Source organism: Triturus cristatus, chromosome 6 (genome assembly GCF_964204655.1).
Source record: "Triturus cristatus chromosome 6, aTriCri1.1, whole genome shotgun sequence".
Taxonomy (NCBI): domain Eukaryota; kingdom Metazoa; phylum Chordata; class Amphibia; order Caudata; family Salamandridae; genus Triturus; species Triturus cristatus.
This window is the reverse complement of record NC_140589.1, coordinates 471,903,754-472,047,932: the sequence shown is the minus strand read 5'-3', so window position 1 is coordinate 472,047,932 and position 144,179 is coordinate 471,903,754. Positions and strand designations below refer to the sequence as shown.

Below are 144,179 nucleotides of genomic sequence, written 5' to 3'. Positions count from 1 at the left end.
ACAAACCCTGCAGCCTTTTAAGCGCCACAAGCGAGAAGTAATTTTGCATTATGCTCTGTTCATCTCAAGGTTACTGATACCAAACGCTGGTTCATCGCACAGCAAATCCCAAGGGTGGTGGCTTCACATCAGCAGGAATCCTTAGTACAGAATATAATTCTATCTCCCACTGGAGAGGAGGCCCCTGCAGCGCCGAAAAGCTAACCTAATGCAGATTTTTTCAAGAGCGTATGTTGAAAAAGTCTAAAAAAGACGCGGGAGACCGCAAGGACACACGCTGGCTCCTCTGCAAACTTTGCGAGGTTTTGTAATGAAGGTCAGCTGCAGAAGGGGCTATGGCACATGAAATGACGCGACACTTATCCGAAAAAAACACACATCGATGTCGGTTCAGGGGCAGAAGATTAATTAGTGTTTTTTTCTTTAACTTCTGTGAGTACTTCTTTTGTGGGGCCCAGCTCAACTACAACCCCGCTGCTCTCTGTTGAAAAAGTTAGTAATTAGGAGTGGGCATAACTTGCATAATTCCATGTAGCACAATCAATCACAATCGCCTACAAATTCCGCAAGATTATTCAGAATTAAGCGCAATGCGTCGTGCACATTGTGTCAGAAAAAAGACAGCGGTGAGGCTGTTCGCACTCAAAAGCAGAATGAATGGTATGTCGTGGTGTGCAAGCGTGTATCAATTTTATTTCCCTAGGCCTTCTTCCACAGCCTAGCCATCCTCGTATGTTTCTTGTTCCATATGCCCTATCCAACCAAATCCACCCATTCTTCTCCATCTGACGTCACACTTTTAAAACAAATATTTTTTTATTTCTTTTTTAGTTTCCTCTTCTCCTTTGTGTTTATTTTACATTTGTGTTCCTCAGTTGGTCAGTCGGTTGTTTTGTGCTCGTCCCACCCAAGCACTAGCTATAGAGCGCCATCATGTCTCGCACCCCCTGTGGCTGATGGCGGCACAAGGGGATGATGCCCTGCCATATTTTTTAGCAAGGCAGGGGAGATGGCGCTAGTTTTTTTAGCACAGGACCACCTTCCCTCATTCTGGCAGCAAGTGGCAGGCCCAGCTAGGGCTACAGCGAAGCGGAACAAATGCTAGTGTGGCGCGGCACCCAGCAACAAGTGACACACAGCTGTTCTGACGAGATTGACATAAGCAGCACCTACTGGACCATGTGGTAGTGGAAGTGGCAAGTCTAGGTAAGTGATGTTTTGTAAAATGTGTCTTAATATTATGTTTATTGATATTTAATAACTTTCAGGCAGCATTACATCACAATCACAGAGTAAGCTATTGTGGCATATATATATATTACCTACTGGCGGTCGCCAGTAGGTAGTTATAGTTAGGACCCTGTTTCCATAGGAAATCTGCAACATTCTATTTGGAATAACTTTGGCACCGGTCGACGAATCCTCGCGAAATTTTCAAAATAGGTGGGGCGCTACGCTCCGCTCCTACCCTGAAAGTCTCGGGGGGATTCGTCAAGCAGGGGCCGAGAAAAAAGGGGGGTCCCAAAACGCGTTTTCCCCATGCATTTTTCCATAGGACCTTTAGACACAGCTACAGCCCGAACGGCTGAACAGAATTACTTGAAATTTGGCAGAGAGGTAGCCATAAGGTCAAGGAAGTGCCTTTTGCAGGTCTGGTGTAAATCTGTTCAGTATTTCCTGAGAAAATAGCATTTAAAAGCATATATATATGTGGGCGGAGCCTAACCACACATCTCATCCTGAGATCTGATTGGCTGTCAGCACTTCATCCAAGAAGTGTTGGCAGCCATCTTGGGACCAATATACATGATAGCACCTCATTAAAAAGCATTGCAGTTAATAGAAGGTTTTAAGACTTTAGTTACATTATAAATCATTTGTTGATGGTACCATACTCATTTTAGGAATTGTGGTATGTTCTAAGGTGATTTCACCATGTGAAAAAGCCTTCTGCTGGGATATCATGATTGAGAGAAAAATATTTTCTCATGCTTTTACCACAGAGGTTTGGAAGGTGATCTATAGGCTAAACTGAGAGCTTATTTTCTGTAAATTCACATTATCTTTCTCAGTCATGTGAGAATGAAGTCTGACATTCTCAGTAAAACATGTACAGCCAACAAGGGCAGAGACTGTCAGTTGATTCCTTTGTGTTCTACTGCAGCTTCCCAGAGTGTTCCAAAGAACTACTAGAGCGCTAACAGTCCTACTTATGACAAACGTATGGCACACCTGAAGCCATCTTGCTTGGATTAAAGTGGTAACTCTTAAAACATTTAATTTAAAAAGGACCCAAATGAGGGGGTTCATTTTTCCATAAAAAGTATGATTAGTGCTGCAGAAAGAAAAATTAGGTCACATTTTGAGTGACTTCTCAAATCCTCTTCTATTTCATTAAAAAATTCTGACATGCAGACTGAAACATGCACTTTCAATACCAGCAGCAGTTTTCCCTGGTGAGCAGGAGCTTTACTACAGTGATCTAATGAGCAAAAAGAGTGCTAACATTCTGAATTTATGGCAAATGTGTGACATATCTGAATGCCTTCTTGATGGAATCAAAGTAAAAAACTGAAAGTATTTCCTACTGAGGAGACTGCAGTAAATAAGGAAATTAGGAAACTTCATAACAAATAAGTCGCCCAAGATGGCCACCAGAGACAAAAGAGCCCAAATGTAGCCCAAATATCACCCAGATGTAGCCCAAGTATAGCCCAATGACAGAATGTCCCAGAATGTTCTTAAAAACAACTAGAGCGCTTACTGTCTTCATTATGACAAAAGTATGGCACACCTGAAGCCATCTTGATTGGAATAAACTGGTAACACTTAAAACATTTAATTTAAAAAGGAACACAATGAGGAGGTTCATTTTGCCATAGAAATTATGATTAATGCTGAAGAAAGAAAATGAGGGCACATTTTGAGTGACTTCTCAAATCCTCTTCTATTTCATTAAAACATTCTGACATGCAGACTGAAACATGCACTTTTAATACCAGGAGCAGACTTCCATGGTGCAGTAGTTTTACTACAGTGATCTAATGAGCAACTAGAGTGCTAACATTCAGAATTTATGGCAAATGTGTGACATATCTGGATACCTTCATGATGGAATCAAAGTAAAAAACTGAAAGCATTTCCTACTGAGGAGACTGCAGTACATGAGGAAATTAGGAAACTTCATAACAAATAAATCTCCCAAGATGGCCACCGGAGACAAAAGAGACCAAATGTAGCCCAAAATCACCCAGATGTAGCCCAAATATAGCCCAATGACAGAAGTGTGCAAAACACTTATTATTTTGTGTTTTTGCAGTGTTATATAGTGCAGACTTGTCAGGTATTGGAGTGCTTTACATGAGCATTGGTTACATCACACAAGAACAAATTCATTTTGGTTGTAGACATGGGGAGACTAAGTGATTTGACCAGAATCACAGAATGTCGAGCTGAAGCAGAAACTTCAACCTGGTTCCCCAGTTGCAAAGTCTGCAGTTCTGGAAGTAACACCACATCCTCTCCCCTAAGTGCAACATTTAATCAAGTGGTCAACTGGATAAAAAAACATAAAGATAACAAATAATTTAAAAGTGCTTTGTCGCTATTTGAAAACTCAGAAAATATGTCCTTATTTTAGTCTTTTAGAGCACTAACCATAATTTTGATGCCAATAAGACCCTCTCATATATGTAATTTCTAAAGGAAATGCTCTAGGTATTACAGTTTTGATTACATCAAGATGATGTCAGGCGTTCCACACTTTTGTAATAAATATAGAATGTTAGCAATCTAGTTCATTAGGATACTGTTGAGAGGCAGAGGCCAGGGGCACGGACTCTGAAAATTGAAGGCAGGTAGGAGGGTGCAAAGGCAACAATTTAACCACACTGAGCAGGCAGGAAGGGCCATGGAAGCACAACAGACTATGGAGGGCAGTGGAAAGGGGGGCAGGGGCAACAAACCAACAATACAGGACTTGCAAGAGAGGCTGTTGGAGGGAAGATCTATTACGGGTCAAGGAAGCTAGGGGCGGTCCCCAGATCCCTGGGAGCCACCACAGAACTGAGCAGGAGAGTGAGTCAGGGACAAAAGGGGCACCTTAATTTGAGCCGGGGTGCCTAGGAACGCTTGCTCCAAAAATGAAAAAAACAGACATATGAGACATGGAATTGGAGGCAGAATACAATGGCAGTTTAATGAGAAGATGCAACTTCAAAGAAACCGCAGAATAGAGACATAAAGTACAAAATACAGAATCCAGATAATCATACAGCTGTCATAATATTCTCTGTATCTCAATTAATGTACTGACAGAGAGAGAGAGAAAACACATCTATAAATGCATCATGAGAAACAAGTTACACCAAGGAAAATGTTACCTAGGAACACTCACGTTTACTCTTAGAGCAAGCATTCCTGCAATTACAATACAAAATCTTTTAAATGCAAAAGTAAAGAGAACAATGGTTAAACATAACATGACATTTCATATAGGTAAAATAGAGTAAGATACTTCAAGCAAAGCAGAGCAAGACATTTTAAGCAAAGGAAGACAAGAGCTCCCAGCTCTTGGGGAAAACCTGCACTGCCTGTTAACCTACATACAGACGGCGAGGTAGTCCGTCGATATCTGTGGGTGCTCCCTTTTTATATCATTTTGTGGGCTCCTTTGCACGCTACATCTACCTACGTATGCTACCCAAAAGCTTCGTCTGCAGATTTTACCAGACATTTCGTCATTTACCCACTTAATGCTGACAATGGACTGGGTGAAAAGGTCAGTCTCTCAGGCCAATCGCTTATCGTAAGTTCCATAGAGCAAGCAGAAAATAATGGGTATTGTACGGGAATTCAATATATTCATGTATAAAATCTCCTCAGTTCTCCTAACTTGACGCTCTGCGGTTGCCACTTCCTTAAAAGCGGGAAACCTGCCCAGGAAGCAAGTACCAGTCCAGGATGCAGCCTACTGTATGTCGACAGCTTCAGGGGGATGTTGAACTTTGATACCGAGCACGGAGCACTCGGGTAGGGTGGGGGCTACTAGTTTGGATCAGAAGGCCTCGCAGACCTGCCTTCAGACTGCTATACACTAAAATTGCAGAGCTATGGTCAATTTAACAAAGAGGCCTACATATTGAACAGAAGGGCCTACACAGGGGTTTTATGCTGGCTGAGTGGTAAGGATGTCTCAGGATAATTATATAGCAACACAGGACCCTCTGGTCAATTTAATACGGCCTACAAATGCAGCTGGCAGGGCAAGGACAAGGGTCTCATACTTCAGGTGTGGACAGAACGGGCCAGGGGCCCCCTGTGATACAAAATCTACCCTCCTTCAAGGCTGTGGCAATGTAATAGACCATTGTGGGCAGAAGGAAGAGGCAATGGTAGTACAACCATACATGCCAACAGACCCGATTCAGCCAGGAAACGTCCAATGTTTTTAAGCTCAAATGGGCTTTATTTGATCTGTCTCCTGTCTACAATATCCTCTTTTTCAATGTAACTCAAAGGGGAAAATCAATACCCCAGTTTTTTTTCAAAATCTCCCTCTTACCAAGTTCAAAATGTTCGCAAGTATGGTACATTGGATCATGGAAGGAAATGGGATAGGGACATGGACTTGGATAACAGAGGACAGGAGGGACATGGAGAGGTGCACCAAACTGACCCTGCAGGGCAGGCATCAGGGTTTGCAGCAGCACAATACACCACACAGGGCATGCAGGACGGGAGTGCAGCACAAAAATCCATAGAAAGCAAGAGGGAGGGGACAGGACCATGCACATGGAAAACAGAGAACAGAGGGGCAAGAGGCAATGGTAGCTAGCTGACCATAATGGACAGACAGGAGAGAAAGCTGCAGCATAACAGACCATAAAGGGCAGGAGGGACGGATCAGGGGCATTACAATGGAACAGACAAGCCAGGAGGGAGGGAGTAGGGCTGGGGGCAAGGGGGCAGGGCAGGAGCAGCAAGATAGCCATGGAGGTCAGGCAGGATGGGCACTAGAAGCAAGACACACCATGAAGAGCAACAGTGAGACTGTGATGGCATACACACAGACCATGGAGGGAAGGTGGGAGGGGGTCAGGGGCAGCTAACTGACCACACAGGGAAGGTGGGAGGGGCCATGGCAGCACAGAAGACCATGCATGGCAAGTGGGAGGGTTAGTGGCAGCACAATGGCTATGATGGGCAAGAAGGAGGGTGGAGGGGCATGCACAAAGGACGATGGAGGATAGAAGGGAGGGTCAGGACCTGTGCACAGACAAGAAAGTTCAGGGGAAGGGACCTCACAACAGACCACACGGGGCAGGCAGGAGGAGCAGTTGCAGCACAACAGACCAGGGAGGGCAGAAGGGTGTGGCAGTACAATGGACCATGTAGGACAGGAGGAAGAGGATAGGGGCATGGCATGTGGACAGGCAGGGTGGAGGTGGCAGGGACAGGTTACAGTCATCTGACAATGCTAGGCAGGTGGGAGGGGAGTGTCAGCTCAACAGAACACTCAGAGTAGATAGGAGTGGCAGGTCCATGGGACATGGTGGGCAAAAAGGATGGAGCAGGGGCATGCACAAAGACATCGGAGGGCAGGGGGAAGGAGAATAGGGGCAGCAAGCTAAGCACAGAGTTTAAGCAGGAGGTCAATGATGGGGCATAGAATTGGGCAATGGAGGGCAGGAGGAGTGGACTGGTACATCATACTAAATTGAGGGCAGTGGCAGCACATCAGACCATGCATGGCAGGAGGGAGGAGGCTAGTCCATGGATTCACACAACAGAGGATAGGGAGGAAGGGGATGGGGCAGCAAGCTAACTGTTCAGAGAAGGCGGGTATTAGGAACTTTATTGTTTTTAAAACATTGTGTCTGTGCGAACTACTTAAAATATGAACAAGTATGCAGCATAATCTCACTTTTATTCAGGAAGAAGAGGACGTTTGTGACTGTGACTCCGGGCTCACTTGGCAGAAACACCCCCTGACCCTCCACCCCCTATCGCAAAATGTAATGCCCGTGAAAAGGGTAGGTGAACACAGTGTTATATAGAACATAGTCCTGAGAGCACGATTGAAAATGAAAACTAGATATAGTGTATGGTATAAACTATGCACCAAAAAGTGTGAAATAAGATGAACCGGGCGTGAAATATAATATGCAATACATTGTGCGCAATGACAGATTCATTGGAGAGCGCGAGATAGCACAGGCACTAGCGTGTGCTATGCGATATGCGCCTTGGAGTGTAATATGCACAGGGCAGTGTTGTGTAACCTAACTAGTCTCTAAAGTTGTAATATAAAATATGTGCTGGGGAGTGTAACGTTGCATATGCACTGTGACAAAGATATGGATCCCAGATTGTAATATGTATGGCATAGCACTGTGCGTTATAACATAGGCATCGAGAAAGGCACGTTAGATGGGGCAATATAACCCGTGCAAAGACAAGTGTGGCATGACATATTCACGGGGTGGTGTTACAGTGCACATGGGCTAGAGAGTGTCATAGCATATGCACTAGCTAGTGGAATACAACACAGAGGTGTGTGGCACTCGGCAGGCAATGGTGGGTGTAACACAGCATTGGGCTCTGTCAGGAGCACGCTGTGACTCTCAAGTGATGTTCGTCCCCTTTCCAGAGAGTAAAACAAAAAGTATTACACATCCGGCAGTGGATGTGTGTTTTATTAACCGTGAGGGGGGTTTCTTGCATAGTTTTGGTCGAATTTTTGTCGAATCCCCTTTGAATGGCTTGGTGTGCATGTGTATTAAATGTGCCCGTCAATAGCTACCCATGTTTGTATAAATAAACGACAAGGGTGTCTACCAGGATTAGGCACGGTAGGGCATCAGACATGTCAGAGCTTCACTAGTGGTGTAAATACATTCCACGTGGATTCATTGCATGCATAGTCGCCTTTTAATGAATATCACGCAAATCGTCATGGTGATAGGTACGTACGGTTTGTCCAGCATGTCCTAGGTGTGTCTATAAATATATTTTTTTTAAAAATAATAAAAAACAGTGGCCGGCCCTGGGGATTGGGGTCAAAAAAATATAATTAGGAGACTGGCCCTGGGGGATGGGGTCATCAGGGCCAATAAATTAGAATAAGAAGGGGAACCAAACAGCCCCCCTTCTTAAAAAACTAAAATAAATAAAAGACTGGCATCGTGCCGGAGGCCATGCCCCCTCCGTGCAGCACTCTGCAAACGCGCCCCCAACAGGCATCTCCAGTATGCGCCAGGGAGCTGCGCTGCAGCCAGGTGTTCTGAGGCCAAGCCCCTTTTTACACCTCTCTGCAACGCAGCTTTGTGGCGCTTACTGGAGGTACCTAGTGGTCTAGTTTGACCCTAGGGACCCTTAGGATTCAAGGGGACTTAATCTCTCAACTTAGAACAGCCACAGGGCGCGTTTACACAGTGGTGAAGGGAGGGGACGGGGCCTGAGGTGACGTGTGCAAACACGCACTATGGCACGTTTTAAATTGGGGATATAATTTCCCTTCAATACTGAGGGCCCCTGGGGCTAACTAGCCCACCAAGTGCTTCCAGTAAGCGCCACTGAGCTGCATTGCAGAGAGGTGGTCCAGGCCGTGCCACTTTTTACACCTCTCTGCAACGCAGCTCTGTGGCACTTACTGGAGGTACCTAGTGGGCTAGTTGGACCCTAGGGACCCTCAGGATTCAAATGAACTTAATCTCCCAACTAAAAATGGACACAGGGCGTGTTTACACAGTGGTGAATGGAGGGGACGGGGCCTGAGTTAACGTGTGCAAAAACGCCCTGTGGCCTGTTTTAAGAGGTAGTTTTAATCCCCATGCCCTATTATATACTAGGGGCTTACAGAGGAGGTCATGCTAATCACAGGGGGACCCCAACGCATAATGTTCCCTAGTGTATGTAGGTGTTTTCACTGTATTCTAAGTGTCTTTTAACATAGCACTGGCTCTAGGACTGGTTAGTCAGACTCAGTTACCACCAGTATCCGTCTGAAAAAGTTGAGGGTACAGGATGATTTTGCAACAAGGCTTCTTTCTGCTCTTCTTTTTGTTCTTTCTGCACGTTATCCTTCTTCCTGCACTTATCTTCGTATTTGAGGACTTCTGTTGCTTCTTTCTGCACTTCTTTTGTTTCTTTCTGTGCATTTTTTCTTCTTTCTTCACATGTCCTATCTCTGTAGGCATAGTTAGAAATTAGCATTTAAAAAACCTTTGAAATTCACAGAAAAAACCATAGGTTTCAGGCACGTTATAGTTAGGAATTAGCATTTAAAAAACCTCAGAAATTCACTGAAAAAACCATAGGTTTCAGGGGTGTTATAGTTAGCTGGACTTTTCACTTGTACAAAACCATTGAAATTCCCCCGTTATTGTTAGTTCAGCTAACTATAACTCGCGCGCCCGCAATGCACTGCTGATGACGTCACATATTACATCACTCATGACATGGTCAGTGACATCACTCATGACATCACTGATGACATCACTGATGACATCTCAAATGACATCACTGATTACATCACTGATGACATCATCCTTGTGATAGAGTGGCAGACCTCCTCTCACCCTAATATAACCTTTGATACACACATTCAAAAATAGAGACTAAAATTTTCAAAACAATGGACATACCAATACCAGTTACAACAACCTCTTCAGTAATTCTAAGATCCACATACACATCCACTCATTCACCAACAGTCCTATACAGTCACTCATACATGTACTCACTCATCATATGTACTCATACACCTATACATCCTGTTACACAATGCCACTCATCCATAGAGTTACTCACACACATAGTCACTCATGCTAATAAAGAATCAAACATACATTTACTTGCATATACAGTTATACACACACCACCATACTTACTTCTACTGAAACTTACACATACTTAGTCTTCTAAACAATCACTTAAAGAAACACATACTTATTCATACAGGAACTCTTTCAATCTCTCACTCTCACATATACTCACATATATACACCAATAGTCACATATACTAGTTTAAAACATATGTAGTTACTCATAAAGACACTATTGAGACAGTCATTCACTCACTAACACACCCATACACACACTCATCCACCCATACAGTCCTGCACACATGCTGTGTTCAACCCATACAAACAGTGAGTCACTCATTCATGCACCTATGCACTACGTAATACCCCCCACCGAACCATGCAGACACTCAGACTGATACTCAAAAAACCAACTAATAACCTATATAGACACCCATGTAGCTACTCACCAACCCATGCAGCCACTTATACACAAAGTGAGAGACTGATACAGATATTTACATATTTAAACATTACTCACTAAGCCATGTATTCACTATAATACACTTAATCAGTCAGTTACACAATCAATTTTTCAAAAACAAATCATCCATTTAGACACTTATATACCCATTTATTCTTCCATCGACCTTGAGATATACATATATAAAACATATTTAATTTTCAGAAAAACACACATTCACTGGATGATGTCATCAGTGATGTCATCAGTGATGTCATTTGAGATGTCATCAGTGATGTCATGAGTGATGTCACTGACCATGTCATGAGTGATGTAATATGTGACGTCATCAGCAGTGCATTGCGGGCGCGCGAGTTATAGTTAGCTGAACTAACTATAACGGGGGAATTTCAATGGTTTTGTACAAGTGAAAAGTCCAGCTAACTATAACACCCCTGAAACCTATGGTTTTTTCAGTGAATTTCTGAGGTTTTTTAAATGCTAATTCCTAACTATAACGTGCCTGAAACCTATGGTTTTTTCTGTGAATACATAGATAGATAGATAGATAGATAGATAGATAGATAGATAGATAGATAGATAGATAGATAGATAGATAGATAGATAGATAGATAGATAGATAGATAGATAGATAGATAGATAGATAGATGTATTTATATTTTATATTTAGTTTAATCCAGGTGTCAAGGACAACCCGTTTCAGCTCCAGAGCCTTTCTCAAGTAGGTGCCCAATGGACTCGCCATGTCATTTACTGCAGTTCATAGACATGAAAACAATACTTATACCATCTCATTATTAATTGCAAAATTAAAACTGTGTTTTATAATAAAAAGTACAAATATATGTGTGTTCTGAAATGAAATTTAATTGTGAAAGGGTGCAGATCAAACACAAATGATTATAAATTAGTTGTTGAACAGACGCTCTTGATTGTCATGAACTTAGACCGAGTCTACCGCCCTAAAAATGTATCACTAACTACTCATAAACCTGAGTTTTTGCTAAATATTCAAGCCCCAGAATTTATTGCATGTGTATCCATCAAATACAGACTTCAGATTAGGTGTTGAGAAAAAACACTCTCAATTAGCATGAGCTTTAGACACAAACTACATATGTGCATTATGTTTTCATCTAGTACAAGAAGTGCTCCAGGCTCCTGAGGAAGACCATCCAGTTGAGGGGAAGGAAGGGCTGCTGGAAACATTGTTAAATCACTTTCCTTTCTCAATGAAAACTATTGCATCCTCTCAACCATTCAATTGTTCAAAGAAAAGGTGTGGTGCCCAGCACCCACTTGCTAACAATGAACACAATTCTTCCTGTCCCATTGAGCCCATAAATTATACTCTATGTTTGCATGTGCCACATTTCGTCTATAGTTTCTGTGTAACTCACTACTTTCATGGCTTCCATTATTGTACATCTTTAATTAACCGTGCGTCCAAGCCAACTACTATTTGACACCTAACCAGTCCATTGCCAAACATAAACCCAACCAAAGGTCTATTGTTTAGCTTACCTTACCCTACACGCTTGTTTACTTGTCTGAAGCAGTGGAATAAAATAATGTGTAGAGCATTATTTTGGATGGAGAGTGTAGTGTGGAACTCAGTCTGGAGTCATACCGACGTTGGGACTAAGGAGGGAGTAGGAAGGAGAGGGCCATTGGAATTTATGATGGCACACCTGCTGTGCTAAATAACACATAGCATATGCAGCCCCTCCAGTAGGTCTCCATTAATGTTGCAAGTTATAGTCAAGTAAATTGTTCAGCATTAATTTCATGTGCCATATTCATCAATAGCAATATATATTTATATTGGGTAGCTCATTCATTAATTAACACACATTAAGTGTGTGTTGCAGGTGTAACCACGTAAAATAATTTTAACTATTTATACTTTTTTGTCAAAAAATAATAATCTATTTTTGATTAAGGATGTGATCATGGATTAATTCATACAGTGCACTGCTACTGCATTATGAGGAGTATGTATGGGAAAAAAACATTGCCCTCTGGCCAAGAGTAATAAAAAAATTCCAGTGGACCCAGGGGAACTTCAATGTTGTTTCTACTGTTCGATGCATTGAGTACTACAATTCATGTCTTCCTTTAACTTTTATTTGGATCCTCTAGCTGCTCCTGCTGGAGGACCTGTCCTGGAGGCCCACTCCTCACAGAACCCAGTCGCTCAGCTGTGCCTCCTCAAAATGGACACAACTCCAGTGAATTACCATGACCCGGTGGTGCACAGGGAGGAAGAGGAGGCAACCATCATGGCCTCAACCCGAAGGGATATTTGCAAAAAATTACCACTACCACAGGCAGTTGAGATCCCCTGCCACCAGCCACCCCCTCAACTACTACCATCACCAGGGATTCAGCCCTCCTCCAGCAAAATGTGCATGACCTTTAGGAGATAAAGCATGGCCAGCAGGACCGTTTGTCTCAGGTGGAGATTGTAGAGTCATAAGGTGGGAAAGGCCTGTTGTGGGTGGGGAGGGTGAGAAGGACAGTTGGGAACAATTTTTGTTGTGGGGGAGTTGGGGTTTGTGTGAGGGATAGGCCTGATGTGGGACATGAGTATGGGTTTGTTTATTATCATGAACATCTGCCTTTGCATTACTGGTTAGAGTAGCATGGTTAAAGAGGAAATGCAACAACGCATCTGTTCCATCGCAAACCAATTGTCCCACTGTGTCCTCCACATTCAAGTTTTTAATATTTATCCACCTGATCCCCCTTTTAATTTAGTACTTTACTTCCCTCCTCTAGTCCAGAGCCTATCCCTGCAAACAGTGTGGTAAAACAGAATATGAGTGACCATTCACACCCTTACTTGAAAATAAAGGAGAAAAATTCTTTATTGTATAGTTGGTAATTAAAACAAACACAATATTCCAATACATAAGATACATTGTATCCACATTATAAGCTTGCAAATATCCCCGTTTCTTTGACATAAAAATAAAATAAAAGTTAGTATAAAGAGCTGATACACCACCGTTTTTGTTCAATATATTAAAATTGGATTCAATATTTCTATTTACAATGTTATAACTATTAAAAGACAGGGAGGGTCTACTAAACGATGTTATGACTAGTATCACTGTGTCATAAATTTCTAATAACAGATTAACATTTTTATCAATAGGCAGATTAGTTGTGGGTCCTTTGAGTCCAGACTTTATAGTATAGCGGATCTGCAGGTGCGGATACCTCTTTCATTAAACTGTCTCCTCAACAGATGACGGCAGTAGGAACCTAAAGCTGGGCAAATACATATTAGATGTCTGAAGTCCTGTATTGGTAACCCACATAGACTGCATGATTTTGAGCCCTTGAACTTCCAGCTAGGAAGGTCGGCATTGGAGGGCAACTTCCCCATACGCAGTTCTAGGAACTTGGTTTTTAGATAAGGGGAAAAGGCAAGGCCCAGGTATGCCGCTGGCTCAGGCTTAGTGTAAGTATGTAATACCATCCATACGTGAGCTCATTGACTTAACCCCACCCTTACTTGCCATGCTAAGCAGCACCCACCCTGCCATCAAACAATCAATCAGGGGTTGATAAGTGCGCTACTCACCCATAAGGGTCTCAAGGCACTGGGGGGGAGGTGCAACTCTGGTTCAGCCAAAGAGCCAGGTCTTGAGGCTCCTACTGAAGGTGTGCAGGGTGCCATCTGTGTCAGTAATAATTGATCACTACTTACTGACGCTGTCCTACCCTCTGTTACTAGTAACCGCTAATGGGGTCCGTCAACACAGCAACAAATACTAATCCTGGCTTCCCAAGAGATTCTTACCTGTGTCACACGGCCGAAAGGGACAATGTCTACATAGCTAAGTTAGCATGAGCCCAGCAACCATGATGCTGCTTTTGCGCGCGTTACTACATGGCTTTGTTTTTGCAAGACTGTCTATGCCTTTCACATGAGAACCGTCTGCTTGGTTCGACTCTGCCTGTTCCTGAAGTTTAGTCCGAACACTGTGTGTAAGGTCCATAAACAATGCCCCTTGTTATTCTGTTCTGGTCAGTACCTAGCACCTAGACAAAACATGCTAACACAGCTGCTGCTGGAAACTCGTGCTTCGATATTATGGGGATCCATGTTTAGGTAAAACACACTTGGAGAGAGAGTTTTCCAGTGAGAAGAGCCATGTGGTTCCTATGCTGTAGACATACCATATAGACACTAAGGTATGGGGTATGCTGACAAAGCCCAGAGATCTTCTATTATATAATAAAGTTTCTTCTTACCAATGGGAGGGTGGTTAGGCCATATAGTCCTTTTATCCACGGTCTTTATATGATTACATCTCCCTTCATGATATATGGCCTTGCTGCAATGCTCACTGTTTTAGGTTTGTGCATTTTGCTGCTGGTTGTGTTTTAGAGCACGATAGTTAAAATAAACATTTTAAACTATATTCGTGTTTCGTCAGTTCTTGTTGTGGACATGTACGAGTGAGTGTGCGAAAAGGTGTGTCTTGTTACCGCGATTCCTGAGAGATCCGGAAGTGTTGTGTTCTGGGGTGTCTAATCATTTACTTCTTCATGAGTGAGTAGGGGAGCGAGTGAGACACTATAGCTAGTAGGTCATGGATTCATGGGCACTAAGGTGGTGGGTAGGCTTAGCCTCTATACACTGAGGTCCCATATTCCTGCAACGTGGCTCCACCAACGTTTGGTCTGGTAAATATTCACGAGACCCCTGAGTAGTGCTTGTGTGTATCCACAATACCCTCTCACCAGTTTCCAGAGATGTCTATGGTGTGAGGGCTTAGCCTCCTATATGTGATGTTTATAGGTTTTTCAAGCTTGGATTTTAAAAGGTTCTTCTTTCTATGTTGGCTCACTTTTGTGCTACCATTCATTAGTTCTTTATACAACTCTTCTTATGGCTGTCACTATTGCGGCGCAGAACCGCGCTGCATTCACAGCTTATTTGTCTCAGCATGGAGTCCCTAATGGAGGGGCTGAATTTACTTTTGTAGTTGAGGTGGGTGGATGCAGCATAACGCTTTGAGGTTTTCTATTCCTGGGTTACCTTTCCAGCAGTGGATTTGAATGATAATTTGTTTCACGAATATACTGCCTCCGCTGTCCCGCGGGATTATCACCCTTATTGACTACTTGAAGTTCTGTTGACAGCTTGGCAGCACACCATATGGTTTAATGGCACCCTTTCGCACCCTGTTTCTGTGGTCCATTTAGACCCCTTTTCAGTTGATGGGGCCACGTGGCCCATTTTGGCTGGGTTTACACCACATCCAAAGTATCTTCCTGTTCCAGTCTTAGAGTTAAGACAATTGCATACATCGTTGATACATGTTTATAGGGCTGTAATACAGTTTATGTCATGTAATGCTTAGGTGGCTCTGCCTGGAGCTGCTGCACACCCACCGGGACATGGTGGTGGTGTTGTTATTAGTCCCATCATGATTAATTCAGTGATGGGTAAACGTATTTTGAATAGGGATGATTTCCCTTACTGGCTTGCAGAAACATTTAAGCAACTCAAAGCTGTTTTTCCACGTATTACGCCTGTGGAGAAACACAGGATCCTTACTATGAGTTTACCTCTGAATTACTCAATACCAATTTGGCTGTTTTCAGCCCCTGGTGGAAAGTGTTTGCATCAATATATTCGCTGTGCTTTGGCACCCCCTCCATGACGTTCTTCCGTCCATACTTAAAAAGGCTCAAGATCAACACGGGGCTGAGGATGCCCTCGAGTTGGGAATGAGATTGGTGGGGGTGTTCTCTATTGTTTCTGATATGATCCTTGCTAATGTCAAAGGGGAAGTAGTTAGCTTACAGGTGAATCAGCGCCTAGAGGTGGTTGCTGACATGGATAAGCAACATGATTTGCCTAAGGTGATTGCTAAAGTATATAAATCCTTGGGGCGCAATAATCTGGGTATTAACCCGCTGTATGCGTCGGACGGCCCCTAGCCGTCCGACGTCACAGTGGGCGTGTGCGGAGGACGGCCGGGCGCCGTCCAAACTCCACCCACTCATTAATTCATCCGCACCGCGGTGGAATTCGCGCCGCGGTCAATGGGTTAAACCTTTTACACAAACACAACAAGAAGACCCAACCTGACAAGGCTGTGCATCCAGTCTTTCCTAAAAAGACTTGGAATAGAAATCAGCGGCAGCAACAGCAGAAGCAAGGTTTGCTTGCTGGTTCACCGACACCTGACACCTGACACTTCTGAACGTAGACATGATTTGCTCGACCCCTCAAAAATTAAGACACCGTAGAGGTTTCAAGTTTCTGATCTTCGCTCTCCTCATTCATTACAGGATCCGTCAGATTCGCAGTTCAGTGGTGGGGAGCGCCAGGAACACAGACAAGGCGAGACCACTCAGCAAAGATGTGATCCGCCACGCTAGTTTGACGTGAAAGCCAAACCAGAGGGATTGCCTCCTTTTAATGCCCCGTTTCAAAAGAAGAAAGTTGCCACTTTGACAGCAAAGTATGCCTCAGACGGTGAGAACCCTGCTCCTTGATTGGAGATGGGTGGTGACACTCCTCGACAGCACGACGGAAGTTACCATAGTGTGGGATGCACTCCATCCATGTCTGGAGGTGAGAGCAACTGATATGTTCATCACAGGTGAAACAGCAGATATATGAGTTGCACCCACTGATAGGCTTTATGAGATAACAAATTGAGGGTGATATTAAACATACAATTAAGGGAATCGTTTGGTACCACCTTACCTTGTCCTATGACATTTTGTTGGCGGAGACAGATTGGCCTCCTCCATTTGTTTTGTCTTCTTCCTGAGGGGAAGATGTTATTCTCCCTAGTTTTTCCGGTTACGTCTCTGAAGAGGCGAAACAAGCTTATGTTGTAGAATGGGCTTTGGCCCTTGTGCCGGCTGTGTATGGAAATCAGGTGGGCTGGGATAATGATTTGCTGGCACATGAAATACCTTTACGTTCTATGCCACAGCCGCAGGCTCAATATCCGATCAGACATGAAGTGAAAGCATCCATAAATTAAATTTTGACCCAGTTGGAATATCAGGGTGTCATTGAACCCTGTGTTTCATACATGAAAAATCCTTTTTCCGATATCGAAACCGGATGGTTCATATCATATAGTTTTGGATTACATACATTTAAACAGTCACGTTCGTACATTCGCAGTATAGAACACACACAGCTCTGCGTTAGTGAGTAATATTGTTTGTAAAAAATACAAAACAACACTGGATATTTCCAATGGATTTTATAGTCACAATTTAGCTCCTGGTAGCCGTGATTTGACCCCAATCAGAAGCGATTTATGCATTTGCCTATGGGATATAAGAACAGTTCCGGGGCTTTTGCTGCATGTGTTGTGTTTCAATTACAGAACATTGACCCTGACGCGTTCTCATATATTGATGACAAATTGATCCCAAATCTTGTGTGAGTAGATCACATACTTCTCTCTTTTGCTGACTTGGGATACGAAATTAATTTTGCCAAGTCACACATTGCCTGTTTGGCGGTTCTCTTTTTGGGCTTTGAGCTCAATAGTGAAGGTTGGAGGTTGGCCCTCCACTTTCTGGAGGAATGTGCACATTTGCGGCCACCGTCTGGATTGAAAACATTACAATCTTTGCCGGGATTTTTGAATTTCGGGAGGAATTCCTTTCCCGATTATGCCCAGCGTAGCAAACCGCTTTATGCATTGATACAATTCTCTTTTTCATCTGCCTGCTGGCTCCCGGAACATACCTGGATTCTTTGGTCTTTGCAGTCTGATCTGCTTGCGACTAACTTCTTGTGAATACGTGATAATTCTACAAACTTGTTCATAAGAATTGTGCCAGGGACAGTAGGTTTCACTTATTTGAAATTCAATGAGGTGACACAGTACCAATCGGATACAAATCACATCTGTACACAGCAGCGGAAATGCAGTTTTCACAGTTGAAAAAAGTTTGACAGCGGACCAGATGGCGATTCTGAAACAACCCTCTGTGGCGCAGGGTAAATGCATTCTTATGGTCTCGCCAGTCCCTACCCTGAAAGCAGTGACTAAGGCGAGTGTACCGAATTCTAAAGCTTTGCATCCCTGTTGGATACAATGGGCGAGTTCTTTGACATTGACTGATGTCACTTTTATCTTTGATCCCTCATTGCAGACACAGGAGTTTTTACAATATGAACATGTCCATCCTCCTCCGTTGTCGTTGCTTCCTTTGGATCAGTACAAATGTATCATCTATACCGACGGATCTGCTCAACCAGGAGTCGGGTCAAAGCATGCTTATTTAGCGGCTTACACTATTGTGTCTGGTACAATGGTAAATGGTGAATTTAAGTCTTCTATAGTTCATACGCAGGTACTAGGAGACTGTACGGCTCAATTGGCGGAGCTGTGTGCTTTGATTTTAGATCTAGATTTCACAGATCCTGATGTAACCACTCTTGTTGTGTGCGATTCCTTCTACTGTGTATAGGCTTTTAATGACAACTTATTCGTTTGGTCTCAGAATGATTATCGAGACTCTAAAGGCAGCACAATTAAGCAAAAAATGCTTTGGGTTCGAGTGGTGGAACTTAAAGAACATTTGCCGCTCTCACTGGTTATTCATACTCTTGCCCATCAGTGTGTGTGAACACATCCTGTTGGTAATTCTTTGGCTGATGGGGCAGCCAAATCTGCAGTAGCCACATGTTTAGTAGCAGCAGTTACTAGGTCCATGACTATGATTGATAATGATATTCTTGTGGCGATAGCTGCTACGAAGGGTGGTTTAGATTTCTCACAAGGTGTCCCTTTAATTATTCTTATCATTTGTCACCTGAGCATGCCCCGTTTGCTACAATGCTGTCTGTTGGGGATTGGCTGATTCCCAACGAGGACCACAGACTTTCTTTGATCATAGGCACACACAAAAGCATGGCATCTGCACATGCATGAGTTTCTGAGACTGTTTCTATTTTACAACAACGTTATTGGTGGCGTGGTTCATACAAACAAACACGTAATTATGTGCTGTCTTGTGACATTTGTCAACAGATTAAACCATCTACGGTTGCACATCCACCACATACACAGCTATACATTTCAAACCAACTGTTTGGTTTCATTTATCTTGATCACTGCGGTCATTTGACTTCTGACACTGCATATAAACATATTTTGGTTGCAGTTGATTCGTGCACTGGATTCCTTTGGGTTAGGCCGAAATGCAGTGCTGACGCTCGAAATGTCATTAGAGATTTGCGCGTCTTTGTCTGGACTTTTGCAGATGGCACCTTCCATTCAGACCAAGGTCCAGCGTTTGCCTCTAAGGCGTGCAAGGACACAATGAGGTCTCTGGAGGTGTTTGTGCAGTTTTCATCTCCATACAGTCCTGATGGCAATTCTATATTGGAGTGAATGAACCGTGACTTAAAGCAATTTTTGACAGCTAGAGTCTTAGGTATTGGCAGGGGTTGGCTGACTCATTTGTATGAGGTTCAACACACACTAAATAATCTCCAAAGAAGATCTCTGGGTGGGCAGACCCCATACAAAATGCTCTTTGGCATTAAAATGTTTGTGCCAGACCTTGATGGTCTAGACGTTGTGGCGGCTGCCACAACATTTGACGTAGATAACCATTCTATTATGTTGCAGGAACTACAAAATACCCGTGACACACTCATTAAAGATCATTCACCCTCATCCACTGGAGCAGCGATGCTGATTCCTGTTCCTGGCTGGCTTCCTAAAGTTGGCCATGTGGTACGAGAAAAGCTGTAGAACAAAAAATTATTTGGTCCCTATTTTCGAGCACCTGTCCCTGTTCTTGAATGGAAGGGTAGTCGTAGAGTCATTTTACCTCCTTTGCCTGGCCACAAGGAAAGCAGATTTATTTCAATTGGCAATGTCAAGCTACACCATATGGCTGATACTGAATAGTGTGGCTCCCAGTATTCTAAGCCAAGCTGTTTTGCTGAATCAGATGGCTCCAGCTTCTTCGACTAGTACCAGCGTTGTGGAGGGGGAGCTGGAAACTTCTATTGACTTCTTGCCTGTTGTCCCTTCATCTTTTTCCATTGCAAATGTTGAGTATGATTCTCCCCCTATTGAGGTCCTTGTTGACATTCCTCACAGTACTATACACCCTCTATCTGATGCTGCACAGCCACCAATGTTGCGCTTGGGAGAAAACCGTTATGACATGGATCGTACAAGTTTCTCATACGATTCATCATCTTCCTCCTTATCTGTGACAACTCAACCGACGAGAACTAGCCTTTTCATCACCTGGTTCAAAAAGACATACCTGGTCCCTCCCTGAACATAAATCTAGATCATGCTCAGACTTATCTTCCTTTTCATGTGGATTGGGGTTGTGACCACTGTTCCCAATAAGCTGCGCGTGTGAGCGCACGCGTACAGAAGTCACCTTAAGTGCCCAGTGTGCTGTATTTAGCACGCACTCCCGCGACACCGTTCGCGCCGCTGCATTTAAAATGCGAGCGGCGTGAAAAACTGCCATTTCCTCATTGCGGGAGACGACGATTCTTACAGTGCACAGGTGCGGGGCTGATTGTGGTCCTTTGAATTAGTATTCGTGTTAATTGCAGCACACACGGGCGCTGCGATTAACATGAATACTAACTCAAAGGGTCCCAATTAGCCCCGCAGCTGTTGCACTGTAAGAAAATAATGCAGTGCCAAACACTGCGTGTGTTAAAGCACACGTCGTGTTAGAGACTTAGCTTTTTTTTTTTATTGTGCACAACTGCGGGGATACTTATGATCCTTTGTGTTGCCTTCCTCCAGCTCTCCTGTAAGGAAGAGACGAAGGCACCTGTGTAAACGCAACACTGTCTGTTTAGTCTTATTTCAAATGATTGCAGCTCACACGGACAGAAAAAGTAAAAACCATTCTTACGTACAGTAAGAAAAGGTTCGGCATCGTCAACTACAACAAAAACATATGGCTGTATAACACCACAAAATAACAATCTAAAGATGCACAGGCAGATGCATTCTTCGCAATAAAGCATTCTCAGTAGATCCTGGGTGATTCACTGCTTTAAAAATCTGCATAATCGAAATCAGCAACCAATCACATTCAGCCTGCCTTTTCCTGACACACGCGGATTCCCTGCTCTCTGCTCCCAAAACAGACAGAGGACTACAGTGTGAAAGTTAAATTCAATCAGGTAAACAGAGCATAGCCATAGTTTTGTTTCGTGCTTTGGCTCCCAGCAACAAACACATTTTTACTTATTGAAAAATTAAGAGAACCAGTTGGTAAACTCACAGCAAAGACAATCTAGCGTTACTTTCACAGTTTTCTGCACTGCACTAAATGAGCACTATTACCGTTTCAAGATGGCTATGCATAGTGAGATTGCGCGAAGAGTGTGTTTTACTACAGATCAGACTGAATCACCAGAGCACTTACTCTGTCAAAGCAAAGCCGCACCCGTGCTCTGATCTCACATTATACTGGGCCAAAACTGTGTGTTCGTGTTCACTGCCTTGATTTTGATGTTCGAGCCAAGACGGATTTTTCTGGAAGTTTCATCCTAAAATATCTTTGCGAGATGTTCCACTTCCTATCTGAAAGCGATTTGCATGTTCAGAGGCAAAGTGCTATTTGCACTCATTTTGATTACTGCAGTGCTTTACAAGAGGGAAAATTGGGAAATCTCGTCACAAAACTGCAGGTTCCACAAGACTCTGCAGGAAGACCGTTTTCAATCAGAATATTTAGTCCAGATTATGAACTGTCAATCTGCCGAAAGAGTCACACTGATTGCTGGTGCATAAGAAGCGACCAGGCAAGGTTGCAAGCGTGGAAACAAAAGGAGTAGCAACTAGCTACCTTTAAATTTTTAAATGTTGGACCACAGACCATATGTATGACAATGTCTTTAGTCTCTCTGAACAAAGGAACTCTTCCCCAGTTCACATCTACGAGCCTAACAAGACAATGGCATTCGACCAGGGGTCACGCATTGTGAAAGACCTCCAGCAAAACTATCAATAAGTATTTGTAGAGCGCGCTAATCACCCCACTGGGTATCCATTTGCTACGGAATATAATGGAAAGTTTCACTTTGAGATGAACCCTGAATGCCTGGTGATCCAAGAAAGCGTTGACATGAACAACACCTCGTCTTACCACCCGGTTTCAACGAATGCAGCTTTTCCAGGCCATACAAACCCTTAGGCATCTCTGCACTATCGAAGTACTCAAAATACGGTTTATGTTTCCTGTACAGAGGATTTAGTTCACTGGGGAATCAATACTTGTTGGGACAGTTTTGATCCTAATATTCATCAGAATAGGAACGGAACCTTTCAGTGTTTGTTTCCGTCTTCCAGCCCTTCCACAAATGAAGAAAGGAGCATCCATTTATAGCAGTTAGCTGTTGCACAAACGCAACCCTGTCCGTTACCTTCCTGTTCAGATCAGGAATTTTCTGCAACAACTTTGTGACACCTACAAACACTATTTTCAACTTCTTCTTTCATTACATATCAAGACAAAACTTTTTATAACACTATGCCAATCTGTCCCAATGCCACAGGAGGACATCACAGCAGCATTTTTTACCGCCACCTGGCTGAGCTCACAGCAGATAAGATATAGTCTTAAAACCTGCCGCTATGGTCTAAGCCTTTAACTAAAGCCTTGCTTCGCCATGCTAGGTTTAATTTGAAGGCAAGAGCAAAAATTAAGGAAGGGGACCAGAAACGGTCCACATGGCCTCTTGCGGCATGCTTGAAGGATACCACAATTTAGGGTCACTTTCTTTTGTTTTTTTTAATAATACGATCCATGGCTGGGAAGGACGTCGGGCTATGCCCAACCTTTACAGAGGCAAGATGTGAAGATTCGAGGCACTCACTCGGCCTGCCATCAGACCGCCAACTTCACCAAATCATGTTCTACCGCCAACCCAGCCACATCGTTTCCCTGGCTTTAGGGCACGTTAGCAATTCAAAAGGGTGTCTTCTGCAGTTCTACGCATTACAGTGTTAGAACTTTCAAGGCGCAGGTTTTTTTAAAATACAGTTTACCACTAGCTGACATTCCCATTTTCTCCATAAAGCTCTCAAGTTCCCAGCGTTCTAATATTGCATATGACAACACTATAGGGGGCTACAATTATCTTTAAATTATCTCTAGTCGAGTTATTGACAAAAGCGAGGGGACAGAGAATGGCACTTATTGTTTTACAAATTAAGCAATTTTATCCCGCAGTATTTGGCAATAGTTGAAATTGCTAAATGAAGATGAACGCTGCAGGCTACAGCAAAAAGATTCCATTCCACAACTTATTGTGTATATGTAATCTTGTGTAGGCTCTCAAAATGTACCCACCCAATGAACAGTGCTCCAGTTAAGAATCTTTAGTAAACTCTTATGATGGCACCACCATTGGAGTCTTGTGCTTTTGTAAACCTGAAGTATACTTGCCTGTGTAACCAATTCATGTCATGGCGGGTGTATCCAAATTGCAAATCTGCCTTAAGACCCTTAACGTGGCACTGTATGTGTGGAAATGCACCATCTTCTCAGATTTTTAAGCAAAAGTTTGGAGTGATATTTGGCGCTGCACACATGCACGGTCTGGTTCCTGGTGCACAGAGACCCTACACTGCCGCACACAGAGGAAAAAAATTACAGGGAACATTGGTTGTGACAGTGCTTTTCTTGCACATCAATGGTCATTATTTGCCGGAACGCACTGCTGTGAAGTTGGTTGATGGAATTCTTGCTCTCCACACATCGTCTCATATCATGAAACATGATCAAGCCCTAATGAACATTTCAGATTTCCCTGCTGCTGATGGCATCGTTTGGGATAAAGTTGCATTCGATATCCATGGTTTGACAGAGGTCCTGAATATTCCATACATGTTCTGCGTTTCACTAGGAGATGTTGTATCACAGGACATACACTTAGACAACTGGGATGTTCAGGTAGTTCATTCTTTGTTTTCTGATTTAAAATATTATGCTGCTTTTGATGATGAAGACTTGTATTTGAATTTGGCCAATTATGCAGATTAATTTTGTTACCAACATTATGGCCATCATTTCTTGCATGAAACAAACACGTTAAGACCGATTTTAAGTTTTACCCAGTGGGAACATTGTCCGACTCCTTTACAGGGGAGTTCTAATACTCTCTGGAGTAAGTTCACAATTTTTTCAGATTTCAATGCATCCAATCCAGAGTCCTATTTCTATAAGTTAAAATTGCCATCCCAATCTAAATTCATGTTAACTCACACAAAATGTATTTAGTCTAATTCCTTTAGGACTGATTTGGCCTTACATGGCTATGAACACTGGAAAGATACCATTGATTTGAAATCTATTTGGGGCACTAAAGATTGGCAGGTCCAAGGTGCTGAAGCTCTTCATTGTACGTGCCTGATTCTGAATCAAATATTGTTTTTAAATGACATGGTGCAGCAGACTACTTGTTTTGGTCTGGCTACAGCCAAAAATTTGAATGTTCCTTCCATTTTTTCCTTGGCTGAGTATGATACGTGGCGAAAACACACCAATTATATGGTTGATGTATTGCCCTGTTTAGAAACTGCAGTATAAATGTTTCTGATGTAGACCCCTTGGGGTGGTTGCTGTGGCCAACAAGTTCCAATGCATGTCAACTGTGTTTTCTTAATGCATCATCAGTTTTCACTCAAACGAGACCTGATCCATGTTACCCACATTCTCATTGAGTCACCACGTATAAGGTGGGGCAATTGTGTCAGCAATGGTTGGGACACTCCACACTGTCGTCAGTGAAACAACACCTGTCCCTCTTATCGAGTGACATTAATTTTGCTGATTTTATTTTAGGTCCTAAATCACCTAGGTCAAAGCTTTTTATTTATGAGGCATATAATGAATTATGGAAACTGTCGCAGATTGAGGCTGCAGTGCGTTTGCGCCAAATTGACCAAGCTAATTTGGAAAAGGCTCTTGCAGTAGTGGATAATAGCATTAATACGTTATCCTCTCGGATAAAATTGTGTCATCTGTTATGGACATTGTTCAGAATGATGTATATGTGTTGTATCATGGTTAAAATCAATTGCACTCCGTTATGCAATTTGCATGGACGTTACAAACACTCAAAATGGGAAAAGTTCCATGGGATTGTTTTAATTCTTCTGCACAGTTTTTACTGTTTAATTTAACTGATTGACAGAGATTTATGTCTAGGAAAGACACAACTTATACACTGTTACATATAGAACAATTAGAACAGCTACCTTTTTCTGTAGCAGAGACTGATTCCGCTGTGTGGCTAATACATGGCGATATTTCACTACCCTTCTCACTATTTCAATTCACATCTTGCATGAAACACTTCCTGGTTGGCCGCTTTTAGCCCTTGTGAAGTGCTTTTATTCATGAATTATGGTCCTTACCTTTCACTTACAGATGTCAGCGCGCGGATAAGGAGGTTTTCCTGACAGGGTTTTCTGACAGGGGAGGATTGCGATTCCACAGTAGGACATTCCATAGTTTGCAAACAAGTTAAATTGCATAGCACCTGTAACGTGTCGGCACCTAATCTGGCATATTTCTTGAAAGGTACGCCCGTCTCAGCAATTATTCCAGCGCTAACGTTGCTTTCAAATGGTAGTTATCTTAGTTTGAATAACCACGACTGCTGTGGCTTATGGGCCGGCATCCGGTATATAGTAACAGTTTAGCAATGTGTTAATTGTTGCAGCAAAGTCCTTTTTCCACCCCTGCATGGGATTATAGAGAGTTTTCTTTGGCCTTCCATTCCAACTTTGAAAACAGATTTCAGTAAAGTAAGCAGACTCAAAGATCTATTGTTTCAACAAGAAGTGGCTCTCACATCAGCGTGAGAGACCTTCAAATTGCAAGTGGCGAGAACCCCAAGTGAGATACACTCACTACTAAATACCAATATCCCAATCCATTTTGGAGAATTAATACACCATATATCTTATGGGCCTGATACTGAAGGCCTTGCTCATTTTTTTAAACTTATGGCATCCAGCCTTGTGTCCTCTTTGCAGATGATTTTTGGTGTAATACCGGCATTTATTCATTCTATTTTTTCCAGCGCAATCAAAGGGTTCCCATTGATCATCTTGCTGGCATGTGGCACGCTGGTACTTCTGCTCCTGTTATGCAATAGCTGCCCAACTTGTGGTACTGCACAGACCTGGCCAATTGCAACTGCACCATGACCGAATGCAACAACTATTTGGATGTTTGCCATTGGCGGTGCTTGGTGTGAGTTATGGACTTACTTTTCACTTCGCCTACTTCACCTGCATGCAACCTGTGTTCTATTGCCGGCGGTGCCCTTTCTATTGGGCCTTTGATATATGCCTCTTCAATGTATCCGGCACTGACCTGGATTATGATCTGTTAATGGGTCCGTTACTGGCCCATGACCAGGCCTGTTCTAGGGACTGCCTTTTGATGCGTGCGGCTGCATTTGGAGTGTTTGCAGAATGGAATACCTGTGAGGCTGCTCAGTGCCTCTTGCAACTGAGTTTTATCGAGTATCACGCTAGTTGCCTGGATATGCTCCTGGAACCATCGGATCATGAGGAGCACATGTGTTCCTTTGATCTGCTGAACTGGATGGCATCCTTCTTTTCTATGAAGGACAGGGATGACCTTTTGGAACGAATTGCATTCCTCAGTTCACGTACTATCATGAATTTTCCAGACTCGCCTTGGAAACATTTTAAAATACATTTCTTGCATCTTCCCAATTTGGCTCTTATACTAGCAATTTGTTTTTACTCTGCTTAACATTGCACTCTGTTTTCCTATATGCTTTGACCTGGCCAAGGGGGGGGGGGGTGTCACTTCGCCGATAGGGACATTGTCGACATTGCTAAGTTAACATGAGCCCTGCAACCGTGGTGCTGCTTTTGCGTGCATTACTATATGGCTTTGATTTTGCTAGACTCTGTTTATGCCTTTCACATGAGAACCGTCTGCTTGGTTCATTCTCTGCCTGTTCCTGGAGTTTAGTCTGAACACTGTGAGCAAGGTCGATAAACAATGCCCTTGTTATTCTGTCCTGGACAGTCCCTAGCCCCGAGACAAAACATGCTAACACTGCTGCTGCTGGAAACTCATGCTTTGATACTATGGAGATGCATGTTTAGGTATCACACTTGGAGAGGGCGCTTTCCAGGGAGAAGAGCCAAGCAGTTCCTGTGATGTAGACATACCATCTAGGCACTAAAGTATGGGGTCAGCTGACAAAGGCCAGAGATCTTCTATTATAGGGAGGGTGGTTAGACCATAAAGGGGCATATCAACAACAACCGGCGATAATTATCTCTAAGCGCACTTAGCGCTAGGATAATTATCGCCGGCTAACATGAATTTTTATCGCTGAGATAGTGTGCTATTAGCAACACTCATCTCAATAGCGATAAAAATCCTCACGCTAACAGGATAACGTGAGATTATCGCTGGAAACCCAGCGATAATCTCACGTTACCTTGTTGATAGGGACAGGCAAACTTAGCCATGATATCCTCCTTCCATAGGATATCATGGCTAAGTCAGAAAAATACCAGACGTAAAAAAGCAGCGTTAACCGCGGTTAGCGCTGCTTTTTTTGTCTCTAACAGGGTTAGCGACATTCTTGATAATAGGAGAAATGTCGCTTAGCGACATTTCTCCTATTATTGTACTCTGGAACGCCCCCTTTGCATCTCATTAGAGATGCAAGGGGAAGTGTAGAGTAAATGGGTGCTAACATGCAAATTTGCATGTTAGCACCCTGTTGTTGATAGGGTGCTAGTTTTATCTCTGCTTTTTTGGATTTTAAAGCCAAAAAAGCAGAGATAAAGCCCTTGTTGATATGCCCCATAGTTCTTTATCCACTGTCTTTTTATAATTGCATCTCCCTTTATGATATATGGCCTTGCTGCAATGCTAACTGTGTTAGGTTTGTGCATTTTGCTGCTGGTTGTGGCTCGTATACTGCGTTTTAGTGCACAATAGTTAAAATAAACATTTTAAACTATATTCGTTGTTTCGGTCAGTTCTTGTTCTGTTCATGTACAAGAGTGTGCGAAAAGGTGTGTCTTGTTATAGCGATTCCTGAGAGATCCGGGAGTGTTGTGTTCTGGGGTGTCTAGTCATTTGCTTCTTCATGAGTGAGTAGGAGAGAGAGTGAGACACTATAGAAAGTAGGTCCTGGGTTCGTGGGCACTGAGGTGGTGGGAAGGCTTAGCCCCTATATACCGAGATCCCATATTCCTGTGGATAGTTCTGTGTATGTGCAGAATCGCTGCAACACCTGCAGTGATAAAGTGATGTCTTTTACCCCTCCTATAATTGGTAAACACCTTAATGTACGGTTTTTGCAAAGGAAAACCTTAATGCCAGTGGTGGCAGACCAACAGCGCTAACAGGGACAACATCACAGGACTTGCATCAGAACATCATTTTTATTCAAAAATCATATGGTTAGGTTTGCCATAAAGTATCTAGTTAAGTGAACTAGTGCAACACAGCCAGGAACTAGACCAAAAGAAAACACAGAAAGAGCGGAAAATCCAAGATTGTGACTACCATGATGAAAAATCAATTAGCAGCATTGTGTTGACTTACTTACTAAACTAAGCATAATGAACCCCTCAAGTCTCAGAAGGAGTCAGCAGGACTCAGTAGAAGGTTACTTCAGTAGAATGTGTGGGGCGCAGATTGTGGAAAAAAGTACCGACTACCTATCATTGGACACACATTGTTGTAATTAAGACTCTGCACTCTGATGTCCCTTTCATTCCTGGGTAGAAGAGGTGGTGTGGGCAAATATCAAATTTGGTAACAACCTCCTTTAACACTTGGCATCACTTTAGCTATATCCCCCTACCAAGTGTGAGATCTGTTAAGTGTGAGATCTGTTGATGGTGGAAATTAACACATAACTCAACTGATCACACATCCTAGGGGAAGAGGGTTATGGTCTGTATGAATGGATTGGTAGGGGTAATTAATTAGGAGAAGGTGGGAGACAAAAAAACACAAAAATCATTAAGTCTAGCCCATCAGATGTAGAAGGATGACAGTTCAATCACCAAAAGCAAACAGTCTGTAAGCCCTCAGACACCCATGTTATCTAATAAATGTGTTACCTAGGCTTGAAAAATGCAAATAGGGAGGCCCCACACATTTAACAAAAGTGTTATAATTAGGAAAAGAAAAATAATGGATAGTGCATCTCCTTTCTTCTTTCATTGTCTGTCTTGGGTGCAGGGCTGAACCACAAAGATGGAGCATTATGGAGCATTCTTCTTTAGATAAGATGACCTACGGAGTGCAAAATTAAAATATCAATATTGGAGAGTCATGGTAAGCATTATGGTACCTAAGGAGGAAGAGGATACAGGCTGTTGCAGGGACATGCAATTAACTAAGATGTTAAAAGAATCAATCTTGTACCACCAATCTCAGACAACTGTCATGTAACCGGATGATCACTGTATCAAACACAACATTTTGCTGTGCCCAGTCAAGCAGAACACACGTCAACTACTTATTTGAAATTTGCCATTTAAGTAACTATTCTGCATTTTTCTAATTAACACACCTCTAAATTCCACAGGAGTAGGCCTCTTTGAGTCTTCTTGCTTCTCACTGAAGCAGATAGGCAGTGCCATTTCTTTTGGCCATTATCAGATCTACTTTAACATTTATTTCTTCCAAAGAGATCCACCTGCACTGTTGACAAGAAAATAAAAAGATCTTGAGGATTACTTTAGTCATGGTATATAAACTGAATGGCCGTAGAAGAACAGAGAGATGATGGACTTATGAAAGAAAATCAAAGTATATATCCCACGATGCAGTATGATCCCCCAAACATTACACTATCAAGTATAGGATACCAGACTCTCCCATCCACCACAACATGAATCATTTATTTAGTAATGCTCATTAGTGCAAGTGAGGTACCTTTTTCAAGTGTGGTGCCCCTATGTGACTGTCTTCTTCATTGAAGCCATACACATTATAGGACAGCCTTTTAAATATTCACGGGCAATCCAATCAATCAGTCAGGATTTATAAAGCATGGCTAATCACCTGATAGGGAATCTAGGCCATTGCAGGTCCCGGAGGCATATTCGAACAGCCAGGTCTTGAGGGCATTTCAGAATTCCGGAAGCAAGGTGATGGTCTGGAGATGCTTGGGGTAGATATTCCAGGTCTTTGCTGCGATGTGGGAGAAGGAGAGTCCTCCACTTCTGATTTGGTAGATGCAGGGACTATGGGTAAGTGAAAGGGAGGCAGAGCGTAGTCTTCTAAATGGTTGGTAAAAGTTAAGATGGTGGTTAATATAGGCAGATCCTTGGTTGTGTAGCGCCATATGTGCATGGGTCAGCAGCTTTAATTGGCATCTCTTCTGTACGGGGAGCCAGTGTAGTTTCCTGAGGAGAGGTGTGATGTGGGTTCATCTGGGATGGCTGAGGATGAGTCTGACTGTGGCATTCTGTATGGTCTGAAGTCTCCGTAGGAGGTGTGTGGCAATTAATAATAATAATAATAATAAAACCATTTCTAAAAGCGCCTGGTTACACTAGCACAGTGTGTCCCCGCGCTGACGAATGCCGCTGCTCCCTGAAAGGCCAGAGTCTGAGGCACGCCTAGATCCCTGGACAAAAGGCTACTATTTACGTGGGAATAAGTGGGTTTTCAATTTTAATCTGAATCTTGCTTCAGAGGGTTCCATGCGAAGATCAAGAGGAAGCCTGTTCCAGTGCTTGCTGGCTAGAAACCTAAAGGAACCACCTCCCATCTTGGTCTTACGAACGCGGGGAAGTTGGAACAAGATTACTCCAGCAGATCTAAGATTATGGATGGGACGGTGGAGAGTAAGAAGGTTACGCAAATAGCCAGGGCCTTTTCCCTGGGCAATGCGATGGGCAAAACAGAGAGCCTTGAACCTGATTCGCTCCTCAATAGGGAGCCAGTGAAGTTCGAATAGTGCCATTTTACCTGATGCTCTGCGTGGGAGGTTTAACACCATACGCGCAGCAGCATTTTGGACGCACTGCAGTTGGTGGATACCTTTTTTGCTAAGGCCCAAGAGAAGAGCATTGCCATAGTCTAAATGAGGCGTGACTAAGGCATGAATAAGTGTTTTTCTAGCACTGATGGGAAGTAGATCGAGAACTTTACGGAGTGTTTTGAGTATTCCAAAGCATTTACCCGTGATTTTACTAATCTGCTGTTTAAAGGAAAGCTCCGTGTCCAACATGATCCCTAGATTTCTGACTGACTCCACTGGATGGGGAGTTACTCCTAGTTCCGTAGGACACCAAGCCTGCGACCAGGCGGAGGGGGATTTACCAACCACTAGAAGTTCAGTTTTGTCGCCATTTAGGCGCAAACAGTTGTTGTTCATCCACCCTGCCACGGAAAGCATGCAATTTGAAAAGTTAGTGGCCGCCTCTGCCTGATTATGAGTGAGTTTAATAATAAGTTGGGTATCGTCAGCATATGTGACGATATCCACTCCAAAAGCTTCCACAATATGAGCCAGAGGCTCCATATAAAGATTGAACAACGTAGGGCTCAGACTGGAGCCCTGAGGAACTCCATGTCTGAGCTTTCTGAGGGAAGACTTATAAGGGGGACAATGTACCTGGAAGCTCCTGTTTTCTAAAAAGGATTTTATCCATTCCAGTGCAGATCCCTCCACTCCCATGTCTGAGAGGCGAGACAGCAGCATTGAGTGCAGCACAGTGTCGAAGGCTGCACCTAGATCTAATAAAACCAACGTGGAAGGCATTACGTAGTCCAGCTATGGTGATGAGGGCTAATGTCACGGTGCGTCTCATGTGTAGGGGTAGGCACTGAAAGATCTTAAGTAGCATGCGGAGAATGAGGAAGCAGGCAGAGCACACTGCGTTGTTCTGTGATTTCATGGTGAGTGTGTTGTTAATGATGATTTAGAGGTTTCTGGGGTGGTTGGAAGAAGTGGGTACGGACCCTAAGTCTGATGGCCACCAGGAGCCATATTACAGAAGGTGTCCCGGGGGGCGCAAAGGGCATTTGTGCCCACTTTGCGTGCCCCCGGGGCACTTTGGAGTTGTAGAGGAGGGCGCAGACACTTGTACGTCCCCTTCTATAATACCAATAGCGCTGGCGCACTAATTGTGCCAGCGCTACCTTCAGAGGGTATTCCCTCATTGGCATAGGGGCGTGCCCTATGCAAACAAGGAAATTCCTCTGACTCTGTGCCTGTGCCATATTACAGACAGGGCGCAGAGTCAAAGAAGCCCGCAGGAGGTGCACTGACAGTGTGCCACTTAAAAGGTGGCGCACTGTCAGTGCACACCCTGAGAGCAGCCCTCTGCAGGGGGTAAAGAGAGTCCCATGGACCCCCCAGACATCCCTCACAGGCAAGTGCAGTCACTGACTACACGCGCCCGCAAGGGGATCTCTAAGCCCCTTTGAGAGTGCACTGTGAAAACACAGAGCGGCTGCTCCCTGTTTTCACATGAAAGCGATGCCCCTGGGGCTGTGCGAGTTTATGGCTGCCCTGGGAGCGCCAAATTCACCAAAATAGGGCAATTAACATTGTTTGTGCCGGGCGCACTTTTAGAAAGGTGCGACAGACGCAACCAATGAGAATGTGTAATACGACCCCAGGAGTCATTCCATGTATTGCTTCCTTTTTTGTCTGTGTTCAGCTGCAGGCAGTTGTTCTTAGTCCAGTCGGTTACATTTGTCACGCATTAATGAAATTTGGTGCCGGTGGTGGTGGGGTAGTAGGAAATTATGTTGCGACCATGAGATCTGATGATGTTGGCCAGTGGGTTCATATATGCGTTGAAGAGCTTGGGGCTGAGATATGAGCCCTGGGAGACACCGCAGGTGATCTTCTTGGGTTCAGAGGTGAAAGGTGAGAGGTGGATCATCTGGGTTCTTCTGGTGAGGAAGGAGGTGATCCATCTGAGCTCATCTGCTTTGATGTCAATGTGGTGGAGTCTTTCGATCAGTGTCTGGTGGGAAATGGTGTCGAAGGGTGCCGAGAGGGCAAAGAGGATCAAAGCTGCTGTTTCTCCTCAGTTGGGGAAGGTTTGGGTGTCGTTGGTGGCTGCAACCAGGGTGGTTTTTGTGCTGTGATTGCTATGGAAGCCAGATTTGGAGGCATCAAGTAGCTGGTTCTGCTACAGGTGTGCCATGAGTTGATTGTTGATGATATTTCCCAGTACCTTTGCTGGCAATGGGAGATTGTCCAGTAGTTTTTGAGTTTACTGAGGTCAGCGGAGGGTTTTTTGAGTAGTGGTCTGACTTCAGCGCGTTTCCAGGCATCGGGAAATGTTGATTGGGTAATGAGGTTCTGTAGCGATCCGAACCCGTGAATTCGGTATCGTAGTACTGACACGATTTTGGTACCAATGAACCGCAAATGATCCATTATATACATGACAGTGTTTTCGCTGCGCAACTAGCATGAATTCACTGGAAAATAGGGCATTCTGTCACTAAAGTCATGGCACCCATTTTAGTTACGGCATCCATTTTGTTTCTTGCCCTCACATAGTCAATGAACGGACGATGACCTCGGCAGAGTCACCTTGTTAAGGACACGTAAGCTCGAGCCCCGAGAAAGGCTGACGCTACATGACTAGGCAGAATCAAGCTGCCTCCCTTGCCTAAGGCCAGTCCTGCTATACTGGTTCTCGTGTCCGTTGTCCTGACTGAAAGGCCGAAGACGGTAGCCATGCCCGTTTATGATCCATAAACACCTCTTATCCTACATTTCAATCCTTTGCACCTGGCTCTGCTCCTTACCTTCTGGGCTTTTACAATGGGGAGGTTACGATTTTTATGATGGGGAGGATCGGGCAAAGAATGGAAAACTGTTGAGAGGGCCTGATCGAATACCGAAAACCTGCGACTAATTATTGTTTGATGTCAAATTTACTGTTTGTTTGGGATACCGGGTTAGGCATGAGAAATATTCGTGTAATGTAGCCCAAAGACATTTTGCATGTATTTAAAGAGTAACCCACTTAATGCAATTTGAACAGTCTCGTAGATTCTGCCTCTGTGTGGTTCCTATGATTTCTGTGTCCCTGCAGTAAATAAACCTTGGTCTTTGACGCCGCCATCGAGAAGCCCGTGTCTCTGTTTATTTGTGCACCGGGACAGGAGGAACTCAGGGGTCTTCGGGTGTTGTTTCCCTGACACCTCTGGACTCTTAAAAGTCCAGAACCTCAAATTGGCGCCCAACGTGCGGCGACGTCATCCGGTACCGGTCCAAAGCCTGAAAAGTTCGAGAAGTTTCGTGTGAAGATTCCGGAGGGAGGTACCCCGCTTCATCGATCCCTGCATGTCGTAAAAGTGGCCCGACGATCTCTTCCACGAGGGTTCCCGTTCCCAGACGGCTACAGAGGACCGCTGCCTTGACTGTCGCCCTGTCTTGGACCCGAGGTGCAGACCTTAGTACGGCGAGACGTAGACGGGTTCTCCTTGGTGACGTCTTCCACATTTCAGTTAAGTATTAAGTGGGCTACGCTCAGTTTGGTTGTTCCTTGTTGCTTTGGTTTAATTCGTAGATTATCATTGGTTGCTCTTGTTTAGATAATCTTTGTTTTGGTATTGGTTCATTTTGGTAGGCCTAAGTTCTCTGCGCATTTTGGTTGGAATTTGTCTTTGTTGTCATGACTACCAGTAGTAACTGTTTTTTGTCCTGGTTACGTTGCAACGGGGATTCCCGGTTGGAGGATTCGTGTTTGGTTCCTCCGATTGGAACTCCTACATATGAGCTCTATTGTAAACATGGTGTTGGTCCTATTACGTATAATGAAGTATGGGTCCGTTATACCAAAAAAGATGGTGTCCTTAGTTGGCCACCGCATGGTAGTTTCGAAACGGAAATACTAGACAATCTAGAAATGAAGTTGTTCAAGAAAAAAGCCCGGCCGGCAATGTTTGATTCTTTTCGCGTATGGCGCAAAGAAGCCAAACAGAGAGAAATTAGGAAAACGAAGAAAGAACAGAAAGAGAAAGGGTTGACTTTAATGGAGTCTGCTAGGCAGCTGCATGTCAACGAGACTGAGAAAGCAATGGAGATGGAGAATAGAAAATATAATTTGGCAATTGATAAATGTTACCCTGTATTGCCATCTTGTCCAACTAAGCCGATGGAGGATCATGAAAAGGATCCTCTGTTGTCTTACCTGTTGAATTCACCTCCACCGTATGCACAGGGTATTACAGTACCACAGTTGCTACCTGTTGTACAGCCAGCTGCTGGTCAGCCTGGAATAGTTGCTCCACTTCCTTTGATTCCAGCTCCTATCCTTCCCGTGGTTAATGTTCCTTCGGCACCCCCTCTTCCTGGGGCGCCCGTTCCGCCTTTTCCTGTCGTTTCGCAAACTGCTTTACCTGCTACTCCTACCCTTACTATTTCATCTGCTTCAGCTGTTCTGTCCCCGAACCCTGTGAACATTCTGACTCCGCTTTCCGTTCGTCGGAAAATAACCGACTCTGCAACTAATATCTTAACTCCTCTCTACAGGTCTTTAATTGGGACCCCCGTTTCTGACTCTATACAGAGACATAGCCAGTTTCCTGGTCCCCAGGAACGAGACACGTTAGATTCGACAGCTCTTAGGTGGATGTCGAAAGCTGCGAAGTATGATGCACGAAGAGTGTTAGATACCTTTATGCAATGGAATGAACCAACCCAACGTTATGTTTTTGACGTGATGTGTTCTCTTGTACGTGAAGAATGGGAAGATGATGATTTAGACTCCGTCCCCTCTGACCTGATAAATATTTAACGGAAATTTGCCGCAGGAATGGTGATAGGTCCAGAAGTAAGGGGAGCGATAGAACTGATTTTAGCTTATAGGGATGAGTCCCCTCTTCGAGCGACAAGAGACCCTGATGGTTCACCGATTACTACTAGGAAAAAACGAGGTCAATATCCGATGAGGGAAGTTCCACCGATATGGCGTGATGCAGTTGCAGCTGATGGGAACTTGGGTATTGCAGCTGCTCCGGCACATTTCCAGAGAGTGTGGATACACATCCCTTGGAAACGGGCCGAAGTATTAGCCGTAATACAAGCATTACCAGACCCACGTAAAAATCCTGCTGGTTATTACAAAGAGTTAACGCAAACAGTTCAAGCGTGTGTCATGAATTTAGCAGACATTGAAATGCTATTTGGTAATGTGGTGCCACAGCCTATATGGGCCAAAATTCGGCAAGAGAACCACCCAGTCGCCTTAGGAGGTGATTGTTATTGTTATTGTTATTGTTAATAGGGTATTTGTAAAGCGCAACTTTCGCTCCGGAAGGAGCATCTTGGCGCTGAGCATGCGTATAAAGAATATGGGGTGAAAAAATCTAGATAGCTGCCAATACATAGGTATCAGATTGCTGATAGACCCAGGTCTTCAGTTGTTTCCTAAAAGGACACTCAGACCCAATCAGTCTAAGATTTACGGGTAGGTTATTCCAAGCCCTTGCTGCTAGAACTGTGAACGTTTTTCCGCCCCTAGTTTTATATTTATGCCTCGGGATCATAACAAGATTGGCCCCTGAGGATCGCAGACATCGTACAGGATCGTAATGAATGAAACGATTAACAAAGTATTTAGGGCCTGTATTTTTCAAAGATTTGAAAACTGTGAGTATGAGTTTAAAAAGGATTCTCTTATGCAGTGGCAGCCAGTGTAGAGAATTCAATGCAGTTGAGGCTGAAGATTTCCTGGGAAGTTTTAACACTAACCGTGCCGCCGCGTGCTGTACACTTTGTAACTTCTTCAAAGTTGACTTTTTCACTCCTGCCATCAACCCATTGCAATAATCGAGTCTGGAGAGTATCAGTGCGACCACGACCGATTTCCTAGAGGCAATGGGGAGGAAGTCGAAAAATTTCTTTAGGGATTTAATAAGACCGAAACAGCTGCCAGCCGTGATCCTAACATGATCATCAAAAGATAAGGTAGCATCAAATTGTACGCCCAGATTGCGCGCAGAAAACACAGCACTGGGGGGAGCCTCAGAGTCTTTGGGCCACCAATCTCTCGGGCGGAAAAGTAGATCCCGGCCTAATGGTATGATTTCAGTTTTCTCACTGTTGCACTTCAAGTGGTTTTTGTTTAACCACTGAAATACCTCAGTGAGACATTTCTGAAAACGCAATTCTGTATCCGTGCGGTTTTTGTCAATGGAGACGACCAATTGAGTGTCGTCAGCATATGACGTAACGAGGATCCCGTGTGATTCTATCACAGCGAGGAGGGGTGCCATATAGATGTTGAAAAGAAGTGGGCTTAATATGGATCCCTGCGGTACACCAGATGTAATGGTTTTGTCGCTGGATAGGTAGTGACCCAAAGATACAGTTTGAGACCTATTGGACAAGAAGGATGTGACCCATGCCAAAGCCGTATCTGTCACGCCGATCTCTCGCAGCCTGTCATTCAAGATGACATGGGAGATAGTGTCAAAAGCTGCTGTTAAATCGAGCAGGATGAGGACAGCCTGCTTTCCCTCATCCTGCAGGAACTTGATGGAGTCAGAGAGTTCTATCAGGGCCGTTTCAGGGGAATGGCCAGGGCGAAACCCAGATTGCTGGGGATGCAAGATGTTATGGTTCTCGACATATGTTTTTAGTTCCAGATGCACCATCTGTTCAGTGATCTTTCCTAAAACAGGCAGGAGTGAGATGGGACGCATGTTCGTCAGATCAGTTGGCGATTTGTTCTGCTTTTTCATGAGGGGTTTTACAATAGCCTTTTTCCATTCATTAGGCACAATCCCCAATGCTAAGGATGCGTTAATGATGGCATTGATGGTCGGATTAACTACCTCAACTAGATGATGTAGAATGCAGGGGGGACAGGAGTCGGTAGGTGCTCCGGACTTACATGCCAAAATCGCCTTGCGGGTCTGCTGGAGGGAGACCGGTTGGAAAGTTCCAAGAGAATGGCTATTTTCGGCTACAAGCTTTTGGGGGCCTAAAGTAGGAGAAGGCAAAGGAGGCGGGAAATCCTTTTGGATGTTTACAATCTTTTTCTCAAAGAAATCCGCAATTTGGTTGCACAAACTTTCGGAGGGCGGAATTTCGGGCTGGAGGGCTTTGGGGTGGGTAAAGGATTTAACTATAGAGAAAACAGTTTTTTGTTTCTGATGGGCATCATTAATAGCTTTGGTGTAATACTCCTTTTTAGCAGCCTTTATGCTAGAGAGGTATAATTTCCTCTGCTGAACATAAAGGGCTCTTGAGACCTCATCATATGTTTTCCTCCACTTCCTTTCTCTAATTCTACAAAGTAAATGGCTCTCAGTTAAGGCCTGAGTGTACCATGGGGCCCTTAACTTCCTTTTAGGCCAGTTCCCGCAGTCACCTTTGGGGTCGGAATTTTCTAAAATAATCCGATCCATCCAGACGTGAAAGTTACGAGAATCAGTCGTTACATCTCCTCTCAGTTCAGGGGCCTGAACCAATAACTGGGTATCCAACTGGATACGATCAATCACTTTTCTCCAATTTACCGAGGGGGATGATTGAGGGTGCTTTGTTATTAATGGAGCTAGAACTTGTTTCTTGATGACAAAGGGAATGAAAATGTGGTCGGTCCAAATTTGCAGAATGGGGGGAGACGTAGTCAAGGTAATTAAGTTAGAACAAATGCCATCAAGAGTGTGGCTGGCTAGGTGGGTGTGTGTAGTCACTAATTGAGCCAGTCCGAAAATATTCAGAGTATGATGGAAGCAAGTAACATTAGGGTCTGTGCCTGATTCCAGATGTAAATTCATATCTCCTAATAAAGTAAATTGTGGGTAGCGTAGCATAAGTGACCCGAGTACTTCATCTAGGGAATCTAGAAAGGGAGTGGCATTGCCTGGAGGGCGATAAATTAGGCCTCCCGAAAAGGAGGTAGAGGCATTAAGTCTGATCGAAAAGCCAATGCTCTCACTTCCTTTGAGAGGGCCCAGATCGAATGTATGACACAAAAATGACCCTCTGACAATAATTGCAACCCCCCCTCCTCGCCCGATTTGTCTGTCCTGCCTAAAGATGGTAAAATTCGGAGGAAGGGCAATGGCCAAATCAGGATTGGATGAATCGTTAAGCCATGTTTCTGTTATGAAAAGGGCGTCAAGACTGTGACACATTATTAGATCGTGGATGTCTTGGCTGTGGCCACACAACGAGCGGGCATTGATCAGACCTCCTTTGAAGTTATTGTCTCCGCACATTGAGGGAACGGGATTTTTTGGCGTCTTTAAGGGCATCTCGGGAGGGGTCCATTTACAGTGTACACATGAGAAGGGACCCCAGAGATAATCAGTGGGTGGACAACCCTTACACAGTGCACCTATCTTGGGGCGTAATGCAAATAGGGCCTTATTGTCATACCTGATGATCAGTGGTTGTTGCCCAGCATGTCCCGCAGCCGGCACAGTCCTGGCGCGGATGGGCGCAGACGGGCTTGGCTTTGGCGCGGCTTCGGCGCGCATCCGGCGCGCCCGCTGCGCCAGCCCGCTGCGCCGTCTGGCCGGTCTGTACATAATATAGAGAGAAAGGAGGGTGTGAGGACGGCGCAACTAGAGCGCTCCCCCAGCCTCACCAAAGATGGCGCCCACCGCCACCAAGTATCGGCTGAAAAGCGGCTGTGCAAGGCGAAAGAAGGTGAAAGATGGTAAGGGTGTCAGAGTGCCTGGTTTAAAATTCCCCTTAATGCTATTGAAAGCCCCCCAAAGATACAATCATAGCAAATATAAAAACGTTTCTTAAAATGCAATCAAGGTCGTAGCAGTCACGAAGATAACAAATATAAAAACGTTTCTTAAAATGCAATCAAGATCGTGGCAGTTATGGAGATAGTCACCAAGTTCTGGTAACACGCAGCTCGCAGCCCCAGTTACCCTCGCTAGGGAGAGCTCCGTGTGGGCACCGAAATCGCTGACAGACCCTGTTAAATATTCCAGGAGGGCGTGAGGACGGCGCGACTAGAGCGCTCCCCCAGCCTCACCAAAGATGGCGCCCACCGCCGCCGAGTATCGGCTGAAAAGCGGCTGTGCAAGGCGAAAGAAGGTGAAAGATGGTAAGGGTGTCAGAGTGCCTGGTTTAAAATTCCCCTTAATGCTATTGAAAGCCCCCCAAAGATACAATCATAGCAAATATAAAAACGTTTCTTAAAATGCAATCAAGGTCGTAGCAGTCACGAAGATAACAAATATAAAAACGTTTCTTAAAATGCAATCAAGATCGTGGCAGTTACGGAGATAGTCACCAAGTTCTGGTAACACGCAGCTCGCAGCCCCAGTTACCCTCGCTAGGGAGAGCTCCGTGTGGGCCGCTATTATAGCGGCAGATGCGCAACAAATTGGCGGTGCTAAACCTGAACCTCTGATTGCTGCTTTACCTGGCAGAATAATTACTCTAATGAAAACGCTGATGCCAGCGTTACGAGTCAATTGGGATAAATTATCGGCATGCAAGCAAAAGAAGGACGAAAGCGTCTCTGACTTCTTCACTAGATTTGAAGAGACCTTCGTAGATCACAGTGGGCAAGATATGAGTACTGAGGGAGGCCAGAGATTGTTTGTCGACAAGTTCGTGTTTAATTTACTACCTGAGCTTAGTAACAAGTTAAAGGATTCTGAAAGTGCATGGGCAGTGTCGACAACAGCACAGATACTTGCAACTGCTCAGTATTACGAGAATAGAGAGAAAGAAGAGAAGGAAAAGTCAGAAAGGAAAACAAAAGATTTAAAGACTAAAGTTCTTCTGCAACAGGCGTATCCGCCTCGTTCGAATCAGTCAGATTTACGACAGCAACCTCAGTTTCAGCCACAACCAAAATTCCAGCAAGGGACGGCCCAAGGATTTAATTATAGTTTTCCGCGACAACAGTTAGCATGGAATCAGTGTGCTTATTGTAAAAAGGAGGGTCATTATAAGAATGAGTGTCCAGTACTGCACCCACAAACTAGTGGTATCCCAGCCCAGAGAGGTAATGTAGGGTTTATGCAAGCTCCTAGAGGTAGAGGACGTGGGACGATGACACCACAGGCCGATCGCCAATCGAATTATTTCGATCAGCGAAATGCACAATCTGCGCAAACAGGTAGATCTCCACAGTACCACGTTGAAGATTACTATGACCATAATGAGGAGATTCAATGAAGCGAGCACTAGGACAGCCGCAGGCAAAGAGAGGGAGTAGTATCAGTTCCAGTTGATCAGAGTGGACCTTATGTCGCAGTAGTTACCTCAGGCGTGGTCGAACCGTTTCTGTTGGATACTGGTGCGGCAAAAAGTTCAATTATGCATGCGAAACTCCCTGGCGCACCTTTGTCTGGCTTAACGAACACTTCAGTAGGTTTCTCAGGCGCCCCTGTTCACAATCCTGTTTCTAGTCCTTTGTCAATATCTGTTGGGCCATGCGAACTAGAAGCACCCCTTATCTTAACAACCGGTTGTAATGAGAATCTGCTTGGTTTAGATCTGTTGAAACGCCTGCACGCGACGCTGTATTGTTCCCCTTCAGGAGTACAGCTCACATTAGGCAAAAGAGTCATCTCTCCAATGTATATGTCGATGGATAAGCTCCCACCGGAGCTGCGTTCTCTCCCTGATACTCTTTGGGCGACTGGTCCTAACGATGTAGGCCTCTTGGAAATTCCCCCTTATGTGGTAAGTCTGAAAGCTAATGTTAAATTCCAACGAATCCCACAGTATCGGATTTCGAATGAAGGGGAACGAGCACTCTTATTGATTGTGAAAGACTTGATACAGAAAGATGTGATTGAGGAAACTAGAGGGAACGTCTGCAATAGTCCTGTTCTGCCGATTTTGAAACGTACTGACCCTTCCAAACCTCCAATTTACAGATTTGTGATTGACCTCAGAGAAGTCAACAAAATAGTGATTCCACAGTTTCCTGTAGTCCCAGATATCACTGCATTACTGACGTTGATTCCTGCCTCAGCTTCATGGTTTACAGTGATCGACTTGAAAAATGCCTTTTTCAGCATTCCCATAGCCGAGGAAAGTAGAGACATTTTTGGTTTCTCCTTAGGAGGTCGCAGCTTCAGGTTCAAACGCGCTCCACAAGGTTATTGTGAGAGCCCTTCAATTTACAGCCAAGCATTGAAGAGTCAATTAGATGCCCTTGTACTTCCTCATGGTGTTGCTCTGATCCAATACGTAGACGATCTTTTACTGGCTGCTGATGACAAGGAAACTTGCAAAGCAGCTACAATTTCTTTATTACGTCATTTGTCAGACTTACATCACAAGGTGTCACCTTCTAAACTGCAATATTGTTGCCAAGAAGTGACCTACTTAGGTCATCTTTTGTCAAAGGAGGGAAGAAGGTTGACCCCAGAGAGAATCAAAGCAATTTCACAGATGACTGTACCAAGCAAACAAAGAGAAGTGCGTGCGTTTTTGGGTATTATGTCATACTGTAGGCAATGGATCCCAAATTTTTCTCTCATGGCGAAACCATTGGTAGCCCTGACTGGAAAAGGTGTTCCGAGCCCTTTGCCATGGTCTGATGAATGTCAGCAGAGCTTCTCTGACTTACGTGATGCGCTGTGTTCAGCTCCTGTGTTGGGTACTCCTGACTACAGTAAGCCGTTTACTCTATATGTCCATGAAAGAGAAGGTTGTGCTTTGAGTGTATAAACGCAACAATTTGGTGACAAACAGCGGCCTTGTGCATATTTCTCATCCACATTAGATCCGGTAGCCAGAGCATTGCCAAGTTGTTTGAGAGCTACAGCAGCAGCTGCAGTGTCTATTCGACAGTCTGCCGGACTAGTCATGAACAACATGTTAGTAGTCATGGTTCCACATGCTGTGGATACACACATGAATCGAACGAAAACTCAGCACCTCACCAGTGCTAGACTATCAGGCTATGAGCTGACGCTTTTGGCAAGTCATATTCAGGTCAAGCGATGCAACATATTGAATCCAGCAACATTGTTGCCGATTACTCAAGAGTCGAGTGATTCAGAGCCCCATGATTGTTGTTTCAGAACTGAGGAAGAAACAAAAGGTAGGATTGATTTAAAAGACACTCCATTACTAGATCCAGATGGCACTTTATATGTCGATGGTTCTTGTTTCAAATTACAGAATGGTGATGTGACGGCCGCGTATGCAGTTACGACCTTGAGTACGATTGTTGAGACTGCAAGAGTAAGTCAGAATTCTGCCCAGGCTGCAGAATTAATTGCATTAACAAGAGCGTGTGTTTTAGCTGAGGGAAAGAGAGTGAATGTGTTTACTGATAGCCAGTACGCCTTCGGCGTCGCACACAATTTTGGGCGTCTCTGGAGAGAAAGAGGTTTTCTCACGTCCCATGGGACTAAGATCCAACATGGACAGTTAGTCAGCGATCTATTGGAATCCCTGACTCTACCGAATGAAGTTGCAATTGTGAAGTGCAGTGCACATCGGAAGATTACGGATGATGTTGGCCGTGGAAATGCGTTTGCTGATGAGGTCGCCAAAGAGACGGCCAAGAACATGACGAGCCGAATGTATGTTGCAACGTCTGCAAGATGGATTGCTGAATCAGGAATGTGTGAGAATACGATTGAAAGTGTGAAAACAATCCAGAATGAAGCAACTGAAAATGAGAAGAATGAATGGAAGGAGAAAACGGGTAAAATGGATTCAAGTGGATGTTGGGTCGATTTGTCTGAGCAGCAGCGTTGGATGTTACCTGATGCGTATGTACTTGCAGTAGTCACGATGGCGCATGGAGCGGCGCACATCAGTTCGAAAGGGATCTGTAAAATGTTAGCTCCAGTATGGAAGAACGATGGAATTACTAAGTGTGCAGAAAGAGTGGTGAAAAATTGTATGGTATGCCTGATGCATAATCCTGGCAAGGGAACCCCAACCCCAACTGGCCATTTTGCTCCCCCTTCTTGTCCCTTTGAAGTGATTCAGTTGGACTATATCCACATGGATAGATGTAACAATCTCAAATACGTCCTAGTGGTAGTCTGTGCCTTCTCAAGATGGATTGAGGCATATCCGTTAAAGGACAACACTGCTATGTCCACTGCCAAAATCCTCCTCAAAGAATACTTCCCCAGGTATGGTATGCCACGGATTGTTTGGTCGGACAATGGAAGTGAGTTCGTAGGGAAAGTTATGAAGAGTGTGTGTGCGGGACTGGGTATTTCCCAAAAATACCATAGTGCGAATCACCCACAATCAGCGGGTTTGGTTGAAGGGTACAATGGCACCCTGAAGCTGAAACTTGCGAAAATTCAAGCTTCCACTGGTCTCTCTTGGCCAGACGCACTGCCTTTAGCTTTACTGTCCACCAGAGCGACTGTACACTCTCGAGTAGGGCTTAGCCCATATGATATTGTGTTCGGCCGCCCTGCTAATGTTTGGGGAGTCCCTAGGCCAAAGGAATTCAAACAGATTGAATACCCAATGTTGATTGATTACCTTCATGATCTGACTGCTAAATTGAGCCTTATTCATCAACAGGTATTCGAATCCTTGCCTAAACTGCCGGAGAGTCCAGGCCACACGTTGAAACCAGGCGACCAAGTGGTGGTTCGGAACTTTGAACGTACCCAAAACCTCCAGCCAAGATTCGTTGGTCCGTTCCAGGTCCTCCTCACAACAAGAACTGCAGTACGCCTAGCTGGAAGGAAAAACTGGGTGCACGCCAGCCATACGAAGCGTGTCCCTCTTCCACTCCCCTATGATAACTGGGTTAGACAGGGAATTGGTATATCTGAGACAGAACCTGTTCCTAGGCACATCCCTTTCAGTGATGCAGAATACATAACGGACCACCCACGAACGGAAACACAGAACTTTGACACCCCAGCAGCAACTACTCCTTTGAATCCCGAACCAAGTACTGTACAAAGTGAACATTTGTCGCCTGTGGAGTCGAACATTTCCGCACCTATAGACCAGCTATTTCAAGACCAGACAAGACCCGGAAAGTACAGATATAATCTACGTTCTCATGTTATGAACTAATGACATTGCATAATTACCATTCTGTTTGAAAACTGTTTTGATCTTACTGCATTCCATTCAGTCAGGAAGTTTGCTCAAAATTTTTATCTTTTTGTTTTTTTTATTATTTCTCTCACCTTGCCATCTGGGTTACCGTAGGGTCGTAACGTGTGCCTTGTTTTAATTTGCAGGGAATCAGACACTAGGTCGGTTTCTTCTGTTTGTCTTGGGAACTCCCAGGATAAACAGAGGCAAGTTTTTAACAGGTACAAACCATCCGTTGCGAACGGTTGTAGAAGATGGAGCTTCCTGAATTACGACGGGTTAATGTCATAAATGTGCACAAGACAAAGCTATATGACATATTGTATAGCAAATGTTTTCTAATGCAATGTACTCTGACACTTCTAATTGTTTTAATAACTTTGGCAGGCGGAATTATTTTTGGTATTCAGTTGATCTTTACACCTGTTGCATCTACAGTATCTCCCCATGCTCCTGTTTCTCCGACTGTTGTTTCTCTTCATTCTTTCCATCCTTTTCCTGCCCACGAGCAAGCTCGACGCTCTGAGTTTATAAATAACACTTTCATTCAACTCTTGAACCAACATCAGCTAGTGGTTAATACAACAAACTGCTGGGTGTGTGGTTTGATACCACATACCATGGACAAAGGCATCCCCTATTTGGTTCTGCCTTTTAGTTATAATGGATCATTCTGGGCATTTCAGACCATGTTCGCTTATGCCCTAGAGACCTATCCTCCACGACCTCCGCGTTCCACCCGGTATAGCTCTGCTAACAGAGCCTTGGTAAAAGGAATCACTGACATGGTGAGAGATGTCAATAATACTCCGTTCATTCCCAAGGATGAATTGCGAGTTTACATGGGTTGGAATGTTACGGAATATGGCATTACTCTGGGTGAGAACAAACGTAAGAGCTCAACTCCGATCTGGGTCGTACCCCACCAAGGTCAAGTCTGTTTGCAAGGAAATGGGAGGAATCCGAAAGCTCGACTAGGGAAGAGTGACTGTATCGAAACATATGTTTTTTCCGTCACAGTCTTCCCCGGCATTCTTAGCCGCTAAGGGTACCTATTTTGTTTGTCAAGACAGAGCATACACATGGCTGCCTGCTGACTTCTCAGGCTCATGTTACATCCCTCAACTGTTACCTCCGACATATACTGCTGCACCAGACTATCACAAAACTAGAGTTGTGAGAGGTGTTTTCAGTAAAGAAGATACTGCTGGCCAAGAAGCAGGAGACTTTTTCAAGGGTTTCCTCCCATTCTGGGGGCCTATGGCCAACAGTAGAAACTTACGTCAACTAACACGGGTAGTTGAATCCACTATCACTGAAACGGCGGGTGCTCTTAGTAACCTGACAGCTGAGCTTCAAGCGGATCGCCTCATGACGTTACAGAACCGTATGGTCCTTGACGTGTTACTTGCTCTATATTAGAGTATTGAAAGCACCAGAACATTCGCTAAAGCACTCCCTAAAATCAATCTTTGACGAGGTGGGCTCCCCCTGGTACTCAAAGGTAGGACAAGCTATTGCAGCATTGAAAATCGAAAGAAGGAGTTTGCCCCTGCACGAAATTCCTTTCTCAGCCTGGGCCCAAGTAGTTAAGCGCCAAGTCCGGATCATCTCCTTTGGACTTGACCTTGCATCTCTTCGGCAAAATGCACTAACTCAGGCCCTGGACAAATCATATATTCCAGGTAAACCCCAACCTTACCTGCAAGATCCAGTATCCACTTGCGCGAGAAAGAAAATTTTGTATTTTCGACTTTTGGCCCTCAGGATCATGGACTTCAACCCCAAATGGGCCCGTACGGATGGCACCCTGGCCTGTCGTCTATGCAATTACCGCAGAGAATCCTGGCTACACTTGCTGTGCTGCTGCACAAAGCTGGCCAATGATCGCCATCGCTTGCTGCTTCCGATTTTACGGAATACGGACTATAGAACTTGCAGAGAGGCTTCGGACTGGTGCCTCTCAGTCTCCACGACCTGTTTGATAGCCAGAGTTGCGAAATTTATACACCAGGTAAAAATGGCACTCGACTCCCACCTAACGGCATTGTCTGTAAAGTAACTGGAAGCCTTCCGCCCCAGTTATCTAACCTGGGCTGGTTTAAAGACCCACGAAGAATCCATCTTTCGTCAACAGCCCTTGGTACATGAATTGACTCTACCGAACTTTCATGTGCCTCCCCTTATCAGTTGGGAAATACTGGTACAACCTATACATCACTCCTTTTAAAAGAACTCTGCTTTGGACAGCTAATCAGGACTAATATGTTAATATTTAACCCAAAGTGACTTTCACTTTTATGTGTGGATGGGACTTGTGAGGGGGTGAGTCGGGACGTTCATAAAGCTTCTTTTTTTTATTTTTTATTTTATCTTATACTGTAAAGATTTTAAGTAATCATGCAGTTTATTATTAAAATTGTCAAAAATTACTTGCAGATCGAGGTGGAGTATGTAAGATGATCCAATCAAGTTGCTGCGTTTTTATTCCAGATAATGCGCCAACAGTATACAAGGCCATCTCTAAGTTACATAAGATTTCTGACTCTATTCATGTAGAGGAAGGTGACTGGTCATTAATGGGATAGTTCTGGAGCCTGTTGTCTGCGTGGGGATGGAAGGTTCTGATAGTCACTGGTGTTGCATTAGTATTTTTATTTTCGTGCTGTCTCATTGTTCAGTGTGGTCCTGCCTTATGTAATCTCTACATTTCTACATGCGTAAGAAGACCACCTGTTTTTAGAGATACACCACGGGATAGAGTAATGCTCCAACAACACATCAGTGACCTGATGAACATAGAGATGGACTCTGACATAGAGTGAGTTATTGCCTATGTAAGGGCAAAAGGACGGTCTGAGGTTCTGTAGCGATCCGAACCCGTGAATTCGGTATCGTAGTACTGACACGATTTTGGTACCAATGAACCGCAAATGATCCATTATATACATGACAGTGTTTTCGCTGCGCAACTAGCATGAATTCACTGGAAAATAGGGCATTCTGTCACTAAAGTCATGGCACCCATTTTAGTTATGGCATCCATTTTGTTTCTTGCCCTCACATAGTCCATGAACGGACGATGACCTCGGCAGAGTCACCTTGTTAAGGACACGTAAGCTCGAGCCCGAGAAAGGCTGACGCTACATGACTAGGCAGAATCAAGCTGCCTCCCTTGCCTAAGGCCAGTCCTGCTATACTGGTTCTCGTGTCCGTTGTCCTGACTGAAAGGCCGAAGACGGTAGCCATGCCCGTTTATGATCCATAAACACCTCTTATCCTACATTTCAATCCTTTGCACCTGGCTCTGCTCCTTACCTTCTGGGCTTTTACAATGGGGAGGTTACGATTTTTATGATGGGGAGGATCGGGCAAAGAATGGAAAACTGTCGAGAGGGCCTGATCGAATACCGAAAACCTGCGACTAATTATTGTTTGATGTCAAATTTACTGTTTGTTTGGGATACCGGGTTAGGCATGAGAAATATTCGTGTAATGTAGCCCAAAGACATTTTGCATGTATTTAAAGAGTAACCCACTTAATGCAATTTGAACAGTCTCGTAGATTCTGCCTCTGTGTGGTTCCTATGATTTCTGTGTCCCTGCAGTAAATAAACCTTGGTCTTTGACGCCGCCATCGAGAAGCCCGTGTCTCTGTTTATTTGTGCACCGGGACAGGAGGAACTCAGGGGTCTTCGGGTGTTGTTTCCCTGACACCTCTGGACTCTTAAAAGTCCAGAACCTCAGTAATAGAGATGTTGAGTAGGGTGGTAAGGTCCTGGCCGATCCTTTGGTATCTGTGGTTGAATATTTGGTATGGGCATGGGTCTGTGCGAGCTTCCAATTGGATGGGTTTCATGATGGAGGTGGTGTACTGGGTGGGGAGGATATTCCAGGTGGTCTGTGAGTCGTTTGTGTCGGTTACGGTGGTGGTGTATCTGTGAAGGAAGTCCATTGGTGTGGGTTGGATATTGAAGTTTCTGTATATGGTTTCAATTTTGTTGTTAAAGAAGTTGGTGAGGTTGTCGCATAGCTCCTGTGATGGTGTGATGTTATTTTCACTAGAAACAGGTTCGGAGAATTCTTAACAAAGTTAGTCTTGATGAATGAAATCAACCCATTGCAGAAGATGGCGGGGAACCTAAAGTGGTTGTTGCTGTGGGTTTTGGAGTAGCTGGCAATGATGTTGGACTGCAGAGACTGAGACTCACCTATACAACCTTGTGCAGAGGTTGAAGCATGCACTTCAAAACCTCTCACCTGCCTTGAATTTGTAACCTTTCTTCTTCAGGATCACTCACTTTACTGACATTCCAAGTCTTGTAAACTAAAACATCGATTTTAATAAAAAGAATGATAGTGGTCAGCGCTTTTTTGTATAGTGGATCCAGTATCATAGCACACATGTAGTCTTTGTAGAGCATAGTCTTTTTTTGCATCCTTTGATTGGTGTTCAAGTGAAGAATTAATCTATCCACCAATGAAGGCACTTCTTCTTTAACACTGTTGAACGCTTATTTCACATTTTTAAACTGATTCTGTAGAGGATGCATCAACACAATTGCTTGGCTCATGGTACTGTCGTCCTTGCTGACTTCCTGTGTTATAATCTCAAAAGGAAGTAGCATTTGTATCAGGACCTCCAGTAGCCCTCATTTGTTGACCTCCATTTTCATGGGGTTGGCAGTTGCATTCACTCTCCTTTGAATTACATAATTGTTGATAGACTTGTACTGCTCAAACAGGTGTTCCAGCATGTAGTAGGTTGAGTTTCAACATGCTGGCACCTGTGGTACAAGGGCTTTTACAGGTAGAATATTAGTATGCTGAAGGATCCTCTTCTTCTTCAGAGCTATAAATTATCGATTAAAATGAATGCATATTCTTCAGCAGGTGACAAGTATTTTGCTGATTATCTCTCCTTTTTTGAGAAAGTCCTGCACAATTAGATTGATGCAGTGCACTAAACACAAGATTCTGAAATATCTACTGTCAGCCATTGCTTTGACTATATTACTTTCAAAGCGTGCTGAAGTAGAATACAGCACGCATTGAAAGAGGAAAATGCCTGTAGTGATTGTTTTTGTGCAGGAAGGTGCCCTCATCCTGCACAAAAGCAATCTCCCCATGGCGCAGGCAGCTATTTGTGCACCAGCGCAGGAGAGAGCACAGGAATGCCACATATCATTGTAAATATGTTGCATTCCTATGCTCTGAAAGTGCCGCAGCGTGGCGTAGCCAAAGGGCTTTTGGTGCCGCACTGCGGCACTTTCTTGTAGATCTACCCCCTTGGTTTAGGCCATTCATATACCTTGGTATTAAATTCTTCCAAGATGTTTGTTGCTCTATGATTTCTCCTTGGATAACATTAAAAGAGTTTATCATGCTATTGAATGCCCTAAAGAGCTTTATTAGTAGTGCGAGAGGCCAGCAGTTAACCTTTGCCTAACTCCCTGTAAAGAGATACACTGTGCAGTGATGCACATGTGATCTGTTGCTTGACAATCGTTCCATATGTCCGTTGTGAAGTGGATGGACTGAACAGCACACTACTTCATTGCATTACAAAGAAATTGCAGCACTTCATGTTGCAGTGCTGGCAGAGCCTCTCTGGCAAAATATGTCCAGCTCAGAACCTTCCATTTTGAGCAGAGGGCCTCCACAAATTGCAGAAAGTCAACTCATCCACACAAGCAAAAGAGAAAAAAGTAAAGTGCTAGTATTTTAGCCAGCTTCCAGTCGAAATTGGCTATTTTGTGGTTCCTTTGGTACGAAAACTGCTTGGTAGGCATAGTCTTAATAATAGGCTGTTTACCTTATTGTACAACTACACAAGTATCCTACTGCTATCAGCAGCAGTTAGGTTGCCTGGGCATTCAGTGGTGAAAGTTTCTACACCCCACTGTGCCTTATGCCATACAGAGGGTGCAGCGGTGAGGATTGCATAATAGGAGGAAAGCTTACAGGACTGCTTTGCATGATGCTGCTGCTGGCATCTTCCTATTCTTCTCCTGACCAACTTCTTCTATAACTCCAGCTGCTGGTTCTCTCTTATCACCAGCAGCTATGATTTTAAGGTGCTCTTTCCACATGATGGTTTTTCAAGTGGAGCAGTTGTCCTCCAATACTGTAGTGCCCCCCCTGACTTACCACGATGCACTTTTTTTGTGCCAAACATTGTATATTGCAATGTTATCCTCATGCTGGCTAGCATAAAGCAGTACCACAATGGAGAGGAGAGCAGAGCTTTCTGAATGTGCCAAAGTCTGAAGAACTGGAAGTAATGGCTGTGGTTGTGTTGTTGTTTGCCTTTCTGTAGAGTGTGCTGCGACTGTGGTAGGGATGGTGGCAACTGCAGGTTTTTAGGGTTGTGCAAATATTGGCGCCGGCAGCGTTGGTGGAACATCATACCTCTGACCTGGTTGAACAGAGGTGATCTGTACCTCCTCTGTGCCACCCTCCACACTGATAATCACTGGCTCATCGTCATCATAACCACCTTCCTCACTACCTAGGCTTTCAGTAACTTTCCTTTTTTTCCTTTGTCTCAGACTCAGCCAGGGTCCAACCCATGTCCAAAAATTCAGAAGGGGGCTTGGACAAGATGGGGTAGTACTTTTTCTTTTCCTTGCTGTAGATTGTGAAGTCAACTGTGAAAACTTTAATCTTGCTTACATCATGTTCATACACTCCTATGTAATGTAGAATATATGTTCCTATACTCCTATGTAATAAAGTGGTAGCAATCACGTACTTAGCATAGAATGTATTAACAATTTTAACCAAACAAGAATGTTGTTTTGTAAGATGTTTGAAATGTATAAGATTTTGTGGCACTGAATATGTTTGCTAATAATGTCATGGCTCTATTAGACCCGGAAACCATACAGCTTAAGGTTTGAGAACTTCACATTTCCTGATAGCGCTACTTTGCACTCAAAATTGGCAAGTGCAAGCAAGATTTCAGGAGAATAAGGAACTTAGTATTTTTTGAGAAGGCAAGACACAGTGGCTTGATCTGAAGAAGATTTTATTAAGCATATATGTAATGTGCTCCTCAGCAACTGCCTGCAAGCTCCAGCTTCTCAGGAATCCACAACCCGGATTGTAGAAGTGGAAGCTACAGTTGCCAAGAGACAGCATCCAGCACCAGGAAGAAGATGCACAGAATACAACAAATCCCCTTTCCTTAAACAAATTTCATTACCAAACTAAACTAAAATTACCAAGACTACTGTATTATACAATAATGTAAAAATGTAAGCAATTTCAGAAAATACATATTCTTTCAAACATTGAGGTCTCATCCTCATATGTGTGCTTGATTCCCCCACATGAAGTTCATCATCAGAGTACACTTTGCTCGACCCCTCTGAACCTGAATCAGTTGACACACCAGAACTCGACCCACTCCTACTGTCTTCTTTCTTGAACCATTCTTGCCACTTCACTACATTACATTCAGCTACTTTTCTTATATTCCACCACATGCCTTCGGACAATCTCAATGTGTTACCTTTTACTTCCATCACCTCTCTTAGTTCAGATAGTTTGTTTCCCAAACACACTCGCACCAACATTCCTTGTATATAGCTCAAAATGATTTCCTCACTTTGTGATTGTGCTTTTACTCATACTGTGATTGATAATTCACCACCTTTTCATTCATTCTGCCTCAATCAATCCTTCACTGCCCTGACCTTTCCACCCATGCTTGCATATCCACAGTGATCAGCACACTTCCTTTCAACAAACAAAATGGTGTTTCCCCATCACAGAGTGTGGAGTGGTCCTGACTTGATTCCTCCAACCAGGGCTGCTAGAAATGGCTAATTGATTGCTTTCCACCAGCACACCATTAAAGCTCTCAACCATGCTGCTTCCCCTGGGATGATTCACAGGTGTCTTATAATATTTTAGTCCCCGTTTCTTCAGAAAATTTGCAAACACTTCAGGAACAAATTGAGGTTCATTGTCGCTCACTGTTTTCGCAGGACATCTCTCCCTCTAGAAAACGTCCTCACAAAAAGCTGCCACATAGTTAGTCTTCACCTCTCTCATCAATGCCACCTCCGGCCATTTTGAAAAATAATCAATCATGACAATAGCAAACCTATCACCCATACTCAAACGTTTACTTGGGCCACAAATATCGGTAGCCACTTTGTTCTAAGCATGTTCTGGTAATGCTACAGGAGATATAGACAGTTCCTGCAATAGATGCAAATTATCACTGCACTACATAGAATACACTCCCTGACAAATCCCTCAATCTATCTATCCATTCCAGGCCACCCAAAATCCTCTTGTGCCTTTCTTACCATCACCAACATCCATCCATGACCTTCATGCAACAACTTTAGCAATTTCTCTCTTAAGCTTCTCAGTACCAATAGCCTTTCACATCTCCACACTATGCCATCTACAACTGACATTTCCTCCCGCACATTCTTGAATACCTCCAAATCTCCTACCATTTTACATTTCCTCATTTGTGGCAAAAACTCCATTAGCTTTTCCAATAAGGGATCCGAAAATACAGCTTCTTTCCACACATCATTCTTAATATCTTCAAATACCTCTGAAACTTCAGCTACCATCCACTCCTCCTCCTCGTTCACCATTGCTTTATCGGATGTTAATCTTGACATACAGTCAGCATAGATGTTCTTTACTCCAGGCACATATTTCACCATAAATTGGTATTCCTCCAGCCGATACAACCACTTTGCAAGACAAGGTGTGGCTTTACCAGTCCCCGCCATCGTAAATAGTTCTCAACAATGGCTTGGGATCAGTGCGAAGCTCAAACTTCACACCCCATACAAACATTCGAAAGTGCTACAACCCCAACCAGCATTACTAATGCCTCCTTTTCTACCATTGAATAGGTACTCTCTGCTCCCTTTAAAGTGTGCGATCCAAATGCTACCACCCTTTCCTTGCCTTCATGCTCCTGCGGTAATACTGCCCTAAGACCATAAGTACTAGCATCTGTCACAAATATTGTCCTGCCAGCAGGATCGTATGGCTTTAAAGTCACAGCTTTCACAATGTACATTTTCACTTCTTCAAATGTATCTTGACATTAAATGAAACAATGCATGTAATTTACCCACAAAATGATAAACTAACTTATCTTAGTACTTTACAAATCCCAGAAATTATCCTAACTGATCCTTATCTTTTGGAGGGGGAGCCTACAAAGAATCTACATTTATTCATACCAATAGTAAGCCCTGCCCTCTCTAGCCTTTTCAACACCATGTACAGAACTTCATTTTGGACTTGTTCACTTTCTCCCAATATCAATACATCATACTGAAATACCAGCAGGTTGATATGTTTTTCAAGACGCCGTGCATGACCCTCTGGAACACTACAGGGACAGAGGCCAGACCAAAGGGCTAGTGAATTAACTAGAATGCTCCCTCTGGTGTAAAGAACAACAACAAAAGGTGGGATTTTTTGTGCAATCATATCTGATGTTAGGCACTGGATAAGTCTAGGATGGTAAGGTATGTTCCACCCTACATACTCACCAGCATCTTCTTTATCCGAGGTAGGGGATGATGGTGAACCCAAATACAGTTGTTCAAACCTCTTAAGTCCACAAACATGCGGATCTTCCCATTGAGTTTTCTTGTGATCACAATCAGACTTAACCATTTTGACGCCTAGATAGGCTCAACTACATTCGTTCTTTATATAAATTTTGTAACCCCTCCTTCAGCAATCCTCTCAGGGCAAGCAGAACATTCCAAACCATGTACACTTCAGCCACAACACCATCTTTGAGCACTATGGGGTGTTCACATTTCTTAAGACACCCGAATTCCTCTCTGAAAAATGAGCAAACCTGTTGGCCTCTTGCTTCACTTCTGAGATTCTGTTAAAACATTCCTGGGGTGGTTTGGGTTCAATACAATTCCCAACGCACGTTGTTCTTTCCATCTAAACGAAGATCTTCCCTTCTTAACCACGTACATATTTTTAGTGGCTTTCCTCCATTGTAATTTTAGCTCTGACATGAAATATCCCAAAACAGGTAGTTTACTCCCACATTATCCTTCAGGTTCCACATCAGTGGAACTCAACTCACACATCCTCAGATCTTCCCAAACCTGCTTGTTAATTAAAGTAAATGGCAAACATGAATCCGCCCACATGTGCATATTTTTTCCATTCAACTCGATCATACACTTGGGTGGACGATAAACATTCTTTTCCAAAGACTGAGCACACACCTGATTACTCAATTTTGATTCCTTCCCAAACACTACTAAAACATCAACATCATCCTCTCCACTCTCACTCAACGTCCCTTCAACACCAACTGTATCGTGCCTTTCTGCCAAATTTACAGATTTCTTAAATCCTCCCACACTGGACTTCTTAAAAACTCTCAAAAAGTGACCCAATTTCTTGCATTTGAAGCACCTACTCTTGGAAGCTGGGCAATAACTTGCCTTCACAGTGTGCTTGGAACTGTCACATCAGGTTTATTTGTTTCCATTTCATGTATCTTTTTTATCTTTTCCACGTCATTGTCTTCAGTTTTCTTCCATTCCTCCTTTACAGCATTTACTTGTTCACAGACTCAAATACTTTCTCCTTGGATCCAGCATCCCCCAACTCCTTAACAAAGTGCTTGGCCACATCAATAGTTTTGTTCTACGTGGATCTTTTAGGCCCAATAATCTTCCTTGATTATTCATGTTATGTAATCTATTAATAAATTGATCTCTAATTATCTCATCCCTGAGATCCCTGAACATGCATAAAAATGCTAGACACCTCAAAACTGCCAAATATTGGTCTATGGTTTTACTTTGTATTTGAACGAGGGGAAAAAATATTTGTCTTTTGACAACAATACTAATTTCCTTCCCATAATTCTCCTCTAAAGCAGCCCTTTTATACACATCTTACTCATCAGTGTCAGACCCCCCCCATCTCAACCTCGGTCACCTGTTCGTGACATAGGCAGGGTTTTTGAGACCTTTCTTCCTTCAGTATACACACTGTGTTTAAGAATTGCCAACTTCTTCTTTGCAACATATACATTTTCCCCTATAACCACCAAAAAAGTCACAAAGGTAATTTTCTATTTCGCCATGTCATGCTTGGTTCCTGAGGATCCTTAAAAAGTAACGGGGGAGAGGTATTGATTGTGGCGCCATAACCAATACACCCCATACACACTGCAACTCAAATTAATGCAAGTGTGCTCAACCAAACAATATCACAAAAACCCTATAATGATGTCCTCTGGTTGAACTACACACTCACTGTCCTGGAAAGATGTGCTCTGAAAACTTCACTCACAATTATACATATAGTCTTGTGCTGAGTTCCACAAAATGCAACTGTCTTGTCTTTCGGGCTCTCAGTAATCCATCCTTCCCATGGCACACACAATGGCTTTGCACTGCACGCAAGATGTTTTGACTAGTCATTGACTAGTAATGTCACTAACAATCAACAGGGGTATACCCAATTAACCCTTTATAAACCTGGGTAAAGGATGTAGTTTTATACAATCAGGAAAATGGTATAAAGGAATAAATACAAAATTATTTTTGAGTAGAGCACGTTTAATTAGTCTCTCTCTAATTATTACTTTAGGAGAATTATATCAAAACATATTTACACTCTACATAGATAATGGCACCTAATCAAGAAGAAAGCAATATGTATACACAAAGAATATACATACACAATAACATGACATAAATCGCAACATACAAAAAGACGTTAATATATAATACAATAACCCCAAAGCAAAATAATTTCCACTAGTGTCCTCCTTGCAACTCTGGAAGGACCACTAAGAGGTAATCCAGATAGTACACTTAAAGTCTTTTAATTAGTGTAGGCCATCCCAGTGTACCATCATGCAATGTCAAATCATCACTATATTTCCAACGACTCCTCCTTTTGAAATGTCTACGCGACCACGTTTCGGCCCTAATCCTTCTTCGGCCTCCTCAGGACAGGATTAATACATTACTGTACAAACAATATCGCAGATTAGTCCCGCTGCCACAATTTCACTAGAGGCGGCAATTTCTAGGGAGGTCCGCCATTGGGCTAGGGAGGTGTATAATCTTCCCCAGCACCTTGTTAATTAGAAATTGCCGCCTCTAGTGAAATTGTGGCAGCGGGACTAATCTGTGATATTGTTTGTACAGTAATGTATTAACCCTGTCCTGAGGCGGCCGAAGAAGGATTAAGGCCGAAACGTGGTCGCGTAGACATTTCAAAAGGAGGAGTCGTTGGAAATATAGTGATGATTTGACATTGCATGATGGTACACTGGGATGGCCTAGACTAATTAAAAGACTTTAAGTGTACTATCTGGACTACCTGTTAGTGGAGAATTAAATACACAATATCCCTCTAGACCTATATTGCTTTATGTCAAATTTATGTAGGCTCACATATAGAAAGCACACAACATCCTGATATACGCATTACTATTATGTCTTTTTATTACATTTTATTTCTTTTTTCATCATTTTTGCATATGAGTGAAATTCATCTCCTTTTTTTAAAGAATTTTTTTTTTTATACAAAACAATCCAAATCATACAGAAATATAACATTCTTTACACATATATAAAAAATATTTGAAAAACAGAATTTGTACAAAGTATGAAAAAAATGCGTATCTATTAGAACCAATATACGGATATTAACATTTATTTAGAATACCTCTTAGTGGTCCTTCCAGAGTTGCAAGGAGGACACTAGTGGAAATTATTTTGCTTTGGGGTTATTGTATTATATATTGATGTCTTTTTGTATGTTGCGATTTATGTCATGTTATTGTGTATGTATATTCTTTGTGTATACATATTGCTTTCTTCTTGATTAGGTGCCATTATCTATGTAGAGTGTAAATATGTTTTGATATAATTCTCCTAAAGTAATAATTAGAGAGAGAGTAATTAAACGTGCTCTACTCAAAAATAATTTTGTATTTATTCCTCTATACCATTTTCCTGATTGTATAAAACATAGTAATGTCACTAAAGCACGATGAAATGACACTGCATACCAATCTATTATTTTTCTTTAGAAACTATGCACACGATCAGCTGTGTGCATCAGCGGCTTCAACTACTCCGCTTCAGCGTGACACAATGCGACAAAAACTTCATTCAAGCTGTGCACATCAGCAGATCTTCTCTTGAAAGACTGTACGCCCGAATGAGTTATGCAAAAAAAATGCATCCAAGCTGGGCGCATCAGTGGCTCCTCTCTGAATGAGCTCCCGTCGTCATAATGTATGTACGCTAATGCACTACTAGTAATTGACACTTTATCTCCTCGTTGTGTCATAACGTTATATAGACATTGCTAGGATACGCTTTTGCAATGCTCACCATGAACCACTTTCATAGCTACTTTGTGTGCCGGTGCCCTCGTCACTCAGTAGGACATGCACAATGATGTTCAAGTGCCGTGGTCCTTTGACAGGCCACTCACACGTCACAGCAGTCTTCATGCCGGCGATGTTCTGTACAATGCCGGCTCCTGCATTTGAGTGCGACTCTTCAGACCGTTAAACCATCACAACGCCGGTGAGCTTGTAGCATTAACAGCAGCTTAGGACAGGAAACGCTCCCAAAGAACTCCGACCGACACACACGCCGAGGCCCAATCAGTGCCCTTGAATACCCTCAGTCCTCGCGCACAGTAGCTCACTAGTGGCAAAAGCGCAGCTTTTTGGTAGTAACCCCTGCACAATGTCAATGCTGCTCTAAAGGTATTCTCGCAGCTCTGGGTCGCACTTCACAATTTTGACCAGGGGTTGGAAAATTACAGCATAGCACGATGACACCCTCAGCGTCTATCCTCGCTTAAACACCTTCTGCCAATAAAGTCCACTTCTCAGGTTCCCATCCTCTTTGCCACTTTTGAGAAGGCAAGATATGAAGATTTTATTATGCATATCTGTAATGACCTCTGCTCCGTCTGTGCACCTCAGCAACTCCCTACAAGCTCCAGCTTCACAGCAATCCACAACCGAGATTCTAGAAGTGGAAGTCACATTTGCCGACAGACAGCATCCAGCACCAGGAAGAAGATTCACAAAAGACAACAGTATTGTATATATGAATGATATTTTCTGCTCAAGGACATCTAGTAATTCCTTAGGGGAGATCCTGTCACCTGCTAGTTAGATACGAAGTGACTGATAGTAAAATGTTTGTGTCACATGATCAAGTTTCATTGATGTTAATTGAGAAAAAGTATTTAGACACCAGACTTAGTGTCCATGATTTTTAGAAATGTGCTTCAACTCACCATTTTCCAGTTAGTGCACTGGTTTTCTCTGATCCTTTGCTTGAGGTCTGCTAATTTGTGTTAAACATTATTTTGTTTTACTTTTAACTCAACATTTTTGCACAAAATGTAAGCTTTAATGGCGTTGCTGATCAACTTTCACTCAAAAAGGTATTTTTGTACAAAGTTCATGCAGTTGCAGCATCACATGTCTTGGTTCTGCTGATCACCAAACTGCCCATATGTATCCATAGGAATGTAACAGGGCAGGATCGGCACAAGTCCCACTGTAGGAATCCATATAGACCAAACTGGCTTGAACAGACTTTGCATTGAATCCTAGTGCCAAACCAGATGCAAAAAATGGCAAGTAGGATATTGCATGATAGTGCCATGCTCAGCATGCATAATTTCTGCAAAATTACAGATTTGACATGTTTTACCCTTGGCAGGTCGAACCACATACAAATTGGTATTGGAGAGTATAAATCGAGATTATATGTGATCCACATCACTACTCATTTGTGATGCATAACACCGCTCATTTGCATTTGTTCTGTGGCACTACAATTACACCAGGATTTATTAAGTGTTTGTGCAGGTGTGCGTGCAATGCTAAACAGTGTTTTGTGATTCACAGTGGTGCAAATACCAGCAGTAATAAACTTTGCATGCAAGTTAAGTTTTTGCACTGAAAATGGACATAAGTGCAGCACCAAATGCCTTTGTATTACAGAGCACAAAGCCCCAGCAATGGATGTAAATCTGAATTAATAGAGCAGGCACAATACAAACATTCTATAAAAAAAACAACATGACCTGCCTTTGTGTTAAATTCTTTCTTCAAATGGAATTAAGCACAACAGGCAAGCCCAATATCACGATAAGTCCATGAACAGCATGTGTAAATTCCCTTAAATTTAGACGTTACACAGCTTCCCCTTGCCCAGTTTTCAGCACGTACAGATTTGTACTTTGAGAATGATGAAAATATTGACCTTTAAAACGCGCTTCTACCCTAAGGTGTGTCCTTGTTGCAGGGATTCTGCACATACACAGAACTATGCGCAGGAAAACAGGACCTCGGTGTATAGAGGCTGAACCTTCTTACAACCTAAGTACCCAAAATCCCAAAACTGACTAGCTATAGTGTCTCATTCATTCTCCATCATAATCATGAAGCTACAAATGATTAGATAATCCAGAAAACAACACTCCCGACTCTCTCAGGAATCGCTGTAGCAAGACACACCCTTTCGCTCACTCACCCGTACTCGTCCACAATAAAAATTGACTGAGTCACTGTTAAAGTTCAAAATGTGTATTTTAACTATCGTGCTCTATAATGCAGTACACAAGCCACTACCAGCAGCAAAATGCATACACCTAAAACAGTCTGCATTGTTGCAATTCCATAGATCATAAAGGGGTATGCCATCATATACTAAGACAGTGTATAAAGGACTATAAGGCCTAACCACCCTCCCCTTGCCTAGAAGAAGATTTATTATATAAAGGAAGATCTCTGGGCTTTGTCAGCAGACCCCATACCTTAGTGCATAGATGGTATTTCTACATCATAGGAACAGCATAGCTCTTCTCCCTGGAAAGGTCCCTCTCCAAGTGTGTTTTTGAACAACATGCACCAGCTGTGTTAGCATGTTTTTGCTAGGTGCTAGGGACTGACCAGAACAGAATAACAAGGGGCATTTGTTTATCGACTTTGCACATCGTGTTCAGACTAAACTCCAGGAGCAGGCAGAGAACACAGAAAGCAGACAGTTCTCATGTGAAAGGCACAAACAGAGTCTTGCAAGATAGAGTCGTGTAGTAAAGTGCGCAAAAGCAGCAACATGTCAGCTGAGCTCATGCTAACTTAGCAATGTTGACAATGACCCTAATGGCCATATAACATCCTGTTGCTGAGTGAAAAGAACAAATGAAATGACAACTTAAAGAACAAAAGAGAAGAAGTAAAGAAAAGGTTTGAGTTACTTGCAACAGCGTGGATCATTAGAGTAAAGAAGATGAAACAAAGGAAGACAGTTCAAGTCACTTGATGTAATAAAGGAAAATGCTCTACCACAAAATGCATTTCCTTTGTATTTGTGTAATTTGAAGGAGCATGACGAGAGAATTTGATTGATGAGAGACCCAGATACGAAGTCTGGCAGCTAAGTTCTGAAGCAGATGCAGATGTTTAAGTAAGTATTTGTGGAAATCTCAGATAAAGAGAGTTGGCATAGTCAAACCTTGAAAGTATAACGATTTGAATGACTGATTTTTGTCCCACGATCAGGAAGAAGGTTGATGATTTTCCTGATCAGTCTTTAATACAAGAAACAACGAGAGATGTCGGTTCTCAACCAAAAAGTATAACTTGGAGTCAAAAAAGACTTCCATATTTTTAGCAGAGGTAGTTGGCTTAGGCAGAGTATCTAACTCGGGTGGCCACTAATTTGATGTCTACATTTCAGAAGAATGACTGATTCTGTATTTTTGTGCTTCAACTTTATATGATTTTGGTTTACTCAAAGGGCAACCTTGAGAAGACAGAAGCATAAACTGGATTGGGGAAGTTGAAGGTGTAGGACAATTTGGGTGTCGTCTGCTTAGGGTATCACAGCCCACCCATAAGATACAATGAGCTTAGCCAACGGGAGAACATAAACAATAAAAAGAGTGAGACTTAAGGAGCATCCTTGGACTACACTCCATGAATATGATTCAATTTGGATTGGGAAATTGGCATATGGACATTCTGCAAGAAAAGATTTTAGCCAATTCAGACCATTCCTTGGATACCAAATGCCTATTTAAAATAGAATGGTCCACAGTGTCTAATCAAGAAGGTCAAGTATCATCCTAAGATTGTCGACAACAGACAGTAGTCCCTCCTGCAACAATAGTTCCTGTTTTCGATGCCCCAGCATTGTACCTGCTTAGCATGGTTATAATCCCAAAAGCGTCTCTAACTCCTGAGGGCAAAGCGCCCGCAGTTATACCCACAATGTACTTTGAAGATGAGATCAGTTTGAAAGGCCACCTTTGAAATGCACTGGCCCTCGCTAATTTTTGTCCTGTCTGCCATCCTACTTCAGGAATCTTAATCAATATATTTAGTGGGGCTAAGACCCTGCCCCTTGAAATGCAGCTTCCAATTCTACCCCCCCCCCCATATCCCTCCCAAGAAGGCCCCTCAGAGTCAGAGGTCTGCAGGTTGCCTTGTGCCCCTAGTTTATCGCTGTCTTATCAGGAATGCACAGATGTAGCTGTCCCCCCAGTGCCCAAATGCAGATTGGAGAAAGGCTGACAGGCACACAGAGCAACGAGCACAGAAATGTCCACTTTCCTAAAGTGGTATTTTCACGTTACTAATGTCGAATCCGCTTGCACTAACGGAGAGGATTTGCCATTACCAACTCATCGAGATTAAACACTATGGGGCGTATTCTCAAGAATGTGTGATAACCATAGCAAAAGTCACTTAACACAACCTTCAACATCGCAGTCTATCGCGGGAAACTTATGCCATGTTAACCATGTATTCACAACACGGAGGTACCATGCGATAGTCTACAGATAACACTTCAACTGACCACGTTAAAATCAACAGCATGCCGCAAAAATGCGAAAAACGAATGCAAAAAAAGCTGCGATGAGGCCAATCGCGATACAAAAATCAGTGAAAACCAGCTACAGGCCTGCAAATCACATTCGTCAGGGGGGACAATCACCATAAAAGTAGAAAAGAAACAGACAAACAAATGCCAAACAACAGCCAAGCACAATTGATGTTGCCGGAGCAAGTACGGAGGAGAACTAGAGATCCACAAGCCCCCCGGAGGACCAGCCTGGGACCTCGGGGTCAGGGAAGGGCAAGGAGAAGAGTAGGAAGAAAAGGTTCAGTCTGCAGGAAAACAGGATCCTGATAACGGAGGTGGTAGAACACCATCAACAACTGTTCGTCACCTCCACTGTGTCATTGGCAACAAAAAATGGACTATGGCAGTCCATCGTGGACAAGGTGAATGCAGTCGGAGTGCTGAAGAGGACAATGGATGAGGCCAAGAGGCGCTGGAATGATGTCAAGCGCAAAACCAAGATGAAACTCTCCAACAACCGGAAGGCAGCAATGCAGACTGGAGGTGGGAGCCCAGCGCCACAAGAGGAGCTGGACGACATGGAGGAAATGGGGTCCACAGTCATCAGTGGGGAGGCAGTGGCAGGAGTTGGGGGCTCGGGCACGGCTCAACTGGACTGGACACAACAGCAACAGGGTGAGTAAGGACCTGGGCCTGGAGGGACGGGGGAGATGGGCACAATGGCACACATGCACAATTAAGCAGAGCACAGCTGCAGACAAACCATGCCCCAGACCACCAACTCCCACCAAGATACCAATATACCCAAGTATGCAACATGTCAGCACTGTACAAGCACAGAAGTCAAAGGCACGCCACATGAAAGGGATAAGGGGCAGCAAAATCTGAGCTGCAGGGGTGACTCCCCCAAAATGCAGCACACACACATAACATGCAGAGCACACCAACACTGACAACAATGTTGTACAAACAGCAAAACACCTTCAACAGAACACAGGACACTACTGGTGCCGCTTGGGTGCAGACACTGGCCAATCACATTTGGCATTGCAGGGAAACGTGAGTTGATAATGTACAAGTACAGTCACAAACACATCTGTTGTCGAAATCTCCACTGTGCCCCATCAAATAGGCAGCTCCTCCCAAACAGCCACAATGTACCCAGTCATGCTGTCTGTATGATAACATGTACAATGTGACAACATACATGTGGACACATTGTTGAACTGCATCTCCCCTTCACATTGCAGAGGGAGAATCAACACCTCCTGCACAGCAGCCCGACCCTCTCTTCTCTGATGACGAAGAGGACCACCACAGCTTCGACTCCGATGTCCTTCAACTGCTCGTGGAGAGCCTACACAGCCCACTTCCAGGAGCTTTGGCAGCCCAGCTGCTACGAGGAGAACCCACCCCTTGCACAGACCACACAGCAGGCAGCACCCACCACCACAGCTGCCTCCTAGGACCCCCACGAAGAACACATGACCTTCCAACGCCGTGTGTTGGGGTGTCAGGAGAATCTGGCTGAACAGGTGCGGGTGGGCTTCAACTGCATGGCAGACAAACTGGATGCTATACGTGGGTGTCTAAGTCCCATCAGGGACCACTCATGGTCCCTGACGGACACCCACAGTCTGCTCCATGCTCTCCAATGGACCATGGCTGACATTGTTGGAGCCCTGACTCAGAGAATAGAACAACTGTCCAGTCAGAGTGGCTCTAGCGATGTCACACGGGAGTTAGGAAACATGCGGAGGTTAATGTAGACCATGGAGCGGGCAAATGCGGAACGAGCGGCTGCCACGGCTGCAGACCAGCGAGTGGCAGCTGGGTTCCTCAATGACCTCAGGACCATCCTCATGGCATTGCTGCCACAAGGCCTGGCGCTGATGCATGCTACTGCTACCACTCCATCCGCATCTCCGGCCTCTGAAGTGTCAGTGCCACACAGTGCGGCAGACCTTCCTCCTCCGGCCACTGATGTGTCACTGCCACACAGTGCTGGAGACAGAACACCACCACCCACACGTGAGGCACATGAAACAGCAGAGGACAAAGATGCAGATGATTCTGCCCTTGTGGTAAGAAGGACGCAGTAGCATGTATCACCGCCACAGGGCCGGCTTCAGCTTGGTTCTGCCCTCTACATAATCACCTTCCACTGTCCCCCGATGCACTCTGCAACACTCACCTTGGACCTCGACATGGACTGCCATATGCTGTTTGATCGCCAATTACACAGCAAACAGACTGCAGACTGAACTCTTCCTCTTCCTTTGGACTTGTCATTCCCTGAAGGACTCTGGCTGGCCTTCCACGGGCCAACATCGTCCTGTGGGGTATGCACGGCCCTGTACTGCTACCGATGCAACACTCCACTGAATGTGCATTAAACATTCATATTCACACAGATGTGTCATGTCTATGGTCTTTCAAGTTTGGAAGTATGGATGAATGTAGGCTCACTGGACTCCTCTTACGTCCATGTGGTCATGTCATAGAACAGGGGTCACAGGGTGACACATTGCCAAATGCTGTCTGGGTGGCGCGTGGCGCTGGCACAACAACAGGGACACACGCATGAGTTACTTTCTTCTCCAGCCCAGTCTGAAACACGCCCAGGGCCCCAGGGTCATTTACAAACCCTTATGCTGGACTGGCATACGCCAGGCCAGCCCACTCCCCTTACGCTCACAGGGGGAACGGCAACGCTACATGTCCTAGGTCTTTCCTGTAGTGATCTGCTGCTCACAGGTCAAGTTGTCAGCATGCCACAGCCACTCGCTCATGGCTGGTTTACACCCATACGACACCCATCCAGCACAGGCATCAAAGGACATGTGACCCTGGCAATAAAAAGGGCCATGCGCACATGCTCGACACCATTTCCACTCTCTACCTGGGGGCATCCGTGTGGTGTTAATGTAGGCATGAGGGCCTTGGGCCCTGCAACATCACATTCCCCAGGACCAGAGGTGACATGATGGCATCCGCAACACGATGCCCAATCATACAGTGTCCATGACTTTGGGGCACAGACTTGGTGCCACCGGCTACATTGCGGCCGGCACAGGCACTCCGCCTCGGGACGGTGACTTTGGGTGCACTGAGGTAGCGGCACCTTAAGGTGCAGCCTGCGATGATGCCCCGTCCCGGTGGTCTGGACTGCTCAGGATTTGTGTGCCCTGCTGGACCGCAGTGTAGGCCAGAGCCAGCAGGCTGCGCGGGCCTACCACCATGTGGCATCTCATCACGGATCACAGAGTTAGTGGCACCTCAAGGGCTGAGCGGGTGTGCAGCCTGCAATGAGGCCGGGTGCACTGGTATGTCCTCTGCCATGGCGAAATCAAGACCCAGAATGAAATGTGAGACCTGGTGGCCTGCGGAGCGGGGCTACATGATGTTGAGGGTGCCATGTACGCGGGCCCCGGGCATGTGGCTTGCAGCAGCACGTGATGGGCGCTCATTGCTACACGCCAAGGGCGGAAGGTGAGCAGTGAGGCCTGGGTGTGCAGGGGCAGGCATGCACTGCTGGGCGGCTGGAGGGCTGGGGTGCATTTGCCTGGGTGCGCAGGGGTGGGCATGCACCGCTGGCTGGCTTTAGGGGCTGGGGTGCATCTGCCTGGGTGTGCAGGGGTGGGCATGCACTGCTGGGTGGCGGGAGGCGCTGGGGTGCATCTGCTTGGGTGCGCAGGAGCAGTCAGGCGATGATGTGTTGTGCAATTGTATGTACTTTGTCATTCATGTATCTGGACTCTGTTTCAGATGATGGGTCTGTTTCAGATGTGTGACCTGGTGAACTGCACTACATACCGGCACGTGGTTGGAGACACACCGGTGGCCGCAGGTGAGCAGTGTGGCCTGGGTGCGCATTGTCAGCACTCTCTCTCCCTGTCCATCTCTTCTGTTATCTGTGTCTCGCTCCCCCGCTCAGTCTGTCTTTCTCTCACTCCCTCTCTCTGTCCATCTTTCTCTCGCTCCCCCTCTCTGTCTGTCTTTCTCTTGCTACCCCTCTGTCCGTCTATCTCGCGCTCCCCCTCTTTGTCCGTCTTTCTCTCGCTCCCCCTCTTTGTCCATCTTTCTCTCGCTCCCTCTCCTGCGCTCTCTCTCTCCTTTGCTCTCTCTCTGTCCTTTGATGTGCGCAAGACACACCTTCTCATCATGATTTTTGTCTTGCAGGTTGTGACCTATGGATTGTCCCGAGGGGAGCCGCCATGTGTCTTCATTTCGGTTCTGTGTTTCTTTGAATACATTTTCATTTGTTACATCGTAGGTGAATGTGTGATACAAATTTTTGTGACGACACGTGCATGTCACCAAATGTGATTGTGTGACATCAGGTGGATTATTTGGTACATGATTCTGCGTAGTTGATGTGGCATGTCTTTGGCCAGGGGCGGGGGGTGTCCGGGTAGGGGAGTCCTGGGGGGGGTGGCGGTGGGTGTTGTGGCCCTGTTGGGGCTCTGAGCTGCATGTTCAGTGGCTCCATGGCATCTGTTGTTCTTCAGGTGTGGCTCTGGGCTGGGCTCCCTTTTGGGGTGCCAGCTGTGGTCCGACTTTACACCAGGTCAGAGCAGGTGTTAATTTCCTGCTGCTAATGCGCCTTATCGCATGTTTTGTGATCTTATCGCCGATCTGGCTGGTCGTTGGGAATGTTTCGGAGTGGTGTTGTCACAGCTTTTGGCACGGGAACGCCTACTCTGCATCTCATTAGTGATAGTTGCTGGGGTAATCTGTGGCAATGTTTTTTGCGGCTGCTATTGAGTGTAAACTGGTGTTATGGGCTGTTAACACCAGCTTGTGAGTGGGACGAAAAATGGATTGCAACTTTGGCTGCGATAAAGTATTGTTAACTCGGCGTTAGCTCCTTGAGAATATGCCCCTATGTTGCCACTCTTCTGCAGGTAGGAAATACAGCTCAATAGCCTTTCCACAGATCCCTCATGTCAATCCAATGCAAGAAGCAGAACCTACCATACCAAACACTCCATCTGGTGCCATTCACTACTGCGGCATGTAGCACATATGCACACATGCCCACCTAATCCCGACAACACATCCTGCCCCCAGGGCAGTGGCTGCTCCTAAGCAATGGCGGAGGAGAGTGAACCCCACTGCCTGGCTCAGAGCCAGTAAATGAAAAATGAAACCATGTTAATGTTTTATTTTTCATTTTCCGGCACTGAGCCAGCTTGCGAAGGCAGGGGCGAGGCATTGGGAGGACGAGTGTGACGTGCACTCCACTCCCTAAGTGCGCATATGTGTTTTGGCCGGCCATCTCAGGCCGACCAAAACACACATGCGCACTTCCTAGTCTGGGCAGGGTGTCTTTCCTGCTTGCTCAGACCAATCCCCAGGCTGCTCTTACGTAAGAGCAGCGTGGGATTACAGGGAGTCCGTGACCTGGCCCTAGTGCTGGCTGAGACCAGTAAGGACTATGCCGACTGCAACGCGTGAGGCAGCTCCAGGTAAGTTGTTATTTTCCATTAATTTTTTATTATAACCCCCTTCCTCGCTCCACGCACCCCCTCCACTCATCCCACCACGACTTTATTGTGACGGCCGCTACTTCCCAGGGAGTACTCCGACGTAGCGAGAGACATGCAGAACCTTGGCAAGTAGCTTTTTATATACCAAGCCGAGTAACAGTAACCTGCATACACAGGCCCAGCCATGGCAAACCTGTGGTATGTTTGAGGAGCTACTTCTGCAGGTAGCACAACCAGTGCTGCAGGCCCACGGAAAAGCATTTGAGTTACATGCCCTAAGTATATGTCTTACCCCTAAACAAGAGCCTTACAGCCAACTCAAACCAGCAAATTATGTATCCACCAATCACCAGTATGTATATGACAAGCACATTGCTTTGGCACTGAATGGCAGTGTCGAATGCACTCAAAGGTCTAAGGCTAGCACATAGATCAGCAGAAAACTGGGAAGAACAAAAGCAAAAAGTCAAGGGAAAGCACGCTAGCAAGGGCCATTTCCTAAACCAGGCTAGCGTTAGTTGTTTCAAGGGTGTACTTCTGTGCTTAATTTGATGCGTTGGCTTCTCGTGCTCAGCACTGGGACTTAATAGTCAGCGTTGTCACTCATAACAGTCTGCTACATGGTGGTAGTGTTAGTATAGTTTAGTGCTGAGCACAACAACAGCTGTTTACTAATTAATCCAACAATTTAAATGACTAATATCTACCTCCCATGCCATTCTTAAAGCTTAGGCGACCTGTAATAGTCTGAATTGTCATGGTTGTAGGAGTGTGACGTTTAGTAGTTGCGTTGGTACTGTCACTGGCAGTGCTGGCAAGGGCAATGAGTGGTGGAAGCTGCAGTGGCCTCCTAACGAGGGCCCTGCCACTTTTACATATTAAGCACTGTTACAGTTGAATGTATACACATGCATTGGGATAAAATCCAACTGCAGTGCAATATAATGCAATAGATTGTGCAGAAAACGCAGTGTATGTGATGATTTTTCAACGGTTAGTAAATCCCCTGTTCTTAGCTACATTTATCAGAGTTGTTGCATACATTATTAAATAGAAGATATCTAAATCGCTTGAACAAACAAACTGCTGAAATAAACAAGCCGACTTACCGTCTCTTCCAAACCAATTTCCCTTTTCTTCCTTTTCCCTAGACTCGTAAAATGTTTATGCCGGCTTGTGTACTCTGTCCATTCGAGTTTTGTGCATTGGGGTGAGATCAAACAGCAAAAGCATAAACATTTTATGGTCGCTAGTAGACATCATACACCACAGGAAGAGTTATTGCTAGAGACATACAGCTGCTGGCTGGCCCAGACGAACCTCTAATTAGCGCGACGCGCATGCGACAGTAAGAGGTGCAAACAGCTGACAAACTTTCAGCAAAAAATATATTTTGCATTGAAAAGCTGACACGAGCGCAGCTCACTCAATATAGCTTAGTTTCCTGGAGCGGCAAGGCCCCTATAGTCCATGCAAAGGATGCAATGGAACAGGAGCAGAGCAATCACCTATAGGTTTTAACGCATAACTTGAGTGTGTGCTAAATAGGCGTGTCTATGTGTACATTTGTTTAGGCCAAGTAAAACCAGGGACAAACCGGGGTGAAGAGAAATACTGTGTGATATTTCAATATGTAAGACGTGTTATTCTAATGAAATTGCACATTTTACGTGGCTGACACTTAAATGGTGATTCAGGTGTTAAAATGTGGACTAGACAGCATTCCTGGAATACATATCTGACAGAAGAGAGTGGAGCGCCGTCACCGCTCTGCTGTAGTGCAATGTTATGTTAATATAGTCTTTTATAGCGCACGGCTACTCCATAGAGTGTCCCGGCGCTTTATTGACAGAACCTATGGCAAAGTAACACAACTCAAATAAAGAAAAAAGATGAGAACAAACCCAACAAAAGAGAAAAAGAGTGAATTAAGGGGCAAAAAGCCAAGTTTTAAGGCCTTTCCTAAAAGTCAGTAAATTAATAGTGCTGCGTAATGCCAAAGGCAAAGTATTCCAACACTGTGGCGCCAGCAGCTTAAAAGAGCGACCTCCAATGCGAGCCCTTTTTACTCGGGGAACCACAGCAAGAAACAGCGATTCAGACCTCAAAGATCGGGCCGGATGATAAAAGGCAATCCTCCTTTGGAGGTATTTTGCTCCCGAAGCATGGAGAGCTTTATGAGCCAAAGTCAAGGCCTTGAAAACTATCCGTTTCCGGATAGGCAGCCAATGAAGTGACTGCAAAAGACCGGATGCTCTGGCTCGCCTATGTAGGCCAAAAATGGCCCGCGCGTTCAAGTTCTGGACCACCTGCAATCGTTGCAGGAGATATTCCGGTAGGCCAAGATATAGGACGTTGGAGTAGTCCAGTCTTGAACCAATTAAGGCCTGCACCGTCGTCTTCCTATGATCTTCTGACAGCAAGGGAAGAAACTTGCGGAGCATCCTAAGGAGGCCAAAACATGTTCCCGTAAGACCAAGAATCTGAGATCTTAACGTCAGGCCATTATCAATACTGATCCCCAAATTCTTAGCTAGCTGGGACGAACATGCTGGAGGAAACATATTAACAGGCCACCACTCCTGCCAGTCTGGGTCAGATGAGCATCCGAAAAAGAGTACCTCAGATTTATCTGAGTTGCACTTGAGGCTGTTAAGCTGGAACCATTTAAAAACAGCCCCAAGGCACTCACGGATACTCTCTCCATCAAAATCTTCTCCTTTCCTGCACGAAAAGAGGAGCTGTGTATCGTCGGCATAGGAGACGATCTGGGCCCCGAACGACTCCGCCAATGCCGCCAAAGGGGTCATAAAGATGTTGAAAAGAGTCGGGCTCAACACAGAGCCCTGCGGAACTCCGACTCCCAAATGCGGCATCCCGGCAGAGCCGGGTGGGACCCAGACCGTTTGTCGACGGCCAGCCAAAAATGATCTGAACCAGCTGAACACCGTCCCCCTCAGACCGATCTCATAAAGTCTGGAGAGGAGACCCTCGTGGGGGACGGTGTCAAAAGCCGCCGACAAATCAAGCATTACAAGCATAGCTTTGCCCCCCTAGTCCAGTGCCTCCTTAATGGTTTCCGACACCTCCAAAAGCGCCGTCTCGGTGCTTAAATTGGGGCGGAAGCCGGATTGAGTAGGGTGCAGCAAATTGTGCGATTCTAAAAAATTGGAGAGCACAATGTGAACATGCTTCTCCAAGATCTTAGCCAGCGCAGGGAGAAGAGAGATGGGCCTATAATTGGCCAAAACCTCAGAATCCAAGCCGGGCTTCTTAAGAAGGGGGATAACCATCGCCTGCTTCCAAGCCTGCGGGACCACCCCCCGACTCAAGGAGAGATTCAAAAGTGGGTTCGCCAATGGATTTACAACTTCAGCCATTTTTGCCAAGAATTTGGCCAGGCATGGGTCAAGAGGCGACCCAGATTTAAGATTGGCCATAAGTGCTAATGACGAAACAACTGAAATTGGCGGAAAATCTGCCAGAACTGGGCCCAAAGGGGCCGACGAAACTGAGCTGTCCTCAGAACTGGGAGGAACTTCAGCCACCCTCAAGGGAAAGGAGTCCTGGATCAGTTTAATCTTGGTGGTAAAAAAATTGGCAAGGGCAGAAACCCACGACTCAGAAGGAGCGGGCTGAGTTGTATTAAGTCGCGGGACCGTAAATTCCCTAACAATCGAGAAAATCTCCTTACAGGAGTTAGAGGCAGCCTCTATCCTCCTTGCCAGGTAGCCTTTTTTTTCAAGGAGGATATCCCGGTGGTATGTTTTGACCAGTGTCTTATAAACAAGCCTGGCTGCGGGATCATACTGTGACCGCCAAGCCCTTTCAGCCACCTTGCACTGCCGCCGAGAAGCCGACAGTGCTTCAGGAAACCAGGGGGCCGAGACCCGCTTAGATATTAATCGGGGGGCCATCTCAGGGGCTAGATCATTCAGCCTATCCGTTAGCCATGCCTGCAGGGACTCTAAATCGCTCTCCAGGTCACCCGTAAGAGGGCAGGGATGATCAAAAGATGCCTGAGCTAACATTTCAGGAGTCACCCGATGATACGCCCTAAGGGTGCGTCGCAGCTGCCTAGGAGCAATGCTCGATGGATTCTTTGTGCCCAGTACATAAAATTTGGCCAGCCTATGGTCAGACCAGAGCACCGGCAAAAGTGACAGCACCTCAATGGGGGACGTGGAAAAGACCTGATCCAAGGTATGACCCTTGTCATGCGTAGGACCAGAGAGATAGGGGGCAAGACCTAGGGGGGCCGTGACATCAAACAATTTGGTCGTGTCAGGGTCCAGTCCCTCATCCATGTGAAAATTAAAATCACCGGCCAATACACAGTGCTCAGCTCTCAGAACCAGCCCCACAATTACCGACTGGAGCTCATCAAAGAAGGATCCAGCCAGTCCAGGGGGCCTATAAACTAAAAGCCCTTTAAGAGATTGCTGAGGCGCCAATGCTATAGAGAAAGCAAGGGATTCAGATCCTGTGATGGCATCCATGGGAATGATAGAGCATGCGACGAGCTTATTCACTACCAGTGCCACGCCCCCACCCCTCCCCTCCAATCTATCTTGCCTAAAGATGTTGTAATCTGGGGGAATAGCTGTAGCTATGTCGGGATTAGAGGAATCCCCTAGCCATGTCTCTCTCAGCATCAGACATAACGGTTTTTCTGTGGCCAGGAGATCATAGATATCCTGAGCATGTCTGTGCACTGATCTGGTATTTAAAAGCAGGCAGAGATGCTTCACACTGTCCACCTCCCTATTTGGTATAGTGGCCGGAGCATTGCTAGGGAACCAACCACAACCAGGACATCGTCTCTTACCCCTATATCGGCCGGGAAAGACTTTACGAAAGGCACAGGAAGCCTTTTGCAAGGATCGAAGCTCAAGCGCCGAATAACAAACAATAGTGACGGCAGGAGCCGGTATTCGCAATGAATCAACCCCGTCCGCCGCTCCGGTCGCCTCCGAGACGCGGACGAGCGCAGACGGGCAGGACTCTGGCACGAATCCGGCTCAGGGAGGGCGCTTCCGCTGCGCGTAACCGCTGCGCGCTTAGAGGGCTGGCTTAAATAATGTGGCAGCGAATAGCCAGCACCGCAAGGACGCTAAAGATGGCGCCCAAAAGCCTCCCGGCAGCTCCCAATCTAAAATGGCCGCCAATTCCCCAGTGATCGGACCTCCAGGACAGGTGCCGCTCTAGCAGCGGTGGAGCAACAATATTAGAGTGCAGGTAAGAGGGCAACCCCCCCGCAATAAAAACAGGGGAAAAAGAAATAAACTCAACGAAAATACGAAACACGGTAATTTTAAAAAGTTACATATACAAAGCGCGCCTTCAACAGAACAGACACACGAGTCCACTGCGCGCTGATAGCCAGGATATCTTGTCAGGGCTGACCCCCTTAGAGTACCGCCTTAAATAAGGTGGCAGCGAATAGCCAGCACCGCAAGGACGCTAAAGATGGCGCCCAAAAGCCTCCCGACAGCTCCCAATCTAAAATGGCTGCCAATTCCCCAGTGATAGGACCCCCAGGACAGGACCCGCTCTAGCAGCGGTGGAGCAACATGTTTAACCTCATCCTAAGGCACCTTTTTTCAGAGTAATCGCACCGAATGACAACATGGGAGCATGACTTTTTATAATATGACACCGCATAATTTTTTACTAATCATGCAGCGCTGTTGAGTCTCCTGAGGCGCTGCACTAAACATCTAATAATTATGTGTTAATCTTGAAATGCATAAATGTCTAACTTTTTTCTCCATCGTAAACAAAGCTAAAAGGCAATGGATTGACCAATAGAGACACAAGTAGAGCTTTAAGTGGGATGAAAAAACTGGGGAGTGTCACAAAGCGGCGTGGCCGATGTAATTAAGGGTGCGACATAAAATCACGTGAACTGAAAATCTGTGCTTAGCATAGTGAGCCGCCCAACTGGTATTTTGCTGCTCCTGTGATTGCATCTAGATATATAATACACCAAGTAACATTGCACCTACAGGAAGCCAAGACTATTGGCTTTGTCAATGGTTGTTAGTTGCATAAAATAAATAAGTAACAACTGTGGCTTTGTTGTACATGTTCAATTCTGAAATGATGAGACTGTGGAAGAACAATAGGGAGTCTCTTTGAAGTCTCATCAAAGGCAGTGAAGGGTGGTACTGCTGCAGAGTAAAGATTTATTGATTTCACCCTGAGGTTGAGGACAAACATGGAGACCCCTAAAGGATCTGTCTCACCACCTGCTTTTTAGAACTGCCAGTGCTGAGCACCATCTGGACCCGGCCCACTTAAAGCCCTGGTCCCAAATGTTAGGAGAGTTATTGAGTTGTGGACGATTAATACATTTTCAATTTGTATACTTTTAATAGGTTTGTCTTCACCTTTTTCTTAAATTGGAGCGGCGTTGGGTTGGCCATGATGGATACAAGAATGTTGATCCCAAACCTGGGTACTTAAATGGAAAAGGCATGCGGTCTTATTTTTTTTTTTAGTTTTTCCCATGTCTTAGTCTGCAGTCTGATAGTGTCCTCGCTGCGGGTGTCGCGAGAACTGCCGGAGATGGTGACCTTTTCTGCAAGTATCTATATATGAATGAAATGTTCTTTTTTGAGACTTCTCGGGTGACTTTCTTTATTGCCGACATCATTCCTGATTGAAGTAAGAATTGTATTCTCCATAATCAGAAGTATTCACCCAGATGTTTCTGCTCTTTCTGGCTTTGAAATGTATGATAAAGCAGTTTCAGTAGTATATGGCAGCTTTAGATGAATTAACGTAAAATACAGTAATACTTGATGAGTTCTTCCTATTTAAAATAAAAGGATTTCACAAATCGATCTAATGCAAAACTGCATGGCTTGGTAAACGTTATTAGCATACTGTTCTGCCATCAAGTTTGCCCTCCTATGAAACCTCCAGAATGTAACATGCTTCGGTAAGCACTGGGTGGAAAATCAATGTTTCAATTAACACTTTGGAACAAAATAAATAAATGGCAGAGAGACATTTGCAGTAACGAGATTTGTGTTACCATTCTTTACTAAAAACTAAATGGCAAAGCCTCTTTTCTACCTACCTATATCAATCAAAGAAATACAAATGTAAAATGTATTAAACATATCTTACAAATAAGTCCAGAAACAAGTCTGAATTATTTTTAATTATTTGTATTTCTCTCATACTTATGAGTCTCCCAGATAGCATTTAGTTAACTCTATCAATGCCTGCACTGTTGAAAACAAAACAAGAAACATATGTTTTCCATTCAGGCACGCATTCATAGCATCATCGCATCACAGTGGGTGCCGAGCAACAGTTTCGGATATATTGAATAATGTAGGAACTGTGTAAAGCATAGCATTTATCCATCCTGGGGTTCTTTTAGACCTAAGAAAGATGGTCAAATTAATTACAATCTACAAATGTGTTTTTATTAGTGTACCTGAGCCTAAGTTACATAAGTTTGGAGCTTCATGTTTCTCTTGTGACATAAAATTCCTATAAGTCTCCTTCATGCCAAAAAGTTTTGGTTACAAGTATGGTAGAAATTGAATCACATTTTATCCGTATGTTTCCCTTTTGATGTTATACGCATCTTTTTGGGGGGTGCTTCCCCCCTTTGGACTTCTCAGCGTATGGTTGGGAAATTTGTTGACTTGATGCTTGCTTTAAAATTTCAAATAATCACATCCAGATGGAAAGATACAACTAGAATGTTCTATATTGCTTGGTGGAACCTGTTGTGTCATCATCATTGTTTAGATCGAGCCCATGCTACCTCACTTCCTTCAAAAATTAAAAAAGATTTATTATGGTCACCCCTTACTTCAATTCTATCTAGATGCACAACTCGATCCGTTTCTAAAGTTTGTAACTACAAACCTCCTTAAAATTAGAATAGTTTATTTATTATCCATTTATAGTGCCACATAGTTGTTAGTTATTCGCTTGTTTAACCTTGTGGTACATTATATTTTCACCTTTCCTTTCCTTCTTCTCCCTTTGTCTTTGCCTTGTCTCTTTCTTTCCTTATAAAATGATTAAAATGCACTTGTTTTAGCATTACAGGTATGTATTTCAATTCAAGTTTCTTATGTTCATAATCTATTAATATAGGATATGCTTAATTTGTTAAATTCTTGTACGTTTATTATCTTCCTTCTATTATCAGACTGTTGTATTATTCTTTTTTCTGTTTCATATATTCACTTGGATTGTCCTTCAGATGATTACTTTTATTTGATGTAATTGCCATCTGTTCCTTAATTTTCTTCAATAAAGCGTTTTTAAACTTAAAACAAAACGTGCTACTTACTACACAGGCTAAAACAACCTTTTTACTTTCATGACTTGCTTTTTGTATACAATGCTAAAATCCAAACTTTTCATAGATATTGAATCTTTCAGGCATATTACTAGTTATTAGACTAAAATTCAATGGTGAGCCTGGAATTTTGGTCCAGACATCACAAAGATATCTTTTAGAATGTTGATTATTTCTGTCTAAGCACTTGTAGCCCCATAAACTGGCTATGCCAGACTCTCACCTTCTGCAGTGTCTGTAATCAGATATCCTGTAACCCAGAGCTAGCAGAAAATGGAGTGAATGGCTGTCACCAGGGTATACCTTAAGAACAAAGGAGACTTTGGAGTCAACTGCCCTGCTGGGGAATTTCTATCAGCAAAACAGGGTAAAGATAACAACAGGGCCTCGCACACTCATAAAACACCCATCTGCACTTATGAGAGGAATGTGAGCAAGGGAGAGGGAAATTGAGACAAACTGATAATAATGGAAAGGCAGGAATCTCTGAAAGTTTCATATTTATGTCACAGGAAAGTCATTATGTCAGCCTGGTTACGCATCTGACATACTGTCACCTTTCACTCAGGAATAGGGCCACTATGATTGAGATTTCTACTTGTTGGGAACCCTCTTTCCATAGAAAATCCATTTGGAATGTTTAGGGAACTCTAGCAAATGAGAATGTCATCTTGCATCTTAGGAAACCCTGAAATAGTGCATTCTAAGGGGACTTAGCCATAATTGAGATAAAATTGTGCAAAGCTGAGATAGGACTAGTGTGGAAATTTGTAAGGAAATATTTAGGCATGTCACACTCCTTGTAGTAGGCCACAAGACAGACTTGAGCTACTAGGCCCCAGCAGTGGTGGTTGAGGTAGTTTGCCTATGGTGTCTCGCGGTCGTTCCTACTATGGCACTGCAAACTGGACCAAGTACAAACATTTCCACATTTCACGCTCTGGGGAGAAAGGGTCAGTAGTCAAAGACTAATTAGGTAGATAGAGTGGGGCACAAAAACTCAGAAATTAACTGTCAAACAACAGAGACGATTCTGTATATTATTGCCCATTGCTAATCTTTTTACATGCTCTCACATATAAATGAAATACTAGGAAACTCAATTGGAATTGCAGTTACAAATCTTAATCTCAGTTACAATCATCAGCAAAGTGCTAATCCTCCTTTCAATACCCTTTCTTCACTCGAGGTCTCTAATTTCTGCTTCCCCCAGGATGATCTGCGGTTTGCCATTAATTAGGCGCAGGCAAACGTCATTTCTATACACCCAACTTGTTAGTTGCGCCACGCAATTCAAGAGTTCTTACCCCAGGCATTTTCTCAGATAAAAAGTCTTAAGTCCAAATTCCAGATTTCTCTGAATGCCTTTAGTCCCCTTCTAGTTTTGCAGGTCATGCTCCACTATACCTACTCCACAGTTTCTGCAGATCTATTGGTGAGGTGGGCAAAGCTTGTGTCCTGACTCTTTTCAGTGGCATTTTCACACAGCGGGGTACTCAGCGACTACCTCCCTAAAGAACAGAAATCACTGGACAAATTGATACAGCAGATCCTACAAAGCATCATGGCATCTTCAGCAGTTGCAGCCCTTCCGGGCAAGTGTAGATGGGTACCCAGGCATGGAAGTTGTTACTTCTGGTACGATTTATCAGTAATGGACCTTCAGCAGTTTTAGCTCCTCTTGAAGGGCAATGCATCTCTTCGATAGTATTGGTAGTATTGGTAGTGGCAGCACCAGTTATTGGACCCTCCATTGGTGGCCTTCTAGATGACACAGTGGTGCTTTAACTCTAATGAACTTGGTGCATTTCACATGGGAACGGCTCAGAGAGACGAGTCTCTGTCAAATCACACTTCACTGCTGGCTTCATTCTCCAGGACAGTCAGTTTTCTCTGGGTGTTCCTCACCTGGTGAATATGCTGAGCTTCTCCCCTCTACTGTCAGTCCTATTGCAGGGCTAGGGCTAGGCAATCCCATTCCCTTTCTCAGCAGGCAGACAGGCTTATAGGCACTAGGCAGATCCTCAGATTCTCTAGCAGAACATGCAGACTTCAGGCAATGCACTCTCACCTCTGGGATACTGCCTATCATGAAGATATTTGATCTGGCCACTTAGTACTCCCGTGAGTAATCTGCCCTGAAATCCCTTCTTGGTTATGAAGAACTTGGAGTTGGAACAAAGTGTGCTGGTTTGGGTCTCAATTCTCTGCACATTTTCAAGACAGGGGATGTGGCTCTGCTATCTAAAGTTTCAGAATCAGTTTGGGATGGTTCTCTTTCAAATATAATTTTCTGTCTGCTCTCCAGACACAGCCTTTGTGCAAGATGATTGCTCTCACAGCAGGTAGCCATGGGGCTGGTTTCAAGTAGGAGTATCCAGAACAAGGATACAATGGTGTCAAATCTCTGTACCTGACTGTGATCCGCAGTAATCAGGGACAGACAGAAGGGCAAGTCCTGCCTAGAAATGTGTTCTCCTCAAGCAACAGAAAGTGCAGTTGCATCCTTCACCCCTACAATCTACTAAATGGCAGTGCTCAGAAAAATCTATCCGGTGGAACAATTACTTTGTATCACAGACAAACTAATCACGATATGTACTTTCAAATTCAAAAATAACTAAATGACATTGATAAATCAGAGACACACCAAATATATGTTGGTTAATCAAAGACACACCAAACAATACACCAAAATTGAGTTATGAGACTTTATATATCCATTGGTTGCTGCATGGAATATAAGGCTGTTGTAAAGCGATTTTTCAAGGACAAAAAATATATTAATTACAAAGGGTCAGATGAAGGTAGTGATTTAGCGATCGCTAAAACCCCATGCGTAATGTAGAGGCAGTAACACTGAATCACAAAATAAGGAATCGCTAAAACCAATGGAATGAACCTAGCGATTCCTTATGTAGCGATTATGCCACACCGATTCACTATTTATTAAATCACTAAATAAAGTCGCAGAACAATGTACCTAAAATCGCTAATATCAATTCCATTAAAAATCACTAAATAAGAGTCGCAAATTACCACTAACTCAAAGCAGGTAGTAACCAGGTGCACAGCACATAAACAGACCCAGAATGCATCTGCGTGAACACAATGGCGGCCCTCTATGTCATTGCAAGGCGGATACGGATACAAGCTGCAGCTCAAAGGATCTGAAGACGACAGGAATTGCGCATCACACTATTCCAACTCACAGAGGCAGAAATCCATGAGAGGTACAGGCTCCACCCAACCACCATCCTGGACCAGATACGTGACCTGCACCCACTCCTGGAGCACCAGACACCAAGGGCGCACGCAATACCTCCAAATGTCAGGTCCTCTGTTGCCTGCACCTACTAGCATCCGGTAGTTACCAGGGGGTAATAGCTGTAGCTGGTGGTGTGTCACAGAGTTGCCTGTCGCGTTTTTTCCACAATTTCCTGGATGCCATGATGCAAAGGATGCACCACTACATTCGGTTCCCCAGCACACAGGCGGAACTGCACAAGACAAAGATGGACTTTTATCAGAAGTCCCAGTTCCCACATGTAATAGGGTGCATTGACGGGATCCACATACCAATCTGCCCCCCGCTGCTACTGAGTACATCTACCATAACCGCAAATCAACACATTCAATCAACGTACAGATCATATGTGATGTGTCCCACAGTATTACGGACATCATAGCAAAATTTCCAGGGAGCACGCATGATTCCTTCATCTTCAGGAACAGTGGGATCTATACCCATCTAGCTGGGGGTGAATTTGGAGAAGGATACCTGCTAGGTAAATAAATGTGACACCCTGATGTCTACCTTTGATGTATCTATTGCTGACTGCGAATAATCTTTCTTCCTTTAACACCTAAGTGATAGCGCATATCCGGTGCGAGCATTCATCCTGACTCCGTACCTCAACCCATCTACCCCAAGTGAAAGGCGATTCAATGTTGCACATAAATCAACGAGGAATGTGGTGGAGCGTACATTCGGACTCCTCAAAAGCAAGTTCCGTTGTCTGCACAAAAGTGGAGGTGCACGGCAGTACCGCCCTGTGACCTGCTGCAAAATAATAGCAACATATGCCATGCTGCATAACCTGGCTACAAGGAAAGGAACACCCGTGGAACTGACTGAATCAGAGGAAGAGGATTGTCCACAGCGCAGCAGCAGTCGCAGCAGCATCAGATGGTAGACACAGATGGGCTGAGATCACACACAACTATTTCTGAGTAAGTAATGAGACAAAGCGAGTAACTGCAATAGCGTGACGGTGTTTGATTGACCTTCAGTCAAGCAGTAGGACAGCACACCGCCACACCATGATGGCCTCACAGTGCCTCAACAACCCCAACATGGCATAGATACTCCCCATGCAATGTTCACAATCCCATCATTATGTCAAATGGGTTACTTCACCCATCTACCAATGCCAGGCGATGCCTGGTTTATTTTCTGCGCCCACATGCAGCACTGCTGCATTCACTAAGCACACTGTCCTCCCTAGCGGTCTGTCCTGCGGCTGGCCCGTGCCTCCCACTGCACCTCCTGGACTCCTGTAATGGGGGAGTGATGCTGCTGCGGCTTGTTGCCTCCTCGCTTTCACCCCCATCCCCAATCCTGTGGCAGTGATTTGCGAGGTCTGCAGCACCTCCAGGGCACTGGTGACTGTGACCAATCTGCTCATGACATCATGACTGCACTTGGCCATCTCCAGCTGCATGGCCACCGAGTGCCTGCTGAGTACATGGGTGGCATTGCATAGCCGGATCACTGCCTTGGTGTACCCATCCAACCTCTGCCTGTCCCTGCGCCTTGCCCCATGCTCACTTTCCATCTTGCTGCATAACAGCCTAACATCCTCTGACATGCCCCGCATGCCCTCAGCCACGGTGTTGTTGAGGCAGTATATGTCCTCCTTCATGTTGTGCATGTGTTTTTTGTTCGCCACCATCTGGCGTTGCATTGCCCTCATTGTTTTGCCTTGCAGGCGCTGCTCTTTCAGCATCTTCCCCTCCAGACCTGCAAAGACACTGGACTCCTCTACCTCAGGACTGTGTGCCCTTGGCCGGCGTCTTCAGGCACCTCTGTTGCCAAGCTCCATGGGGGACTGTGTTCCTGTTGTGTGTCCATCCTCATCCTACAGGGTCTGTTGGGCTCCCATGCTCTCCTCCTCTGAGCCCTCAATCTCCTGGAGGCTAGCCACTGTGTGCCTCCTGGCTCTCAGTGGTGGTTTTGGTGGTGGTGATGGTGGTGGTGGTGATGGTGGTGGTGGTGTGACCTCAGCAGGTGACAGGACATCCTCCTCCAGTGTGTTGGGCTCCCTGGTTGCCCCATCTGTCTCCCCTCCTGCAGTCTGGCACCATGGCTCGCCTGTGGATACAGAATGTCCATTTACTCACTTGTGTAGCAGCATTTGCCTTACAATACATTAATGACTGCTAATCTAACTTTCTGGCCCCCACTTGCTTATCTATTGATGTGTATGACATGCATTTGGGTTCAGTGGACTGACTGCTATGCTATCAGTTGATTGGGACTACATCTCCCATGATGCATTGCTGAATATTGGCAAAGCATGGACTGGAGTGGGATTCTTGCAGGGTAATTGGGGATTGGAGTTAGGGAGGGGGCACAGCATGCGTTGCATGCTTCTTACCTTGTCCACGTCTCCAATGCCACTGACGCTCTCCAGCTGGAGGGTGGACTCCACCATTTGTTCCAAGGCAGTCGGTGCAGGCGCTGTTGATGTCCCCCCACCTGTTTTTTGGCTTGTTTGAGCCTGTCAGCCACCCTCTCCTTGTCACGTTTCCTGAGATCGTACCAGCGCTTCTTAAGTTCCTCTATCGAGCGCTGGGTCCCGCCGATGGCATTGATTTTCTGCTGGATCACCAGCCATATTTTCCGTGCAGTGATCTTTTCCCAAAGAGCTGGTCGTGATCCTTCACCACCTCCTCAATCAGTACCTCCAGCTCCCTCACACTGAACTTGCGTTTCCTCTTCCTCTCTCCAGCATCCTTTCCCTTCTCCTGTGTGTCCATGGTATCTTTGGTGGGTCAGCAAGGTGGTTGCTGTGCAGCACCTGGGGTTTGCTTCAGCTCCCTGCCTCTCCCACAGCTTCAGGATCAGTGTAACTGCATGGGTGTGGCCACTTCCTTGTTGTGAGGTCATCAGGAAGCACAGGATTGGCTGATTCACAGATGTGCGATTTTTTTAAATACCGGATTCTCTGAATACCGATTCGGTAATAAGGAATCGCTAATGCCGAATTGGTAATACGGATTCGGTATTTATTTTAGCGGATATTACCGAATCACTATCTTTTAGCAATTTTTTAGCTACATCGGGAATTGCGAGTTCTTAATAGCGATTCGTTAAAAATCGCTATTGAGAAGTCGCAATTTGGGTTTTACCTACATCTGGCCCAAAATGACATAACATGTGATGTGACAGTGCAACATATATATAAACAACACGTAACTACTACACAAATTAAAGAAAAAAGGACTGCAACTCGACAGGAATGATTTATGCGATCCCATGCCCATGTGATATGATATATGTGGGCCAAACAGCACAAACAACCAAAGCAAGGATCCTACAGCACTGCAGTAGGATTCGATGCAAGACAGCAGGCGCCCCATTGGTTGACCATTTTCTGCTAAAAGGCCATAGCACCAAAGATATAAAATGGTGGATTTTGGAGAAATGTGAACCGAGTGCCAGGGGTGGCGACCTACGAACCAGACTGAACACAAATGAGTGCCATTGGATACATACTTTGGGCACAGTTGCAAATGGTCTGAATGAGTCTAAAGAAATCAATAGACGGATAGCACTTCTAGGTCGTTGACAGCTTAACCATCGGTAGGGCCATTAGAAACCAGACACATTTCTTTATTCCATAGCACAACATGCCAGAACACAACTACACCCAACTTTCAAAGATAGACACTTTTTGTATTAGTCGTTGCATTGTTAAATGTCATATGACTAAAGTAGACCAAGCTATGACTGCATCCTATTGAGAATTTAAGATTCCCCACAATTGTATATTTTGTTATATATTTTTATAAGATGTACCACCACTTCAAAATCACTTAATATCAATACATGCATTATCTTATTTCAATAGTGAATCTGAAGTCATGTTGTCACTTTTCCATCCAATTGTTCAAAGTTTATTAATCACCAGTGAATAATTAGTCCCATTGTCACCAATAGAGTGCTCTATGTCTGCAAATCGAGCCCATTGTCATGATGTCACCAAAGTCACAATGATTTCACAGTTATAACAGAATGTCAATTGTAACAGAACGTCTACTGCAGGTTAAATAGTACAATCATGCTAGAACTGTATATCATATACGTTGAGTAACTGTAACATCATGTCATCCACAAACTGTGAGGTTTTAAGGCACGCATAGATTCAGTTTTTCACTCAAACCCACTGTGCAGCCAGGGTAACCCAAGCTTTCAATTAAAAACAGACCGTGTGTATGCAACGCCATGTCATGAAATAGTTGAATCACTGAGACACTGCGATGAGTCATACATTCTTGGCGCTCCATAGGGACGTGCACACTTACGTAGCAGCTGTCTCCTTTCACGTTTAAAAGCAGACACTCGTGTTGTGCTACCTTCAATCATCAAGCTGCGGACGCCTGCATTTGCTGCCGTCTTCTGACAAGGCGAGCTCCGGGATTATATCCCCCTTCCTCTAAATTCCTTAGGTCACTCAGCAACCCAGCCAGGACCGAAATTGACTTTCAAGGGTGAGTTTAATTCTCGTAGTTGCCACTTCTAAAAACGATGATCCGTTCTAACATCACAATTAATCCCCGCCTCACTTCCTACCTTCCTTTTCACAAACAGAACCCCTAACTAAAAGCAGGACAATACGAAGTCATCATACGGAGTAGTGTTACCCTCTGGAACACTTTCGGGTGAGTGTCAATTGCTTATCCCTATGATGCACCACCCCTTGCACGGCCAGACATGTTTGTGCAGTCCTAACAGCTATCCCCTACTTACTCCCCAGGACATGAACTCATGCAGCGTTGTCCTCTAGGATCTCAAGACCAGGCCAAATTAAACTATTTGCATCTGTCACGGTGAGTTAATTTACAGACTCCCCATTGTCCATCATAATTCTCTTGACAAACCTTCTAAAGTGGGCTCAATTTTTGTACCCACATAGGCTGTTGACAGGACACCACAGAGTCCTGAGGAAGACCGGCATGATGTTTCATCATTGACACTTACATCCAGGGTAGAAACGTCGACATCCATCAATATCACGTCCGGAATCACTACACCCTAATGAATTAATGTGAATAAAACCACAGGGTTTAGCTGAAACATTGTTTTAACAACTTGGACAGATAGCTAAAACAAATCACCCTTTTTTCTTTAATTTCTGTAGTAGTTACGTGTTGTATATATCTATATATATGTATATATATATATATATATATATATTATCTACTGGCGGTCGCCAGTAGATAGTTATAGTTAGGATCGTGTTTCCATAGGAAATCCGCAACATTCTATTTGGAATAACTTTGGCGCCGGTTGACGAATCCTCGCGAAATTTTCAAAATAGGTGGGGCGCTCCGCTCCGCTCCTACCCTGAAAGTCTCGGGGGGATTCGTCAAGCGGGGGCTGAGAAAAAGGGGGGTCCCAAAACGCGTTTTCCCCATGCAATTTTCCATAGGGACCTTTAGTCCAAGGTACAGCCCGAACGGCTGAACAGAATTACTTGAAATTTGGCAGAGAGGTAGTCCTCAGCTCAGGGAAGTGCCTTTTGCAGGTATGGTGTCTATCTGTTCAGTAGTTCCTGAGAAAATCAAAAGTAAAATCATATATATGTGGGCGGAGCCTAACCACACATCTCATCCTGAGATCTGATTGGCTGTCAGCAATTCATCCATGAAGTGTTGGCAGCCATCTTGGGACCAATATACATGATAGCACCTCATTAAAAAGCATTGCAGTTAATAGAAGGTTTTAAGACTTTAGTTACATTATAAATCATTTGTTGATGGTACCATACTCATTTTAGGAATTGTGGTATGTTCTAAGGTGATTTCACCATGTGAAAAAGCCTTCTGCTGGGACATCATGATTGAGAGAAAAATATTTTCTCATGCTTTTCCCACAGAGGTTTGGAAGGTGATCTATAAGCTAAACTGAGAGCTTATTTTCTGTAAATTCACATTTTCTTTCTCAGTCATGTGAGAATGAAGTCTGACATTCTCAGTAAAACATGTACATCCAACAAGGGCAGAGACTGTCAGTTGATTCCTTTGTGTTCTACTGCAGCTTCCCAGAGTGTTCCAAAGAACAACTAGAGCGCTAACAGTCCTACTGATGATAAACGTATAGCACACCTGAAGCCATCTTGCTTGGATTAAAGTGGTAACTCTTAAAACATTTAATTTAAAAAGGAACAAAATGAGGGGGTTCATTTTTCCATAACAAGTATGATTAGTGCTGCAGAAAGAAAAACTAGGGCACATTTTGACTTCTGAAATCCTCTTTTATTTCATTAAAAAATTCTGACATGCAGACTGAAACATGCACTTTCAATACCAGCAGCAGTTTTCCCTGGTGAGCAGTAGCTTTACTACAGTGATCTAATGAGCAAAAAGAGTGCTAACATTCTGAATCTATGACAAATGTGTGACACATCTGAATGCCTTCTTGATGGAATCAAAGTAAAAAGCTGAAAGTATTTCCTACTGAGGAGACTGCAGTAAATGAGGAAATTAGGAAACTTCATAACAAATAAGTCTCCCAAGATGGCCACCAGAGACAAAAGAGCCCAAATGTAGCCCAAATATCACCCAGATGTAGCCCAAGTATAGCCCAATGACAGAATGTCCCAGAGTGTTCTTAAAAACAACTAGAGCGCTTACTGTCTTCATTATGACAAAAGTATGGCACACCTGAAGCCATCTTGATTGGAATAAACTGGTAACACTTAAAACATTTAATTTAAAAAGGAACACAATGAGGGGGTTCATTTTGCCATAGAAATTATGATTAATGCTGAAGAAAGAAAATGAGGGCACATTTTGAGTGACTACTCAAATCCTCTTCTATTTCATTAAAAAATTCTGACATGCAGACTGAAACATGCACTTTTAATACCAGGAGCAGACTTCCATGGTGAACAGTAGTTTTACTACAGTGATCTAATGAGCAACTAGAGTGCTAACTTTCAGAATTTATGGCAAATGTGTGACATATCTGAATACCTTCATGATGGAATCAAAGTAAAAAACTGAAAGCATTTCCTACTGAGGAGACTGCAGTACATGAGGAAATTAGGAAACTTCATAACAAATAAATCTCCCAAGATGGCCACCGGAGACAAAAGAGCCCAAATGTAGCCCAAAATCACCCAGATGTAGCCAAAATATAGCCCAATGACAGAAGTGTGCAAAACACTTATTATTTTGTGTTTTTGCAGTGTTATATAGTGCAGACTTGTCAGGTATTGGAGTGCTTCACATGAGCATTGGTTACATCACACAAGAACAAATTCATTTTGGTTGTAGACATGGGGAGACTAAGTGATTTGACCAGAATCACAGAATGTCGAGCTGAAGCAGAAACTCCAACCTGGTTCCCCAGTTGCAAAGTCTGCAGTTCTGGAAGTAACACCACATCCTCTCCCCTAAGTGCAACATTTAATCAAGTGGTCAACTGGATAAAAAAACATAAAGATAACAAATAATTTAAAAGTGCTTTGTCGCTATTTGAAAACTCAGAAAATATGTCCTTATTTTAGTCTTTTAGAACACTAACCATAATTTTGCTCTAGGTATTACAGTTTTGATTACATCAAGATGACGTCAGGCGTTCCACACTTTTGTAATAAATATAGAATGTTAGCAATCTAGTTGTTCATTAGGATACTGTTGAGAGGCAGAGGCCAGGGGCACGGACTCTGAAAATTGAAGGCAGGTAGGAGGGTGCAAAGGCAACAATTTAACCACACTGAGCAGGCAGGAAGGGCCGTGGCAGCACAACAGACTATGGAGGGCAGTGGAAAGGGGGGCAGGGGCAACAAACCAACAATACAGGACTTGCAAGAGAGGCTGTGGCAATGTAATAGACCATTGTGGGCAGAAGGAAGAGGCAATGGTAGTACAACCATACATGCCAACAGACCCGATTCAGTCAGGAAACGTCCAATGTTTTTAAGCTCAAATGGGCTTTATTTGATCTGTCTCCTGTCTACAATCTCCTCTTTTCAATGTAACTCAAAGGGGAAAATCAATACCCCAGTTTTTTTTCAAAATCTCCCTCTTACCAAGTTCAAAATGTTCGCAAGTATGGTACATTGGATCATGGAAGGAAATGGGGTAGGGACATGGACTTGGATAACAGAGGACAGAAGGGACATGGAGAGGTGCACCAAACTGACCCTGCAGGGCAGGCATCAGGGTTTGCAGCAGCACAATACACCACACAGGGCATGCGGGACGGGAGTGCAGCACAACAATCCATAGAAAGCAAGAGGGAGGGGACAGGACCATGCACATGGACAACAGAGAACAGAGGGGCAAGAGGCAATGGTAGCTAGCTGACCATAATGGACAGACAGGAGAGAAAGCTGCAGCATAACAGACCATAAAGGGCAGGAGGGACGGATCAGGGGCATTACAATGGAACAGACAAGCCAGGAGGGAGAGAGTAGGGGTCTGCACATGTAAACAGAGGGCTGGGGGCAAGGGGGCAGGGCAGGAGCAGCAGCAAGATAGCCATGGAGGTCAGGCAGGATGGGCACTAGAAGCAAGACACACCATGAAGAGCAACAGTGAGACTGTGATGGCATACACACAGACCATGGAGGGAAGGTGGGAGGGGGTCAGGGGCAGCTAACTGACCACACAGGGAAGGTGGGAGGGGCCATGGCAGCACAGAAGACCATGCATGGCAAGTGGGAGGGTTAGTGGCAGCACAATGGCTATGATGGGCAAGAAGGAGGGTGCAGGGGCATGCACAAAGGACGATGGAGGATAGAAGGGAGGGTCAGGACCTGTGCACAGACAAGAAAGTTCAGGGGAAGGGGCATCACAACAGACCGCACGGGGCAGGCAGGAGGAGCAGTTGCAGCACAACAGACCAGGGAGGGCAGAAGGGTGTGGCAGTACAATGGACCATGTAGGACAGGAGGGAGAGGATAGGGGCATGGCATGTGGACAGGCAGGGTGGAGGTGGCAGGGACAGGTTACAGTCATCTGACAATGCTAGGCAGGTGGGAGGGGAGTGGCAGCTCAACAGAACACTCAGAGTAGATAGGAGTGGCGGGTCCATGGAACATGGTGGGCAAAAAGGATGGAGCAGAGGCATGCACACAGACATCGGAGGGCAGGGGGAAGGAGAATAGGGGCAGCAAGCTAAGCACAGAGGCTAAGCAGGAGGTCAGTGATGGGGCATAGAATTGGGCAATGGAGGGCAGGAGGAGTGGACTGGTACATCATACTAAATTGAGGGCAGTGGCAGCACATCAGACCATGCATGTGAGGAGGGAGGAGGCTAGTCCATGGATTCACACAACAGAGGATAGGGAGGAGGGGGATTGGGGCAGCAAGCTAACTGTTCAGAGAAGGCGGGTATTAGGAACTTTATTGTTTTTAAAACGTGTTTCTGTGCGAACTACTTAAAATATGAACTAGTATGCAGCATAATCTCACTTTTTTTCAGGAAGAAGAGGACATTTGTGCCTGTGACTACGGGGTCACTTGGCAGAAACACCCCCTGACCCTCCACCTCCTATCGCAAAATGTAATGCCCGTGAAAAGGGTAGGTGAACACAGTGTTATATAGAACATAGTCCTGAGAGCACGATTGAAAATGAAAACTAGATATAGTGTATGGTATAAACTATGCACCAAAAAGTGTGATATAAGATGAACTGGGCGTGAAATATAATATGCAATACATTGTGCGCAATGACAGATTCATTGGAGAGCGCGAGATAGCACAGGCACTAGCGCGTGCTATGCGATGTGCGCCTTGGAGTGTAATATGCACAGGGCAGTGTTGTGTAACCTAACTAGTCTCTAAAGTTGTAATATAAAATATGTGCTGGGGAGTGTAACGTTGCATATGCACTGTGACAAAGATATGGATCCCAGATTGTAATATGGATGGCATAGCACTGTGTGTTATAACATAGGCATCGAGGAAGGCACGTTAGATGGGGCAATATAACCCGTGCGAAGACAAGTGTGGCATGACATATTCACGGGGTGGTGTTACAGTGCACATGGGCTAGAGAGTGTCATAGCATATCCACTAGCTGGTGGAATACAACACAGAGGTGTGTGGCACTCAGCAGGCAATGGTGGGTGTAACACAGTATTGGGCTCTGCCAGGAGCGCACTGTGACTCTTAAGTGATGTTCGTCCCCTTTCCAGAGAGTAAAATAAAAAGTATTACACATCCGGCAGTGGATGTGTGTTTTATTAACCGTGAGGGGGGTTTCTTACATAGTTTTGTCGAATCCCCTTTGAATGGCTTGGTGTGCATGTGTATTAAATGTGCCCGTCAATAGCTACCCATGTTTGTATAAATAAACGACAAGGGTGTCTACCGGGATTAGGCACGGTAGGGCATCAGACATGTCAGAGCTTCACTAGCGGTGTAAATACATTCCACGTGGATGCATTGTATGTATAGTCGCCTTTTAATGAATATCACTCAAATCGTCATGGTGATAGGTACGTACGGTTTGTCCAGCATGTCCTAGGTGTGTCTATAAATATATATTTTTTAAAAATAATAAAAAACAGTGGCCGGCCCTGGGGATTGGAGTAAAAAAATATAATTAGGAGACAGGCCCTGGGGGATGGGGTCATCAGGGCCAATAAATTAGAATAAGAAGGGGAACCACACAGCCCCCCTTCTTAAAAAACTAAAATAAATAAAAGACTGGCATCGTGCCGGAGGCCACGCCCCCTCCTTGCAGCACTCTTCAAACGCTCCCCCTGGTGAGTTGTAAGTTGGGGAATTAATTCCTCTTCAATACTGAGGGTCCCTGAGGGCCAACTAGCCCAACAGGCATCTCCAGTATGCGCCAGGGAGCTGCGCTGCAGACAGGTGTTCTGAGGCCAAGCCCCTTTTCACACTTCTCTGCAACGCAGCTCTGTGGCGCTTACTGGAGGTCCCTAGTGGTCTAGTTTGACCCTAGGGACCCTTAGGATTCAAGGGGACTTAATCTCTCAACTTAGAACAGCCACAGGACGCGTTTACACAGTGGTGAAGGGAGGGGACGGGGCCTGAGGTGACGTGTGCAAACACGCACTATGGCACATTTTAAATTGGGGATATAATTTCCCTTCAATACTGAGGGCCCCTGGGGGCTAACTAGCCCACCAAGTGCTTCCAGTAAGCGCCACTGAGCTATATTGCAGAGAGATGGTCCAGGCTGTGCCACTTTTTACACCTCTCTGCAACGCAGCTCTGTGGCACTTACTGGAGGTACCTAGTGGGCTAGTTGGACCCTAGGGACCCTCAGGATTCAAATGAATTTAATCTCCCAACTAAAAACGGACACAGGGCGTGTTTACACAGTGATGAAGGGAGGGGACGGGGCCTGAGTTAACGTGTGCAAAAACGCCCTGTGGCCTGTTTTAAGAGGTAGTTTTAATTCCCCTGCCCTATTATATACTAGGGGCTTACAGAGGAGGTCATGCTAATCACAGGGGGACACCAACGCATAATGTTCCCTAGTGTATGTAGGTGTTTTCACTGTATTCTAAGTGTCTTTTAAAATAGCACTGATCTAGGACTGGTTAGTCAGACTCAGTTACCACCAGTATCCGTCTGAAAAAGTTGATTTTGCAACAAGGATTCTTTCTGCTCTTCTTTTTGTTTTTTCTGCACGTTATCCTTCTTCCTGCACTTTTCTTCGTCTTTGAGGACTTCTGTTGCTTCTTTCTGCACTTCTTTTTTTTCTTTCTGTGCATTTTTTCTTCTTTCTTCACATGTCCTCTCTCTGTAGGCATAGTTAGAAATTAGTATTTAAAAAACCTTTGAAATTCACAGAAAAAGACATAGGTTTCAGGCACGTTATAGTTAGGAATTAGCATTTAAAAAACCTCAGAAATTCACTGAAAAAACCAGAGGTTTCAGGGGTGTTATAGTTAGCTGGACTTTTCACTTGTACAAAACCATTGAAATTCCCCCGTTATAGTTAGTTAGCTAACTATAACTCGCGCGCCAGCAATGCACTGCTGATGAAGTCACATATTACATCCCTCATGACATGGTCAGTGACATCACTCATGACATCACTGATGACATCTCAAATGACATCACTGATGTCATCACTCATGACATCATCCTTGTGATAGAGTGGCAGACCTCCTCTCACCCTAATATAACCTTTGATACACACATTCAAAAATAGAGACTAGAATTTTCAAAACAATGGACATACCAATACCAGTTACAACAACCTCTTCAGTAATTCTAAGATCCACATACACATCCACTCATTCACCAACAGTCCTATACATTCACTCATACATGTACTCACTCATCATATATACTCATACACCTATACATCCTGTTACACAATGCCACTCATCCATAGAGTTACTCACACACATAGTCACTCATGCTAATAAAGAATCAAACATACATTTACTTGCATATACAGTTATACACACACCACCACACTTACTTCTACGGAAACGTACACATACTTAGTCTTTTAAACAATCACTTATAGAAACACATACTTATTCATACAGAACTCTTTCAATCTCTCACTCTCACATATACTCACTTATATACACCAATAGTCACATATACTAGTTTAAAACATATGTACTTACTCATAAAGACACTATTGAGACAGTCATTCACTCACTAACACACCCATACACACACTCATCCACCCATACAGTCCTGCACACATGCTGTCTTCAACACATACAAACAGTGAGTCACTCATTCATGCACCTATGCACTACGTAATACCCCCCACCAAACCATACAGACACTCAGACTAATACTCAAAAAACCAACTAATAACCTATATAGACACCCATGTAGCTACTCACCAACCCATGCAGCCACTTATACACAAAGTGAGAGACTGATACAGATATTTACATATTTAAACATTACTCACTAAGCCATGTATTCACTAAGATACACTTAATCAGTCAGTTATACAATCTATTTTTCAAAAACAAATCATCCATTTAGACACTTATATACCCATTTATTCTTCCATCGACCTTGAGATATACATATATAAAACATATTTAATTTTCAGAAAAACAGACATTCACTGGATGATGTAATCAGTGATGTCATCAGTGATGTCATTTGAGATGTCATCAGTAATGTCATGAGTGATGTCACTGACCATGTCATGAGTGATGTAATATGTGACGTCATCAGCAGTGCATTGTGGGCGCGCGAGTTATAGTTAGCTGAACTAACTATAACGGGGGAATTTCAATGGTTTTGTACAAGTGAAAAGTCCAGCTAACTATAACACCCCTGAAACCTATGGTTTTTTCAGTGAATATATATATATATATATATATATATATATATATATATATATATATATTACCTACTGGCGGTCGCCAGTAGGTAGTTATAGTTAGGACCCTGTTTCCATAGGAAATCTGCAACATTCTATTTTGAATAACTTTGGCGCCGATTGACGAATCCTCGCGAAATTTTCAAAATAGGTGGGGCGCTACGCTCCGCTCCTACCGTGAAAGTCTCGGGGGGATTCGTCAAGCGGGGGCTGAGATAAAAGGGGGGTCCCAAAACGCGTTTTTCCCATGCATTTTTCCATAGGACCTTTAGACACAGCTACAGCCCGAACGGCTGAACAGAATTACTTGAAATTTGGCAGAGAGGTAGTCCTCAGGTCAAGGAAGTGCCTTTTGTAGGTTTGGTGTAAATCTGTTCAGTAGATTCTGAGAAAATAGCCTTTAAATCAATATATATATTTGAGCCAGCTTACGGTGCGCTTACGGTGCGCTTACCGTACGCGTACGGTGGCGTGCGCGAGCGCGATTCTGATTGGTTGTTAGATCTTAGTAAACATTCGAATCGGTCGAAACCAGGAAGCGGCGGCCGCCATTTCGTGTGTTTCACTCAGAAAAAAAAAAGAGTGATATCTTGAAAAGGGGGCAAGGGAGAGAGTTACAGACCCCCTAACATTTGTAAGGAGGTCAAAGAAGGACAGAAAAGTACAAAGAAAACATTTATTGATTTTTAAAAAAATCGCGGGGTACGCGTACGGTAAGCTTAACGTACGCGTACGGTAGAAAAAAATAAAATAAAAGAAATGAAATGCAGATATAAGAGTTTAGATATTAGGGGGCTCTAAAAAGAGCCGTTGTGTTTATGAAGTGATTTTTTAGTGGTACCTACAAGTAAGTACCGATGCAGATTCTAAGGTTCAAGAGGAAGACTCTGTTCCCTTCATCAGTGAAGTGCACACCATCTCCTCTATAAATGTCTTGCATGTCGTAACGCAAGTTGTTGTGGTAAATGGAACCCATACCATAGTCACGGAGGAAAGCAGAAACAGATTTGTTGACGTGCTTTCTTGCTTTGTCAATCTGTGGACAGAAATGATTGGACCAGTTCCATTTTGGCCTTTGGCATATGTTAGAAAACACAAAGGCAGTTTTAGGGAAAAGTGAAAACAGTTGTGCAAAGGTGTCCTTCATAAGCATTTCCAGACCTACCCCAGTCAAAGTGCCTAGGTCATTGCCACCACAGTGCACTATTATGAGGTCAGGGTGTTGGATTTGCATGAAGGATTTCACCAATGGCATCAATTGGTGCCACTTTAACCCTCTCTGACCAATCCATTTAATGTCTACATTTGGCAAAGCAAGGTCTCTCACCATATCTGTTTTCTCTGCATACTTTTCACCCCAGAAGACATAGCTGTGCCCTACAATCCACACTGTGAACATCTTCAAAGGAGAACTGGATGCACTCAGGAGGTGTAATCCAGTAGAATGGTAAAAAGAAATGAAAGACAGTTTGGAAATGGGGGCATACATATTTTTTTTTATAAAAAAAAGAACTGATTGGCTGTTTCATACCATTCTACAATAAAAACAAGGCTGTATGTGTAAATTAATAGAAGCATGTTTTGTATTGGTACAGAAAAATGTGTTACCAAAGAACAGTACTATGGATTTGCTGTTAGGTTTTAAAAGTCAAGCACTCTTGCTCTTTGGAAATGAAACATTGTTTGGTGAACTTCTGACCTAACTCCACACAGCAGTGTTCCATGAGCTGTTGCTATGGTAGCAGGCAGAAGTCAAGTTGGGGGAAGGGTACTAGGCAGAAGTCAAGTTGGGGGAAGGGTACTTTTGTAAAAGGGTTGGTTTTCAACCAATAGAAATGTGTGATTACATTTGAAAAAAAGGGGGAAGCACTGAGATTTGAAATTAACATGTATATGTGTGGAAAAAGAGAGGGAAAGTTTGCCATTATCTGGTTCTGCTGAGAGGAGAGAGGTGTAAAGAACAGAGATCCTGGCTCTGATAATCTGCTGTTTGAGTGCCACATTTCTTTCACAACTAACTAATTTTAAAGGTGAGTTTAGAGTTTGAGAGGGGATGTATATGGTAAATTAAGAAATGAATAATAGAAATGGAATTCCTTTAGTTGAAGTTGTGTTTATCATTTTCTGTTTTGGGAGAAATTTAAATGTGAGGAACATGTAAAATAATATGGACTATGTTTTCACGATAAATTAAGGTGTACTGGTATAAATAAGGAATACGTTTAGGGTTTGAGGTTGCACTCAGTAATGCAAATACATTCAGCATTACTAAGGCTGGTTGCCCTTGCTGGAGTGTAGTCAGTCACCCAGGTTACACATGTTGTTGGTCTCAGAAAGCTGTTTGGTATTGCTCTGGTGATTTTACATTTGCATTAGATGGAAAGGGGGAGGTATTTTTTTATGCAGAAGCAGACTCTTAGCACACAGCCAGCTGCTTACCCTGTGGAATCATGCACAGTATTCACAACCGAGTGGGGTTTGAGGTTTCAGTCAGTAATGCAAATACATTCAGCATCACTAAGGCTGGTTGCCCTTGCTGGAGTGTAGTCAGTCACTCAGGTTACACATGGTGCTGGTCTGAAAAAGCAGTTTGGACATGTGCTTTTTTAAGAATGTAAAAAGTTGGTTTAAAATGTGTCAGTCTGTAAAAGTGTTTATCACTTGCCAAAAAAAAGAGTAGTAAGTGTGCTTTCAAATTGGCAAAGAAATTTCGTTTTGTGACTAATATGAAAACATGACTCTGTGTGCAAAAAGGAATTACAGGCAGAGATTTATTGCGTATTGCTCTGGTGATTTCACAGTTGCATTAGATGGAAAGGGGGAGCCATTTTTTGGTGCAGAAGCAGACTCTTAGCACACACCCAGCTGCTTACCCTGTGGAATCATGCACAGTATTCACAACCGAGTGGGGTTTGAGGTTTCAGTCAGTAATGCAAATACATTCAGCATCACTAAGGCTGGTTGTCCTTGCTGGAGTGTAGTCAGTCACCCAGGTTACACATGGTGCTGGTCTGAAAAAGCAGTTTGGACATGTGCTTTTTTAAGAATCTAAGAAGTTGGTTTAAAATGTGTCAGTCTGTAAAAGTGTTTATCACTTGCCAAAAAAAAGAGTAGTAAGTGTGCTTTCAAATTGGCAAAGAAATTTCGTTTTGTGACTAATGTGAAAACATGACTCTGTGTGCAAAAAGGAATTACAGGCAGAGATTTATTGCGTATTGCTCTGGTGATTCACAGTTGCATTAGATGGAAAGGGGGAGCCATTTTTTGGTGCAGAAGCAGACTCTTAGCACACACCCAGCTGCTTACCCTGTGGAATCATGCACAGTATTGACAAGCGAGTGGGGTTTGAGGTTTCAGTCAGTAATGCAAATACATTCAGCATCACTAAGGCTGGTTGCCCTTGCTGGAGTGTAGTCAGTCACCCAGGTTACACATGGTGCTGGTCTGAAAAAGCAGTTTGGACATGTGCTTTTTTAAGAATCTAAAAAGTGGATTCAAAATGTGTCAGTCTGTAAAAGTGTTTATCACTTGCCAAAAAAAGAGTAGTAAGTGTGCTTTCAAATTGGCAAAGAAATTTCGTTTTCTGTCTAATTTCAAAGCATGACTTTGTGTGCACACAGGAATTATTTTTAGAAATTTAATTTGTGAAGGTGTTATTGTGATTTTCATTTATAGGAAAGGGGTTTATAGTATTTTAAGATTTCTAAAGAACATAAAAAATGTAGTAATATATTTAAATAAAATAAAGGAATTTTTTTTTTGTTTTTTTCAGGTATTGCTGAAGAGCAGTGAACAAAATTTAAGATGCCTACAAAATCCAGAGTAAAGAAAGACCACAAAAAAAACCTATATTTGAAGACAACTGGAGGACCTAAGTTAGTTGGAGATGCTCATGTTGGGAAAAAGAAAAAATCTTCTGGTAAGCAAACAAAAGATTTTTTAAAGAACATATTCAAAAAAAGGAAAAATGTACAAAATGTCTGTACTGGAAAGAATGTTTTCAATAGAAAAGGAGAGGAAAAAATTGAGAATTTAGTTAATGCAAATATACCTTCTGCAACTAAAAAGATTAACTTAAACAGAAAAACAGCGTTTAAAGAGATACGTAGAAAAATGTTTCAGAGAAGAGTTATGTCCAATTTGATAAAGGATGTGAAGAAATATAAGCAAAAGGCTAAATTTTACAAGAGAAAAAAAGAAATTGAAGCCATTGCAGCAAAGGCATTAGAATTAAAAAGGAAACTATTCATTTTAATTTTGAATAGGATGCGTACATTAGATAAAATGGTTAATGTACTGAAATCACAAAGCAAAAGGAAAAGAGTAGTGAACAGAACAAACTTTTGTAAAGTGTTTTTAGGAAAATGGATGCATAGTTCAAGTAGTGAACCTTTTTTTAATGAAGAGAGCTATTTTCAAAGTAATAGTTTGCTGCATGCAGTTGACACCAGAGGTCGTGCTTACGAAGTGAAAAATGGTTGCATAATGGAGAAGGAGATAATGGTTCCAAGAGATGAGGTACAAGTGATGGCGGATGAGGCTATGGGGAGACGTCCTAAAGCCCCAGTGTACACTTGGAATTGTAGTAGTATTTGCACTGTGCGTCAGGAATCTATTGATAAATTTCGTGAGTTTCTAAGAGAATATAGTAAAAAAAAGTGTAAAACAGAAGATTAAGGTGCTTCAAAGTCTAGATCCATGCAGAGTGAGAGAGAATACTGGTTTGCAGGGTCATTCTCTGGCTTGTCTATCTAGAAAAGTGTGTATTAGTGTTTTCCATCATTTTAGAATGCTGGCTGTTCATCATACTGAAATGAGAAAGTTTGTGAGACGGTTGTATTTTGCTAAAAGTCCAGCAATAAAGTTAGATGAATTGAATAGGGCTCTGTTCCGTGGGTCAGTATCAGATGTAGAGAAGGTTGTTGATGAAATTCAGTTTTTTTACTTTGGTCCTGAACAAAACAGTGCAGAAAAGGACACAGTAAATGAGGAAGAAGTGGAAGAGAATGTAGAACCATTTTTAAGTAAGACATTTAATGATCACATAACAAAATTTGAAAAAATCTCTAATGAAAGACCAAATATTACTTGTATTTGTTGCCGCAGAACTCATTATAGAAAACAAACCAGGTATGTTGATCTCTATAGAAAAAGTGAAAATGAAGATAATTATAAGTGGAAGGATTTTGCCACATATATATTTCTTGAAAATTGTTTTGAATTGGGTGAAGTTCAGCGTATTTGTAAATACTGTTACAACAAATTAGAAGAAAATAGAATGCCGACCAGAGCTGTACATAATAATTTAGAATTGGATGTTATTCCTGCCGAACTTTCTGAATTAAATACTTATGAGTCTATACTTATTCAATGTGTTCATCCGTTCCAGACCATAGTACGTATGGAGCCCAAAACTGGTAAATTACCTCCTTCAGATTTACTGAGAGGTTTAAATGGTAGAGTGGTATATTTGCCCTTGGTTTTGAAAAAAAATATGGAAACTATTGATGCAGATACTTTGGAAACTGAACCATTAGTTATTCTGGTTAATGGTGTACCTACAAAGAATAAGAAGATTTGGCAGGAGCTGGTAGATGTACGGAAAGTACAAAGAGCAAATTTGTATTTGAAAAGGAATAACAAATGGTATGAATCAATTTATATAGAAGAAGAAGAAGAAGAAGAAGAAGATTTACAAGAAGACACAGAAACACCAACTGGACAAATTGAATAAGTGGACAAGTCAAAGGAAGAAGAAATTTATGAACATTTTAGCATACATCCTCTTCATTCAAAAGAAGTTATGGGAGACAATATTGATCTGTTTCAGATGAAGAAAGCAAAAGGAACTCCCGTGAGTGTATGGGAGGAGAGCTTGGAAGCTCGATGTTTTCCCCAGCTGTTTCCTAAAGGAAAAGGAGGACGATACGATGAACGTCCAGAACAGATTCCAGCTTCTGAGTATCGGACTACAAGACTATATGCAGAAGATCCAAGATTTCGACAAAGTATTCCTTATTTGTTCCATCTTTTATTTGAAAGCGACTTGTCTGCATTGTCTTATGCAGTAAATCACATTTTAAAAAGTGGAGTACATTTACAAAATGTGTCTGCTAAGGATTTTATGGAGAAAGTTCAGCACCGAGATGATCATTTGGAAACACAACTGATCAATCTGATGGCTTGTCAGCGTGGGACTAATGAATATTGGTACCGACGCCATGGTGAATTAAAATGCATGTTACGGAATTTAGGAACACCAACATGGTTCGTTACCCTAAGCTGTGCTGAGTACGCTTGGGATGATTTACTGGATTTTCTACGAGAGGCAAATTCAAACATTAAAAACATCGAATACAAGACAGCAGGAGAACTGTGCTCATTGGATCCGGTTAATGTTTGCAGATATTTCAATCATAGATTTGAGGCTATGATGTCCTTCATCTGCAATAAAAAAAATCCACCTCTAGGAGAAGTAGTGGATTTCTTTTGGAGAAAAGAGTACCAGGCAAGAGGTGCTCCTCATATTCATATGCTGTTGTGGATCAAGGATGCCCCAAAGTTTGAAACAGATGCTGATGAAGCAGTGTTATCTTACATTGAAGAATATGCAACATGTGCTATACCAAAAAGCACAGAAGAGAAAAAGTTAAAGGAGCAACTTTTACGTTTCCAAAGTCATCGGTGTGGAAAATACTGTCGACGGAAATACAAGAGCAAAGATAAATACTAAAACTAAATGTCGATTTGGATTTCCTAGACCTGTTCTTTCAAATGGAAAAGTAAATAGTTTTATGTCATCTGTGAGACATACTATCACAAGAAAATCACTTAAGAATACCTACAACCTTAAAAGAAAAGAAGAATCAAAAAATATAAATCACTACAACCCAGTCATTTTATCCATGTGGAATGCTAACATGGATATACAGTATGTAGCTGACAATTCCATTGCTGTTGCTCGATATGTAACGTCTTACATTACGAAATCAGAAAAAACAGAATTGAAGGAAATGTGGGAAGAGATTTCTCACGAGAAGACTGTCAGTAAGAAGCTGTACAGTTTCAGTTTAAAGATGTTATCGCATCGAGAAATTGGATCCTACGAATGTTCAGATAGGTTATCTTCTGCAAGTCTCTACTCGAAATCAAGAAGAATAATTTGGGCAAGTTTAGGCCTTGCAGCAATGAGAAATCGGGTACTGAAATCTGTTGGAGAAATTGAATATTTGGCCGAGAATGACCCAGAAAGTACAGATATTTTGAAATCAAACATGTTGGACACATATTACCCAAAGAGAAGTCATCATCTGGAGAACATGTGTCTTTATGAAGTGCTGCAGAACTACATTTATTCACGGAAAACCGCAGAAGACATCAACAATGGAAAATATAAAGTCATTGGTGAGGAAGGATGTTTGGTGAAGCAAACAAAAGGAAGTTTGATAAATCACAGGAAGCTGAGTTGCGACACTACTGACAAAAAGGAATTTTACTACTTGGCTCTTTTACAGCTGTTTAAACCATGGCGTAAAGAGGATGAACTACTGGGAGAATTTCAAAACTATGAAAATTCTTTTAATGCTTGCAAAGACAGCATACAATGCAGTACATTCTCAACTTATCTGCAAATGTTAAATGAAGAAATTGAACAGGAAACTACAATTGCAGCAGAAGTAGCTAGAGACAGTTCTCAGGACAGCCAAAGTTCAGGAACACTCAGTCAAGATCCCCTAGGACAACCAATCGTTGAAAATGAAGCATCAATAGCCATGAATGAAGTGGAAACGGCTATGAATCAAGCTCAAGAAGAATTTATAGTCTTACAAAATTTGGAAAGACAACTGAACGAAGAGCAGCAACAAATTTATGAAGAGATCAGAAACAAAATTGATCACGGATTTCTACATGAAAAATCAGGATGTATGTAAGCGGACAAGCTGGAACTGGAAAAAGTTTCTTAATAAAAGTCATCAGAAGCTACCTACAGCAAAAAACGGATTCTACTTTGTCTTGTGTGGTTACTGCTCCAACTGGGTTAGCAGCATATAACATAAAAGGAATCACCTTACATCGTTTGCTAATGTTACCAGTGGAGCATGAGAACAAAATACAATACAACAAGCTAACTGGAGAAGCATGCTTGGAAGTTTCAAGAGTATTGAAGAAGATGCAAGTTCTCATTATTGATGAGGTGAGCATGGTATCAAACTTAATGCTTGCCTTTGTGCATTTAAGAATGCAGCAAATTCTAAGGACAGACTATGACGTGTTATTTGGTGGAAAACATGTCATAGTTTTTGGGGATCTTCTACAGCTTACTCCAGTTAAAGGACAACCAGTGTTTAATACTGTGACACATGAAGACACAAAGAAGTCATTGGGAAGCATCGGTAATGCAAATATTTGGTCCTTCTTTGAGTACAAGGAACTCACTACCAATATGAGACAAGCAAACGATGAAGAATATGGAAGTATTCTGAAAGATATCAGAATTGGACTACTCACTGAAGCTGGCACAAAAGCAAGACAGAGTCGGTTGCTACATAATTTATTTCCAAAGGAAGAAATAGTTGCAGAGAAGATATACAAGAACATTGCAGAAAAGAAAAGTGTCATCTGCTTAATGCCAACTCTACGTGAATGCTCAATATTCAATGAGGAGCTTTTGAAATTGGAAAAGGAAGATATCAGGAAATTGGAAGCAGTGGACAAAATTGAGGATGGAAGAATTACTATCACATTAACAGGCAAACTGAAAAATAAATTGGATTCACTAGAGAAGAACATTTCCCAAACTGCTGGATTAGAAAAAAAATCTATATGTTTGCATGAACTGTAGAGTATTTTTAAGGAGAAATTTGGATGTTGAAAAAGGTTTAGTTAATGGAGCTATGGGACGAGTTGTGGGTTTTATTAATTATCAGAAAAAAGATGGAATTGAATGTTTAAAAATAAAATTTGATCAGATAGAAGAAGTTAAAGACATTTGTCGTTGTTCAGTTCGTTTCATGCTTGTGAAAGACTTATATGTACGTAGGAAGCAGTTTCCGTTTTCTCTAGCATATGCTGTAACTATTCACAAGTCTCAAGGATTGACTGTAGATTGTGCATTTGTGAACATTGGTTCAACTGTGTTCAAAGAAGGTATGGCATATGTTGCTTTGTCACGAGTGAAAACATTATCAGATTTATTCATGATAGACTTTGATGACTCAAAAGTTAGTGCTGATACAAATTGTGTAAAGGAGTATAATAGATTAAGAAGAAGCTATGCTCCTCATTTAGGTCAGTATCCTGTGTTGGAGAAACGTGTAGTTTCTCGTAAAAGGAGAAATGAGAATATCTGTAATGAAGATGTAGAGAGGAGGAAAAAAAAGAGGAGTGATGTAATTGCAAGCAAAAAGAAAAAGGAAAATGAAGAACAGGTTGTAGGATATCATTTTGAAAATAGCTCTGGTGTCAACTGCTACGCTAATGTAGTGCTGAATGTTGCATTTTATCTGGAAAGTGTGCAAGAGCAGATAATAGTAAATCAGGGAAAAAGATTCTGTTCTGAGTTGAGTCTCCTTTTTCAAAAGCTGAGTAATGATAAAACTCAAATAGAAAGTGCTACTGAAATTAGAAAACTTTTAGATGTATGTTCAGGACGAACACAGTTTTCTCAAAATGTACAGCAAGACGCACAGGAATTCTTGGTTTTTTCTTCAGGTACTGGAAGAAGAAGGGGTTCCCATTGAAAATGTATTTGGTCTCTCTTATAAATGGGAACATAGTTGTGAAACCTGTTATAATATATGTGGCTCTAATGTTGATTCTGAAAGGTTTATTTATTTAACATTGCCAGAAAGTAAAACAGTCACTTTTGCTAAATTAGTTAAAGATGCTAATCATAGCATGGAATGCGGTGAGTGTCAATCTGACATGTTTTCAACGTTAATTTTAAAAGAATACGGACAGTATGTAATTTTAATGATGCAACGCTGTAAAGCTGATGGTTCAAAATTAGATACTTTAATAAAGAAGTTTACAGGACAGCAATTATGAATTTCAGGAAAAACTTTTGTAACAGTTGCAATAATTTTCCATGATGGACCTACTGTAACTTCTGGTCATTACACAGTTTATCTTAAATGTGAAAAAGGCTGGACACTGTGTAATGATTCCCAATTGATTTTTAAGCAACGTTTGCCTTTTGATTTAGCAAATTCCTATCTAATCTTCCTGAAACCAAAATTTTAGAGAGACTTGGCAAGAACTGTACAAAACAAATTTACCATTTTATTGGATTACCATTGGAATTTAAAAAAAAAATGATTTTACAAATTATCATTTGGCCTAATGGAAAGGTAACCAATTGTAATGTGGACTTTTTCAATTTTTAATGAAACTTTGGAAAACCAAAAATTTAGAAAAAATCGGTAACATCTGCACAATTTAAATTTTGGAATGTTATTGGATTGCCATTGGAAATTTATTCCAAAAAGATTTTTAAAATTACTATTTGGCCATGCGGAAAGGTAAACAATTCTATTTTGGACTTATTTAATTATTAATTATTCTTTCGGAAACCAAAATGTTACAGACAATCGGTGAGATCTGTACAATTTAAACTTTAGATTTTTATTGAATTACCATTGGAAATTTAATCAAAAAAGAATTTTAAAATTACTATTTGGCCTAAAGGAAATGGAATCAGATGTATTGTGGAGTTATTGAAGATACATTTTTGTGATTATACTTCTGAAACAAAAATGTCAGACGGTATTTTAAAGAAATAAGTATTGATATTAGATGATATTTTTTAAGAATCATAATCATTTCTATAAAGTTATGTTTATGCAAAAAGAGATTGTGGGCTTTTTTAAAACAATCTTTGAGATTGTTAATTTTTTTTTTGCCCGCTGTTAAATGATGAATGCAATTGCTTTCACAATTTATAGTGAAATGCAATATATTCTGAAAACAGCAAAAAAAAGGCAACATTTTTTTTTGAAAAATATGTAAATATGTGTACTGTATTATGAAATGTTTTATTAAATATTAATAATTTTTTCTTTTTTTTCAGATTGAGATAGAAAATTTTCGACAACTAGAACCATTTTTAAAGCAATTAAAATTAATAAATATTTTTTTGAGTGGGTATGGTAAGTCAAAAATTTCAAGGTCCCTTTTTTCCACTTCTCCACAATCACATTTTCAGTTTTTCATTGTAGTCTCTCAAGGACCTTGTAATGTGATAATTGATTTTTTGTGTTTTTTTAAAAAAAAAAAAAAAAATTACGCGTACCGTACGCGTACGGTAAAAAAAAAATCAAAAAAAAGTTTCAAAAACATATGTAAAAAATAGATGAAAGGTAAGGTTGGCTCTTAAAAGAGCCGTTGTGTTCATGCAGGGACAGAGGAAAGAAAGAGTGGGAATATTAGTCTCTACGACAAATGTGCTGATCTATTTTATTGTTCACTAGGGAAACACTGGTCTCCCTATGACAAATTAGATCATGACAAGTGGCGCAACGGATTTCAACCCTCAAAAAACGATGGTTGGTTTCCAGAGGAGAAAAAAAAGGAGATGCTCCCACCACAGATGAAGGGCTCACCTGACCTGCAGAAGAAGGACTCGGTCCTGCAGATGATGGACCAGGCTGAGCTGCTGTGGATGTGCTTGGTTGACTTACTGAAGGGTTACCTTCAGTATGTCGAGCATGTGTCCTTCTGTGTACATCTTTAAGGTGTCTCAACATGGTGTGATTCCCGAAGGAATACTTCTTGTTGGGATTCCCTCTTGAAAGTACACGGCCACACAGCTTACAAGTCACTAAGTGCATTTACCTTTTTCTTGTCCTCTGGAAAAGTAAAATACTCCCATATGAAAGAGGTCTTTTCTTTCCTCCTTCTCTGCCTCAAGGTAGTGCTGCTAGCCTCATTCTCAGAAGAGCTCTGCTGTTCTGCCATCGTATCACAAAGACAACCCAGCTCCTTCTCCTAAGGGATCACAAGCAGAAATGAGGGGAATGGGTGTGGTGTAGGAGAGTTCTAGAACTGAAAGTAGTTTCAACCAATCAAAAGTTGTGTTTCATGATCACATGACCAACCGTACGCTTACGGTGCGCTTACGGTACGCTTACGGCAAAAGTACGCATGCGCGTAAAAAAGGCTCGCGCGCATGCGCATAACAGTCACTCCCCAACACTTCCGCGTAACGTGCGCATGTAGCGTACACGCGTATGCGCCACACGCGCAGTACGCGCGGCTACGCAAATTGCGTAACTATACGCAAACAGCGTAGATAAATTACGGACATTGCGTAAACCATACGCTTACCGTAAGCTTACCGTACGCGCACTAAAAAAAAAAAAAAAATTTCAAAGTTATACTAATATATCTTACCTGTTTGGTAAAAAAAAAAAGAGAAAACTTGAAATATTGCAGAATTTAAAAAAAAAAAAAAACATGTTTTAAGAGAATAAAAAGTTTTTAAAAAACTTGTTTTTTTTAAAAAAAAAACACATTTAATATAAGAATTTATAAAAAAAAATCATAAAAAATCAATAAACAAAAATATGGGAATCACATATGTTATAGCTAAGAATTACCATTTAAAAATCCATACAAATTCACTGAAAAAACCATGGGTTTCACACACGTTATAGTTAGAAATTAGCATTTAAAAAACCTTGCAAATTCACTGAAAAAACCATAGGTTTCACACATGTTATAGTTAGGAATTAGCATTTAAAAAACCTTGCAAATTCAGTGAAAAAAACCATAGGTTTCACACACGTTATAGTTAGCTGGACATTTCACTCGTAAAAAACCAATGAAATTTCCCCGTTATAGTTAGTTAAGCTAACTATAACTCGCGCGCCCGCAATCCACTGCTGATGACATCACATATTACATCACTCATGACATGGTCAGTGACATCACTCATGACATCACTGATGACATCTCAAATGACATCACTGATGACATCACTGATGACATCATCCATGTGATAGAGTGGCAGACCTCCTCTCACCCTAATATAACCTTTGATACACACATTCAAAAATAGAGACTGAAATTTTCAAAAAAATGGACATACCAATACCAATTACAACAACCTCTTCAATAATTCTAAGATCCACATAAACATCCACTTATTCACCAACAGTCCTGTACAGTCACTCATTCGTGTACTCACACATCATATGTACTCATACACCTAAACATCCTGTAACACAATGCCACTCACCCATAGAGTTACTCACACACATAGTCACTCATGCTAATAAAGAATCAAACATCCATTTACTTGCATATACAGTTATACACACACCACCACACTTACTTCTACGGAAACTTACACATACTTAGTCTTTTAAACAATCACTTATAGAAACACATACTTATTCATACAGAACTCTTTCAATCTCTCACTCTCACATATACTCACTTATATACACCAATAGTCACATATACTAGTTTAAAACATATGTACTTACTCATAAAGACACTATTGAGACAGTCATTCACTCACACACCCATACACACACTCATCCACCCATACAGTCCTGCACACATGCTGTCTTCAACACATACAAACAGTGAGTCACTCATTCATGCAACTATGCACTATGTAATACCCCCCACCGAACCATATAGACACTGATACTCAAAAAACCAACTAATAACCTATATAGACACTCATGTAGCTACTCACCAACCCATGCAGCCTTTTATACACAAAGTGAGAGACTGATACAGATATTTACATATTTAAACATTACTCACTAAGCCATGTATTCACTAAGATACACTTAATCAGTCAGTTATACAATCTATTTTTCAAAAACAAATCATCCATTTAGATACTTATATACCCATTTATTCTTCCATTGACCTTGAGATATACATATATAAAACATATGTAATTTTCAGAAAAACACACATTCACTGGATGATGTCATCAGTGATGTCATCAGTGATGTCATTTGAGATGTCATCAGTGATGTCATGAGTGATGTCACTGACCATGTCATGAGTGATGTAATATGTGATGTCATCAGCAGTGGATTGCGGGCGCGCGAGTTATAGTTAGCTTAACTAACTATAACGGGGAAATTTCATTGGTTTTTTACGAGTGAAATGTCCAGCTAACTATAACGTGTGTGAAAACTATGGTTTTTTCACTGAATATATATATGTATATGTTGCACTGTCACATCACATGTTATGTCATTTTGTAATTATCATATTTTTTGTCCTTGACAAATCGCTTTACAACAGCCTTATATTCCATGCAGCAACCATTGGATATATAAAGTCTTATAAATCAATGTTGGTGTATTGTTTGGTGTGTCTTTGATTAAGCAACATATATTTGGTGTGTCTCTGATTAATCAATGTAATTTAGTTATTTTTGAATTTGAAAGTACATACCGTGATTAGTTTGTCTGCGATACAAATTAATTGTTCTACCCGACAGAACCTATTGTAGCAATTGCAAACTTACCCAGGCTCTGAGGGACACTGGGTCGCCTCATTATTTCATATGTGCAGAAAATCTATCAGCAACCTTTTGCTAACAAGTTCTTCATTGAATTTTTAAAAGTAGCCATTTCGCAATACTCTTCATGTCAGTATCGGGATCTCCACCTTCCAGCTACAGGAGTGAAAATAATACACTTCCACTCTATGGAGAAGCTATGTTCATCTTCAATCTTGTGCTCTGCTAAATGGAGGCTGTACGCTACTGATTCTTGTACCCTGATTCTTGCAACACACAAGATGCATTTCGGGTTTTAAAAAACCCTTCTTCAGGGGAAACTTTCCTAGTAACATAATCTGATGGAGGGCCTCTTGCCAGAACAGTAAGAAGAGGAGAGAAAAGAAACATGAAAAACACATCAACTATGTATATATTACATAATCTTACAAGAAAAGGTTCAAAAGTATGTGCTTGTGCCCACTGTGCACCAAAACTCAACGTGCTGCTGACGTGTCTCTGTTATAAACCATGCTTCAGAATTGAAACACGTGTGCGTACTAACAAAGGTTACCCTAGACATGTACAGGCAAGTAATGTAATAGATCAGCATGCTGACAGTCCTCAAGAACACCATGTGACTCGTTGTGTTAACTGCAATGAATCCAGTAAACAGTGGTATACATGCGTAACCAAAGAAAGAACAAGTACCTCCAGGCAAGAGAGGTACACAAGTGAACTCCCTGTATGTTGGAGCGATCTATATCTACAATTGAAAAGTGAAAATTAGCTAAACGCTGTGTACAGCGCTGCAATATATGAATGAAAATACGACTGCCACCGCTTACCGGTATCCAATTCCTAAGGAGTGTGAATCTGCGCATGTACAAAAAAAGTGAAAGGGAATGTTTGAAATGTTTCCCATGCTCCACGCCATAAACAGAGCTCATATCAATGTATAATGAGCCTTACCTTAATGGTGAAGTCAAGTCACCGTACACTGAAGAGTTCTAAAACTAAAAGCCTCACGTTAAATATGCCGCCAAAAAGTGGTAAAAAGATAGTAGACCGTGCGATCACTGTGAACCAACGAAGACTCATCAACATCTCACGTATGCCGGATATCCTGATCACCTGACTCAGAGGGGGCGTGTGCTAGGAGGCTAAACGTAAGCCTCTTAAATAACGTAACAGAGTTCGAGGAGGATACAAAGGTATTCTAACTTTATTAAAAACCTGAAAGGTGCAATGAGACACCCATTCTCGTGCTTTGGTTTTTTTCTTCGTCTTTTTCGGGCATCGTTACACTAGTGAATTACAGTGGCGGCTGGTGACATTTGAAAGTGTTGAGGCGTAAAGTTGTGAATGTGTGTCACGAATGAGCCCAATTGACAAACGGGGAAATGGAGGGACTCTCACCCCGAGATTTTCTTTTTTTTAAAAGGACCAAATGGTGCAAGTTAAAGCAAATTTCAGGCAGCGAGAACATTTATAAAGTAATTAGGAATGTGTAGTCTTGAAATATTTAAACACATTTAAAACTGTCCCATATCTTACTGTATTCCTGCTTCCACCCATGCCATCTATTTAGCCTGAATGCAATATTTTAAAACAGTAGGGTTGAATAGTTTGATGGACGTCACCCTTCATTTAGCAACAAATAGGCTTTTCTTGAAAATGTAAGTTAAAGATAAGTAGCTCACAAATGCCATTGGCGCTCGCTGCAAACAAACAAATTGCCAACACTTTAAAGTGGCTTACCTTGGACTAGAACAGAAACCCCCCGTAGGCGCTTCACAGCTCAGCAGCTCTGCTGAAATCAAATGCTTGTTTTCCTTGCAGAGAAACATGGACAACTAATGCGGGCCAGGAGAGTAGATTAAGTTACTCTCTCTCAGTCAGGCCGCCACCTCGCCCTGGCCTTCGTCTTCTAACGGCCAATGTTTCACCAGGGGCATAGAAAATACAATATCCAGCTCGGGGAGGGAGGCAAGTTGTGCTGGGTTCCAGAACACCTAGCTCGGGTTGGGGAGGTGGAAGATTAATACATAATGCATAGCATCCGGTTGGAGCTGTAAAGATTCACTATTGGGGTAAATGTGGGACGCTAAAGGCGGGGGCGCGAAGGCTGTAGCCTCATTACTGTGGAAAACAAAGGCATTATTCTGATCGTTTGAGTAACAACTTTTTATTTTATTCCTTCTTGTGTCTTGCAAACTAGCCCCGGCTTGTGATATCGGATGTGCTAAAGGTCATCACAAGAAGACTACGTACATTTGTTATAATTAATGGCAGCCCCCGTGCCCCAATTCAACTGAGGAAATTAGTGATGGTGGTAAAATTGGCAAGCTCCGTGTGCAGAATGTGCATATAGTGTTAGCCATGTTCCCTCTGAGCTGAGCACATGTGCAGGAAATGATCAATGGAGCAGCACGTTAAACAAGCTTTTCCTGTGCCTGTGAAACTTTGAGCAGGAAAAGGCATTTTTCAGAGAGTTATGCACAGAACAGAAGGAAACAAAGGTAATGTGGAAAGGCACCAACATGTTCAGAGCAGAGAAAGTAAAGCAAGCTTTTTGTTTCCTTTGCCACTGCTCATAGTTTCAGTAAAGTTATTTAAGCATTCAAAATGTTGCTGTAGCTCCCGGATTTCTCTGCAGACACAATCAGTCCCACCTTCACCCACGGGGAACTCCTCGTGCGCATGCCGCTCTCTGGTGTTCATGATTTGTGTTTTTTCAGCAGCCCACATCACCCCCGGACATCTCAATGTAAAAACAATTGTGATTGCAGTGGTGAAAAATATTCGACCCTCCTATTTTTTCCTTCAGCATATCTGCTATCACTCTAGCTATGTTATCCTATGCTTGCTGTCCAAGCCTAGGCACGCGCCCCTACCCACAATTGTGATTCTTTCAAAGTGCAGACCTGTTAATTAATATTGTCGGCTCAGTGGGCCAAAATTCAGCTCTCGGTAACTTTATAAAAGTAAACCAACCTGCGGCGCGCTCGTTTGAAACCACGGCTGCAGCGCCTTTCTTTTTCTAGCAAATGTGTCCCGGAAATGCATAGCCACTCCCCTAAGGTTGCCTCGGCCTCGCCTTACCCAATTAGGAAGTCTAATTCATGGAGGCGAAAGGGAGTGCTGCAATTGTTACCACCCCCTGCACTGTGCACCAGCCCTGCCCCTTCCCATTATCCTGAAAGGTGCTCCACTGACCGCACCCTGAGCCAATTCCTTAGCGCCCCATTTGTAACCCATGCACTGCCGCTTTATGCAGCCACTCCCACAAGGCTGATGTCACTCGCCTCCTCGCTCCTCGCTTGTGCCTCGAGGGCGAGGAATAGTCCTCGACCAGCTTTGCACATGTGCAGGAAGACTCTTCGACTTCTTTTTTTGTGTGCTTATCTCAAAGTCTTCGAGACAAGCACAAAAAAAAAGATTTTTATTTTACATTGTTTTTTCACGGGGGGGGGGGGCACCAAGCAGTGAGCACTTCCAAACTGCTCCATGGTGTTCATTCCCTCCCTTTAGTTTTCCCCGATGCTGGTAGGTAGGGCAACGCCCCCTTGCCCCCTTAATACCAGCCGCCACTGATGAATTAGTAATTTGTAAGGACCACATTTGGTTTTTGAAGTGAACATGTTTGATGCTTATTTTGAATGACTTTGAGGTTATTCTCCTCATTTAGGATTCTTTTGATTTGGAATAATCAGATTCTGGCTGCGTCATTGCACCTTTCAGTTGCAATGCAGTGATCGCAAGGTCTACTTATCGTTTTACCACATTTTGTGGGCATATTTAACTTGAGGCTTTTCGTTTTAGAACTCTTCAGTGTACGGTGACTTGACTTCACCATTAAGGTAAGGCTCATTATACATTGATATGAGCTCTGTTTATGGCGTGGAGCATGGGAAACATTTCAGACATTCTCTTTCACTTTTTTGTACATGCGCAGATTCACACTCCGTAGAAATTGGATACCGATAAGCGGTGGCAGTCATATTTTTGTTCATATATTGCGGCGCTGTACACAGCGTTTAGCTAATGTTCTAATTGTAGATAATAGACTGCTCCAACATACAGGGAGATCACTTGTGTACCTCTCTTGCCTGGAGGTACTTGTTCTTTCTTTGGTTACGCATGCATACCACTGTTTACTGGATTCATTGCAGTTAACACAACGAGTCACATGGTGTTCTTGAGGATTGTCAGCACGCTGATCTATTACATTACTTGCCTGTACACGTCTAGGGTAACCTTTGTTAGTACGCACGTGTGTTTCACTTCTGAAGCATGGTATTTCACAGAGACACATCAGCGGCACGTTGAGTTTTGGTGCACAGTGGGCACAGGCACAGACTTTTGAACCTTTTCTTGTAAGATTATGTATTATATACATATTTGATGTGTTTTTCATGTTTGTTTTCTCTCCTCTTCTTACTGTTCCGGCAGAAGGCCCTCCATCAGTTTATGTTTCTGTGAAATACCCTGAAGAAGGGTTTTTTAAAACCCGAAATGCATTGGGTCTTATTCTAAGAATCGTTAAATACAATGTTTGCTTTTGGATTGTATTTTGAAAACAGACACTTTTGAATTTCGTAAATCTACTATTGTTTTCATACATGTGATTAGAGAACATTGATTACAGATCAAAATCTGTTTAACAATTTCTTTTGTGTTTAAAGTTTGTTACATGTCATTGTACACTATTCATAATTGCTCTAATCTCATACAGAAACCTTAGGGACTATTGCAGTGCGCTGCGTGTCAGAAACGGAGATTTCCGCTTCCCTTCTCTTGAGACAATTAGATCAACCATGTCATGTAACAATAAGCAAAAATCAAAAGGAATAGTGGAACATAGAGAGGGAAGGGGGGATGTGAATGGGGGAGGGGTATGGCAGCGAGGGTTCAGCAAAACAATTGAGTTTTCCTTTCTGGCATACTTGGTGCGATGAAAAAGCAAAGTAGTACAATGAAAATAAAAGGCAGTCATCACTGTCTGTTAGACAAGTAAAGTTGTTAATGCGTAGAGTATGTCGGAGGTATCTGCATGTTTAAAGAGAAGAGAAAGTTAGATCAGATCTACGCATGAATTTACTGGGAGGCTAATGGTCGGGGCTCCGAGGTCTGGGTATCAGAAGGAGAGCTTGTCACTGTATGCGGATCAGGAGTAGATTCCTGTGAACATAAAGATAATACTAGTGGTTTCCAGATCTCTTCGAGGAGGGATGTCGGTCGCATTTGTTCCCAATAGGCAGCCAGCTGTTACTGACAATGAGGCACGTCCTGTAACCAGGACATGGCTTTGGGTGCCGGTTTCTGTCCCCAGTTTATATCGATCCAACGTTTCACCAGCAGCAAGTGCATACTGTTAGGCGGTGGGTGCTTGGTGGGAGGTCTTTCACATGACCTAGAAGACACATTAGTGGACTCTGTGGAACCCAGTGCCCAACTATTTGCTCCAAGGTGTTAAGTACACTCTTCCAGTATTCCCTCACCAGTGGGCAATCCAAGGTGAGGTGTATTACAAGTGGCTTGAGGGGCTATACACCTCCCGTAGCACGCTTCTGCTGTGAGCTCCATGTGTTTTGCTATTGTATTGGTGTTTGGTATAGTTGATGAAGGAATTTAAAATGAATGAGACACAATCTATAATTAAATAATTAGGTGAGAGAGCAGCCATATCTTCGCAGCAATATTTCCAATGCTCATCTGTAATGGGGGGATCAGTATCTCATCCCCCTAATGCAGAGGCGGTTGGGGTATGAATGGGTGCTGTGTCATGCATTATGTTGTACAGTCTAGCATGAGTTCAAGAGCGAGCAGCTGTGGCGGTGCCTCGGTAAATGTGTTGTGTAAAGTCGTACATGTTGCACTCAGCTGATGATAGAGCATAGTGCCTAGTACAGTAGGTTTGAGAAAATTGTCAGATGTAAAGGGGGGATAAAATGTCCTCCTGTGTTTAAGTCTTTGTAGGTGAGTAATTTCCTGTGGTGTGCGCACACTCTAGCACACTCAGCCTGTAACATGGTCAGCATTGGGTTGCGCACTAATGGAATAGATGGGGTGTATATGATGTTAAGTTTGGCTTGATAGCTCACGCCATCCTATGCCCATATAAGTTTCTCTTCGTGAAAGCGTCTAACACTGGTAGAGAGCAGTGGCCAGGGAGAGGCAGCTTCCATCTCCACAAATGTGTGTGGGTGTAATCTTTTGGGGTATAGCCAGTGGTGTAAGTATTGAGATTGCTCTCAAAATGCATACAGTACCTTGTTAGGTGCATTGAGACCCCCCTGCCGGAATGGGAGTGTAAGTATCTCCCAGGCAATTACGGGGTTGTTAGCAGCAATTAGAGCACAGGTGCTGGAAAAAAGGAGAAGCGAGAGGCATAGAAACATTATTGAATAAATACAAAAATGTGGGTAATACTACCATTTTAGCTATGTTCAATCATCCTGTCAAGGACAGAGGGAGTCTGTTCTACATTGGGATTTTCTCTCCCAGCCAGGCCACTGCTCTCCCATAGTTTATCCATCAGAGTTCCTCTACGTCCCAACTGAGCCAAATCCCCAAATAACACACCCGCCTCAGCACCCATCTTAATGGAAAATCCGATTCAACCTGGGGAGTTTGTCGGTGAGTGGGAAAAGAGTAGATTTAGTCCAGTTATTGTGGATATCTGAGGGACTTCCAAATTAAAAGTCTTCTCATATAATGGGATAAAGGTTTGTTTGTGGGTCTCGGACATAGAGCACAATGTCATCAGCATACATCAGCATACATTGAGATTAAACATTTCTGTGCTGTGAAATTCAATCCTTGGTGGACCATTAGTTGCAATCTCAACAAGAATAGGGGATAAGGGTCAGCCCTGGTGAGTGCCACGTGTTATAGAGAACATGTCTGATATCATATCATTTAAATGGGGTCTGGCCATTGGGAGGCGCAAAACAACTGGATAAGGCACACAAACCTGGGGCTCAAGCCCAGGCGGGGCAGAAGAAAGAATAAATGTGGCCACCCCAGCAAGTCAAATGCCTTAGTGGCGTCTAGTAGTGCGGCAAATGCGGTCACTCTGGGTTCCAGCCAATAAGTCTAGGTTAACATCAATGTCTTATGAGGATAGTATCAATTTGTCAGCGAGCAGGGCAAGGGGTTGGCATGAATATATCCTCATAGTGGGGCACCCCAAACATTATCCTGAGCATGGAGTTTTATCACTTAGGGCTCAAGAGCCAAAGAGAACAATTAAAGGGTTAGTGGCACCCTTGTCTTGTGCCCCTGGCCACTATGTAGGATTCCAATATATGACAACTAGTTTTGGCTCTGGTTTATGGTCTACAATGTAAGAGTCTGGTCCATTGTACCATCTGGGGACTAAAGCCAAATTCCTCTAGGACACAGTCCATATATTCCAAACTAGGGTGCTGAAAGCCGATTAAATGTCCAAGGCCAGACAGCCTGTGTGTGGCCACAGGTGGGATGCCCATTCCAAGATAAAATAACGCCTTAAATTTAAGGAGGGGTTACGCCTAGGGATTAATCCATTTAGATCCTGATGGACCAGTTCAAGGAGGCTGTGGAGAAGTTGTTCAATAAGTATTTCACTTAAGATTTGAAGTTCCTAATTATGTTTAGGCATTTGTCATTGAGAAGATGGGGATAATAGATCATGTACCGGCTTTAAGATTCCCTCATTTGCAGTAGATGGGAGGCAACCCAGGGGCTTGGATCCTTCATATAGGTATCATAATGGGTAGCAAACAGAAATCAATGTGGTGTTTATCCCTTGGGTATAGAGTGGAAGAACCAACAGATCTCTTGCTCCGATATTGAACAAAGCTCAACTCGAGTCTTAATTCTTACAGGATGTTATTTATCTTTTGACACTGAGATCAGTGCCCCCAAATATGTAAACATCCATCCCTGCCTTACAGTAGCTCCCTCAGAAGAGGTTTTTTTAAAAATGTGGATTACCCCACAATTTATGACTTAATGATCACTGAAATTTATCATTAATAATTACTGTAGCTTCTTTAGAAGTTTGTCCAAAAAAGCAAATTTTAGATCACCACGTTAGGAGAGCAGACTGAATAGATCCTTTCCTTAACCTTCCCAGGAAAGATGTCTATGACAATTTATATTCTTTTGATGGCACTATAGTTTTCTCCAAATCACCACCTAATGAAATGGGAAGACTACATAAGAGTCACACTCTTCATGTACAGCCACACGCATGGGGCAGATTCATGGTGACACACTGAGGACTTTTCATAACAGTGGTTATCCATGGGAGGTATTGGCATGCCGGAATTTCAAGGACCAACTAGGTTTGTGGATGGACTTTGAACCTTTTAGAAGGAAAGGGAGGGGGATTCAGTATCTGTTCTACAACATCTGCAGAGGACAGAAAATATCTTATCTTGACAATTTTACTGTTTTCTAATTTAGTGTCTGCCCACCTCTAAACATCCTATGGGGCACGGGACTTCTGTTTGCTAAGTAAGACAATCACAACCAGCTAGAATTATAAGAACATTTTCACACATGAACATGGTGTGCTTAATATTAGAATGGCCCTTGTGGTTGCTGCCTTTTTCTCCAATTTCCGCCATTTGGATGTGAGAAAGGGGCATGTTGTTTGTTGTTCCTGGTGACACAACACAAACTTTGTTTTAATAGAGTTTTCAGTGCTCACAAATGGTGACATGGCAGCAATTGGCAAATATGGCCAAGACTAATGTATTTTTTCTGTTGTCTTCCCAAACCACATCAAATGAATGGGCCAATGTACCCTAATGGTTTGTACGTTTGGTATGTGGTGTTGAAATGTTATAAAAGCCAAAATAGTAGAATTGGATAAGGGAAATGACCACACAAATTGAAAGGTTTCTAAATTGAAGAAAGCCACAAGATCAATTGAGATTAGATAGGTACCTAAACATGTAGACTCACCTTTAGATGCAGGTGAGCACTTATTTTCCTCAGGATTATCACCTCTGTTTTTAACCTTGCCTGGGCACCCTGCAACTGATTTCAATTAGGGTGAACAAGCCATGGAAATTTAGTTAAATGCCCAGATCCCACCTTGAAAATTTGAAAGAGTTCCCTTGGTTACAAGGTTGAGCCCACCCAGACACAGTAAGTGTCTGGGTGAGGACCCGATGAATCATCAGCATGCCACTAAGCATTTCTAGTGGGTGAACGGCCATTATAAATAGAGAAAGAATTACCCTCCGCAAGGGTAGGGAGATGAGTTGGATGACTGTAGATGAGTAACTCATCAACCAGTGTGTTCTCTGTATTGATTTGATTCACAAACTATCATCCAATCAAAAAAAACAAAAAGTGGAACTAGAACCTCATAACAGCTTTTAGAACTCTTCAGTTTTGAAAGTTTCATTGAAGACACAGGAGCAGCAGTGGCCTATACAACCAGGGATAGGCCGACTGTTCTCACTATTACAATGTCCTAATACATAGTCTCTGACTCTCTCTGTACCCTGCATCTCCAAAATATATGAATTTATGCAGGGGAATGTGACTGGGAAAACCTGACCAGCCAGGCACACAAGAGCCTTCCTCCCCCCTCCTCCTGTAGCTCAGAGTGTCACTGGAGACAAGGAAGGAGAGAAGGGGCTCCTGTGCCTTCCTGGTATGGCTTAATGAGAAAAGGCTGTTTAGTCAGGACCAGGGAGAGCCAGGGGCTGACTTCAGCCTCCTTTCACAGCCGTTGCTGTGAATATTTAACAGTTAACAGCAGTGGCCCTGCATGTGGCTGATAACTGTTGAGCATTTACGGCAACAGCTGTGAAACAAAGGCATTGGAGCCACGGGGGTTCAACCCACTCGGTGTCCGGGGGGGCATTCTTTTTTTTTAATTAGGGCATTCTACCCTCATAGGGATGAATGTTCTAATAGCCTGATAACCCCTGTTTCAGGCTTCTTAAAAGCTTTTGGCTCTGGCCTTTGACACTGAAGCACTTCATTAACGGCCGGTATAGGGTCAATACGGTTTTAGATTGTGAATGTGTCACCAGCTAGGGGGATTATGCCAGAGTCATTGAGTGAGTTCAAAATGAGACCTGCATAACCAGCCCATCAAAAATCCTATATTAATTAGTAACATGACTAGGGGAGCCCAGCGTGGAGTAAGTATAGTGAGACCTGGCAACAGATCCCTGCAGCCAGCTCACCACGGGTAGGTGATAGGTTATAACAATGTGAGTAAGACATTATTTCAGAGCCACAGTGATACTAATCAATCTGGTATTTATGGAGTATGAGCATAAAGCATAGAAGAAGTTCTACCATAGTATTAGGATTTGGGTTCCTGGTTTTCTGTTATTTATGTTTTCAACATTTCAGTCTATATTTATCCATATTTCTTTTTTGCTCATTTTTCTGTATTTATTAATTTTTTATTTTGCGTTCTCTGTAGAAATGAAACTGCGATGGGTATTTTTCCACATTTATTTAACTGACAAATGTATACTCGCATTTGAATATTCATGTCAGTTAAATGGCTAATGTACATATAGGGCACGTTTGTCAAATTAGGTAGGCCCACCCTATTTGAGCTGCCTTCATCTATCTAAAAAGCGGATATTGCCTTGACACAGGATCATTTTTCCTTATGGAGGACAACCAAGAGGGAAGCTATTTAGTTGGGGAAACCCCTGGTTCATGGCTATTCACTGATCGTAACAAGTCCCGCCACTAAACCTTAACTACTCAGTATTTTTAATGTCCGTTATCAATTCCTCTTTACTAGATTTATGTTTAACCAGTTCCCTAAACCTGGTGTGTGGAGTACAAAGCTCAGTGCCTGTACCTGTGATGATTTGTCTCGTAGGGATCTCTTGCACTTTGCGTTTTTCTGTTTATTTTATGAGATCCCTAAAATAAATTCTATCCCCCATGTTGATACCTTTGCACTTTGTTCAAGTTAAGCCCACTTTAATGTATTTACAGTTACTTCTGAATATACTCCCAGATAAAAAACATTTGATGGGGGGTGTGATCCGTTGGGCGTTTTATGCTCCCTTTGAGAGAAGTTGATCTCACATATAATGCACTTTATCATGTTACACAGTTTTGATTATAGTCATGCATTCTTAAACATTTATATGCTTATTTATTTGTCAAAAATTATGGGCCAGATGTAGGAAATGAAATACCGATCGCAAAAGCAGAAATTCACAGAATTTCTACGTTTGCAATCGCAAAAGAGTCCTGTGAAATGTAGAGAGTGAAAAACCCAAGCGCAAAATAAGGAATAGCAAAAAAAAAAGAGAAGTCAGTTAGCGAATCCTTATTTTGTGAATTTGACCCACCGACTCCCAACTTGCTCCTCGCAAATTGCGAAATCGTAAAAATAAAATCGCAAACCAATGTAAGAAAAGTCTCAAACAGCGATTTTTTGCTAAATCGCTATTTGCGAGTCGCAAATTACCACCAACTCAAAGCAGGTGGTAACCAGGTGCACTGCATATAAACAGCCCCAGAATGCATCAGTTTCAACACAATGGCGGCCCTCTATGTCATTGATAGGCGGATGCGGATGCAAGCAGCAGCACAGAGGATGAGGAGGCAACAGGAACGCATATACAGAGTGCGCATCACCCTTTTCCAACTGACAGAAGAAGAAATACATGAGAGGTACAGGCTTCACTCTACTACCATCCTGGACCTGATACGTGATCTGCACCCAAGCCTGGAGCAAAAGACACGCAGGGCGCACACAATTCCACCACATGTGCAGGTCCTTTGTTCCCTGCACCTACTTGCATCAGGTAGTTATCAGGGGGTGATAGCTGTGGCTGGAGGTTTCTCACAAAGTTGCCTGTCATGCTTCTTCAACACCTTCCTGGATGCTATGCTTCAAAGAATGCACCATTATATCCGGTATCCCACAACGCAAATGGACCAAGATGGATTTCTATCAGATGGCCCAGTTCCCACATGTCATAGGGTGCATTGATGGGACACATATTGCAACCTGCCACCCCTCTGCTGCTGAGTACATATATCGGAACAGAAAATCATATCATTGAATCAACGTTCAGGTCATTTGTGCTGCGTCTCACATCATAACTGATATAGGAGCGAAATTCCCAGGGAGCACGCATGACTCCTACATCTTCAGTCACAGTGGAATCTATACACGTCTGACTGGGGGTGAATTTGGAGAAGGATACCTGCTAGGTAAATGCATGTGACACACCCTGATGTATACCTTGGATGTATCTGTTGTTGCATGTGATTGATGTGTCATCCTTTCCCACTTAGGTGACAGCACATATGCGGTGCGTGCATTCATACTCACCCCATTCCTCAACCCATCTACCCCAAGTGAGAGGAGATACAATGCTGCCCATAAGTCTACACAGAATGTGGTGGGCAGACATTTGGACTCCTGAAGTGCAGGTTCCGCTGCCTCCACAAAAGTGGAGGTGCATGGCAGTACCGCCCCGAGATATGCTGCAAAATTATTGCTACCTGTGCCATGCTACACAACCTGGTCACACAGAAGGGAAACCCAGTTGAAATCACCGATTCAGACTCAGAGGATGAGGAATGGCCACAGCCACTGCACAGTGCAGCAGGTGTTGTAGGAGTGGCAGAAGGGAGACACAGACATGCTGAGATCACACACAACTATTTCTAAGTAAGTAAGGCCACAAATCGGTTAATGACAATTGTTTAACGGTGTTTTATTGTTCTTACATCAGGCAATATGAATGCACACCGCCTCACCATTTTGGACTCTGTGTGCCTTGTGTAGCCCAGCGTGGCATTACCACACTGCATGCACAGTGTCATCCACTCTCACTGGGTCTCATGGGTTACGTCACCCATTAGCGACTGTCAGCAGCAGTATGGACTCATTTCCTGCGCCACACACATCAGTGCTTCACTCACTGTGCGCAATTCCCTCCCTTGAGGACTGTTCTGCTGCTGGCCCTTGCCTTGCGCTACGCCGTTTGGGATCTGCAACGGGTGGAGATATGCTGCTGTGGCTGGTGACCTCTTCACTGTCTCCACCAACCCCAGACCCTGTGGCAGCTATGTTGGGTGTCTGGAGCAGTTCAACCGCATTGGTGACCTGCACCAACCCCCTAGCTACATCCTGCCTGCAGTGGGCCATTTCCAACTGCATGGCCACTGTGTGTCTGCTCAGCACAGATGTGGCATTGCATAGGAGGTTGACCGCCTCTGTGAATCTTTCCATGCGCTATTTTTCCCTGCTCCTTGTGCCACGTTCACGGTCCAATTTACTGCACAACTGCCTTACTGCCTCAGTCATGTTCCTCATGCCCTCAGCAACAGTGTTATTTAGTCCATTGATGCCCTCCTTAATGTCCCTCATGTTCCTGTTCATGGATACCATCTGACATTGCATTCATCGCATTATCTTCGCTTGCAGCCACTGCACCTTCACCATGGTGCCCTCAAGACCTGCAAAGACACTGGATTCATCACCCTGCTCAGATGGACTGTGTGCCCTTGGTCTGCGTCGGAGACCACTGGTGTGGCTACGCTGCATGGGTGACAGTGTTTCAGGAGACTGTGCTGGATCTTTGGGCATGGTCTGTGGAGCTCCCGTGCTCTCCTCCTCTGCCCCTCCATCTCCTGTAGGCTTCCCACTGTGTACCTCCTAGGTCTGGGTGGTGATGTGACATCTGTGGGTGTCTGGGAATCTTCCTCCTGAATATGGAGTTGCCCAGGTGCCTCATGTATCTCTCTCTCTTCTGTCTGGGGTGCAGGTTCACCTGTGGATATAGAATGTCCATTTACTGACTTGCCTTGCAACATTTGTGTTACATTAAATTACATGAGTTGCTATTCACACTAACAGTCCTCCGCTTGGTAATTTACTGATGTGTAGCCCCTGCAATTGTGTTCACAATTGTCACTGATATGCTATATGGATTTTGGGACTACATCTCCCATGATGCATTGCTGGTTGTTTGCAAAATATGGACTGGAGTGGAATTCTGACTGTCTCATTGGGGATTGGTGAGGTATTCAAGGCACTACGATATGATTAGCGCAGTATATCTAATGATAGTTTGACTAGTTATGGTGTATTAAACGGTTCGAAATCCCCAATTATGTTTAGCACGACAAAAAGGGCCGAGAACCGAACCGCCTCCATCTTGGATTGCGGCTCTCTCACTTGGGAATCACGTGGTCTTTTCCGCACACCCTCTGCTTCCCCCTTTCCTTGCATTTAATTAGGAGACAGGCTGAGTTGCTGAGAAGCAAGGTCACATCTGCTAAAAGGGAGTATCAAGCAAATTCCTCTAGACCGTCCTGACCGGTTGGTGGGAGAGGAGCCTGAGGATTTCTCCCACCCTGCGCGACTTTTCGGTACGTCCCCTGCTGCTAGTTACCCTTCACCGGGGTCCTACGGGCTTAACCCAGAAAGTGGACTGATTTGGTCGGGAGGAGTTGGCAGCGGAGAATGAACATTCGTATCTGGGTGCACCCGGTGAGTATTGATTTGATTTGACGCACGCGTTATAAACGGTGCATTATTGGTTAAAACACGCGTTGAAGACGGTGTGTTATTTGATTGATTTAAGAGCATGCGTTGAGAACGATGCATTTTTGATTTTGAACACGGATTGCATTTGTTTGAAGCTCGCGCTGGACAGCGGTGCATTGATTTGAAGGCACGCACCGGAGAGTGGTGTCTTGCTTGATCGGGTTAGCATTACCGTGGTTTGACTCGAAGTACGTACAGGTTGTATTTGATTTGAGTAAAAACGGCGCGCCGGAGGATTATAAACGGATTGCACGTGGAAGGACCCGCGACCTAGACTGGGTAGCCACAGGGCATACTCCTGACGGGGCAAGTCCTCGTTGGGGGCTGGTCTTAGTGGTGAGCCAGGAGGGTGGCCGGAATCCCGCGTGCAGTTTGGTGTTTGGACTGTGAACCAGAGTCGACGGGCTTGGTTCTCTGATACCGATTGTATGTTGTGTATGATTCGTGTTGATTGTTGTTTTGTGCATACATGTCTGAAAACTAACCAAAATGTCCTGTTTCAGTAAATTGAATTGTTTTGGCTGCTGCTGTCGAACAAGTGACTCCAGACTAGCTGAGAGCCAACCCGCCCCGCCGGAGGGCAGTCCTAGCCATTTTATGTATGTCAAACATGGGATCTCCCTGTCGTTGTTCTGCACTCTGTGGCATAAGTATACCAAGGGAAATGAGGAGTTACGATGGCCCAAGACGGGTTCGTTTGATGAGAAGAAAATTGCATTCCTACAGGAACAGCTGTTTTGTAGGCGAAGTAGGCAGGCCATGTTCGATGCTCTAATTGCATGGCAGAAGGAGGCCAAACAGCGGCGAATAAGGGAAGAGAAAGTAGCTAGAGCCAAGGCAGGACAGAATGTTACTCAGAAAGCTATGGCCTATGACCGAGAAAGAGTAGAAAAGGGATTGGATTGCATGAATCGCGAATTTAGATTAAAGGTTGATAAGAGCTATGTGACCCGCCCGAATGCGGAAGATGAAATAGAGGATTTATTGGACACCAGGCCACCACCCCCTTATGTACCGCAGAGGATATATCCGGAGGTGTCAGGGGCCTCGGCCCCGGCCCCAAATATGTCCCTGGGGGCCTCGGCTTCGGCTCCCCCGGCCACTACTACCCCTCCCTCCCTGCCGAACCTCTCCCGGTTACCGACATCTGTTTCTGAAGTTATGGCCATGCTGCCTAATTTATTGACGGCAGCTGCAGCCGGGACCCCTCAGCTGTTGCCGGGGTCAATGTCTTCCCCTTCTGTTCTGCCCTCCTCCTCTGCCAGTACCACGCCGGTAACAGCTGTGACTGCTCCAATACATCCGGCCAGTCTAACGGAGGGTAGGAAGTTGTTCACTCGTTCTGCCTTGGGAAGGGAAGAAAGGGAAACTATTGCCACACAAGCATCCCAGTGGATGCGACACCCCATTTATACTCTTGCTGATATTTGGAGTACCATGAGAGACTATGAACCGGTGATGCAACAGCATGCCCTGGAGCATATGGCCAACCGTCTTATTTCTGTGTGGGAACAGGTACACCAGGAAGGGAAAGCTCCGGCTATATTATATGATATTCTTGATCAAGTCCACAAATCTCAGTTGACACCGGAAGAGGTGTATGGGAAGGTGCAGACTTTGGTTTCTTATAGAACTCGTTTGCAGTCTGCCACTCCCGCCGGATTCTCCCAGTTCCCTATGCGAGAAGTGCACCCTATCTTCCATCCGGAAGTTGCTGCAGTGGTGGATGTCCACGGTGTCGTTACCCGCCCGGGAATAGACGCCCGGTTCCAGGAACAATGGGTCTATACCCCCTGGAAGCGGAGTGAGGTACTATCACTAAAAAGCCAGTTGCCAGATCCTAGAAAAAACCCCACCGCATATTACAAGGAACTAACCGAGGCCGCCTCGTCAGCAGTAATGACGTTGGCAGATATTGAATTATTCTTTGCCTTATTAGTACCGGTGGACATTTGGCGCCAGGTACATGACCAGGACCATGTTACGGAATTTGGTGGGACATGAGACCAACTGAGAAACTGGGATAGAGATCGTAAACCAGGGAACAAGCCCCGACCTGAGATACTGACCTTGCCTGAGAAAATAATAACTTATATGCATTCGTTGATCCCACCCAGGAAAGTAGATTGGGACAAGCTGACGGCCTGTAAGCAAAAGAAGGACGAGAGTGTATCTGATTTTTTCACGAGGTTTGAGGGAGTATTCATTGACTTCAGCGGACAGGACTTGGCAACGGAGGGGGGTGTACGTTTATTTGTTAATAGATTCGTAACCAATTTGCTACCTGAGGTATCGGCCCGGTTACAGGCAGCTGAGAGTACCTGGACGACCACCACGCCTTCCACGATACTAAGCATGGCTCAGTATTATGAGCATTGGGAGAATGAGAGCAAGGATAAGACAGAAAGAAAGTCGAAAGAGTTGAAAACACGAGTGTTACTGCAGCAAGTGGAGAGGGTTAGAGGAAGAGGAAGAGGGTTGCAGAATTTCGCTCCAAGAGGGGCGGGACCGACGCAAACGGCTGGGCGAACAGATCTAGGCATAAATCAATGTGCTTTTTGTAAAGAGGAGGGGCATTGGAGAGCACAGTGCCCGTTGTTGTATGAGCAGAATACTGCTTCAAGGGGTCGTGGACGGGGAAGGATGAGTGGGCATCGAGGTGGATACACGAGACAAGAACAGGCAGCCCGAGGTGAGAACAGTCAGAATTATTTTGACCAAAGCCAAGGTAAACAGTACTACAATGACGGACGTGTAACGGACGAAGACACCGGGTATACTCAAGCATAGGACAGCCAAGGGCAGAGTAAGGGGCATGTGTCAATCCCGATAGATCAAGCTGGACCTTATGTCCATGCACGATTGTTGGATGCATCAGGTAAGTTTTTGGTTGACACAGGGGCTATGAACAGTTCTGTTTCACGTGCCCTGGTCCCGGGGGCCGCTCTGTCTGGCCAGACTAATGTGTCCGTGGGGTTCTCTGGAACTCCGGTGGTGAGCCCCATTTCTAAGCCACTTTCCCTTACTCTGGGACCGGTTACGATAGAATCGCCTTCCCTCCTCACCTCCCAGTGTGGGGAAAATCTCCTGGGTATGGATATATTAAAAAGATTGCATGCCCGCATCTATTGCTCCCCCGATGGAGTTTACCTGACCATTCGGAATACCTCTATCCCCTCCATCCAATGTTTTTCAAAAACGGACTCCCTACCCCCGGAGCTTGCAAAACTCCCGAGGGATCTTTGGGCCCTGGGGGACACTGACGTAGGGTTCCTACAAATTCCCCCGGTGTCCATCACCCTGAAACAGAATGCCAAATTGCCGAGGATCCCACAGTACAAAATAGCCCCCGCGGGAGAACGCGCTTTACTGGCCATTATTTCTGATTTGATTAGAACAGGGGTGGTGGAGGAAACGACTTCCAATATCTGCAACAGTCCAATTCTTCCGATTCTTAAACGAGCCCCGGTACCCCAGTCCCCTGATTATGCTGATACCTACCGATTTGTGATTGATTTGCGAGAGATTAACAAGATTGTGGTACCCCAATATCCGGTGGTACCAGACATTAATTCCATTTTGACCATGATTCCTCCCACTGCAACATTTTTCTCGGTGATTGATTTGAAGAATGCTTTCTTTAGTATTCCCATACATCCAGATAGCAGACATTTGTTCGGTTTCTCATTGGGGGGCCGCAGCTTTAGGTTCTGTCGCGCCCCCCAGGGGTATACCGAAAGCCCTAGTATCTACAGCCAAGCCCTAAAAAGAGTATTGGATTCTTTACAATTGCCGCCAGGTAATGTCCTATTGCAGTATGTTGACGACCTCCTTGTGGCCTCTGATACAGAACATGGTTGCCGCGATGCCACGGTTACCCTGCTACGGCATTTGGCCACTCATGGTAACAAGGTGTCGCTCTCTAAATTTCAATATTGTCGACCGGAGGTGACCTATCTCGGTCATCTCCTGTCGAAGGAGGGAAGACGGTTGACTTCTGAGCGCATCGCAACCATAACTAACATGCCTGTTCCTCGCACGCAACGTGATGTCCGCGCTTTGCTTGGTATAACCTCCTACTGTCGCCATTGGATTGCTAACTATTCTCTCTTGACTAAACCTTTCCTGTATCTAACTACGAAGGATGTGCATGAGCCTTTACCTTGGACCGATGAATGCCAGACTGCCTTTTCCGCTCTGAAAACTGCTCTTTGCTCTGCTCCTGTGCTTGGCACCCCTGACTACCGGAAACCTTTTGTGCTCTACGTGCATGAGGTGGACGGTTGTTCTCTTTCAGTATTGACACAAGACTTTGGTGGTAAGCAAAGGCCTTGTGCATATTTCTCGGCGGTTTTGGACAATGTCGCCAGAGCACTTCCCAGTTGTCTGAGGGCTGCAGTGGCAGTGGCTGTAGCAATCAGACAATCGGAAGGGCTAGTCCTGAATACGGATCTGACAGTGATGGTGCCTCATGCTGTGGACGTATTATTAAACAGGACACAGACGCAGCACTTAACTAGTGCGCGTCTTACAGGGTACGAATTGACCCTGTTTGCACCTCATATAACGATCAAAAGATGTGTTAATTTGAACCCTGCCATGTTGTTACCCCTCCCTTCGGGAGATGGTGGACAAGACATACATGATTGTATCTTTCGAACTGAAGAAGAAACCAAGGGCCGGATAGATCTAACTGACACCCCACTATCTGATGCCCAAGGAGAATTGTATGTTGATGGGTCTTGTTTTAGATTACCGGATGGCACGACAGCTGCGGCTTATGCGATCACTACCCTGCAAACGGTAGTCGAGGCAGCAAAGATACCATACCGGTCGGCCCAGGCGGCCGAATTGGTTGCATTATTCAGGGCCTGCGAGTTGGGGAAAGGCTTAAGGCTAAATGTCTACACCGATAGCCAGTATGCGTTCGGTGTAGCACATAGCTTCGGGAGGTTATGGGCGGAAAGAGGATTCTTGACATCTCATGGCGAAAAGATAAAGAATGTACCATTAGTTGACCGATTACTGGCTGCATTAACATTGCCTAAAACCTTGGCCATAGTCAAATGCAGTGCAAACAAGGTTAGAGTTGATGATGTGGGGAGGGGAAATTTCTTTGCGGATAGAATCGCCAAAGAAACAGCCCAGTCTGACACCACTTCCATGTTTGTAGTGACAAGAATGATAGAAACAGGGGTTTTTAACAACACCATAGACAGTGTAAAAGAACTACAAAAGGAGGTGACCCCGGAAGAGCTGACATACTGGCAAGACCAGGTGGGGAGGCTTGATGAGAATGGATGTTGGACTGACTTGTCAGAGAGGTGTAGATGGTTACTGCCAAACGCATATGTAAATGCGGTAGTAACTATGGCACATGGACCTTCACATGTAGGGGTTCAGGGCATCTGTGCCACATTGGATCCTGTCTGGTATAATGTTAATATCCATAAGACAGCTAGGAACTTGGTTCAGCATTGCATGATTTGCCTCCAGCATAATCCTGGGGTTAGCATTCCCGTCTTGGCGGGTAATTTTGCGCCACCCACCCTGCCCTTTGAAGTACTCCAAATGGATTACATACAGCTAGAGCGAGTTAACAATCTGAAATACGTGCTGGTGGTGATTTGTACTTTTAGTAAATGGGTGGAGGTGTATCCCACAAAGGAAAATACTGCCCTGGCAACCGTGAAAGCTCTGGTAAAAGAGTTTTTCCCTCGATATGGGTTGCCACGGGTGATTTGGAGTGACAATGGGACACATTTTAATGCTAACTTAGTTAAGTATGTATGCAAGGGTCTGTCCATCCAGCAGAAGTTTCACGCAGCCCGACATCCTCAGTCAGCGGGTCTGGTTGAGAAATATAATGGGATTCTGAAATTGAAACTGGCTAAACTTCAGGACACGACAGGATTAAAATGGCCTGATCTCCTGCCCCTGGCCCTGTTGTCCGTAAGAACTACTCCCCATTCCCGGAGCGGTATCTCCCCTTATGAAGTAATTTTTGGCAGACCTGCCAACGTGTGGGGAGTACCCCGGCCCAAATCCTTCAGGGACATCGACCATCCTATGTTGACTGATTATTGGTGTGCTTTGACTAAAGATCTCCATTCCATTCATCAACAGATATCTGCCGTACTGCAGCCCCTGCCGGAGGGTCCTGGACACAGCGTGGAACCTGGACAGTGGGTCTTGGTTCGAAACTACCAATGAAAATCGAGTTTGGATCCGCGCTGGTCCCGGCCGTACCAGGTGCTCCTGGCTACGCGAACGGCGGTGAAAGTCGAGGGGAAGCAGCACTGGATCCATATCTCCCATCTTAAGCGAGTTCCCTTCCCGTTGCCCAGGGAGCAGCTTGACCAGGAGGAAGGCCTGCCAACTCAGGGCGAACCCAGCACTAGAGAACCACTTTCCCTGGACACCCGCAGAGAGGTTGACGGGCGAGGGGAGAGTGCTGTGAGCCTGGAAACACCTTTTTGTGGCCACCCAACTGCTAACAGCGAGGCATCTGGTCGGGAGCCCAGCTCCTTGTCTGACCCCACTGTGCCCGTTTTGTTTGTGAATCCTGAAACCCCTGGTAGGGATCGATATCACCTGCGGCCCCGGAAATAGGGAATCCCAGGTCTAGCCTTGGCGAAGTGAAGTCGGAGGCCTCGGCAAAAGACCTGAGGATTGGTAGAACACTGGACTGAACTCGTTGAGAGCATGGAACTTTCAGTAAAGCTCTGTTCAGAAGGAAGATAGAGACATTGGTCGGTTGGTGGGGGCCCAGGTGGAGTTTCTTTTCAACAAGGGTTGCGTCAAGTGCGACCCCAACGCGAGAAGTTTTTATCTTTTACCCTTTTTGGTTTCTCTGAACAATAGGAGTCTGCCTGTGAGGCTCTATACGGACACAGGAAAGAAGCACCCTCCGGCAGGTCGGACTGCTAGTAGCCCTTTTTCCCAAGATTATATTGGACTTTTAGTGAGAAAATTTACCCTTTTGCTCGTTTTGTCCCTGAAGAAGGGCGCCCCATAGTACCCCGTACCACTCCCCCGCACTTGCCAATGTTCTCCTCATGGAGCTTGCGTGTTAAAATTGTTTTTATTTCTATATTGATTGTATCATTTGTACTATGCTTAGGTTTGTTTATATATCTAGAGTTCCGCCATCCTGTACACACCTTGATAGTGTCTACCCCTGCCCCAAAGGAACATCATTTCCAGACTTTTGCCCCTCATAAGGAAAGACACCGACAGACATATGTACATAATGCCTTCATTGAGATGCTACATCAGACTCATAGTTCCACAAATGTTACTGATTGTTGGGTCTGTGGTCTTCTCCCGTCAGTGATGCATAAGCAAGATTTGTTCATATCAATGCCCTTGTCTTATCTAGGTAGTTGCGAAGCCTGGTTCAAAATGTTATCCATGCTATATGAACACTACACTATAGATGAACGTCGATTCTCAGAGAAGGATTATGCCTTGATTCTAGCCTATATAGAGAAACACCAAGGTTTTACTCCTAATGCTGAGGGGACGGATGGTACCCTTGATCCTACCGCCTGTATGAACGTATACACTGATCACGAAAATGATACCTGGTTGAGGGATGAAGTATTGGATTTCATGACTTTTAACTTTACTGAGTATTTCAAGTATTTCCAGGAGCGAAATGTCTCAGATGAGAAAATCATTCCGGTCCCGGTATTGAATACGTCCTCCTCCTTCTGCGTGCAGGGTACTGGACATTTATCCGTAGGTTATAGTAGATGTAATTACACTTATAAACTGCAGACTTTCAGTAGTCCCCCAACACTCACCCCTCCCAATGTTTATTTTGTGTGCGGTGAAAACGCATACACTTGGCTACCCAGAGGATGGGCAGGTCGATGTTACTTATCCTTTCTTTACCCACCGGTCTACATAGCTCCTTCTGATTATCACAAATCTCATTCCTTAAATCGGCGGAGCCTAAAAGCTGAAGCCGCCAGTAATGATGCCACTGACCAGACTGACACTCCAGCCCAACACTTCGTTGATATCATAAAAGGGGCGTTGCCCATATGGGGACCCATCCTCAATAGTAAAGAAGTTAGGAGGCTATCTAGAGTGGTGGAAGGGGTGGTTAATACTACTGCAGGAATATTAACTAATATCACAGTGGAGCTCCAGGCGACCCGGCTTGTGACCCTTCAAAATCGTCTTGTTTTAGATGTTATCCTAGCTGATCGCGGAGGAGCTTGTAGAGTCATCGGCAGTTCCTGTTGTGTATATATACCTGACTCCGCCCCTTCTGTCCATTTAGCCATTCAGAAACTGCATCGGCTAGCCTCTGAAATTCACACCGAGACTGGTACTTGGTCTTTGTCCGGGTGGTTTTGGGATTTGGTGACCACCTGGGGATGGAAGTTATTTATGATTCTTCTGGGAATAGTGGGGTTCATTTTCACCTGCTGCCTTTGTCTACAGTGCGAAGAGAGTTGCAGACCCCCTAGTGTTTGTAAGGGGGTCCAAGAAGGACCCAAAAGTACGAAAAATAAATGTAATAATTTTTAAAAAAAATCGCGGGGTACGCGTACGGTAAGCTTACCGTACGCGCACGGCAAAAAAAAAATAAAAAAAAAATAAAGAAGTAACAATCACATTTATTAAATAAATTAAAGGACCCACAATGGAGAAAAAAACAAATGTTACTGCGTAAAAAAAGGAGAGGCGCGCACGGCATGGACTGCGCAACGTGGGTCCTCGGTGCGCGAAGCGCACCGATCGCCCACAGTGCGCGCACGGTGCGCTTTGCGCACCGTGCGCGCAGGGTGTGCGCAGGGTGTGCAGGGTGTGCGCAGGGTGTGCGCATAGTGAAAAACCAGAAAAAAAAATACATAACTTAGCATTTAAAAAAACGTACAAATTCACTGAAAAAACCATAGGTTTCACACACGTTATAGTTAGGAATTATCATTTACAAAACCTTGCAAATTCACTTAAAAAACCATAGGTTTCACACATGTTATAGTTAGCTGTACATTTCACTCGTAAAAAACCAATGAAATTCCACGTTATAGTTAGATCAGGTAACTATAACTTGCGCGACCGCAATCCACAATGTGTAATTTCAGATGTCATCATTGATGTCATGAGTGATGTCACTGACCATGTCATGAGTGATGTACTATGTGACGTCATCAGCAGTTTATTGTGGGCGCGCAAGTTATAGTTACCTGATCTAACTATAACGTGGAATTTCATTGGTTTTTTACGAGTGAAATGTACAGCTAACTATAACATGTGTGAAACCTATGGTTTTTTAAGTGAATATATATATATACATATATATATATATAGATCTAGAGTGTCGCTGGTGTTGAGAGTGCTCCATACAGGAACTGCTTTCCACCTAAACTTGAGAACTACCCAGAGTTCTCTGCTTCTTTTTTGCATAATTTATTTGTCACTCTATGCCTGAAAGGGTATTTCTTTGACTTATACTGGGTGCTCCCTTGTGTCTGGACAAAGCTATACCTCTCTGAAGAGCTCTAATTAGAGCGAAACACTGTGTCAGGGGTTGCTTTTACTCATTTCAGGTTGGCTTGATTGGTATTTTATCAATTCAAAGCTGTAATACTGTGCCTGGAGTGGTAATTGGCTTTTGTCATTTTACAGCTCGGCAAGGACAGCACTGTGCTAGTCCTATGCTTAAAGACTTTGCTGTACAAATGGCAAAAGACTTTGTCCTTTTCTATCTCGGCGTGGATGGCACTGTGCTAATCCTATGCTTAAAGATTTTGATAGAAAAACAGACATTTGAGGTGAGCAGATCTAGAGTGTCGCTGGTGTTGAGAGTGCTCCATACAGGAACTGCTTTCCACCTAAACTTGAGAACTACCCAGAGTTCTCTGCTTCTTTTTTGCATATATATATATATATATATATATATATATCCAAAACGAGGCACCAGACTTGGAGGCCACACACATTGTGAAATGCTTTATTCCTGCAGGCAGCCCTGCTTCGAATCAGCAGACATACAGAGATTTCTTTGCCAGAGTAAAGTCCTTACGCGTTTCGGGCATCCTCGCCCTTGGTCACAGGTGATCTGGCTCATGTGAGACTCGTAGCATACCATAACTCAAGTCGCAGGTTTATGGTCTCGCCCGCTGGGCGTGTCTGCACAATGCATCCTGGGACTTCGAGTTTTATCACACTGTAAGTTTTTCAACAGTAACAGTTGCTGGTAGCACATGAAAATAATGTTCCACAGTGGGTTTCTGTAGTGTTGCAGGTATGGCAGGACTGTTCTCACCCTATTGCGGAAACCACAACGCTCCTTATTGCGTCGTTTCGTAACGTCGCTGGACACCACTTCTTTCGTGTGGGGGCCTTCCGCGACCCTGGGTCGGCCGCAATTAAATCCAAAACGAGGCACCAGACTTGGAGGCCACACACGTTGTGAAATGCTTTATTCCTGCAGGCAGCCCTGCTTCGAATCAGCAGACATACAGAGATTTCTTTGCCAGAGTAAAGTCCTTACGCGTTTCGGGCATCCTCGCCCTTGGTCACAGGTGATCTGGCTCATGTGAGACTCGTAGCATACCATAACTCAAGTCGCAGGTTTATGGTCTCGCCCGCTGGGCGTGTCTGCACAATGCATCCTGGGACTTCGAGTTTTATCACACAGTAAGTTTTTCAACAGTAACAGTTGCTGGTAGCACATGAAAATAATGTTCCACAGTGGGTTTCTGTAGTGTTGCAGGTATGGCAGGACTGTTCTCACCCTATTGCGGAAACCACAACGCTCCTTATTGCGTCGTTTCGTAACGTCGCTGGACACCACTTCTTTCGTGTGGGGGCCTTCCGCGACCCTGGGTCGGCCGCAATTAAATCCAAAACGAGGCACCAGACTTGGAGGCCACACACGTTGTGAAATGCTTTATTCCTGCAGGCAGCCCTGCTTCGAATCAGCAGACATACAGAGATTTCTTTGCCAGAGTAAAGTCCTTACGCGTTTCGGGCATCCTCGCCCTTGGTCACAGGTGATCTGGCTCATGTGAGACTCGTAGCATACCATAACTCAAGTCGCAGGTTTATGGTCTCGCCCGCTGGGCGTGTCTGCACAATGCATCCTGGGACTTCGAGTTTTATCACACAGTAAGTTTTTCAACAGTAACAGTTGCTGGTAGCACATGAAAATAATGTTCCACAGTGGGTTTCTGTAGTGTTGCAGGTATGGCAGGACTGTTCTCACCCTATTGCGGAAACCACAACGCTCCTTATTGCGTCGTTTCGTAACGTCGCTGGACACCACTTCTTTCGTGTGGGGGCCTTCCGCGACCCTGGGTCGGCCGCAATTAAATCCAAAACGAGGCACCAGACTTGGAGGCCACACACGTTGTGAAATGCTTTATTCCTGCAGGCAGCCCTGCTTCGAATCAGCAGACATACAGAGATTTCTTTGCCAGAGTAAAGTCCTTACGCGTTTCGGGCATCCTCGCCCTTGGTCACAGGTGATCTGGCTCATGTGAGACTCGTAGCATACCATAACTCAAGTCGCAGGTTTATGGTCTCGCCCGCTGGGCGTGTCTGCACAATGCATCCTGGGACTTCGAGTTTTATCACACAGTAAGTTTTTCAACAGTAACAGTTGCTGGTAGCACATGAAAATAATGTTCCACAGTGGGTTTCTGTAGTGTTGCAGGTATGGCAGGACTGTTCTCACCCTATTGCGGAAACCACAACGCTCCTTATTGCGTCGTTTCGTAACGTCGCTGGACACCACTTCTTTCGTGTGGGGGCCTTCCGCGACCCTGGGTCGGCCGCAATTAAATCCAAAACGAGGCACCAGACTTGGAGGCCACACACGTTGTGAAATGCTTTATTCCTGCAGGCAGCCCTGCTTCGAATCAGCAGACATACAGAGATTTCTTTGCCAGAGTAAAGTCCTTACGCGTTTCGGGCATCCTCGCCCTTGGTCACAGGTGATCTGGCTCATGTGAGACTCGTAGCATACCATAACTCAAGTCGCAGGTTTATGGTCTCGCCCGCTGGGCGTGTCTGCACAATGCATCCTGGGACTTCGAGTTTTATCACACAGTAAGTTTTTCAACAGTAACAGTTGCTGGTAGCACATGAAAATAATGTTCCACAGTGGGTTTCTGTAGTGTTGCAGGTATGGCAGGACTGTTCTCACCCTATTGCGGAAACCACAACGCTCCTTATTGCGTCGTTTCGTAACGTCGCTGGACACCACTTCTTTCGTGTGGGGGCCTTCCGCGACCCTGGGTCGGTCGCAATTAAATCCAAAACGAGGCACCAGACTTGGAGGCCACACACGTTGTGAAATGCTTTATTCCTGCAGGCAGCCCTGCTTCGAATCAGCAGACATACAGAGATTTCTTTGCCAGAGTAAAGTCCTTACGCGTTTCGGGCATCCTCGCCCTTGGTCACAGGTGATCTGGCTCATGTGAGACTCGTAGCATACCATAACTCAAGTCGCAGGTTTATGGTCTCGCCTGCTGGGCGTGTCTGCACAATATATATATATATATATTCACTGAAAAAACCATAGGTTTCACACACGTTATAGTTAGGAAATAGCATTTAAAAAACCTTGCTAATTCACTGAAAAAACCATAGGTTTCACACATGTTATAGTTAGCTGGACATTTTACTGATAAAAAACCAATGAAATTCCCCCGTTATAGTTACTGTAGGCAACTATAACTCACGCGACCGCAATCCTCTGCTGATGCTAATACTGTATTTAGACACTTATTTGCCCATATCTTCTTCCATTAAATTTTAGCTATACATATATTACAAATATTTTTTTTTCATAAAGACACATATGTCATCAGCAGAGGATTACGGTCGCGTGAGTTATAGTTGCCTACAGTAACTATAACGGGGGAATTTCATTGGTTTTTTATCAGTAAAATGTCCAGCTAACTATAACATGTGTGAAACCTATGGTTTTTTCAGTGAATTAGCAAGGTTTTTTAAATGCTATTTCCTAACTATAACGTGTGTGAAACCTATGGTTTTTTCAGTGAATTTGTACGGTTTTTTAAATGCTAAGTTACTTTACGCCATTTGTGGCATGCGCGCCCACTTAACGCAGTTCGTTCCGTGCACGGTTTTTATCAACTTTAATAAGCCCTGTACATTTGGTGGCCTTCGGCCACCAAAAGCACAGGGGGTGAGGTCAATGTGGATAGTGTTTTTTTTATTTCGATTTTATAATTTCATGTTGCCAAAATTACGTTTTTTTTCTCTATTAATAAGCCCTGCACATTTGGTGGCCTGCGGCCACCAAAAGCACAGGGGGTGGGGTAAGTGTGGATAGTGTTTTTTTTATTTTTATTTTTTTACCGTAAGCGTACGGTAAGCTTACGGTAAGCGTACGGTAAGCGTACGGTAAGCGTACCCCGCGAAATTGCCGAAAAAAAAATAAAACCGTTTTTGCTCTTGGGGGATGTTTGGGGACTCCCTCAACATGACTATGTGGGAGGGAGTTGTCAAAACAGCCCCGTAACATGTTTTTGGCCATCATGTTTGATAAACAACACTCAGTGCGAGAGACAAAATGGCGGACGCCGCTTCCTGGTTTCGGCCGATTCGAATGTTTACTAAGATCTAAGAGCCAATCAGAATCGCGCTCGCGCACGCCACCGTAAGCTTACGGTAAGCGTACGGTAAGCGTACGGTAAGCGTACCGTAAGCGGGCTCAGATATATATATTGATTTAAAGGCTATTTTCTCAGAATCTACTGAACAGATTTACACCAAACCTACAAAAGGCACTTCCTTGACCTAGGGACTACCTCTCTGCCAAATTTCTAGTAATTCTGTTCAGCCGTTCGGGCTGTAGCTCGTTCTAAAGGTCCTATGGAAAAATGCATGGGAAAAACGCGTTTTGGGACCCCCCTTTTATCTCAGCCCCCGCTTGACGAATCCCCCCGAGACTTTCAGGGTAGGAGCGGAGCGTAGCGCCCCACCTATTTTGAGAAATTCGCGAGGATTCGTCGACCGGCGCCAAAGTTATTCAAAATAGAATGTTGAGGTTTTCCTATGGAAACGTGGTCCTAACTATAACTACCTACTGGCGACCGCCAGTAGGTAATATATATATATATATATATATATATATATATATATATATATATATATATATATATATATATATATATATATATATATATATATATTCACTGAAAAAACCATAGGTTTCACACATGTTATAGTTAGCGGAAATTTTACTGATAAAAAACCAATGAAATTGCCCCGTTATAGTTAGTGCTGGCAACTATAACTCACGCGACCGCAATCCTCTGCTGATGCTAATACTGTATTTAGACACTTATTTGCCCATGTCTTCTTCCATACATTTTTAGCTATACATATATTACAAATATTTTTTTTTCATAAAGACACATATGTCATCAGCAGAAGATTGCGGTCGCGTGAGTTATAGTTGCCAGCACTAACTATAACGGGGCAATTTCATTGGTTTTTTATCAGTAAAATTTCCGCTAACTATAACATGTGTGAAACCTATGGTTTTTTCAGTGAATTTGCAAGGTTTTTTAAATGCTAATTCCTAACTATAACGTGTGTGAAACCTATGGTTTTTTCAGTGAATTTGTACGGTTTTTTAAATGCTAAGTGACTTTACGCCATTCGTGGCGTGCGCGCCCACTTAACGCAGTTCGTTCCGTGCGCGCACGGTGCGCTTCGCGCACCGTGCGCGCACAGTGAGCACGCGGTGCGCTTCGCGCACCGCGCACCCACTTTACGCAGTTAGTGCCGTGCCCACGTTACGCTAGATGGGCCATGTACGCACGATGCGCTTCGCGCACCGTGCGCACATGGAGGACATATTATGCGCTTCCTTGTGATAGGTAATCTGTTGAAATTTTTTGGGAAAATTTTCTGTGCTCTGATAAGCCATGCACAAATGGTGGCCTTCGGCCACCATTTGCACAAGGGGTGGAGAAAGTGTGGATAGTGTTTTTTTTATTTTTATTTTTTTACCGTACGCTTACGGTAAGCGTACGGTAAGCGTACCCCGCGAAATTGCCGAAAAAAAAATAATGCCGTTTTTGCTCTTGGGGGATGTTTGGGGACTCCCTCAACATGACTATGTGAGAGGGAGTTGTCAAAACATCCCCGTAACATGTTTTTGGCCATCATGTTTGATACATAACACTCAGTGCGGTAGACAAAATGGCGGACGCCGCTTCCTGGTTTCGGCCGATTCGAATGTTTACTAAGATCTAAGAGCCAATCAGAATCGCGCTCGCGCACGCCACCGTACGCTTACCGTAAGCGTACGGTAAGCGTACTGTAAGCGGGCTCAGATATATATATTGATTTAAAGGCTATTTTCTCAGAATCTACTGAACAGATTTACACCAAACCTACAAAAGGCACTTCCTTGACCTAGGGACTACCTCTCTGCCAAATTTCTAGTAATTCTGTTCAGCCGTTCGGGCTGTAGCTCGTTCTAAAGGTCCTATGGAAAAATGCATGGGAAAAACGCGTTTTGGGACCCCCCTTTTATCTCAGCCCCCGCTTGACGAATCCCCCCGAGACTTTCAGGGTAGGAGCGGAGCGTAGCGCCCCACCTATTTTGAGAAATTCGCGAGGATTCGTCGACCGGCGCCAAAGTTATTCAAAATAGAATGTTGAGGTTTTCCTATGGAAACGTGGTCCTAACTATAACTACCTACTGGCGACCGCCAGTAGGTAATATATATATATATATATATATATATATATATATATATATATATATATATATATATATATATATATATATATATATATATATATATATATATATATATATATATATATATATATATATATATATATATCGTAAGGGGACCAGGAGTGGTTCCGTTAGACCCTTTCTCTGTGGAGAAGTGTGGCTCAATGGTTAGAGTGGCAGACCTCGATGCAGAGCACTGGTCCGGGACCAGGGTTCGATTCCTGTCGCGGCAGGGTCTCGGGCTATAAATTCCGCGGACCGGATATTCTCGCCTCAGTGCCTATTCTAATCATGGGTCCCACGCTGCAACTCTGGGAAATAGCTTGCTTAATCTCCACAACGGCCCCAACAGCGCTGGGATGCCTGGCCTCACCATGGGGGTGCCCAGGAGTGGACACCTCACATGGAAAGCCAGGAAGGGTTCCACAGCGGTATGAGTAAAAGCGCCAGGATGCCCCCGTTGGGGGTGGCAGTGCGCTATACAAACACATTTACATTTACATTTCTCTCTCTGTGTTTAGGTATATTACATCATCAGCAGTTTAAGAAGGTAAATTTGCATCAACAGCTTGTGTGTAATACTGAACTAATCTGAAATAAACATTGGATGTTCCTTTGAAGCATCTGTGAATGAAGTTTTCAGTTTTCTCTCATTAGTGTATGTGCAGTTGATGTAGGTAAGTAAGTAAATCTTTATTCGGTTATAAAAAACAATAATAACCATTAAAGTACATATAAAACATATCGCACACAATATACATATTATAAAAAGTTCCTTGTATTGATAACATTTACTTTAACCAAGATTTGCTCTGTGTTTAAAAATACACTTTAAAAACGTGCTAACGCATTTTGTGGTCAGTGGGGTATTCAAGAATTGGAGATATAACATAGCAGAGCGACACCTTCTGAAGCCAAGAGTTCTCAACAATGGAATTAACCAAAGTTTTCGGTGTGTAGAGTAGTATTTACAAAACAATACAGTATGCATGGTTGATTGTTCCGACATTTCATCACAAGGGCATACCATTAGACTCTCATTCCAGTTAGGATTTTTAGGGAAGGCTACAAGCCTATGAAAAACATTCAATCTGAATCGTATCAGCAAAAAACGGTCAAATTGTGACTCAACATAGGTCAGGTATGGTTCCATTTCCAATGTGGTCATAACTACTAAGGAGTGTTGAACAGATGTTTTGCTTATCTCCTTGCTCAACCGTGATTCTTCCATATAGCTAAGGGCCTTTATTTTTAAATCTTTCTTCGAGAGCTCTGCAATTAATTCGGGGTTAACAAAATATTTGTTAAGCCCCAGGTCTGTGAGGAAGTTTTTCACATAAAGCAACCACTCGATTTTCCCCGTGTGTTCTAGGGACATACAATCAGCCACTATCTCTTTTGTGAATTAATTTTTTGTTGACGTCCAAATATGGCGCCACAACAAAAGAGGTTGGATTTTGGCCAAATCTTCAATATGGGGCATTCCAAGTTCTGCGTGGCAAGCAAAAATTGATGCTCGCTTTGGTGCCATCAGGAGGAATCTCATGAATGTGTTCTCTGCTACCTGCAGAGCATTGGTGTTTTTGTATCCCCAGAGGCCCGCCCCGTAGAGTGCAATGGAGTGGCACTTTGCTTTATAAATGCGGAGGAGCTCTAATGGAGGCCTCTTTCCTAGCTTCTGGGAGAATTTTATGAGGGCTATTATTGCTCGCAAGAGTTGATGTTTACGAGCTTCAATAGCCGCCTTCCAATTGAGTTTATCGTCTATCATAACCCCAAGGTATGCGTATTGTGTAGTCAAGACAACTCTCTCTTTATCGTGGGGAATGGTAATCCTTCCCCTTTTCTTTCCCTTTCCTGCCACCATCACATATGTTTTTTTTATATTTATTTTGAGGTCCATGCTACCCATAAACTTTGAGTATCTGTCTAGGGCTTTCTGCAACTCTCGCGGGGTACGTGCCAATATTACGGCGTCATCCGCGTATAGAAGTGCAGGGACGAGGCGATCTTTCACTCGTGGGAGGTCCTGACCCCCTCTCAACATCTCTACTTCAAGCCTGTTGGTGTAAAGAGAGAATAGAAAGGGGGCCAGCACACAACCCTGCCTCACACCCCGCTCTACTTTAAAGGAGTCGGATAATTCGCCCTGTGTTCCAAAACGGACCCTGGATGAGGCATTGGAATATAGTGCACGGAGGAGATGTATAAGGTCTAGATCTATGCCCATATCGGCGAGCACTAACCAAAGTTTCGAGTGGGAAACACAGTCAAATGCCGTGGAAAGGTCGACATAGACCATGTATAACCTTCCTTGCTTTGCAGATACGTATTTTCCCATTAATAGGGCTAGATTCAATGCCTGTTCGGTTGTTCCGAAGCCCTCTCGAAAGCCGAACTGGATGTCAGATAATATATTGTAATCATCTACCCACTCCTGGAGGCGCTGAAGAACCACTCTGCCCAAAACTTTGCCAAGCGAGTCCAATAATGAAATTGGTCTATAACAGGTCACGTCTTCCCTGTCTCCCTTCTTGAAGATAGGGACCATAATCGATTGGGTCCAAGTTTTGATTAACCCACACTTCATTACTGCATCAAACACTCATTTTAAAATTGGAGCCCACAAATCTAGTTTGAACTTAAAGAAATCGACCGGTACGCCATCTGGACCAGGGGCTTTTCCACATCTACTCTTTTTGACGGCATTTATAATTTCGTTCATTCCAAAGTTTAAAGGAATCGGGAATAAACTTTCTTGTGGGGTCTGTTCACTCTCTTCTGGAGGTTCTACTCCTGGTATTTTGCCAAAAACTTTAGAGAAATGATTTGCCCATGTTGGGCCCTCGATCGCTACGTCTACTATAGGCAGGTCATGAATATCGTTCAGAAAGGGGGTCTTCACGACCTTCCAGAACTGCTCGCTATTTCTGTTCTGGGAACTCTCATATAATTGGTCCCAGAGCGCTTTTTTCAGTTCTTGTTTTCTAATTTTGCAGGCTGATCGGTAGGACCTCCTTAGTCTACGGATCTCCTCTTGATCTCTTACGGGTTTTGTCAGCGCTTTCTTTAAGGATTTATGGGCCAAGGTACAGTTATGGCCGAACCACCCTTTCTTTCCGCCCTTATTCCCTTTCTTGTTACAGGTTAAGAGGTCCTTTACCTTCTCCATAATTAGGCAAAAATTGTATAGGAGTTCTTCTTCGCCAATATCGGTATCCAGACATTTCACAATCGCGGAATATACCGCATGGACCACCTTGTTTGTCATAACTGCTGGGTCTATCTTTCCCCAGCCTAAGGCATAGCCATTTGATTTTGTGAGGTAAATGTTATTCTGGGTGAGTGTAGTCATCATCAATTGAGATGTAAATTGCCCCTGGTCAATGACCAGGTCAAAAGCCAATGCAACGTGATCACTTAGGGTGTTAGTTATCAATCTGAAGCTCTGGGCCTTGCTTTCAAGTGTAGCTGAGACCAGTATATAGTCGATCATCGACTCCCATCCCCTACCCAAGTATGTGGCCTGTAACTGCCCAGATACAGTATTAATTTCGTTCAGGATCACTAAGCCTAGCTCTGACAGTGTTTCGTTTAGCAGGTCTCCTACCTTAGTGTGGCAGAAGTGAGTTATGTGGTTATCTGTTTCTTCGGCCACACCACAGATATTGGTATTTTTTATATCGCAGGGGTGATGGTTAAAATCACCACCCCAAACGATACTTGGGGCATCTGATCCTTGCATTTATTTTGTCAGAATTGAAAGTTTGTTACGAATAGTCCCAAGTAAATTTACTCTCTCACTTTCTGACAAAATTGTCATACATGTTCACTAAAATTATTGTCCCGCTCTTGGGGAGTGAGAGCTTCAATAATTGATAATTAGGATGTAGGGTAAGAGGTGTTACTTTTAACCCCGATATGGTGTTTTTTTATGAACACCGTCAACCCCCCCTTAGCCCTACCATGGGGACCAGCCACTGCCGATGAAAAATAGGTTTTATAGCCTATCAAATGGTATTCATTGGTAGACCATGTCTCCTGTAGGCAAATTACGTGGTAATCCTGAACGAAATCAAGCACACTCCCATTCATTATTTTTGTGCGTAAACCTGCGATGTTCCATGACATAATTTGTACTGTAATATCATTTTTTCTAGGAGCTGTGTATTTATTTATACGGACTACCTCTGCTTCTAGTAGATACTCTAGGGCTCTTTGCCCTTCGTCTCCCCTCTTCATAGATTGATGGGTACAAGTGTTCTCTGGAATAATAGTGTCAGATCCTCTAAGCGGTATTAGAATGGATACTGGGGAGGGGTTATTACTTTCCATTACTTGCATTTCTGCGCTATCGCTTAGGAGAACAGTGTCTTTGGGGGTAATTTGATTTACCATAATAGATTTTTGTACTCGAGCCTGTTCTACGCTGAGTCAGTCTACGTTTTCCAAATCGCACAGGACTGAAAAATAATTATGGGTGGGTATATTGAACCTCTGGTGTGACTGGGCGTAATTATTCTGATGTAGGGGATTTGGGCGCTGGAATGGGTGTTGGTTATTAATCGAGCGCCTCTCCATACGATGAGGGTTAGACAGGTAGTTACGAGCATTTTGATAGGGAATTTGATGGTCTACTTCCCTCCAATCTAGGAGAAGGTCTTTTACGGGGTGGGATTTAAAATGAGAAGTCAATTCTCGTGGATAAAAATAGTTGACGTAATGTGTAGAAATAGCATCCCCCCCTCTAGCTTCATACCAGTCTCCAATGCATCTGACAGCTCTATGGTCCCTGAAGTTTATGATTATCACATCCCCCTTCTTTTCTTTTGGTCTATTTCCTACCCAGCTCGTGCGTCTCACCATTAAAATGTCCCCATTTATATGTGCGGGAAGTGGACGGTTTTGAGTCAGCCAATAAATGGTTTTATTTTTTAAAGCATAGTAGTCCTCTCTAGTGTCCTCTGGAAGTTCAGGTACCCCTGTCATAATGATCGTGTATAGGGCTGATTCCGGGGGTAGGTCCACCCTTCTATTTGGTGGAATGTTCTGGGGCTGGGATAGCCATTCGCCGTTCCCATTATCCATTATGTCTTTTCTCAACGTATTATTTATGCCCACGGGGTTACTTTTGCTTTTATTTTTTTGGTCTTCGACATTTCCTGTCATTCCAGATTTAGAGCTACTGGCCACTCTTGTCTCCCTATCTATTTCTTTGTCATTTGGTGGGGGATTAGTTCCACCTATATCTGTAGTTTTTTTAGATAATTTCCCGCTGATTTTCCCCCCGGAGCGGTGTACCTTTTCCTTTGAGTACCACTGGTTGATGGTTGTTCTAGCAAGGTGGAGAGGGAGGTAACTGAATCGGCGGTAATGCTTTTAGTCTGTATTTTTAAAAGTTCAGATAGAGTCAAATTGTTCCCTTGGATTTGTTTGCCCAGGTCGTCCAAGTGTATACTTATTAGTCTTGTCCTCTCTAAGAGAGGGAGTAAAAGGGACTTAACCATGGTCTCTATTTTAGTGAGTAATTCTATCACAGGGTCCTGATCAGTGGGTATCCCTGTAGTGTTGATGCTAAGGGGAGGATTATTTGTCACCGAAAAGCCAGTAAGACTCGAGGATTGTACTAAAGATCTAATCATCTTCTTTTTAGCTACAGGTGTTATGGTAGGACAACCTCGTCTCTTTTTTGGGGTATATCTATTCTCAGGAAGCCCTATAGTCGGTGGGGAAGAAATAACC

General features: G+C 43.6%; 1 long non-coding RNA gene across 1 annotated transcript; it reads right to left on the bottom strand.

The window, feature by feature from the left end:
* Window positions 1–28,740: 28,740 nt before the first annotated feature.
* Window positions 28,741–109,261, bottom strand: LOC146817311 (uncharacterized). The gene is made up of 3 exons (XR_014962529.1): window positions 109,096–109,261; window positions 29,894–30,024; window positions 28,741–29,613 (listed from the first exon to the last, which is right to left on the bottom strand). It is a non-coding gene; the product is annotated as an uncharacterized LOC146817311 (long non-coding RNA).
* Window positions 109,262–144,179: the final 34,918 nt, after the last annotated feature.